We start from the raw sequence: 144,179 nt of genomic DNA on the forward strand, positions 1-144,179 counted from the left end.
TACAAACTGGTTGAGTGTGGTGTATGTGTGCATGTACGCAGTACTCCACTAGCTCAGTTCAGGCGGTTGAAACACTCAGCAATATTTATATTTTTTCTACAGGTTAATAATGTGTTTCTGCTGTACCAAAGAAGAAAAAAAAACAACTTAGGAGATACGGAGAAAGGCTGACAGGTTTGTTTTTCTTGTTTTGCTCTGGTGCGTCACATGCAGCTATAACATAGCAGTTATCACCACATGTCACCAAATAACCAGCAAAAAGAAACATGCTATCCCTCAGTAAAGCTTCCATATTAACAAATCTAAATAATGACAGAGGGGCATTACTACCATTCTGCACACCCCCGCTTCCCACCCATGCCTTAAGATGGGGACATAAACAGTATTTACTTCAGGAGAAATATTTTAACATGTTGAACATCTTGCTGCCTCCAAACACTCATGGCTACATCTCACTCCAAACACGAATACTCATGTAGCACATTGACTCCAGAGAATCCTGTCCCTCTGTTGCCGGTATTGTGTGCAGGCACTAAAAACACATCATTTTTGCACCACAGAAGTTTGGTGAGATTTTGCACTTGTGCGAAGTGCACTTCACTTTTTACCTATGTAACTGCTTTTTCTTAGGCAAAAATAAAGCTTGTTCATCAAAGAAAGGGAGTGAAGGTGGAATGGAAGGTCAAAGGGTAAATTCCAATTGCTGAAACATGTTTTAGGAGTTGAATCTTAACCATGTAATAAGCACTAGCAGCTTTCTGACTGAAGGGAAGAGGGTGGGAAGTATCTGAGGAAAACTTTGAGAAGGACTGTACAAATTTAACTGTTGATCTATGAAAATTACTATCCTACTCGACAGTTTTACTTTCTGCTCAAAGGCTTCAATGGAAACTTTCACTGTTAAAACTCTGCATTGGGCTTGGTAAGTGGAGGGGAAATTAATGCAAATGTTTTCTGTTTTATGAGTGATACGTTCCTTCTCCCCTACAAATATGTGTATGATATAAAAGAGAAACAAACAGAGGAAAGTGTGAAGAAAGATGCAATAGCAGGGGCTACAGTCATAGCACATCAGCATGTGCAACACTAGCCATAGCTAATGCTACTACTTTTGCCTTTTCTTTGCACTAATAAAACCCAGAATAGGCAGCAACTAATTCTTCCGTTTTCTTGACAGATTCTTCTTATTCCAGGAATCCATCCTTCTCAGCATCAGCTGATGAGCTGCCTCTCCTTTCTCTTGGTTTGTGGTATATATGGCTGTACAGTCAGGGGCACACAGTACACCCACTGAGGTCAATGATATTGTGATTATTTGGTATATGGTACAGAGATTAGCTTAAATGTGGTCAATGTCATTGAGGGTCTCTATGCCAACTGCTGTGGCAGAGGCATTGTTAGTATTGCTGGCAAAGGATAAGTAGAACTGGATATGGAATGCTAATAGGCACAGCAAATAGTTATCCATGAACCTGGCCTAAGAAATGGAAACCAAGAATTAACTAAAGTCATGGTGATCCATGATGATGACTGTTATGGTCCTATTGAACCAATTTTCTGCTGGTATAAATTGGCATAACTCAGTTGCAGTCAATATACATGCACCAATTTATGCCAGTGGGAACTGGCACTTGGTGTGTGTGTGTGTGTGTGTGTGTGTGTGTGTGTGTGTGTGTGTAATGGGAGTACTCCAAGTTAGGTGGTAAACTAGATGAAGTGGCAGCTATTAGCCATTTCAATTTATTGTCTCATGAGGCCTGGGATGATGTAGTCACAGTTTTTGAAGACAGTTATAGCACATCCAGAATGTTAGGGGGAAATGTTTTGACAGTTTACCAGTTCTTCAGCTGATGTAAATCAGCATACCTTCATTGACATCATCAGAACTACACCAATTTATACCAGTTGATGATCTCATCCAAAATCGCAGATTAGTTCATTTGTGGTGAACATTTGTGCATTTGTGAGTTTTATTTTACACAAGTTCTTTTTACTGTGTTGGGGGCTATTTAAGCAAATTCACGTAATAAAAATCTCATGAATAATAGAAAATGAAATGGGGAAAAAAGGTCTTGTAATTTTATGGCTTGACCCTGAAATTCCTTACCCTTGTGACCCTGTAAGGACAGTTCATGTGAATGAAGATATTGCAGGATCATTGCTAAAGATCACCAGTGAAATGCTTCAGTCAGAAAAAAACCCAAATGTTTCACCTGGCTACAAGCAGGGATGAGAGACACAGTTCTCTATTCCCTTAAATCCCAAACCATGGCATGATTCAGATCCTGCTATCTACTTTAGTAGGACATGAGAATACGCAGCACCTTATATGGGCTTTCCTCTTATGAGGACTTATCCCCAGCATGGGTGAGTCACTTCTACTTAGCCGTGTCTACACGTGCACGCTACTTCGAAGTAGCGGCACTAACTTCGAAATAGCGCCCATCACGGCTACACGTGTTGGGCGCTATTTCGATGTTAACATCGACGTTAGGCGGTGAGACGTCGAAGCTGCTAACCCCATGAGGGGATGGGAATAGCGCCCTACTTCGAAGTTGAACATCGAAGTAGGGCACATGTAGACGATCCGCGTCCCGCACCATCGAAATAGTGGGGTCCACCATGGTGGCCATCAGCTGAGGGGTTGAGAGACGCTCTCTCTCCAGCCCGTGCGGGGCTCTATGGTCACCGTGTGCAGCAGCCCTTAGCCCAGGGCTTCTGGCTGCTGCTGCTGCAGCTGGGGATCCGTGCTGCATGCACAGGGTCTGCAACCAGTTGTCAGCTTTGTGGATCTTGTGTTGTTTAGTGCAACTGTGTCTGGGAGGGGCCCTTTAAGGGAGCGGCTTGCTGTTGAGTCTGCCCTGTGACCCTGTCTGCAGCTGTGCCTGGCACCCTTATTTCGATGCGTGCTACTGTGGCGTGTAGATGTTCCCTCGCAGCGTCTATTTCAATGTGGTGCTGCGCAACGTCGATGTTGAACATCGACGTTGCCAGCCCTGGAGGATGTGTAGATGTTATTCATCGAAATAGCCTATTTCGATGTCGCTACATCGAAATAAGCTACTTCGATGTAGGCTTCATGTGTAGACGTAGCTCTTGTGAGCAGAGTTGGTTGTCAGGCACATAAACCATGCTTCTATGCCTCTGTTTTTATGGTAACCTATAATATTTTCTTGGTATTACGGACATCTGTATTACAGATTTTATCTGTTTATGATCATGTTATTTAACTTTGGTGTCATTAGAAAAAAGTAAAAGGAAATTTTAGAAATATGAATGATCTTCTTAGAAAAAAATTGCTTGCCTTAGTCACGATGTCACACTAACAACAATAGATCATTGCTTTGCTATTATTACATTGGACAAACCAAAGTAACTCTAAGTAGACTATTATATAAAAGATATTAATGTCTTTGTACCAAAGAAAGTGTCAAGATGAGTTTCTCCCATTTTAAACCGATATACTAAATTTCAATATATTTTTAAATTCTTATAATTAAAAACAGAGAGTAAAATTTGACAGTATTACAATTTCCACATAACTAAACAAAAGCTTTCTGAGAGGAGTTTCAGAAGAATTTTTTTTATGGTTTGTCTATATTATAAGTGCCCTCTACTGCCAAAAAGCTATATTACATAGAAGAAAAAGACTAAGAACTGCCAAACCAAAATCTGCCCAGGGATTGATGGAGAGGAAGAATATGCTACTTACTGGTATTGCTGCTCAGGGTGCAGAGTGGTTTTCTTTGAAATGTTCCAATAGGAAAGAGTTTATAAAAATAAAAATCCACCAATTTGTGAACAAATATTTTATGGCTTATGAGTCCTGAAAATGTTCTGTGTGCTTCTTGTTTTTCAGTTTGATGTTGACATTGGTTTCTGCTGTCATGTGCTACTTCTCTCTCGCTCTAGATTATAGGACCTCCATCATCATAAGAATATCCCATAAGTTAAAAGATGGCATTGGTTTCTTATAACTTAACATTTAGGGCCAAATTGTGGACCAGACTAATGTAGATATGCAAGAATGTAAAATCTCTTCATCCCCTTGCGTGTCTGTATTAGCATATTCTCCATCTCTTTTAGAGTGTCGCTACCAAGCAGAGAGGAGAGGGAAGGAGCATTGGCTGCCCTTTCTATTTCACTCACTGGCCTAGAGAGTTGAGAGAGGCATGTGGAAGTGGGAAGATGGGGAGAAGCTGTCCACAATAGGTGAAGAAATGCAGCAAAATACTTCTCCCAGAGGCACCAGAAGGGGACTCTAAGAGTTCTGACTCAGAATTTCTAGCCTTCAATGAGTCGGTGCACATTATATAAGTAAAAATACTTTCCCTTGAATTGTTCTCAGCATGGATTTCATTCTTAACATCCTGTGTTGTACAACAAAGACAAAAGCGCAGTTTATTAGCTCCTATGTTTTTGTTTGTTATATAAGGTCGAGTCAGATATAAAATTACAACTCAGGAATATCTAGATTGAGGGATTTTGTTATGAAAACTCTGGGACAAATGATCATGATACATGCACAAGTTTATATAGCTATAGATATAGATACAGGTATGCTCTGTTGTCTGATATTACTGAACTAATCCATAACGATCCATGAACAACAAGAACAAACAAATCACAAGAGATGAACTATTGGGTTGGTAGTGTAATCCTTTTCCTTACTAATCATCTAGTTGGATATTAATAATAATCTTTCAACCTCCTGCCCATGTCAGTTTTTAATATTATGTTTGTTATGTTTCAAAAAAAAAACAAAACCAGAATACTAGTAAAAAGTGGCAGTATTTTCCACTTTTTTGTTTTACTTCCACTCTTTGCAGTCAATTTCGGTGGCTCTGTGTTGGTTACCTAGGAGACCACTGCAGACTGAAACGGGATTGGCTCTGCTGTCAGAATGATTGTTAGAGTTGTCAGGAGTTTTGTGTGGTTGATGTTTATAAGGGCTTGTGTGTGTGTGTGTGTGTGTGTGTGTGTGTGTGTGTGTGTGTGTGTAAACACTTGACAAATTGAGATTTTGATTGCAAAAGAAAGAAATCACATTGATCATAGGGTAATATCAGAGAAATCAGAAAAGTAAGAGGCCTCTTATGACCTCTTCCGTAGGATCATTTACTATTATGGTATATGCTAGAATGCTTTGTCCAGTCTGGCTTCAATGACTCAAGCAAGAGGGATACCATCACTGTCCTTGAGAAAGTTTCTGAAAACTGTTTTCCTTGGGAAAGTCATGTAAGCATAAGATTTCACTGTTAATTGTGTTAGGAAATTACACAATTTATTTTAAACTATCAGTAAAGATTCGTTAAAAAGGAATTAACTATGCAGGTTAGGCCGCATAACTAATTCTTAGACTGTGAGCTGGGATTTTTAATGAACAATTCATGTTGAAATAATAGCACAAATTTATTCTGTATCAACTATGCTGAACATAAGAAAGGAGTTGTTTGCAACTACTCATGCAACAAATATATTTGCATGTGTACTTATATAATAATATAATAATAAATATACAGCAACAGAAAGCTTATTTTAATTATTTTACAGCACATGTACATGTTTTTATGCATTCAGAGATACTGGGTTGTCAGTCCTGTAAATGAGATCACAAGAAAGTTCATAGACTCAGATATGGAGGACAAAAAGGACAATTATGATTATCTAGTCTGACTTCCTGTATAATACAGGGAATCGAATATCTCCAAAATAATTCCTGGAGTATATCTTTCTAAATAAAACACCTAGTCTTGATTTCAAAATTGTCAGCCACTGAGAATCCACCAAGACCTCTGATAAATTGTTCTGATGGTTAATTTCCCTCACTGATGAAAGTTTATGTCTTATTATCAGTCTGAAATTGTAGTTGAACTTCCAAACATTGGATCATGTTACATCATCTTTTTTTTCCGATAGACTGAATATCCTCTTATTAAATATTAGTTTCTAATGTAGCTGCTGATACAATGTAATCTAGTAATACCTTATTCTTCTCCTTGTTAAGTTAAATAGATGCAGCTCCTTGAGTCTACCACTGTAAAACAGGTTTTCTAATTTATTAATCCTTTTTGTGGCTCTTCTCTGATCCCTTTCCAATTTTTCAACATGCCCTTGAACTGTGGACACCAGAACTGAATACAGGATTACAGATGCAGTCACATCTTTGCCAGATGCAGAGGCAAAATAGCCTCTCTATATCTACTTGAGATTTTGTTTATACATTCAGGGAATTACTTTTATCCGTTTGGCCACTGTTTCAAACTGGGAGCATGTGTTCAGCTAATTATCCAGCATGATCCCCGAAGCCTTACCCTAAGAAACAATGATGGTGCATGGCTCAATAGTGACTAGAGAATTGGGAGGTCTAAAGTCTGGTTTTGCACTAAAGGTACCATCCACAGGAATCTGATTGGAGCAGTTGCAGAGTCCCTAATTGGAGATAGGATATATTATTTAAGTTAAAAAAAATGTTGTTCATGAAATTGAAACTGGACGCTGCTGTCTTACCCGATTCCTGAGTTTCTGATTTCTGTTGGCCTGCCTTCCTCCTGGTTTTTGCTTTGCTGACTTGTTCCTTGTTCTCATTTTTCTGCCTTGTACCTGTTGCCTGTTCTGGTCCCTGACTCTGACCCTTGATGTCTACCTCTTGCTCCTGCTCTGGCCACTGGGTCTGGCAGTGCAAGTCCCAGTTGTGACACTGTCAAACTCACTTGATACAATTGTTGATGCAATTACAAGTTCAAATGGAAAAAGGGATATTTCAATTTACTTAGGCTTCTGGCAAGCTTTCAATTTTGCTACAGATGACATCTTAAGTAAGTAACTAAACAGATACAAAATTAAAAAGGTACACATTAAATGGATTAAAAACTGTCTAACAAATAGGTATCAAAACATAGCTGTAAACAGAGAACAGTCTTTGAGTTGGTCTGTTTCTAATAGAGTCCCGCAGGGATTTGTTCTTGGCCTTGCACTATTAAATATTTTTATCAGTGCCATGGAAGAAAACATACAACCATTGCTGATCAAGACTGCAGATGACATAAAAATTGGGATAATGGTAAATAATGAAGAGGTCAGATCCTGAGGCCACTGAAACAGAGCAGTCTGGATCGTGCAATAAACGAGGAGCAATTAAACAACACACATTTCACTATAACCAAATGGAAGTCCTACCTCTAGGAACAAAAGGCCATACTCTTTGGAAAAGCAGAAAAAAATTGGGGTAATGGGGGATAATCAGACAGATATAAACTCTCAGTGGGATGTTGAGGCCAAAAGGATGAATATGACCTTTAGATATATAATTAAAGGAATATTCAGCTGGGATAGAGAGGTTGTGTTACCTCTGTATTTGGCACTGGTGTGACCATTATTGGAATACTATGTCCACTACTGGTAATAATTCAAGAAGGATTTGAAAAAACAAAAGAGAGTACATTCAGAGAAGAGCCATAGGAATGATTAAAGGATTGGAAAACATGCCCTATAATCTATTTGGTTTATTGAAGAAAAACTTCAGGGCAATTTGATCATGGCTTGTATTTGCCTACCTGGGTAACAGAAATTAGTTAATAGAGGGTTCTTTGATTTAACAGAAAAAGATGTAAGATAATGTAATTGATGGGAAGTTTAAGCTAGACATATTTTTCAGCCTAAATAAGGGGCAATCTTTCAACAATGTGTGTAATTAACCATTGGAACAATTTTGCCAAAATGGAGAAATCTCCATTCCTGGAAACTTTCAAATAAAGATTTGATTTTTTTTCAAAAGCTGTGCTCCATTTTAATTGCAGTTGTAAGACCAGAAGTAGGAATTAATTCAGGGTAGTTCACAGGCCTGTGCTGCACAGGGGGTTGGACGGTCACCACAATGGCTACTTCTGGCCTTAAAACCTATGACAACCCACTTCAGTTGTAGAAGAGTTCAATTTAACAAACAAAGCAACAGATTCTCTTCCCACTGTTGTAAGAGTTGCCCTGGCACAGATACAATTCCCATTGACCTCAAAAGAGCCTGGATTTCAACCTGTTATATCCATGGCCCTGGTGCCATAGTACCAAACTTCTCATCCCTCCAGGAGTTAAACACATCAGTACCCACCTCCAACAATGATCCTCCTCTGCTTCTGAAAAGTCCCGTTCCTTGCATTTAATGAACAAGCAGGTAGGGAGTTTAGATTTAAACAGTGTTGTTCTGTGTCTCTGGTGGTGGCAATATGAAATGAAATCACCGGACGTGAGATGAATCAGCAGCTCCTAACAGAAAGGACTAGACGTATGCCCAAGCTTGTAAGTTAAAGGCTACATCTACGCTACAATGATCCTTTGACAGAAGTTACTGTTGGAAGATACCTTCTGGCAAAACTTCTGTCAACAGATCACTCTGTTGATCTGCTTTGTCAACAGAGAGTAGCTAGACTGCCTGGCTGCTTTCTCAACAGAGATGGCCAACCGGAAGCACAGCAAACAGGGCTACCTGGTGATCTGGATGCCCTGTCTGTTGACAGAGGGCCCCCAGGGTGCTCACACAGCTTTTTTGTTGACAGATTATGTTGAGAAATGTGTTCTGCCTTATGGTGGAGAGGCAGAAGGCTGTTGACAAAAGTGCCATGTTCTGTCGATTTACTATCAACAGAAAGCATACGTAGTGTGGTTGCTCCGTAAGTTTTGTCAACAAAACAAGGTTTTGCTGACAAAACTTTCTAGTGTAGATATAGCTATAGACAGCACTTCCAAACAACATCACCAGTGTGTAAATTGGAATCCCTCAATTTGCTTACTGACTTAGCCATTGCTTGCATAAGCATCAATCTCTCTCTTTAAGACTGCCTCTCTACTACATCCATAATGATTTCTCCTCCCACAAAATCAAAATAATAGTTCGTGAAATGTCATGTTTTATGACACTCTTCCATCTCACACAATTCTGGCTAATCCATTTTACATCTGGGCTTCTAGATCAAATTCTTTGTCTCCTGACATGTCAATAAACAACCATAGTTTAGTGTTTGAAACAGACTGCAGCTGTCATATATAATGCCACCGTCAGAAAGACCACACAAAGGGAAAGAATCTATCTTCAATGCTTCACTAAGAAAAGACTATTTTTAACTCTGGCCGTAGAGGCTGATAGATAATCCTCCACATAGACTATCCTTTTGGAATTATTTTCTGGAAGAGAAGCTGACATAATCATAACTCATTAGCACGTGCCCCTGGTTATCACCACCAAATCCTATATTGGAAATTTAGGAGATGTCCCTTTGTAAATTCTATACCACTTTTTATCACACCACATATTATTACTCACTGTGGTTATTTTAGATTTGTCCACCTATGTTAGAAAGATTTTTTTGCACAATGATCAGAACCTTCAGAAACGAGGTTTGTTGCCAGCTCTGCCCACATATACACACCAGCAACATCATTACAGGACCTAACCGGATCAGCCACACCATCGTGGGCTCATTCAGCTGCACACCTACCAATGTAATTTATGCCATCATGTGCCAGCAATGCCCCTCTGCCATATACATAGGACAAACTGGACAGTCTCTACATAAAAGAATAAATGCACACAAATCAGACATCAGAAATGGCAATATACAAAAACCCGTAGGAGAGCACTTCAATCTCCCAGGACACACAGTAGCAGATTTAAAAGTAGCTATCCTGCAGCAAAGAAATTTCAAGAACAGACTCCAAAGAGAAATTGCTGAGCTACAATTCATCTGCAAATTCAATACCCTCAGCTCAGGATTAAACAAAGACTGTGAATGGCTGGCTAAATACAAAAGCAGCTTCCCCTCTCTTGGAGTTCACACCTCCAGATCTACTGATGACAATACAACTCAGCCTGCCTGACTGAGCTAACCTCGTTATCCCCAGCCTTGCTCTGGCCTATTTATACCTGGCCTTGCAGATTTCCAGGACCAGCATCTGAAGAAGTGAGTTAACTCACGAAAGCTCATGCTCTAGACTTTTCTGTTAGTCTATAAGGCGCCACAGGACCCTTCGTCGCTGCTATAGATTCAGTTTGTAATGTCTGAAATTTGTAAAATTGCAAATTGATTTAAATTGTTGTTTTATTCTGTATGGGTACCTGGAACAAGGAATAGACCTATATTTAATAGACATAAATAAAATACAGCTAATTATCTTAATGTGTATATTAATGTACTTATTGTAATGTACTAATTGTACTTATTTTCTACAGATTATAGATGGTATGTTTGAAAAAGAACTGCATTACATAACTCTTCTTATTAATTTTTTTCTGTATCATTTTCTGTCCTCATTAGGAAAAAGCATGTGCTCTTCAGAGTTTTCTCAACAAGTAAACTATGATTCCTCACGCCACTGCCTTCTTTTGGCCTGCCCACACACGGTGGATTTTATTAAACTGCCAGTAACTGCTCTTACGGACAACGGATCTATTATATGAGACAGGAAGACCACTCATCATATGCTAAAATGGTAACTGTCTGTACAGCATCCTCTCCTCTAACTAAATGAATGCCAGCCCTTTCTTCATTGCTGAGTGTTCCTTGGTATAATTTCTGTCATTCTTAAAAACTGTACTTTAGTGAGCCTCATAATTCTTTGAAAATTGACAGTCGTGGCTCCAGCTTTGGCCCCTCTTTCCAATCCCAAAATGACAATCACAATTTACTGCTAGAGAAGATAGTTATAAAGTGGTAGCTGTGTTACTCTGTAGCTTCGCAGATAACAGGCAGTCCTACAGCAAACAAAGAAGATGTAACTGATATTGCTCGCAGGACCATCTAGCTCTCATATATCTATTTACCCACAAAAATGTCCGCAGTAAATGAAGAAAGAAAGAGAGCAGATCCACAGCTGTGTGCCAGAAGGCAAGTGTGAATCTTCCTTGAGCACACATCTATCATATGTTCTATGGCACTTTCAGACTCCTTATTTGGTTATCAGAGGGGTAGACATGTTAGTCTGTATCCGCAAAAAACAACAAGAAGTCCTGTGGCACCTTATAGACTTACTGATGAAGTGGTCTTTTCCCAAGAAAACTTAGGCTACAAAAAATCTGTTAGGCTATAAGGTGCCACAGGACTTCTTGTTCTTAGTTAGTTAGTTAGTCTCAAAAGTGTAACTACCAAATAAACAGAACAAATAAAAAAGCAATCTCCTGCTACAGAACTTACAAGCTATTTCTAAGTACAATTTCATTGGTGAAAGTAAACAGGGTGTCCAAGGACCACCAGTGAATGGTCACTTCCCATCTGTATCATATCTGTCCTTGGCAGACCTCTCACTAAATACTGCTGTAAGGCAAGATAGGATGAGATGACTTAGAATGTAGACACTGAAGCTGGAAATGCTGCAACTGGATTTGTTGTAAAATGCTCAGCTCTGCAACAACCAGCCTTAAGCTGACCACCTGTCACACCAAAACAAACTGTCAGCCATCTGCTGAATGTGTCAAAGGCCCCACAAGAGAAGCAAGTCAGCTGACGAATGGCATTATTTCTTTCAGAGAAACACCACTTGGCAACTCACCGTGCTGTTCACAGTCACTGAGTAAGACAATATTCTGAGTGATATTAGCAACAGCTCTGCTGATGACTATGACAGCTTTTCACTAGAGTTCTTGAAGCACCCCAGGACTCATGCTCATCAGCTCTTCATGTGAGCAATCAGTGAACAACTTCCAAAAAACATGGTGAATGTAAAGATTCTTTGCTCTCTTGAATCCAGAGAAAATGGCCACAATCTTGCAAGCTATTGACCAATATCTTTGTTGTCTGTGCCATTGAAGACACTGGATCATTACATTTTTCAGCGTATCTACCAAAAGTGAAATCAATGCTAAGTTTTGAGAGAGCACGTTTTCAGAGATAGATATAGGGGCATCTGTGGTGAAATGACAACGTTAATTAAAAATTGCATTCAGAAGGATTATAAGATGGGAGCTGTATTTCTGGATCCAATAGCAGCATATGACTTGGTCTCATGTATAAACCTCTTAGCCAAATCATCAAGAGCAATCCCAGACTGGGTAGTCAATGTCTTTGACCTTCTCCTCTGCAACCAATATTTGCAAATGCACCTTGGAGGTAGAGCGAATCTGTGGAAGAGAGAAACCATCTGCCCCCTCTTCCCCCAACAAGGCTCTGTGAGAAGGCTGCTAAGCTCTAGGACATGGAAGTTTTACTGGAAGAGCAACATTTCCTGGAGGCTCAGGAGCAGGCCACAGTAATTCAGAAGTCAGTGCTTTAATGAGTAAGAAACGTATTAGCAGCTTCACACACAAACATCATAGGAAAAGATCACTTTATACCACTGTTAAAAGAAGATTAACTTCTTCATGCTTTAGCTGATGTGATTCTGCAATAGTCAAAATACAGAACCTTCATCAGTTTCTGTAAACAAGGACCTACTGAGATTTTATCCACACTTAGGACCAGATTTTTCTTAGGTCAATGGAGTTGCACCAGGACAAATGAGTGCAGATTCTGGCCTCTAGTAAATAACTCCCAACCAAGTCAGTAAATTTAAACTTTTTATCACAACCTGAAATTATGTTATACATAATAATTTAATATTTAATCATTTTAAATATATAATAAATAATCATATACAGTATTTATACCAATCCTTATAGCTACCCTGCTTCCACAGAGAAGGCAATAATACCATGTCTGCCTACACCCTGAGTGCAAGGGGCCAGAGGCATCTGCTAACACTCCCAACTGTGCTCAATAGCACAGCAGAGGCAACAAATCTGCCTTGGTGAGATTGGGAGTGTGGCCACATCTTCGTTCCCCCCGAACCCTAGAAATGACTGGCATGTTTCACTGGGGAGAAAGACACGATCCACCTTTTTTAAAAGTTAGAGCTAGAGTCTCTTTTAGAGATGCTCCTTCTGTACCTCTAGAGGCATCTGGCCTGATCTTAACTTCAGCTATGCTAGTATAAATCAGAAATGAGACAACTGACATCAGTGGTGTAAACTGTAAGTGAAGTGAGAATCAGACCCATTTTCCTGTCTTTTGCTTCCTCAGCCATAGTGCTTCCATCCACTTCCGTTAGTGTGGTTCACCCTCCGCTCTCCCTACCCTCATGCCAATAGCCCCATGACATCTGTGGTATTCTCTCTGAGATTCCAAATTAGATGGTTGAGAGACTTTTCTGTAACAAATGATGTCCAGTAGTGTGTAAAAGAATCTCACATGTCCCTATATATTTAATTTATATGTAAGCGTATATATCCACAAAGCCAGTCAATATAGATATTAAACACTATATAGCTATATACCCTTACAATCGTAGAAAGCACACAGTGTGCTGTAGATCATTTATGAAGTCAGATTAAAGGTGTTATTACTCATGGCAATGTAATACTATCTGTAATTTCTGTGTTAAACTTGACATTATAAATCCTTTAATCTGAGTATTTAAAAGCTGTTCTATGGCTCATTTTTCAAACAGCATTCCCGCTAACAGTTTTACTACTAATGAACCACTAACATGTTCTCTCTTTCTTAGATAACACTGTTGACCAACATTATTATTGTTCCTCACATAATTATTTTTTTGTCTTTTTAATTTAATTGCTTCAATAAAAATACACCAATAATGCATTTTTAATTACACTTCCCAGGTGACCTATGTAAAAGAGGTTTTATAATGAAGCCACAGTAATTAGCCTGTTGCAGTCCAGTTTGGGGCTATTGTCTAGTTGTCCTTTCTGTGGTTTGCCTTAGCATGACTAGAATTCTAAAAACCTAATGTATTATCTCCCATAATGCTTAGCATGGTATTAAAAATGTGTGCAATGCTGGCAGAAGCAGGCTTTCTAATTATTGTCAACTATTTCCAGTGTGACGTGGTAGAGTCCCTTGAGAACTGAAACAACAGCCCACTCCAGGGTTTGTAATAGGCCCTAGAGCCTAAGTAGTTGTAGACAGAGCTGTTTCCCTCAGGATAGATAATTGGTTTACATAGCAGCTCTGCATCTGTACTAAATCCTTTTTTTTCTTCTGTTGTGTTTTCTCTGTTTAATATATATAAACTATTTGGGGGGCTATTAAATATGATGTGACTCAGTATTGTACAGCAGAGTAATATGCATGTTCTTCTTTACTTCGAATGCTAATAATTATTATTACCCAACATTTTCATGCATGAAATGATAAATATTATTAAGGCCAAATTTTGGTGGTCCTTAATCAAGCAGAACCTTCATTGAAGTTGTTGGGAGTTTTGCTCAGTTAGGTACTGCAAAATTTTGCTCTAAGTTTGCTAAAAAGCACATCCATGTTTACAATAGATATTGTCCCTACTGTTAACTTCTGTCCTTTTATTAAATAAGAGCATATTAAGGTTTATTTTTTTGCAGGTGGAACGAAAGCTACATTATAGGATGATTATATTTTATTTTTAAACATGTTTTTAATGAGGAACCATGTAGTTGGAGGGTTACAATTAAAATTGGTATACACTCAAATCATATAATTGCTGTCCCTGGTAATGGCACTGTATTGTCAACAAACCAGGCCATTTTTGAGTAGATGTAAAGATTTCTATCTCCAAAGGATCAGTTTTATAAGTAAATTTTGCTTAGTGCTTCTAAATATAGAAACAAAACCACACCCACAATATTCTATAGGCATGGCCAAACCACTACATCAACTTTGCAGTTATTTCTTATGTTCTGGACCAATAATGTAAAATACTTTAGTTGGTACTTTATTTGGTAATTTATTTCATAAGACAAAAACCTGAAAGAGCCAATTAAAATTATTTTTGTTACCTCTTTTACAAGCATCATAGGAGGAGCCAATCCTGCAAGGTGCTGCCTCCCAGGGGAGATGATGATACTTTAACTAGCAAGATTATAACCTATGTTTGCTATTTAAATGGAACGCCCAATAGCACGGTGCAGCTGAATGTTTCATGTGTCTCTTACTCTTAAATCCAGCCACAAATAGTGTTAGAGATAACTGAGGTAATGAGTCTGATCCTGTATTTTCTACTCAGCCACTGACTTCCCCAGGAAGTGCAGGATTGGGCCCAAAGTTTGCTATCTGATAAATACGAGAAACTACAATAGCTATAAGTCTTCCCTTTTATCTTCTGTTCAGCCCTGCTGAAAAACCATTTATTCATGTTACACCATTGGGAGACAATATTTACTAGACTGCTGTCTCAGTGAATCATTACGTCCAGTGCTAAAATATCATTGCCGGATATTTTGTGCCCCTGAGATGACAATGTGCAGAAAACGAAACAGTGGACAAACATTTAGCTGTAGAGGACAAAATATGAAGTCTATACTGATATCCTTAGGGTTGTAAATCTTCACAGAAGTACCCATCGGCATTTCTCCTTGTAACTTAATGTGGATTAAAACTGCTGATAGTTGCAGCGAGGGCACTGTGGTGGTGACTTCAATGGATTTTCACAAGTGAAAGTCAGAACAGGATTGATCCCCACTGCGAGAGTTCCCCACTGAGACCTTGCAGCTCTCTATTGTAATATGTCTCAGTTCAGTACCATGCTCCTTCAGACTCTAATTTAAAAGAGCACTTAAGCACTTGCTGTTTAAATGGAATGTCCAAGAGCATGGTGCAGCTGAATGTTTCACTTATCTATTATCTTAAACCCAGCAACAAAACAAAGACAGAATCCTTCAGCTCCACCGCCCCCCACCATAAAAGACTTAAAACATTGAGCCACATACCCACGCTATTACTTGCTTAAGTCCATTGCTATTCAAAAGCAGTTACATGTATACTTAATTTTAAGTACATGCTTATATCAAACTGAAGTCAGTGGGAATTAAGTAAGTGTTTAAGTGCTTTGCTGAGGTGGGGAATTGTGAATTTATCATTACGTAGCATCTGCAACAAAATCAGTGCATGCAATGGAGAATTCAAGAGCCTTTTTCTAGTAGTTCAGTAGTTGCTGTGATTCATTTAATGTGTAATACTTGTTAGCAACAGTCAAACTATTTTGAATGTGTGAACAGTAGAACAAATGAAGCATATATGTTTCATGCAAACATATAAACTTAGAAATGTTATAGCTGTGGTACAAGTAAGTATCTTAGAGGAACTGAAACGATGAGAAAAAAATCAGTCATGTGAGTTGTCAAATATAACCTTTTGACATTCTAATAAACTGTTGCTTAGATAGAAATATCAAGCTATTACTAATGGCTATTAATGTGTACATGCTTCATGTAATTTTATAGTATCTTATTTTAATATCTATAATTTTAATGAATTGCAATTTAGGAAAGAAACAATTTTCATTTTCTTTATATAACATAATTATGGACCAAATTAACCCCACACTAGTCTTAATTACATTTAGTTTCATTTGGCTGCTCAAGCAATTAACATGCCACTGTATTTTGGAAGTAAAAACCAAGTTGTTGTGGTCTTTCTTCAAAAAACATGTACTTGTTCATCTCAAGTACAGCCACTGTTTAAAATTATCCTTTGAATTTTGTTTTTTTTTGTTTGTTTACTGTACATTCAGTGTGAGGCAGCACAGGAATGTAAGTATAATGAGACCCTTCTGCAGCTGGGGTCCTGGTACACTGTGATGCTTAATAATTTTCCCTCTATCTTTTATCGGCTGCTCTCACGTAGTTCCCATGTATTTTGCTTTTAATTGGGAACTAATTTTTGGTCTGCCATTAGTAATGTTAAAGAAAAACCCAAACAAACTTGTATTTCTCCAAGCCACTCAAAATTTTAAGAGGGAAATACGGTGGCTTGGAATAAATCTTTTCACTACATTGGCTAAGGAGCAACTACAGGAAGAATACTGTAGGAAGGAAAGACAGAACCTTTCAGCTCCTCCCACAGTCATAAAAGACTTAAAACTTTGAGTCCCATATCCACACCATTACCCAAGGATTACTCCATGAGGCTGTGGTTACACTTACATTCCTCTTTCGAAAGAGGAATGCAAATGAGGGAAATTGAAAATGTAAATTAGGCACTGATTTATATATCTGATGCTTAATTTGCATAATCTCTTTTCAGAAGAGATTCTTTCAAAAGGAAAAAAGCAGTATAGATGGGGCTCTTTCAAAAATAAACCACATCTTCAAAAGAACCTTTTCCTATTTTATTTACCTGGGAGTTTTGCCTGCATAAGAACTTAGAGAAAAGAGAGTAAGGTCTTTAGAATTTAGGCTATTAACATTTAGTATTATCAATCAGTTCATCTAAACAGCAGTATTATTTTCTGTTCTACATAGTCCCTGTAATTCCCCTGCTTCTCAGATGTAAGGGGTTCTTATGAATGAAGGTAACAGGACTATGAAAGTGTTTAAAGCCTTGGGCATATTGGGAATTTGCCCTGATTTTCCACCAGTGCAAACCCCTGGGCAGGAAAAGCCACTATAAGCCTCAGTCTGAACTGGTGTAATGTATCTTAGACAAAAGCAGTTTACACTGTCTATGCCAACATTTTGCAGTGCAGCAGCTACATGTGAGGCCCCCCACAAACAGCTGGAATGCCAAGCAGATACAAAGCTTAAGAAAACAACTGGACATTTAAGTCACATATTACTGTAAGCTATATGAAAAAACATACCTTGTGTATCAGATAGAATGGGATAATACTTTTCAAAAATTATGAGCCAGATCCTTCCTTCAGTGTTCACTTTGGGTAGTGCCTTTCTTCACATTGATTTCAGACAGATTACATGGAGCATGTGAGCAAAGGTGGAGAAATCTGGTGACCATCCAGCAATAGCATTAATAGGAAGGCTGGAATTCTGGTCACTTGAAATCAATGGCATTTTTCTGTTGACTTAAGTAGGGCCAGGATTTCATTCTTGACTGAATATTCGTGTAACAGCACATTACACACAACAGCTGCTAAAAGTGGAGCTGATTACTGCTTGTTGTCTCCCATAAATTCTCTCTTGTAATCCTTCCAGGTTAAAAAATAACTATAGTATCTGCTTCCTTCTCTTACAAGGGAATGTACACTGTGAACCACAAATTCACTTTGAAATCAAAGATTTTACTATCATACCCAGTACAATTCATGCTACTTCCTGACTACTGTATGTGTGGTAGAAAAACATTGTGCTGACTGCCAGAGGTGGTAGCATCCCTCCACATTTCTAATGCAAAAAGTGGTACTACAACCTCGTGCAGGTCATTGTTGCAAAAATATGGTGCTTCACAGAATTTGTACATGCACTTGCTCTCCATTAACATTCTGAACTCATTTGCCATGGCTTTATGCTCAGAGCACTACTCTAGCTTTTAACTTTTTAACTACACCTGCCAGGCAACCCATATTTGACTAATTCCACCCAAAGCAATTGCTTGGGCCAAGTTACAGAAGGAGTAAGAAGCTGCATGTGTTCTTCTATCTACCTCCAGCATAAGCTATATAGCACATAATGGGGCTACTCTAACTTATTCCAGACCATACTAGGCTGCCTATGGGCTGCTCTATTAACACAGAATCCCTAGAATTCTCAGCAGAATTAACCCCCTGCTTCCCTTGCCTTACCACATACATGCCTTTTAGGCTACGTCTACACTAGCACACTACATCGAAGTAGCCTATTTTGAAGTTAGGACATCGAAATAGGCTACTTCGACGCGTATCATCTACACGTCCTCCAGGGCTGGTGCCATCAACGTTCAATGTCAAAGTAGCGATGGGGAACATCGAAAGGAGCCGCCCCGGAAGGAAATGTGGAGCGTCCACATGCATAAGCGCTCCCCGTCGAAATAAGGGGCCAGCAAAGTCCCAAGCCGCTCCCTTAAAGGGCCCCTCCCAGACACATTTGCCCTGCACAGCACAAGATCCCCAGAGCTGACAACTGGTTGCAGACCCTGTGCATGCAGCACAGACCCCCAGATGCAGCAGCAGCAGCCAGAAGCCCTGGGCTAAGGGCTGCTGCACGCGGTGACCATAGAGCCCCGCAGGGGCTGGACAGAGTGTCTCTCAACCCCTCAGCTGATGGCCGCCATGGAGGCCCCCGCTATTTCAAAGTGGCAAGACGCAGATCGTCTACACATGCCCTACTTCGATGTAGAACGTTGAAGTAGGGCGCTATTCCCATCTTCAGGTGGGAATAGCGATTTCGACGTCTCACCGCCTAACGTTGATTTCAACCTTGAAATAGCACACGGTGTTTGTAGACGTGACATGTGCTATTTCGACGTTGTGTGGGCTACTTCGAAGTAGCCGGCTAGTGCAGACGCACCCTTAGAGTGGGTTATGTTGTCTCTGCATTGCTTCCGCTCAAGGGGCCTTCTCTCCTGGCCTGTATATGCCATTTTACTGCCACTTGAAACCATAGGAATGACCAAACAGGGCCAGATTGTGCCCCCCACCATGGTTTAGCAAAACTGGTATTTAGAGAAAGAAACCATTCTCGAGAAACTGCAGTTAAAGAGCTAAGAAAAGATAACAAAAGTTACAATCACTGACTAAAACATCTATCATCTCTAAAGGTACTGGATTTTAAAATTTGTGTCTGGAAAATGAGCTTCGCTTCACCTCTCAGTGAAGATTCAATAGTAGAATGATCTGAGATTACTCATTACTAAGAAGATGCTTTTAACACAATATGCACATTTACAAGGAAATTAAGAAATATTATAAATAAATAAAACTAAATGTAAACTGGCAAAATAAGGAGTAAACTGCATTATATGATCCATTTTCCTTGCTTTTATGTTTGTATATTTGCTCATTAATTTGCAAGATTCAGTAACTTACTTTGGATCCCCCAGTCAGTCATTGGTGTAAATTAGCCAGGTTCTACTCTATGTCATATTCAAAGCACTTATGTTATGGCTGGATAATGGTTATATCATCAGTGAAGTGTATGAAGGGAGTTACGTGGAGACCCCAGCTTAACCTTTCCATGTGTTATTGATATTTATATAGCTTCTGATCTAATATGTTCACTTGAAAACTGGCATTTATGGAAAGGACCATATAAAGGAACCATTGCATTTTCATTTTCATTAACCTTTCAAATAAATATGCTCACAGAAAGTATAAGCAAATATAGTTCATGTGTAATGTACCAGAATTCCCAAAATTTGTAAAAGATGGACCAGACAGTGAGGACAGTTTTAAAGTGATGTCTTCTTTATTAAGTTCTACAGGTGCTTTAGTCTTCAATAAAACACAAAGTCCTGTGGCACCTTAAAGACTAGCAGATATTTTGGAACATAAGCTTTCGTGGGCAAAGACCCAGTTCATCAGATGCATAATTTTTGGGATGCAATGAAAGTGATACAAGAAACCAGCTTCCTGTGTTAAGGTGAAGTTCCCCTAAAAGTATCAGCAAATTTATTGAAATCCTATTGTTCCTTTTCTATTAATTTCAGTGGTGTTTGGCTCAAGCCCTTGGGGTAGGTCTACACAGCAAAGTTATTTTGAAATAAAAGCTGTTGTTTTGAAAAAATTATCCTAGCAGCTAAATGACACAACTGCTATTTTGAAATAGTGGTTGGCTTATTTCAAAATTGGTAAACCTCATTGCATGAGGAATAGAGCCTATTTCAGAATAAGCCATAGTGTGTCCAATGGCTGTATTTCAAAATAGGCTTTATGTGTGTAGGCACTGTTTGTCGAAATAGCTAAGTGCTATTTCAAAATTCGTTTCTGTGTGTAGCTGTGTTATTTCAAACTAAGCTATTTCAGAGTAACTCTTCTGGGACAGCTTATTTCAAAATAAGGGTGCTGTGTAGACATGCCCTTGGGCTACAGCTACAGTAGAGAGTTTTGTTGACCAAACCCCATTTTTATCAACAAAACTGGTGGAGCATCCACACACAGAATGTATTTTGTCTACAGAATGTCGACAAAAGTCGGCACTTTTGCCCACAACCTTTTGCCCTCCCAGGAAAAAAAGCATGTGGCTGCTCTGGGGAGCCTTCTGTGGGTAGACAGAGCTTCTGGTTCATCAGGCAGCCCTGTTTGCTGAGCTTCTGGTCCACTGTTCTGTCGAGAGAGCTGGGAAGTCCAGCCGCTCTCTGTCGACAAAGTAGATTGCTCTTTCGAAGCACATTAGTGGATGGCTGCACTCTGTCGACAGATGTTTTTTTGGACAACCTCTTCTGACAGAAACGTCTGTCAACAGGTGCTTCTAGTGTAACCATAGCCTTAGAGAATACCATTTTGCTGCATACTTTTATCAGAAGATTTATTCTATTAAACACCCCAATTTTGTTGGTTAAATGAGTGCAATGACTTGGGACAACTTTCACACCATTGTATTATTTAAATTGCAGCTTCCTACACCCAGGCCCTCACATGGAAAAGGGGGTAGTTGCTCCCATGCCGATATTCCAAAGGGGCCTGAAGCTCCAGCTGCTGCCACTTCCACTGTTAAGGTATCAGCGGTGGCAGCCAGAGCTGTGGGTCCCTTTGAAATGCCATGGCCATGCTATCCTGCTGCTGCCTGTGCAGCTGCGAGGGAGCATGTAGAGGCACTCAGGGCTTACTGGCTTAAGCCCTGCCCCTTCTTCCCTTGGAGCTGCCCCTTTTGAAGATGGGGAACTAGGCTCCCCTCCCAAATTGACCTCAGACCTGTGGTGCGTGTCAGCACCATTGCCTACACCTGTGGCTCTCCCTAGATGCTATGTCCTCTTGCATTCTTTGTCCCCTGCTCCTAGAAACTCCCCTCTCCTTCCCATTAGTGACTTTCATTGACTCACAAGTTAATTTGTCTTCAGGAGGGTGGCATATATATTTATTTCAGGGTAGCATACCCGTAAAATCTTTGGCACTGGAATATAATTTAAAATACACAAATGTCTATTAGAACCTGATTCTCCTCTTACTTGAATCACTTCTCTACCTTTGTAAGGCTCTTCCATTCAGTGGAGTTAATCTTGAGATATAGGCAGTGGCCAGACCACCTCTCCCTTGGGAAGGGGCATATAGATTACAGCCATTTGAAAATACAAATGAGGTGCTGATGTGAATATTCACTGCCTCATTTGTGTAAAATCAGAAGGGATGTTTCCAAGAGGGTGGAACAGCAATATAGGGCGAAATGAAATGAGGTAAGGAAAGTGGCCAGAAAGGATAAGGTAAAATGGTTAGAGGAGCAGGTTGAAGATATACAGAGGTATTACGGTGAATGTAAGGCCAGGGAGGTGTATAAGATGATTAGGAATCTTAATAGAAAGTGGCAGCCAAAGCAGAAGGCGATCAAAAATGAGAATGAAGAGGTGCCCATAAACAAGAGCAAGACTGTGCAGCGATGGATGAGATATTGCACTGAGCTATACAAAGTACAATTGGACCCAAGTATCTCAGAGAGACTGATTGAAGAACTGAAAGAGACATCTCCAATGAGCTTTGAGAGCAAGACCGATATTTTGAAGGAAGAAGTAGAAAGAGCAGTGAAATGACTAAAGAGCAACATGAGCCTTGGAAATGATAACATCACGGGAGAAATCATTAAAGAAAGCATGATTCAGGAAATACACCAACTATGTAATATAGCATGGAAAGAAGGGAAGACACCTAAGGAATGGACATGATCTGTGCTAGTGACAATACAGAAGAAAGGAAGTACATTGGAGTACAAGAACTACAGAATGATTGCCCTGATGAGTCATCTGGGCAAGGTGCTAATGATGATACTGTTGGAGAGACTAAGATCACAGGTAGAAGAACACCTAGCCAACAAGCAAGAAGGGTTCAGGAAAGACAGAAGTACCATACAGCAGATAGTGGCACTACAATTGATAGCATAGAAAGCTCAATGAAAGAACAAGAACATATAAACTTGCTTTGTTGATTTTCAGAAGACATTTGCCAGGATAGATCAGAAAGTGACTTGGGTGGTTTGGGAGTCATATGGTGTGGATGGCAGACTGATACTGTTGTTGAAGGATATCAATGACAATGTGGAGGCAGTGGTGAGAATGTGCGGAAAGTTGGGAAGTTGGTTTAAAATGAGTAGAGGTACGAGACAAGGAGATCCGATGTCGCCGAGTATCTTCATCAGACACCTAGAGAGACCAATAGACAAGATCAAGGAAGAGGTGGAAGGGATATCTGTGCACAGGATAAGAATTAACAACTTGAGGTTTGTGGATGATATAGTTATCATTGAGGAAGATGAGGAGAAGCTAGAGAAAATGGTGCAGGTGCTAAACAATGAAGGGAAGCGATATGGACTGATTATGAATATTGATGAAACAAAAACAGTGGTATCTGGAGGTAAGGAAATCGGAAGGAATATCAGTGTAGATGGATTGAACTAGAGAATGTAAAGACGTTCACATATCTGGGGAGCAACATGAGGTATGATCTAGACTTTAGGAAGGAAATAGCAACTAGAATAGCAAAAGCAAGAGCAATTTTGAAGGCAATGGCTAAGACCTGGAAAAGCAAAGCGATTCGCTTTGGAACCAAGTTAAGTGTCTTGAAAATGTGTGTATTCAGCAGCATGTTGTACAGATGTGAGACATGGGTGATAACAAAAGATTCAAAGAGAAGAATAGTGGTGTTTGAGAGGAGGTGTTATAGAAAGATCCTGAGAATAGGACGGATGCAGAAGGTCACTAATGAGAAACTATATAGGAAGGTACAGCTGAAAGAGAACCTACCACAGAAGGTTATACAATGAAAGTTACAGCTATTCGGGTATATTTGCAGAATGAATGATGAAGAAAAAAATCAAGACCCTGATATTCAACATAATGGGCAGTTTGAATTGGAGGGGCAGACCCCACAGAAAATGGGTAGATGATATAGTAGATGGCTGTGGAGCTAGTCTACAAAAACTAAGCCACTCTGCAATGGACAGGGAAAGATGAAGGAAATAGTAGCCTCAGACACCAACGGGCGCTGAGCTCATGGTTGTTTATGATGATGATGATGCTTACCTGGCACATCAAAAGTTCTGATTTCAAACTAAAAATTGCTGTATAGGGAGTGTTCCTTCAAAAGGGAGCCCCAATTTAGAAAATTTGGGAAGAAGGGTGCTTTCAAAATTGGGATACCCTTTCGAAGGAACCCTGGCTACATGGCTATTTTTAGCTCAAAATCAGCACTTTCGATGGGTCAGGTAGCTGCCATTATGCACATGAGGAGATGACTATTCATATCAGCACCTCATTTGCATTTTCAGACAACCGTACTTTACATGCCCTTACTGAAAGGAAGGGGTAATGTGTCCACAGCTATACTGGTCGGCGAAGAGAATCGGACCCAAAATAGTAACGTAGCCTAAAGAAAAAACAAATACTTCCCCATTTCCCCTTTGTTGCATAGAATTTGACACAGCAGAATTCCTTTGGTCACATATTTATTGTGGAAACCAGTTGACTGCAGGGGCTTGCTCATATTTGTAAAACTAAATTATAGAATTTCATGAGGAAAAATATCAGACTAGTTCTCCTACTTTTGCTGTTCTTATTTTTATTTTAGAAGTTACCTGATTATTTGCAGATTTTTTTCTTCTTCTTCTGTGTGTGACAGATGAGAGGGTCAAGAATACGTAGGTGCAATACTATGGAAACAGCATATAGGGAAGTAAAATAATAATACAAAGTATGTAAAGAAGAATGCCTATGGGAGCAAACCAAGTTAAATTCCCAGTTAAAGTCCTTAATTTTAGCAGAGGCAGTGCATGGGCCCAACATTGTAATAACAGAAGAGTAGAAATATTGACGTATAGGTTGAACCTCTCTAATCCAGAACTCTCTCATCTGGCAAACTCTGTAATCTGGCATGATTTTAGTAAGCTGGACAGCCATTCATTATGGGTGTGGCCAAGTTTCCTGTGGTCCCATTACGTTGTCCAGTCCTGGCTCTCAGTACCGTGTGCTGTTATTTAGCTGTAATTTACCCCCTAAATGAGTCCAGTAAACCCAGTGAAAGTGTTGGTCATGCTGCTAGAAAATCTTGACCTTCCACAGCCCGGCAAATTCTCTCGTCTGGTACTGGTCAGATCTCGAGGGTGCTGGACGAGAAGGGTTCACCCTGTACTTCAAACTGAGTTGCAAATGTGAAAGGGTTAAAAATATCTTAATTCCTGAATGTGTGTGGATAAGATTTTACTTTTAGGTCAGTTTGTACCCAGCCCCAAATAGCACTCGTACCTGAATATATCTCCAGGAGAGACTGATGTTCAGAAATGTGGGAGAAGTACAGTGGAAGAGGTCAGACATTAGGACAGGCCAGAATAAAACATTCAAATTTCCACAAGAAAAGCGACCTGATGGTAGTTCTGGCTATTAAAGGACATTTCTCTGTTATTTTTGGTGTGTCCCTATTTTTGAATTCTTGTTATGTCTCCAAGCATGAAAAATGTGTACACTGGCAGGTTGCAAACCACTGAGAGCCCTGATTGTTTCTATAGTTAGTCAAACAAATTGGTTGGCTAGCACTAGCTCAATTTGGCAACTTTGCATCTTGGATGCCCTTCTGCTAGTCTGTTACCTGAAAGAATAATTAGCATGGCACATGATGTAATTTCATCACCTATCTCATGCTTAAAACTGAAGTCATAAAACAGATTGTCTTCTTCAAAGTCACTCTGCCTTGGCTTGTTTTGTCAGTCCGGAAATTCACTCATGTATATTCCCGATGTAAACTAATCTTAAATGCATTCCTCTTGTATCATTGTTGGTTCTGAGCTTGCACAGTGCCCAGCACCGACATATCTAAGCAGACCCCAAAGAAATTAGATCTGCTAGTTGTATCCCTAGTGAATTTTGTGGAATCTTTTCCTCTTCACCTCTTCTTGATTGTTGGATGATTTGCTTGGACACATAGGCTACGTCTACACGTGCAGCCAACATCGAAATAGTCTATTTCGATGAATAACGTCTACACATCCTCCAGGGCCGGCAACGTCGATGTTCAACTTCGACGTTGCTCAGCCCAACATCGAAATAGGCGCAGCGAGGGAACGTCTACATGTCAAAGTAGCACACATCGAAATAGGGATGCCAGGCACAGCTGCAGACAGGGTCACAGGGTGGACTCAACAGCAAGCCGCTCCCTTAAAGGGCCCCTCCCAGACACAGTTGCACTAAACAACACAAGATCCACAGAGCTGACAACTGGTTGCAGACCCTGTGCCTGCAGCATAGATCCCCAGCTGCCGCAGAAGCAGCCAGAAGCCCTGGGCTAAGGGCTGCTGCCCACGGTGACCATAGAGCCCCGCAGGGGCTGGAGAGAGAGCATCTCTCAACCCCCCAGCTGATGGCCGCCATGGAGGACCCAGCAATTTCGACGTTGCGGGACGCGGATCGTCTACACTGTCCCTACTTCGACGTTGAACGTCGAAGTAGGGCGCTATTCCTATCTCCTCATGAGGTTAGCGACTTCGACGTCTCGCCGCCTAACGTCGAAGTTAACTTCGAAATAGCGCCCGACGCGTGTAGACATGACGGGCGCTATTTTGAAGTTGGTGCCGCTACTTCGAAGTAGCGTGCACGTGTAGACGCAGCCATAGAGTGAAATTGGAAGAAGATACTATTGATAAATGTTGCTTCTTACTACTAATGGTACCTTCTGGGTTGTTAACTTGTAAATCTAAGTCCTGATCCATTTTCCCAAGGCGGCTGCACTACTATGGGGGCAGCAGACGTTCCTGTTTTTTTCGTCTCAGTCCTGCTCCCGTGAAAGTAAATGCAAATGCCTTTATAGTAAATAGGACTGGACTTTCAGGGTGAAATTATGGTCCCAGTGCACTCAATGGAAAAACTCCCTTTGACATTTGTAAGGCAAGGACTTTGCTCATAGTCATCAAAGTGCTGTCATAACCTTAAGAATGAGATTCTGTAATCTCATTAATATTTTTATTGGAGAGAAAGTCAGGAAATTACTGCACCAAAGAAATATCCTTAAAACATGGAGACCTGCAGGATGGGAGGCCTAATACAGAATGCTCAGAGCAACATGAGGATGGCAAGGAAATTACACTAGCTGCTTGACCAGATTTAGACTTGCCCAGGAAAAAAATTAAGATACTCTCATGTGATATGTTGATTTAAAATATTGCAGTTTTGCTTAAATTGCAATTCTAGAACAAGTATGGCATCCATCTTATCACACAAGGAATGTTCATGCTATAAAATGGTGTTGTATTAAGTAAATAGCTGGTCTTCTGAAGCACTAGTGGTCTAGTCCATTTTGTTTCAAATCACATCCCATGCATTTAATGCTGCTGTACTCTTTTATTAAAATGGGAAAATATATTGTTTTTAAAGGCTACTCTTGACAAATTGAAAGCAAAGCAAGGTGCAAAAATCTATTGTTCCCATAACCGGAGATACACAGTGAAATGGAATAAAGTGATAAATATGTAGTGTAATTGTTTGTTGTTGCTATCTATCTGTGCCTAGTGGCAAGGAAGCCTAAATGAAGTACAAAGAAATTTTTAATAAAAGAACAAAAAATAATGGGTTCTATAACCTGTGAGAACTTTGGATAAAAAAAAAATCCCCTGAAACTGAAATTCTCTTTAAAATCGTCTCAGTTTTTCTCTGTTCTTTTTTTATTCTCGCTCTTATTTAAAAGCCTCTGGGTGATTTGTCCTATTCCCTGCCCAATAACAGCCAAATCATTGTTTTAGGGGGGATGTTTTTTAATGTTGTATATTTTATTTAATGTTTTTTTTCCCTAGGACATCTCATCCATACATTGCAGAAAATGTGAACATAAGCAGCTGCAATATGAGATGAACTTTGAACACCAAATAGGTAGGCCCTAGAGGGGAGGAACTGAAATATGAGCTGCTTACTCTTGAAGCCCTTTAAACCCTCCAATCTGTTTTAAATTATTTTGGTGCCTCTATTTAAAGGTTAAATTTTTGTTGTTGTTGTGAGCCATAGTTTAGTAATACAAAACCTGGGCAATATCAGCATACCGTCAAGTCACAGATTACACACCCAGGGTCTTTTCTGATCCTGCCTAAAGTGAACCCGCATGTTTACACTTAGCAACACATTTTGACATGAATGAACTTTTCACGTTGCCTCTTGTAAGATAAACACATGAATTCAGCAGGAAAAAATTAACTAGCTCAACCCTCATGCTTACATTACATATGTTATTGGTAGACCATGTATCTAAACCTGAATATACTTGCAGTTATAGACACAAATGTGTGTTTCATCTATATATATAGTTAAATAAAACAGACACTGTGATACTGCGTATTATACAGCAAAGCTTTTCCATTGAATTCTTTATGTTGCATTTTTAACACTTAAAATTAAACATTTTTCCAGTCTTCTCATGGAAAATCTTGGCACCCAAAGCATTTTTATTGTTTACTTTTCTTTCTACAGCATTTTGTTTCAGGGCACTCATAATTTGAGCACTAGGGCTTAGATGTCAGCATGAATGCAGTTTCAATGGCTGGTTTTTTGCCATTGCCACTTTGAGTTCAGCTCTAGTAAGTGCCAATGGGAAATTCCTAAAGGCCAAGCCATTTTCATCAAATTAGCATCAAGACACTGAGTCTTTGTATAGCATTTAGGTGTAACTTGATGCAAAATGCATATTTGGGGATTTCTGACAGTACTGTCTTTGTTTTTTATGCAAATAGAATAAGCATTGGAATCTCTTGAGTTTATGTGATCAAAGATGACCACCGTGAATGTATGTGGAAGCATTACCAAATGACAGAAATACCAGAGACCATATTACATAGATTAAAATAGACCTTTCTGTGTTACACCTTTGAAAGAACACTGCTTTTTGACAACTCATTAATTTTATGTATTTTTAATCAAACTCATTCCGAGACATTACATTTGACATGAAACCCATCAAATGTTACCCATCAAATGTTACAGTAGGCTGGAGACTCAGGCGCTTAAAATATAATAATGAAGGGGTTTATTCTGCTCTCAGAGTGGAAGCTAAACTCTGCTAGACTAAATAAGCAAATTAGACATATAAAGTAGGGTCTCAACATTCACAAGGGTTCTGTGTTCAGAGCCCTTGCGAATGCAGATTTTTGTGAATATGGGGGACTCAGAGCCCCAGGGTAGTGGCAGCTGCCAGCAATCTTGCCTGGGGCCAGGGAAACAGCAGCTGCCAGCGCTCCTGCCCAGAGCCCTGGGGAAGCAGCGGATGCTGGCCCTCCCAGCCCTGAAGCCCCAGGAAGCAGCAGTTACTGGCACTCCTCCCCAGAGCCCTGGGAAGCAGCGGCCTCAAGCAGCCACTTGCAAATACTTGAATTCACAAACATTAAGTTCGCAAATGTGGGGACCTTACTGTACACATTCAGGCTGTGTCTACACGGGCACAAATCTTTGAAATAGCCACGCTAATGGCCATTTCGAAGATTGCTAATGAGGTGCTGAATTGAATATTCAGTGCCTCACAGCATTAGGATGCTTCCAGCTGCAGCACTGCGTAAGCACTGCTTTCGAACACCCGCAGCTCAGCACAGCTACATGGGCGTCATTTTTAAAAGGACCCTTGTGTAGCCTTGCTGAGCCGTGGACGTTCGAAAGTGGTGCTTTCGCAGTGCCGCAGCCAGAAGCGTCCAAATGCTAATAAGGTGCTGAATATTCAATTCAGCGCCTCATTAGTAATCTTCGAAATGGCCATTAGCATGGCTATTTTGAAGATTTGGGCTGTGAAGTCACAGGCTAAGAGGTCAATATTAGTTTAGTATATTACAAAAGTAGCATGACTTTTTTCACTATGGGGCCATGTCTACACTACAGAAATCTTTCAAAAGGATCTCTTCTGAAAGGCCTTCTTTTAAAAGAGTGCATCCACACATAAAAAAGCAAATCAAAAGAGTGATCTGCTCTTTTGAAAGGAAATATGAGCCCAGTGTCTACTCTAAGAATTGGTCTTGGTATTGCAGAAGTATGTGAAGACGTATATATAGCAAAACAGGGGATTTATATTAATATCAAATGATAGTGTATTTTAGGTTTTTTTTCTAACTATGCTTCCCCAGTGGAGTAAAATAAACCTGACTTCATTCATGCTCCAAAGCAATTAGATTTTTACAGCATTTTCACATTTCTTTTAGCAATTTTTTTGTGCTGTATTTTACATTTTATTGTCAGATTCTTGCCACATAGGTTTAGGCTTTGACTATTTTAACTTTTCAGCTTAGCTAAGCTAAGAAAAGGAATAGGAACCATCATTGCTTTTTAATGTTGATATAGGCCCTTCTCTAGGCTTTGGATCAGGCCCTTGAAAAAATACAGTTCACTGTGTCAAGCACAATGATGATGATGCTGTGGAATCGCCCTTGGAGAATAATAATACCTACATTTTTTTTTAAATGCATCCACGTATGCATAAAATACATCTTCCAGTTAAACAAAGGAGATTGCAAATTCTCAACACAATTACGTTTTGAATCCCATATTTTTCAACATGTATTCCTCAAAATACATAGCTAATCCTACACCAGTCTGACTTTGATGTTTCTCCACTGACATCAGGGCTGTGTCTACACTTGCCCTCTCCTTTCAGAAGGGGCATGTTAATGAGGCAGTTTGGAAGATGCTAAGGAGGTGCTGACATGAACATACAGAACTTCATAAGCATAATGGCAACCGTGTGCGATTCAAAAGCTCCGCTTTTGGAATGCACGCTGCCTTTGTAGGCAGGGGCCTTTCGAAAGCACCCCACTGACTTCGAAAGCCCCTTCTTCCTATTTGTCAGCACCTCATTAGCATCTTCTGAACTGCCTCATTAACATGCCCCTTCCAAAAGGAAGGGGCAAGTGTAGACACGGCCCAGTTGAATCACTCCTGATGCAGCATCTGTAACCAGAATATTTGGCCCACCATATTTTAAAAATAAAGAATAAGTAGAATTAAAAAAAGTGAAAAATGGGAAAATGTTATACCACACACTGCAACCGTTACACTGCTAGCACCAGAGGGTGGAAGTTGCAACTAATTCTGTTCTTATCTGCATGTTATATGTGAAAGAATGTTTCCAGTTTATGTGAATGAACTTAGGACCTATTTTGGAACTGAACAGGAATTATGGCAATGAAAACAAGGATAAAGTTAAAACTAATTATTTCAATAGATTCAATTCTCTTTCCCCTTTAAATTCAGCATAGGAAATTTCTGAAACTTGCCCAAAAGATGGTTGAAGTAAGGTTTGTGGTTGGCAAATCTCACTCATTTTTGAGTTTTGATGGAGATGTTATGCATCGGTCACAGTCTCTTATAACCTAACCTACTCCAGAAGAGCCTTTCAGGAGCATGGTCTTTCTTTCTTTTTTTTAAATCAATTTCTTGTTGGCTAATTAAGTTTGAGTTCTATTTATTTACTATGAAAAAGATTCAGGTCTCTTAATAATAGGACTTTTTAAATGGGGAAACTCTGGAGGCTCAAAGGAAGGCTTTGGCAGATATTTAATTTCATCATGTTTATTCATGGTGCATCTGATTTAAAGCCCATTGACTTCAGCAGCCGTTGCAACAAGCTCAATACCTCCAGGAACTGGAGGAATTTTTCATTAGTTTCTGTTTAGCAATGTAACAGTCTCTTCAGTTTAAATTTTTTATCACTTACTATAATTATGTCTTTTTAAAAAAAATCCTATTTAAACCATTGCATGGTTGTCATGGAGTTGTTGGTAATGTGTGATTACATTATGTTGTCTTTTGCCAGGACACTTGTAAATGAGGCATTATCCTCAGAGATTTTCTTGGCTGAAAATGTGAGTAATTAAAAATGTAAACAAATATTATCCATTGCATATGCCACAATAATAAATACTTCAGGATAATACAAGTTAATGGCTCTTTAGGGATCCATCTTAATTCTGATACAGCATGTTTCATAGGTGTACAAACAAACAGTTAAGCATTTAATATTTTAAGCATGCATATTGTATTTACACAGTATAGTTCTCAATTCCAAAAAGGCAGCATTCGTGTAAGAGCAACAACAGCAGTAGCGTAAGTGCTGTGTTAGGACAAACAAGAAGGGAAAATTGTAAGTTGTCCAAATGTCCTAGAAGACTTCAATGCTTAGTTTTCTGTGCAAAGCCTGAGTAAATGAGAATAAGTCAGGGGAGGCCCTGCAAACGGGGGAGAATGGAATACTGTCCTTTCCCCATCTCACCAGTGTAGTCCCAGCTCAGCTACACTGCAACCTATGACAACAAGGCAGACACCCTAGCAATAGACACAATTCCATCCCATCCCACCATTCCTCTTCGTTGTAAAGATCCCAGCATGAGCTTGTAGTGCAGACTATGTAACAAGAAATGGTGTGGTTCTGGTTCATAAAGGGTTTCCCAGAGCTTTGGGTTTGTGGGGAGAAGCCAGGATCTGACTGATGGGCAGTAGGTGTGTTTTTATGAAGGGTGAAAAATTAAATCAAACCCCAGTATACCAGGGAAAGGTACAGTCTAGTCCTTTGAACACAGTACCCAAATCCTATTGAAAGGTTGTGGTGTTTGGTGCCAGACTCTTAGCCCCCATGAAAAATCTTACCCAGAAACTTTAGAATTCTAATACTCATTCTGCCTCTGACTCCTTCTGCCAGCTTGGCAAAATTAGTTGAACTATCTGTTTTGGTTTCTGCTTTTACAGAACTGGAATCACAGTTCCAATTTCCTTCCCACCTCAGGTTTGTTCTAAGTTTTTTTCTACACCACCCTTGACTTGATCCTTGTTTTCATGCCACCCATCATGCTTAGAACAGCCTCTCAAATAATGCTTGCTAAACTACCTCCCTAACTTAATATTAAAAACTCCTAAACAGCCATATGCTCTCTCTGAGGCAATTCAATTATAATGTCCACCGAAAGGTCAGGGAACCTAGGAACCTGCATAAAGACACCATGGGGAGTCATTTGTATGTCAGGTGTTTAAAGCTTGCACGAAGAGGCAGCTTAATTGCTGCTGAGTCATATCAACTGGTGGATCTAATTAGTTCCAGTCATGAGTTGGAGATGATTTCTTTTCTGGGCAGATGGAACTGTGCACTCATCCAAGTTTAGGGAGAAATGGATTTAAGGATTTATGTTTGGCGGTTCATGGGATGGATCTTTTCTAAAGCCAACCCACATGGAAGTGGAAAGTTTGGATGAGTTAGTATGTGTGAATGGTCTGTTCTGAGTGCAATGTGAAATTCACCTATGTAGTCTAATCAACAATGCATTTCACCCTTCAGAAAAAAAAAGTATTTGAATCTAAAAAGTGCAAAGGTTTTCTACATTAGTTACATAAAATCTTACTTGAATTGCTTGGCACATTAAGTAAAAATATATCTCTTTTTCTGAAGTTTATCAGTCCAGAATTGTACTATCTACATTTGTTGATAAGCTGTTTTGTCTTATCTGCAGGAACTTATCACTTTGTGTGTCCAGGATGTAAGAAGTATGTTGTTCTTCACAGAAAATGCTATCTTTACAAGACAGGACTTTCCAATGCTTAGATCTGAGATTTTCTCTCCTGGTTTTAGGCTTGTTTGTTTACTAAGAATCTTATTCTCAGCTACTCAGAGGTCCCTTTACACTAACTAAGTGTTGTAAAGGAGACCATTGCCAGGCGATTAAGAGACTCAGGCAGTCAGTATCGATGGCAAGCTTACAGACGGCATGAAGATTGTCTAGAGAATGAATGGGAAGCTTTCCAATCTCAGGAGACCTCAATCATTGAGCTCCAGTACACAGGTGACAACATGGTTGCTGCTCTCTCACAGCCCTTCATACCATCTTAAGTGCTTTTGCTGAAGCATATGAGAATCTCTGCTTCACACTGAACATCAAAAAGATCAAGGTGCTTCACCAACCCTCGCTGATGGAACAATCTCATGTAACTTCTATAGAAGTCAATGGAGAGCTACTGTAAAATGTGGAGCACTTCCCATACCTTGGAAATTATCTTGTCACTAAGTTGACATTGATGCAGAAATCCAGCATCATCTGACCATGCAAGGTCTGCTTTCATAGAATCATGGAATCATAGAACAATAGAGCTGGAAGAGACCTAAAAAAGCCATCAAGTCCAGCTCCCTGCCCTTTCGCTCACCTGAGACAAAGAGTGTTTGAGAACTGGGACATCTATCCCAAGATAAAGCTCCTTGTACACTATGCAGTGGTTGTTCCAATGCTACTGTATGCATGTGAAACCTGCATAAGATACAAGTGCCATCTGAAGGCACTTGAACAATAAACATCAACACTGCCTCAGGCGAATCCTAAATATCTCTTGGGCAGGTAGGTACACGAACTCTAGCGTCCTGGAAGAGTCAAAAATGACCAGCATTGAAGCCATTATTATTCATCAACAGCTTCGTTAGACTTGTCATGTCACACATGCAAAAGTGCAGCATCAGTGTTGACGCTTGGGAGAACCTCGCCCAAGACTGCCCCTGGTAGGGAACAGTAATCCATGAGAGGTGGGACAATTTGAGAGGTCTTGCCACAGTGCAGACAAGGAGAGGCAGAGAAGAGGAAAAGAGCATCAAAAACTGCCCCACCCGCCTTCACCAGCTACCAAGCCCTGCCCCTTCTGTGATAAGACCTACGTCTCCAGAATTGGGCTGATCAGCCCTCAACAGACTCATAAATGGAAGGGTGACATGAAGATATCCTACTCGTTATTGGGTGACTGAGAAGAAAAAGAAGAAGAAGAAGAAGAAGAATCTTGCACAGCAACAAGAATATGTGCAGTGTTTACAAAGTCAGGAACAGTGAAAAATATTGGTGTATGATTTCAATATTCTGTATTTTAATTTTCCAGTAACTCATGTTGTAAAATGATAAGCAGGTACACAACTCATTTCAACAAACGCCTACTATATACACTGCACAGTATGGTGAATGAAATTTAAGAAGATAGTTAATGTGCACAGCAATTTCACGTCTGCATTGTACATTTGTTGGCTCATTTGTTTTGATTAATTATTTCAGTGGGGAGGAGAAAAGTTAAATCAAATCAGGGAAACAAATCATTCTTTAAAAGAGTCTCTTCACTGCAAAAGGAGCTTTTTGATGATGTTAAAAAGCACACAACCTAAAGACTGCCACTATCTGTCCTCCCTTTAGCTCATTCACTCACACTTTGTAAGGAAGATTTATTATATTTATTAAATCAATGTAAAAATATCTGACAGGTCTATAATACTGTTTTCTTTTTCTTTTTTTGTTTAAAGAGGCTTCTTAGCAGAAAAGGACACTGAAACTACTAACTGCAACATTCTGGAATTGTTGCTTTGTTTTGAAAAATGTTATATCCACTATGTCCCTGTGTTTTTCCAGTATCAGAGGAGTAGCCCTGTTAGTCTATATCTGAAAAAAGAGTGAGAAGTCCTATGGCACCTTATAGAATAACTGATCATTTGGAGCATAAGCTTTCATGGGCAAAGACCCACTTTGTCCTATGCATGTGGCAAAGTGGGTCTTTGCCCATGAAAGCTTATGCTTGAAATGAATGGTTAGTCTATAAGGTGCTACAGGACTTTTCACTGTATTTTTCACATAATGTCTGTCTTTTGCCAACAACTCCACTACAGAATCCCCAGGGTTACTTTCAGTATTTGACTTCATGTCAATCATGACTTTGCCTCTTAGCCACCAACACTTTCATTCCTCCCTTTTCATTTGCTTCTATGAATGACATTGCTACGCAGCAGCAACCAAAGTAGAAGAGGTAGTAGCAGGAAACAGTGGAAGAGATTGTTTGTGTGTAAAAAACAAATATTATATATATATATATATATATGTAATAATTGAAAATTAATATTTTTCTAATATTTGGCTGTGGGTGAATTATGCCACCTGCTGAGCCTGTGGGAATGGAACCCTGAGTGGTGATTTCAGTTATAAACTTTTTTGTTGGGTTTATCTTTTCTATTCTCTGTGACAGGTTTCTTTCTAGATTATTAGCTTATGGGATTTGACTGGGAATATGGGCTATAGACCACAGTGACAAGTTAAAAAGATAAAACTGTCTTACAAAATTGTGACCTAGTTGAAATGAAATAATTCTAACCCAGATAATGCAACACTGTAATAAGACAAGTGCATTTTCATATATCAGCAACATAACTGAGTTTATCACTTGTTTGTCACCCTGTTGTGATCCATCTTTTCAACATGCAGTGAAGGATATGGACACAAATATTTCCAGAATATATCACGTGATGTTGTGAAATAGAAAATATTTTCTATTTCTCTGCTAACAAGTTAGTTGTTAGTGTAATGTGAACCCAAAGAGCAAGTGTGAGCTAGGGAAAGAACAAAGACAACTTTTTTACAATGGGAGACAGCATGACCACTTATTCAATGCACTTTTTTTTTTCTTTTTAATTTCAGGCTTTGCTCTTAAGTGAACATATCCTGATTTGAGCATATAAAGATTTAAAACTCATAAAAGGAAGCTGCTTTTCTGGTTTACAGATGTCCTGATATACTCCCATTAGCAAAAAGACATATTTCTTCTGTTAGAGACATTTTACATTTGTTGAAGTTGATGTACCATATTTCAAAGAGATCCCAGAGTAGGTCCATTGTTTTCCCAGTGGGTATCCAGTGTACATTCCTACAAATTTTGTGCACACAGGTTCATCATTAGTGTACACAAATGGGTATTTATCTGCACAAATTAAGCTAACTCCTCAGTTTGAAAAGCCAGTGTTCTATGCATGCACATATCTGTCCCAGATCAGAATTAGGCCCCAGAAATCCAGATGGCCACAGTGTTATTCCTGAAATGCTTGTGATTATATTCCAGGATGCTGAAATTCAAGTCTAGATTGATCAGACTTGAATTAGTAAGACTGGATAAAATTTTGTAATGTGATTTCTGAATGTTCTAAAGTCTCATGTATTTTAGCCAGCTTCTGATTTGCATTGGGATTATTGTGCTGCAAAAATGGGGAGCTTTTTATAGGTATTCGTGGAAAAACTGAATTATTTTAAATGCTCCTCACTAAGGGAAAGACTTGATTGTGTTTTTGGATGGTACAGAGAGACGTGTGTGTGTATATATGGCCAATAGGGCTTTGGCTGCACCATCTTGCCTGCCACCAGACCCAGTGAGCAGCCCCAGTGCCTCAAACCCTTCCGCCAGCACTTACTGGCCTGGGTAAGGTCCCTTGCCAGCTGGGGGGTGGTGAGGAGAGGAAGGAGGGGCAGACAAGGTCCCTGTTGGCTGGGAGGGGAGAGAAATCCCTGCCAAATGGGAACCCCCACCCTGAGTTCCTTCTCATCCCCCAACTTTCACTCTCCTACGCTCCCAGACTCCTGCCCTGCTTCCTCCCACATCCTCAAGGCCCTGTCCTAACTCCTGCAATCCCCACACCATCTGTCCCTTGACCTGAAGGACCTGGTCAATGCTGAGTAGTATTCTACTTGGCTATATAAAAAAAAATCACATCATGGACAAAATTGGCAAGTAAAAGGATAAAGATAAAATTCAGAGGTTTTAAAATCACCAAAATGTGTTTCAAATGAATGTACAAGTCATAGCCAACCTAAGAATCTATGTAAGGACAACTTAACAAAATAATACTTAATAAAAATAATCCACTCCCCCTGCTCCCTAAATGCCATCTCATTTATTTTCTACCATATTACAATCCTTCAGAGTATATGCAAGAGACATCGCTATTGAAAATTCAAGTGTCTAAATATTCTTCATGCTCTGTTATTCTAAGAACTCCCACTGCTTCAAATGTACAAAGACACACATTTTTAATGAACCAAATGGACTGGTGTTTGTAACTGAGATAAGGTGTTGGGAATGGGTAATAGAAAGTCCCTGCTGAGTAAATGTAAAACACCCACCTTACAAAATGTGAAAATAACAGGGTCTCATAGATAAATGACAGACAAAATAATCCTGTCACTTGTAGTCTGTATTCAGTACCTAAGCGTTTGTTCTGAGGTTACACATTTTTAAAATCACAATCTTTTTTAGTAAACTAGTTCCAATATTTCATACGGAGCAGTAATTAGAACAACAGATGGTATACATTTGCCAGGTCTTAGTGCAAAAGAGTATATGGATTACGCAATTAAAGACAGTATCATACTGCATATGCACACGGGGACTGAATACTGTCATATCATTTCCTAACTTTTAAGTGTTTGGCTGTGCAACCTTAATGTTCTTAAACATTTTTGTGTTAATTCCTAGGGGATGGTTGGTTGGTGTGTGTGTATGTGTGTGTAGTTTTTTAAAGAAGCAAACTGGCCCCACTATTCCTCTTCCTAATTTTGTTCACATGGTGTCATATTGACACATGTAATGTCAGCATGGTTGGAACTTTTAGCTTTTGAGCACAGACTCCTGCTGGAGGTGATGGAGTTAGCTAGTATGTTGTACTCCACATTTTCCCCCTTCTGACCTGTTGGTTGTAACCAGTTCAGTCTCCTTGGTCTACTCCTGTTCTAATAGGTACAGTCCTACTCCCCTCTCTTTTAGTCTCCTCGTCGCAGTCTTTGTACACAGCCAGTCCCAATTCTATGCTCCTGATTCCCTGTCTGATCTGACTCTCTGCTGCTGCCCCCACCTGCAGTGGCTCTTGGCTTTAGTCTCCTCTGTGGGGTACTCATCCAATTTCACTCTCCCCACCAACTGCTTGCCCTTGTCTGCCTCCTTCCTTGCCACTTGTCTCAGTCTCTTCCCAGCTGGTTCCAGTTCCTGCCCCACACCATTTCCTCATCAGATGTCTCCCTTTCCCCCTCACTGGTTCTAGTTCCAGTTTTGCCTTCCATCTCAGTTTTCACTGCAACCAATATCTCCCTGTCATCCCACCCACTTGCACATTTCTGTAGAATCATAGAGTGCTAGAAGTGGAAGAGACCTTGAGAGGTCAATCAGTCCAGTCCCCTGTTGTCAAGGCAGGACCAAGTACCAACTGTATTGTCCCTGTTAGAGACTTATCTAACCTGTTCGTAAATATCTTCAATTATGGAGATTCTACAACTACCCTAACGTCAAACTTAAATTTTCTTTGCTGCAGTTTAAGCCCATTGCTTCTTGTCCTAAAAGGAAGCCAGAGCAACTTCTTGTGTGGGAGCTGAACCCAGGACTTGTCAGACTGAAAGTGAGAATCCTCCCCTTGACCAAGCAGCCACCTTTATCAGTGATGCTGTCTACTTGCCGAAACAATCTCTGGATTTTCTCTTTCCCTTGCTCCGCATCCCAGCTTACCTAAACCTCAGCTAACTAGTCTTCTTGCCCAGACAGTCATACTTGCTCTTCTCTTCTTGCTAGTTCAACAGATAGCTATTTTTCCTCCACCAGCCAGAGTCCAGCTTTTTGTCCCCTCAGCAAACAAATTAAAGTCTTCATCCTCCTTGGGTTTGAGGGGAGGGGATGCCTTCAAAAGCACAGGAGAGAGAAACTTTCAGATCTAGTGTCTGGCTCCATCCTGGCACCACTTGCATATGAGTGATACCAGGGATAGCTGCGAGTTGGTAGGGCTTGGGGCAGTACAGTCATGCTGGAGAAGTTGCCTGGGACACAGGCTTCTGCAAGCAGTGGCCCAACACTGAAGCTCCCTGGCTAGCCACACTGAGGATATAAATGTTATATTCACACAGGGTTCCAAGTCTAGTCAGAACTGGTAGCTACGAGAGGCATGTTTGGTGAAAACAACCTCTGAAAGTTTTTTGCTGCTAAAAATTGAAGAATTTGAGCATGTGCTAATTTTATATCTTAAGAACAGCAAAAGGTGCATCACTGACACAAATGCCATTCCCCTCCAAATTTCAAGCCCCTGCTTCAAAGAGTGGGAACATTCAAGCTTTTCAAAGGAAAAAGCACCAAAAGATTTTTTCTAATGGCAAAAAAAAAACAAAACCCAAACCAACAAAAATATCTGTTTTCCCCACCAGCCTTGGTTTTGGAAATAAGGGAAACATGTTTACTGACTTTTCTATGATGATCCCGGGACAGACGCTCATCACAAAAAGCTTCAGCCTGAACAGTTAAAGTGTGCTATATATATTCCATTCTTAAACAAAAGACTTCAGGGTCTAGGGTAGTTACGTGTGAATAGTTAGCCTACTTCTTCTTCATCTATCTCCCTTCCTTTTAAGAGAGAAATAGAAAAAAAAAGTAACTTCATTATAATTTAGCCTGAATTTGAGATATTTAAAAGGCCAAATTTCAATGAAAACATTACAAAAATTATTACGTTCCTTTACTGTATATATGGCACTGTCCCAGGGTTTATAAGCAGAATGTGAGAAGATCGGATATGACCACTGTGGGCTCTCTGTAATGAATACATTGAACACATTTCCCTAAGAAGTCCACCTTTGCAAATGACGGCACAAATGAGGCAACTCATCACAACTCCCTCTGCAAAACACGGAGGAACAGCCATAGATAAGGATGAACCAGGACGTTGCCAGATTTTCAAATAGTCTGGATAATAAACATGTATACCTAGAAATTTGTAACACTGAAGTAAAACAAGATTAGATATTAGGAAACTAACAAAAATGTATGCATTTACCAACCACAGTAGTACTGTACACTGTAAACTTACACTATATTTGCTGTATTTATTTGTGTTTACTTTCATTATACTGTACTTATGGAAAACATTACTAAAATTTACTTATTGTTAAAATATGTATGTATGTATGTATGTATATAGTGACCAACCCTGAGCTGTCAGAGGTAGGCAGCCACATTTTTCACTAAGTTCTGTGGGGAAAAAGTATATTGCAGCTGTGGTTTATGGTGCCTCCTCTTTAAATTCTGTGTTCTATGAGAACTATGAGCAAAAGTGTCTCACCTGATTGTTGCTGAGAAGCTGTTCTACTCAATATCGGGGTAAGCGTGTTAGTCTGTATCCACAAAAACAATGACAACTCCTGGCCATGTTATAAACTAACATATTTTTTGGAGGTTAAGCTTTTGTGGGCAAAGACCCACTTCGTCAGATGTCCTACCCAGAATCATGTATTCTGCTAGTATTGGTCCAAATTCATTTCTCCTCTTGGCTGTAATTCTGCCAGGAATGCACCTGCTTTTGTCGAGCCTGACTTTGGCCCATTCTCTCTGATCTGTGCTGGCAGGATTGTGACTGTCTTAGACATGCATATGCAATGATCCACGCCCCCTTCTGTACACAGCTCTAACATGTTAGAATAATATTTCCCTTTGTCGTTTAGTCTCAATGGTGCACACAAGCTGGATAGCGTCTCTACACTAGCTTTATGTATGCTAGCATGGAAGGGAGTAGCAGAAGCATGCTGGGGGAAAGGAAAAAACAGACCCCTCTATAATTTGCATTATTAGGGTTACCATATTTGACTTTTCAACGACAGTACCCCTCAGAGGGTATATCTGTACCACCATCTGCCAATTCATGTTATATTAATGTACTATATCTACTATAACATATTAATTAAAGGTGAGTTTGTAGATACTGATATAGATACACTCTCTCTCAGGGAGTGTGCTCTCTTTTTATATGGTAACCCTATATGCATTATGGATCCATATACGGCAGACAAGCTCTGTAGATGCTTTCTTTCCCATGGGTTGCATGCATAGAAATTTGGGGAGATGAGAATGTGGCAGAGGCTGTTCAGGGGCTGCATCTTGATCCTGCCTGTGGATAAAGTCTTTCATCCTCATGACCCCATCAAGCATTAGCCAGAAAAAGCCTAGTCAGACTGGGTTTTTGAGTGGAGCAAACATCACCCCTTCCTGTCAAGCTCTTTGGGGAAAGGAATGTGGTTTTCTGTATGTAAAGTGCTATAAAAATGTATAGCAATGTATATATTTTTATAATAAAACAATAAAAGCAACAAGCCATAATATGGTTGTACAATATTGTCCAAAAGACAGCTTAATCTGATATAAATTGAATAAACAATTTCATATAATTCAATTAATTAGCTTGGTCTTAAGTGTGCAAGCAGCCTATTTTGTGAAATAATGAACAATAACTTGTTCCAGAACTGCTGTTATATAATTGCCTTAAGTCAGAGGATAAAAGAGAGAGAAAGCTGAAAATCCATTATGCTCATGTAACAGTCTTACTAAAACTAATTAGCTGTTATCTAAATTTTCACACCTCTATTTCATGATCATCTTTGCTTCCCACAAAAGGAAAAAAAGTAAACAGAAATAGTGTTAGAAACATAAGGCTGCAAAGCCTGATTCTCAGGGCTGCTCTAGTTACTCAGTGCCATCCAGAGGCACAAGATGCCCTCAATGCTAGGTAAATTGGCCCCAGGGGGTTGTCTCCAGTGCAATTAAAAACCTGTGGCTGTCCTAACCCACCTAACTCAGGCTTTCAGGACTCAGGTTAATAGAGCATGTCACTGTAATGTAGATGTTCAAACTTGGCCTGGAGTCTGTGTCTAGGAGTGTGCCTGGTGGGAAGGTCCCAGAACCCAGCCTGCAGCCAGACTCTGAACATCCAAACTGCAATTATATAGCCCTATCAGCTGACATGGGCCAGCTGTAGGTGCCTAATTGCAGTGTAGGCCTACCGTCTCCAATGGCTCTTGTGGGTAGAAAGGCATGCCTTCCCAAAGCACATTCTATTCGATCACAGTTACAAAGGTTTTCTCGCAGCTTAATGTGCTGATGAAGCAGAAGGATATTTTTATTAATGATTGAGGTGTTTGATGTTACACATTGTATTAATTAAGTGGAGTTTTCAGTTTATGTAATGTTGGCCCTGAGAGTTTGACTGTTTTTCAAATGTATTGTGGAGCAACTAACATTGGAACAGATTGAAATTCTCTAATCCAGCACTCTCTGGTCGGGCAACATCCATAAGCCGGCATGATTGTAGGTAGCCAGATGTCTATTTACCATGGATGTGGCCAAGTTTCCTGCTGTCCCATAAAGTTTGTTTACAGCCAGCAGTCCTGGCTTTCTATGTTCTGTGCTATTAATTAGTTGTAATTACCCCTAAATGTGTTCTAACAGCCCAGGAAGCAGTGGAAGTGTTGGTAATGCTATTTGACAATCTTCACCTCCTGTGGTTTGGCAAATTTTCAGGTCCTGATGGTGCTGGACTAAAGTGGTTCAACCTGCCGGGGTTTTTTTTTTGGTGAATGCTGCAGTCTGTGCTGGCATAAGAGTATCTTGGAAGTGGAGTGCTTTGTGAGGAAACAGAAATTGATAATCGCCAAGTCATTTGTTATTGACCTCTCTGTACATTCATGGAAGATTTTGGGGGGCATTTTAAAGTTATACATGCACTTCTTGAAAAAAATATGATACCAAGGGAAAAAAGGTAGGTCTTTTTTGGAACCATTGCTGAAATTATGTTCTAACCATTGGACAACACTCATGCACGCTAGGCATGAGTCAGTGCCTCTTGGAAATTCATAGTGCTATATTTGAGCTTTCCTCTGTCTCTCAGGAAGCCTTTTACTGCGTGCCCAAAAAGAAGACACACAGTGATTATCTGTTCTCGTAAAGCGGTAGAGCAGGGCTTCACTGATTGTTTCACTAATAATATTACATATAATATGATATTCCAATGCCTCTTAGCACCATCGGTAAAACTATTAGCACCTTAAAGAAACACGTTCAGCATATTGAGCTTGATTGTATGAGGAGCCAGCAATTACCCTACAGCTAAATTGTTTATTAATTTGCAATGGGAAATTTCTACTTTGAAATTCAAAGGCATTTAGAAATGGAATCGTTCATGGACAGAAGCTGATGTAGACAGTGAACTGAGCACTAGAGTAACCTTTTGCTTATTCACTGCAGAGGCAGAAGAACGAAGATCTAACCCATTTTGAATCTAAATCATTTCAATAAAGATGTTCAGCCCATTGGCTTCCTTCACCTCATTATGAACCAGTAAATCTTGCATTGACAAAGCTTTTTTCCTCCTGGGATCAGTAAGTGATTTTCAAAAATCAGCACACCTGGGCTAATACACACCCATTACAGTACAGAAAACTTCAAGGTCAAACACATCGACATTTCTATTGTCAGCAAAAAACATAGTTACCTTGTTTAATCCCCAGTTGAAGAGACATACCAATTCTCCACAGGGTCCCACTAGAAGAGGCTGATAAGGCAATCCTAAATCCAGTTGCTCTGACCATGTCTTATCCCTGACTGCTTTGGTTCTGGAGTGATGTTGAGTTCCTTCATAGTCCCTAATATATAGCAGCTCCTTTGTATCACTGCAGCCTGGCTACAGCTTAATTGCAATTTTAGGAGCTCAGTGCCTGGAGTTATGTTGGTCTTATCACCATTTGCAGTGAGGCATAAATTCAAACCCCACTACCCCAGATCTCAGTGGACTACTACTAAATGCACATGTAAATCCAGCAACAGAGATACTCTTTAGCCACTATTTCTGTCATTTACAATGGAGTAGCCTCTAGAGCCCCCAGTGTCTTCCTCTTCAGGGTTAGATCAGAGATTCTGCTTTGTGGCAAGTCGTCTGGTGCCCCCACTCCCATGATCCTCCCTGCAACCTCAAACAATAGATGAACCTTGGGCATTGCTATACAAGAAACACCAGTAAAAATGGGGTCTGCACAATGTAGGTTTGTGCTCCTCTTCACATTGCTCCTAGATCCTGTCCTCCTCTAGAACAAGGAGATTGAATGGGTTCCTTTTGTAGTGACCCCACAGGCCCAACAGCAGGATTTTCCTTGTTTGCTTTTGTTTTTTTATTTTGTTTTTTGAGGAAGATTTCATTAGAGCATTTAGAGCACTTTATTGTAAACATACAAAACACCTGACTTTACTAAAGATGAAACAGTGAATATTCAGGACTCTGAATAATTTTTTAAAACAAAACCACTGAAAAATAAGCATTGACTAATAAAATCAAGGTTTTAAGTATTAATAATACATATAATTAGAAGTGTTTGATTATATATATATGAAAGTCCTAAGTATTCATGATTATTGGTTTAAATTATTTTTCTACCAATTCCTTTATCTCTGTAAAATAGAAATCCAGAACATTTTTAACCTATACATTTTTAAAACAGATATGGGTTGCAATTATCTTTGTACATAATTCCTCTTGAGGGATGTACTTAATTGAACATATCTTTCAAAACATAATGTATGGCTTAATTAAACTTAGCAAATATAAAATTTGAACGCACATTCCCTGTATTGACAGGGAACTTATTGCTTATTTTTATTTTTTCCTGCAATGCTGCGAATGATTCAGAGCCCTCACTACACATACATAGCCTAACTGTATCCAAAAATCACTGCCTTTGATTCCACTGTAAGAGATCAGAAGTCAATTCTTTATATACTGTAAGTATCTCAGTAGCAAAATAAGAACTTACTGATGCTAAGTACATTTCATAGCTTGTAGAAAAGACGCACATCATTGTAATGTGTGAAATTTTAATCAGAAATGTTGTGAAGGATAAAGGTAAACTGACTGCTATAATTAATGTGTTCTGGCACAGAGATTTAACTGGCACATTTGTGAAGTGAAGGCCCATGTTAACTATTACCTTGCTTATGTTCTGTTGTTGCTAGAGAATAGTAGTGTGCCATGATTTTAAAATTTTCTGCTCTTCAACTATTCACACGATTTCCTGACTTAGCACCTCACTCACCCTGTGAACACTACCGACTGAGTGCAGTGCTTACTATTGCGCATACTCTTAGTACTTGTCTTCACTTACACAGAGATCAGCTGTCCGGAGATTGATCTCCCAGTGTTCTCCATAACAGACCTAGTAAGGACCCGCTAAATCAGCTGCTGATGGCACTCCCGTCAACCCGGTTCTCCACCAACTTGCAAGGAATAAGGGAAGTCAATGGGAAAATCTCTCCCAACACCTTCCAGCAGTGGCAAAACCTCAGAAAATGAACCTAAGGTTCCTGTAGCTTTAGCTGCTTATCTTAGGTCAGCCTTCTCTGGCAGTGCAGACCTGACCCCATGACATAAAAGAGGCAATACTTGGTAGTATTTATTATACCTAATGGCAAGTGTTTGCGAGAGTAAATCCTTGATGTGTAACCTTCTCCTTCTTTACTGTACAATTTCAGGTGTTTTGTTAATTTAAATTTACAACATGTGCTCGTTGTCTAAGCTCCGAGCTATTAACACACTAATACAATACATTTTAACATACTGCCAATGGAACATTCTCCAGCTTAAGTACTATCCCCACTATAATAATGACATAGGACTAAGAAGAATAATCTGCCATAAACAAACCCCTCACATGTAATACATTTATGGAAAAAGCCCCAACACTCTGGTTCTGCCACCCTTACTCACACTGAATGGAACCATCTAGTCATATTAGAAATGATGGAATTGGTTATGGAGTATGGTTGAGGGGCTTCAAGAGAGAGAGTACTTTGGCACCAGTTCCTGAAAGTTCAGATCTAGGAACTCTTTGGGAAAATATTTATTTAATGCTCATTTTCTTCTGCACATGGTGAAGAAGAACATACATTATTTTTATATTCAGTTTCTATATCATCTTATTTCTACAAGCTAAGCACTATGTATAACTAATTACTTTAATAAAGGAACAACAGTCTTGAAACAGACACAGAAACCATGCTACTACTTAATTTTTTATTCTGAAACAATAGAAGGATTTATGGTATAAACCACTTTTGTTTAATGACTTAAAGGCCTGATTTTGATGTCTTTAGACAGTCAGTGCTTCTCAAGGGAACTTTCCCTACCCCACGATAGCTAAATTGGGCCCTTAATGGACATTTTATTTTCAAGCTAAATTAATTTTTTAAAATCTTTCTCTTTCACACAAAATAATGATTAATATTGTCTGTCTCTTAAAACTCGTCCACATGCACATGGTTTAGAATATTTCTCTAACCAGTATGGATTATGAAAATGCAAAACAAATAATTCAGATGGAACTAAAATACATCTTTACGTTTACTGCCCCAACCACACCTTACAGGACAATGACACTAATTATCAAGAAGATGCTCTTAAAAATTAGATGCAAAAGCTTCATTTTATTTTAGCCTTTTGCAGTGTTAATGTACCAGAAAAGATCTACTGTAGAGTCCTCTTACAGTGCCAGTATGGTTAAGCAGCAAGCAAAAGACATACCAGAGAGAGGAAGACAGATATGCCACTTAAATTAAATAGGAAATGAATTGGCCAGCAAGTTGGCATGTCTGCTGAGACAAATCATAGACAACATGTCTCTCAACAACAGAACTTATTTGTTTTCTCTTGCCAAGAGATTCATCACTGCCCAGGCAAAACAGGCAAAATACATTAGTGTCATGGTAAACTGATAAAGAGTAGTGCCTCAATCTAGCATCCTCAATGGTGAAAGTCTTAGGGCTGTATTGATCTGTGTTATATAAATCTTGTTTTCTGTCTGCAGAAGTGAATCAGGAATGACCCTGAAGGTTAACAAACATTGTAATGTCTTTCAGCTGGGGCAGATGCCTATGTGTTCCCCACATTGTGTTTGGTCAAGTCGCATCTTGTCATTTTACTGCCAAGGAGCTTAACTAATTGCTGGCAATCATAAGACAGTTTGATGGAAGCAAAGAATTCCTGCAATTGTTGTGCCTCTCTCTCTCTTTTTAGTCTTAACAAGCACTCAAAGCCATGTAGCGGAAAACAATCAACACTGAATTAGTCAGCAGGAGTCTTAGCTGAGTTGGAACTTTATGTAATTGGCATGTCATGCTCTTACATAGCCAGGAGCAGGCCTGATTAAGCTGATGCATTTTGTTTCAGTAAACTTTTACAAAAGAGGATTCACCTCCTCTTGTTTTGGTTGTATGTCATAGTATGTGCTTAACATGTTGATTTCCTTCTGGTGATCATAACCACAATACAAACTTAGGGCTCTTGTAATGAGGGAGTGTTGTTACACTTGTATGAGAAGACAAATATGAAAATTTGCCTGTATAAAGCAAACGAAGTTTACTTAGTAACAGCGAGGGAGCCATGCTAGTCTCTATACTATCAAAACAAAAGAACAGTCAAGTAGCACTTTAAAGACAAACCAAATAGTTTATTAGGTGAGCTTTCGTGGGACAGACCCACTTCTTCAGACCATAGCCAGACCAGAACAGACTCAATATTTAAGGCACAGAGAAGCAAAAACAGTCATCAAGGTTGACAAATCAGAAAAAAATTATCAAGGTGAGCAAATCAGAGAGTGGAGAGGTAGAAGGGGGGGAGGGGAAGGTCAAGAATTAGATTAAGCCAAGTATGCAAACAAGCCCCTATAGTGACTCAGAAAATTCCCATCCCAGCTCAAACCATGTGTCAATGTGTTTACTTATTGATTTATTATTATTATTATTATTATTATTTAAAGTTTACTTATTGATGGTTAGCCTTTAAACATTGCATGTGCAGCTTATGTTTAAAGGAGTACACATTCATTTATGCTGCATAACTATAGTGAAAAGAACAAGAAGTCTTGTGGCACCTTATAGACTAACATATTTTGGAACATACACTTTCGCGGGCAAAGAGTGGGTCTTTGCCCACGAAAGCTTATGCTCCAAAATATCTATTAGTCTGTAAGGTGCCACAAGACTTCTTGTTGTTCTCGAAGCTACAGACTAACACGCCTACCTCTCTGATACTTATATTGAAAAGAACGTCATTGAGGTATGGATTTTTTTTTTTAATTATCATTTCCTGATGAAAACAAAAAGCAGTCAAGTAGCACTTGAAAGACTAGCAAAATGGTTTATTAGGTGAGCTTTTGTGGGACAGACCCACTTCTTCAGACCATAGCCAGACCAGAACAGACTCAATATTTAAGGCACAGAGAAAAAGATTATCTTTTTCTGATTTGTCCTCCTTGCTTACTGTTTTTGGTTCTCTGTGCCTTAAATATTGAGTCTGTTCTGGTCTGGCTATGGTCTGAAGAAGTGGGTCTGTCCCACGAAAGCTCACCTAATAAACCATTTTGCTAGTCTTTCAAGTGCTACTTGACTACTTTTTGTTTTGATAGTGTATAGACTAGCACGGCTTCCTCTTTGTTACATTTCCTCATGGTTTCTGATCTTATCCTAAGTGTGGTAAACATATTCCTATGAAGCAGGAGAGTATTCTTCCAGCTGAAACTCTTCTGAGAGACATTAACTAGCCCTGCATATCTGATTCAATAATATTTTACTTATGTGTCTCATTGGCTACGTCTACACGTGAAGCCTACATCGAAGTAGCCTATTTCGATGTGGCGACATCGAAATAGGCTATTTCGATGAATAACGTCTACACGTCCTCCAGGGCTGGCAACGTCAATGTTCAACATCGACGTTGCGCAGCACCACATCGAAATAGGTGCAGCGAGGGAACGTCTACACGCCACAGTAGCACACATCGAAATAAGGGTGCCAGGCACAGCTGCAGACAGGGTCACACGGCGGACTCAACAGCCAGCTGCTCCCTTAAAGGGCCCCTCCCAGACACACTTGCACTAAACACCACAAGATCCACAGAGCCGACAACGAGTTGCAGACCCTGTGCATGCAGCATGAATCCCCCGCTGCAGCAGCAGCAGCCAGAAGCCCTGGGCTAAGGGCTGCTGCACACGGTGACCATAGAGCCCCGCACGGGCTGGAGAGACAGCGTCTCTCAACCCACCAGCTGATGGCTGCCATGGAGGACCCCACAATTTCGACGTTGCGGGACACGGATCGTCTACACGGTCCCTACTTCGACGTTGAACGTTGAAGTAGGGCGCTATTCCAATCCCCTCATGAGGTTAGTGACTTCGACGTCTCGCCGCCTAATGTCGAAGTTAACTTCGAAATAGCGCCCGACGCATGTAGCCACGACGGGCGCTATTTCTAAGTTAGTGCCGCTACTTCGAAGTAGCATGCACGTGTAGACCCAGCTATTCTGCCCTATAAGATAGATTTAGCCCTTACGTGGAAAGTTAAAAACACAGGCCTTTATGGGAAAATAAAAGACCTAATGCTTATCATTAAAGCTAAAGGCATGCCAGATGCCAGCTGTATTCTCATGTACTAGTATCCTTCTTGTCATAACCTTAAATCAAATAATATAGTTGAACTTGGCATAGATAATTCAAGCTAAAAGCGAGCAGTTTCTGAAGAAGTACTCTCTGCTTCTATTACGTCATAGTTGACAGTATAAAGACAAGATTCACAGAATTAATAGAGCTTTTTCCCCCTTTTGTCGTAGAAAGGTCAAACCAGTTTTCAACATTTTATATGTATGTCATTCTCAATATAGCAACAGAATCTCTTACAGAAAACAATGTAAGTAAATGTCTCTATGAAGCTACTAGTCACCTGATCAAAAGCCAATGTTGAAAAACACTTCTAATGACTGTCTCTTATGCATCAGTGCACCTACTAATGAGCTGCCAGAAAAGGCTTTGCAAAGCTTTGCTAGGATAGAATAGGAATGTGAGAAGCCTGAGATATAACTTCCCTGCTGTGATCCCTGCCTTTCTACTAACAGGGAGCCCAGGCTCTGAGCTACTAATGAGCATGCTGGATAGTGTGTCCAAACCAATGCTGGCTATAGACAATCCACCTGACTGCTTTCAGATACAGAGTATGGTGCATGACAGTAAGGCACCCGCTTGTAGCTTTTCTTTAAATAATTTAGATATTTATTGATTTTTTCACATATTTTATTTTGTCTTTGCATTGACCTTACTCTCAATGGCAGCTATCACTCTGGGAAAGCAAGCAAACCGGTTTTGAGGATGTTTTCCCCCCTCAGTCCCCCAACAAGGAAATAGGTGCCATTATGTCAGATTACAGCAATCCAGAATTTAGAATTAGTTCCTGTCTAAGCACAATTATGCACCCCTGCGTCAATACTTACAAGACATAAAAGCGGAAAAGGAATAAACTTAAAAATCTCAAACCTCCTTTATTTAAACAAGAGGACATCACAGGGGAACATCTGTTTGACACTAAAACAGTGCAAATTGCATAAATTAAAGCCCATATTTCAAAAGACATGTCTGTCCACATCTTTATCCATGGACAAAAAACCAGCAGGAAACTGGTATAAAACATTTACTCAACTCTGTTTGCAGAAATTCCCTATAAATGGAAGAGTTACCACAGGATACCTTTCAACTCCAAGCTGTTCACAGAACGTGTTTTGATGATACTTTGGTCCCTTTGGATTTTTCTTGTGGTTGCCCTGCCTGTTAACATTTTATTAGCCAAACACACAGGATTCTAGAACATAAGCAAGGTAACCGTGCCATTTAGCAGTAGCCAGTCACTTTTATGCAGAAAGAAAAATAAAAACATAGCAGCCAGATTCAATAATAATTGCTTGAATTATTTCCTGCATTGTCAGTAGAAAAATGTATTTAGTTTACACACATCGTCAGATGTTAATTCCAGTTAACATTTTTGTCCATTTTTTTGTCACCAGTGGCCTAAATTTTGAGGTAAAAATTACTTTCTCATTGCAACATAGCACTATAAAACATGTAAGGATTACAGCACAGATCCTACATAAAGCCTTTCAAAGTATGTTGAGAAAATATCATAGAGATCTATTCTGCTCTTGATTCATATGTTGATTGGGAGAACATTTTTCAAAAAGGCAAAACCAATGTTTTGATAAGGTAAAAAAACACTTCATTTTGACTATTTTGATTTGTTTTATTGACACTTATACTATAGAAATACAGTTGCAAGAAAATAAATCAAATTGACTATCAAAATTAAATGTTCAATGGTTCCAAATCAGAATTTTTGTTCCAATGAAATTTTAGGGATTTTTTTTGTTCAGATTTGAATTGAAAACAAATTTCAACATTTATTGCCTGTCTGCCTGCAAAAAAAAAAAAAATCCTATTTTCTGACTAGTTCTAATGTGTGGGTGACCTCTTACATTAATTAGTGTTTTAACAACTGGATGCTCCTAATCAGATATTTCCATGAAGAAATAACTTAAATCCAACAACTTTGCTTCATCAGCTAGAGAGTTTGGTTTCTTCAAAATGTTTGAAACGCTTATGCACGTATGACTCAAAGGAGAAGACCTCTCCAGGGGTGCTGGAACAATTTGTGAGGATGCTGAGAGCCATTGGACCAAACTGTAAACCCATATTCTCTGCAAGCTGAGCTCTTGAGCAGCCACCCAGGAGAAATTCAGGTGCCACTCAGATGATTAGTAGAGGGCCCACAGCCAACCACAGTGGGCAGCACATGTTTCTACTGGAGGTGCACAATATCCTTGGTGCATGTAACAAAATTTATCCTGCCCTTGGATGCAAACATTAGAGGGATCACTGCTGTGGTAAACCCTGCATGTGATGGATATTACTTCAAGTCTGGGTGGTGCAGCAGTAGTCCCAGTTCCTCCCACTAGAACTTCTCTTCTTAGCTACGTCTACACGTGTATGCTACATTGAAATAGCTTATTTCAATGTAGCGAAATCGAAATAAGCTATTTCAATGAATAGCGTCTACACGTCCTCCAGGGCTGGTGCCGTTGACATTCAACGTCGATGTTGGGCAGCACCACAGCGAAGTTGGCGCTGCAGGGGAGCGTCTACATGCCAAAGCGGCCCACATCGAAATAAGGGTGCCACGAATGGCTGCAGACAGGGTCACAGGGCAGACTAGCACTTCTGGGGCAACAGCAAGCCGCTCCCTTAAAGGGCCCCTCCCAGACACACTTGCACTAAAGAGCACACGATACACAGAGCCAACAACTGGTTGCAGACCCTGTGCATGCAGCATGGATCCCCAGCTGCAGCAGCAGCAGCCAGAAGCCCTGGGCTAAGGGCTGCTGCACACGGTGACCATAGAGCCCCGCAGGGTCTGGAGAGAGCGTCTTTCAACCCCTCAGCTGATGGTTGCCATGGCGGACCCTGCTATTTCGATGTTGTGGGATGCAGATCGGCTACACGTGGCCTACTTCGACGTTCAACATCGAAGTAGGGTGCTATTCCCATCTCCTGATGGGGATAGCGACTTTGACGTCTCGCCGCCTTATGTTGATTTCAACTTCGAAATAGCGTTCGCCACGTGTAGACGTGGCGGGCGCTATTTTGAAGTTGGCACGGCTACTTTGAAGTAGCCGGCACGTGTAGACGCGGCTCTTGTGAGCACCACTTTACAGGGAGTGCGAAGAAGACCAACAAAAATAGTTTAGGTAGGTAAACAAGTATACATAAAACTTTGATAAGCCATAAAGAAAGTTTGTAGATTATGAGAACAGTTTACCTAGTTAAAGGGTGTAAACGTGAAAGTTTGAGGGGAAAAAAAACCAAGAAAAAATGTAAATATAAAGAAAAAGACTTCCTGACTCTATTAGATAGTTGAAGACTCACCAAAGAAGTGAAGGGGACATTTATCACTCAGAAAAGACCTATTAAAATACCTAGTAGGTTACTCTTCTGATATTTTAAGCAGATAGGTAACATAAAAAAATGGAGTCAGAATGAAGAAGCTTCAGGTTGAAGACTCCCTTACATGATTATTTTATCTTTGTTGCAACATGCAGTTTTTCTGTCACCTTATTTGAATCTGCTGGTCAACTCTAGATGTTATGTCTATTAATTTCCGAATGACTTGTCTTGACTACTGGTGAAGCTAATGTATTTTAGCAGACTTTATGCATAATGATTTATGTATTTAGGAATTTTATATCAATAATTACTGTACACATTATAGGACCACTTCATAAAATTACACATCATCATAAAATAACTGCTATGGCATATTTAATTTTGAACATATAAAGACAAAATGGAAGTGGTTATAATAATCATTATTTTCATTTTATGTAGTTAAGTGATTTTACAAAAAACATTAGCCTTCCAAATTACATAGTTATAATGTATTAATGGTAGCATAACATGCCATTACATTATACAACATCATTTCATGGATATTATATATAGTTGGACATTTTAGACTGTCTTCTCCTTATAGTTATTAGAAGACACTCAGTTCTCCTTAATACAATTACTTAGTTTAAGCTCTGATGATTCCACTTCTTATTCCACTGGGTAGATGAACAGATTAACATCTTTGCCTCCATCCCTTCTTCTGGAATGGCAGTGGTGATCTAGCTGCCCATGGCTTCCTCTGTGGACCCTTGATGTTATCCCCTTTATTTTTCACCACAAATAAAATATATTCTACTTTGAGGGCTGTAGGAATAATCTTGCAGCCCATATGTACCCCTGACGGTCTCCCGTTTTTGTTTCTCTACCAATAAAAAACATTTTGCTCTAAGGTCTGGAGAAGCTCAGGGTTCCAATACATTCAGAGAGAAAAGTCTGTTGAGAATATTTGGGTTAAACTTAGAGGTGGAAGCAACAGAGGTGATTTTTGTGGTTGGTGTCTTCTATAGACCCCCCGCATCAGGTGGATGAGGTAGATAATGCTTTCTTCAGACAACTCAGAGAGGCTCCCAGCTCCCAGCCCCTAGTTCTCATGGGGGACTTAAATCATCCTGACATCTGTTGGGAGACCAAAACAGCAGCACTTAATCATTCCAGGAAGTTTTTGAATAATGTTGGGGATATCTTCCTAGTACAAGTACTGAAGGAGTCAACCAGGGGCCATGCACAGCTTGACTTGATGCTCACAAACAGGGAGGAACTAGTAGAAGTAGAACTGTGTAGCAGCCTGGGCTGCAGCAATCATGAGATGGTAGATTTCAGGATCCTGACAAAAAGGAAGAAGGGTGAGCAGTGAAAACAGACCCTTGATTTCAGAAGAGCAGGTACACTCCCTGCAAGAACTGGTAGGCAGGATCCCCCAGGAAGCTATATGAAAGGTAAAGGAGTCTAAGAGAACTGACAGTATTTTAAAAAAAGACTTATTGAAGGCACAGAAACAAATCATCCTGATGTGCAGTAAGAAAAGCAAATATGGCAGGCAACCAGCTTGGCTTACCAGGGAAATAGTTGGCAAGCTTAAACTCAAAAAGGACATGAATAAGAAATGGAAACATGGACAGATGATTGAGGAGTATAAATATATTGCTAAAGAATGCAGGGCAGTAACCAGGAAGGTGAAAGCACAATTGGAACTGCAGCTAGAAAGGAATGTGAAGGAATGTGAATGTGACAGATGGGGTGCATCTACACTAGCCGGCTACTTCAAAGTATCCCCCACTCCTACGGCCTCCAATAGGTACTTCAAAGTATCCGGCACAATGTTGAAATAGCGCATGTCATCTACACGCACCGTGCACTATTTTGATGTTGAAATTGACATTAGGTGGCAAGAGGTTGAAATAGTTATTCCTATCTGAGGATGGGAATCGTGCCCTACGTCGATGTTAAACGTCGAAGTACTGTGTGTGTAGATGATCTGCATCCCGCTACTTTGAAATAGTGGGGTCCTCCATGGAGGCAATCAACTGAGAGGTTGACACGTGCTGCCCAGCCCCTGTGGGGCTCTATGATCACCGCACACAGCAGCCCTTAAAGCACCATGCACTCGAATTTCCTGTGGCAGGAAGCTGAGACTGTGTAGGCAGCAGCACACGCATGTGCTAGCCCTGCACACCCTCCACGGACCCTGATCTGTCCACCCAGCACCAGGGCATCCAGCCAGCCCCAAGAGCGCCCCCAGGGCTCCCCCCTCAAGGGGACCCAGGGCTCCCCGGCAGCCAAATGGGGGGCGAAAAAATGGCAGGGCCCCTCCAGGTTGGAGGCTGAGCTCCAAGACCTGCTGGGGCTCTGGGAGGAGGAGGAGGTGCTCCATGTGATGGGGAGCAAGCGGTGGAATGCAGAAGTGTTCACCCAACTGGCCGAGGGCCTGACTGCTCAGGGTCACCCTGCCTGCCCTATGGATCATGTCTGCAGTAAGGTGAAGGAGTTGTGGCAGGGTTACACCCGGATCTGAGATTTGGCCACCCAGTCTGGGGCCACCCCCACCAATTGCCCCTATTACAGGGAGCTCAGGGCCATCTAGGGCCCCCAGGACACCTCCTCCCCACAGGTCACATTGGACACTGCAGCCGAGGAGTCCCAGCAGGCCTTGGAGTGGGAGTCAGGCCCGGAGGCCAGCCCGGCACCCTGGGGCCCACCCAAGGAGCCAGCCCTTGGGAAGACGGAGGAGGGCTCCAGCAGTGAGGAGTGGGGACTCCTCATAGACCTCCCCTCCTGGAGCACCATCCGGGCGTCCACCCATGGGGGTTCCCCTGACCACGGCAGTGGATGGTCAGGTACATACCCCACAGGGCACACACTGCATAGCTACGGGGTGGGGGCACCAGACATGACAGGGGGCCCCACACACCCCCAGCGGACCCTGACCTGCAACTGCCCAGCCACAGCATGGTCCCAGGAAAGCAGCATGGCCATCAGCGCCCGTCAGCACCCACACCCATGGACAGCACTGTGCCCTAACCCCAGGGATGGGGTGACCATACAATGAGGCCACCCAACAGGGACACCACACCCACCAATGGGGGATGGAGACCCAGCACCCAAGGGGGGATGGGGAAGATGGGCCACGGGCCAGGCCCAGTTCTAACAGCCTTCCCCTCCCTCTCTCCCTCTCCGCAGCTGCACCATCTGAGGCCCCAGGAAGCCAGGTACCCTCCGTGGTCGAGAGCCCACCAGAAGTCAGGCACCACAAGTGCCTGAGGATACCAGCGAGACCAGGATGGGTATGCCACCTCTGGACACAGGGGATGGCTCCCATGAACCCCCAGCTCCTGGCAGCTCACTGGTGGCAGGCAGAGGTGGCCGAGGAGAGGCTGTGATTCAACAGGGAGGAGTCCACCTGGCACCGGGAGGCATGCCAGGAGTTCATGGGGGTCTTCTGAGACATAGCAGCGTCAGTCCAGGAGGCCTTCTCTCGGCTCCCGCCCCCAACTGTTCCCCCCGCAGCCCTCCCTGCTGCTCCACCTGATGCCCCCCGCTGCCCCGCCTGCCTCGCCCACTGCCCCACCTGCCTTGCCTGCCACGCTGCCTGCCACCCCACCTGCCACCATGCTTTCCAGCCCCCCAGGACTGGATCCCACTGGGGCTGAAGACCAGCTGATAGAAGCATCCCAGCTGTATCTGCCTGTCCTCCTGGCCCGAAGCCTGCTGCTCTGGGGATTGTGGACAAGAAGGGGGCCCACACCCTGTACCCACTAGGGGTCATGCCCCTTTACCCCCACCCCAGATTGATGGGCCAATGGCCCAGCCATCCACTGGCCCCCCATTTGTATATAGTTGTCCTCCCATTGTACATTGGTTCCAATTTTTGTTGTGCGCATACCAGAAAGTTTTACCAGATTCAATAATTAACATTTTTATTTTCCAAAGAACCTGAGATGTGAGCTTGATGGGGGGATAGCGTGTGGGTGGTGGGGGCAGTGTGTGGAAGGCCTGTCGGGGATGGCCAGGGAGGTGCTCAGGAGCCCCCTGAACAAATGGGCCCTCAGGGCATCGTGGACCCGTACCCCCTTGCAGTGGGCCTGGCAACTGGGTGCAGTGGCCGGCTGGGGGAAGCCCGTGCCAGTGTCGACTGCCCACTGCTGGATGAAGGCCTCTCCCTTGCTCTCGACAATGTTGTGGAGCGTGCAGCATGCGCCCACAACCTGGGGGATGTTCTGGTGGCCGATGTCCAGGTGGGCGAGGAGGCACTGCCACTGGTCCTTCAGGCGGCTGAAGGTCCTCTCCACCACCTGGAGGGCGTGGTTCAGTCAGGCATTGTAGCGCTCCTGGCTGGTGGTGAGGTGGCCGGTGTACGGGCACATGAGCCAGGGCTGGAGGGGGTAGGCTGTGTCCGCCACAAGGCAGAGGGGTTTGGTGGTGTGTCCCCCAGAGGGAAATCCCTCTGGGGGATGTAGGTCCCCACCTCCAGCCGGCGGCACAGACCCGAGTTCCGGAAGACTCGAGCGTCGTGTGTACAGCCAGGCCCACCCACGTTCACATCCTGGAAGCGGTCCCAGCTATCCACCATGGCCTGAAGGACCACAGACTGGTAGCCCCTCCAGTTTATATATCTTTCCCCGCTGTGGTCTGGGGCATGGATGGGGATGTGGGTCCCATCTAGGGCCCTGACACAGTTTGGGAACCCCACGACAGCAAATCCGGTGATGGCTGCATCCAGGTCCCCAACTCGGATGACCCTCTGGAGCAGCATGGCATTGAGTGCACGGACCACCTGTGGGGAGGGGACATGAGCGTCCATGAGGGTGTGCAGGGTGCTGCAGGCCCCTTCCCCGAGGCCCCTCTCCCAGGCATTCCCCACCCACTCTCTCCCTCCCAGAGTATCACTCCCTCCCCGGGACCCACCTAGCCCTTCCCTCCCCATCTCCCTCCTGCCCCAGCCCCACACCCGGGTCCCTCTTCCTGGCCTCCACCCCCCCAGGGGGTGCATGCCCAGGCCTCCTCACCTCCATGACGATGACCCTGACTGTGACTTTTCCCAGTCCAAACTGGTGTCCCATGGAGCAGTAGCTGTCTGGAGTGGCCAGCTTCCAGACAGCTATAGCGACCCTCTTCTTGACGGGGAGGACACACTGCATCCGGGTGTCCTGGTGCCTCAGTGCAGGGGTGAGCCACTGGCAGAGCTCCAGGAAGGTCTGCCAGCACATGCGGAAGTTCCGCAGCCACATATCCTTGTCCCACTCCCCCATGACCAGCTGCTCCCACCACTCAGAGCTGGTGGGGTAGCTCCAGAGGTGGTGGAGCACCCAGCAGGGGAGGAACAGGGGAGCCCGGTGGTCAGGAGCATCCCCGTCTGCCCCCGAGGAGTGCTCTCCTGCCAGGAGCTGCTGGGTGGCCTCCCGTGCAGCACCTACCAGGGCGCTTTCTCCCTGGGTGATGGTGCTGCTGCTACTGCTGCTAGGGATTCCATGGCTGCTGTGCATTGGTCTGTGAGAGTGTGGCTAGCGCTCTGCAGACCTCGTGTTGTGCAGGCTGGGTGTGTCTGAGGGGATCTTTAAAGGAGCGGCTTGTTGTTGCCCCGGAAGGACCAGTCCAGCCTGTGACCTCATTCGCGGGCTTTCCTGGCCTCTTATTTTGACGGGGAGCACTTGTGTGTGTGGACGCTCCACTTTTCCTTCTGGGGCGGCTCCTTTCGATGTTCCCCGTCACTACTTCAATGTTGAACATCAACGGCATCAGCCCCAGAGGATGTGTGGATGATATGCATCGAAGTAGCCTATTTTGATGTTGTTACTTTGAAATAGGCTACTTCAATACAGTGTCCTAATGTAGATGTAGCCTCGATGTGGAAGCAGAAGTACTCAATGCTGTTTTTGCCTCTTATCTTCCCAGACAAGGTCAGACCCCAGATGATTGCAGTAGGTAATGCAGTATGGGAAGGAGGTGGGGAAACCTTGGTGGGCAAAGAACAGATTGGCTACGTCTACACGTGCAGCCAACATCGAAATAGTCTTCGATGAATAACGTCTACACGTCCTCCAGGGCCGGCAACGTCGATTTCAACTTCGACGTTGCTCAGCCCAACATCGAAATAGGCGCAGCGAGGGAACGTCTACACGTCAAAGTAGCACACATCGAAATAGGGATGCCAGGCACAGCTGCAGACAGGGTCACAGGGCGGACTCAACAGCCAGCCGCTCCCTTAAAGGGCCCCTCCCAGACACAGTTGCACTAAACAACACAAGATACACAGAGCTGACAACTGGTTGCAGACCCTGTGTCTGCAGCATAGATCCCCAGCTGCCTCAGAAGCAGCCAGAAGCCCTGGGCTAAGGGCTGATGCACACGGTGACCATAGAGCCCCGCAGGGGCTGGAGAGAGAGCATCTCGCAACCCCCTAGCTGATGGCCGCCATGGAGGACCCAGCAATTTCGACGTTGCGGGACGCGGATCGTCTACACGGTCCCTACTTCAACGTTGAACGTCGAAGTAGGGCGCTATTCCTATCTCCTCATGAGGTTAGCGACTTCGACGTCTCGCCGCCTAACGTCGAAGTTGGTGCCGCTACTTCGAAGTAGCGTGCACGTGTAGACGCAGCTATTAAGAGCTATTTAGAAAAGCTAGACATGCACAAATCCATGGGTCCAGATTTAATGCATTCAAGCTTACTGAGGGAATTGGCAAATGTCATTGCAGAACCTTCGGCCATGCCGTTAACTTTGAAACCGTGTAGAGATAGGGAGAGGTCCAGGAAGATTGGAAAAAGGCAAATATAGAGCCCATCATTGAAAAAGGAGAGAAGGACAATCCGGGGTACTATAGACTGGTCACATTTACCTCAGTCCCTGGAAAAATCTTGGAGGGAATTCTCAGAGAATCCATTTTGAAGCACTTGGAAAAAGCGAAAGTGATCAAGAATAGTCAACATGTGTTCACCAAGGGCCAGCAATGCCTGATCAATCTGATCAGCTTCTATAATGAGGTAACTGATTATGTGGACACGGGGAAGTCAATGGATGTGATATACCTCAATTTTAGCAAAGATTTTGATACTGTCTCCCACAATAAGTTTGCCTGTTAGTTGACGAAGTGTGGATTGGATAAATGGACTGTAAAGTGGATAGAAAGCTGGGTAGATGTTTGGGTCCAGTGGATAGTGATCAATGGCTCAATGTCTGGTTGGCAGTCAGTTTCAAGTGGCATGCCGCAAAGACTGGTTCTAGGGCAGATATTGTTCAACATCTTTATTAGTGACCTGGATGAGGGAATGAATTGCACCTTCAGAAAATTTGCAGATGACACTAAGCTACGGGGACAGGTAGATACATTGGAGGGTAGGGATAGAGTCCAGAGTGACCTAGATAAACTGGGAGGACTGGGCCAAAAGAAATCTGGTGAGGTTCAAGAAGGACAAGGGTGGAGTCCTGCACTTGGGATGGAAGAATCCTAAGCATTGTTACAGGCTGGGGACTGACAGTGGAAGTCGTAGTGCAACAGAAAAGGACCTGGGGATTATAGTGGATGAGAGACTGGGTATGAGTCAACAGTGTGCCCTTGTAGCCAAGAAGGTTAATGACATATTGGGCTGCCTTAGGAGGAACATTTCCAGCAGCCCTACAGAAGTTATTATTCCCCTCTATTTGGCACTCATAAGGCCACATCTGGAGTATTGCATCCAGTTCTGGGTCTACCAGTACAGAAAGGATGTAGATGCTTTGGAGATGGTCCAGCAGAAGGCAACAAAAACAATTAGGGGGCTGGAGCACATGATCTACGAGGAGAAGCTAAGGGATTTGGACTCAATTTAGTTTGCAGAAGAGATGACTAAAGGGAGATTTGATAGCAGCCTTCAGCTCCCTGAAGGGAGGCTTTGAAGAGGATGGAGAGAGAGACTGTTCTCTGTAGTGACAGATGACAGAATAAGAAACAATGGTCTCAAGTTACAGAGCATGAGGTGTAGGTTGGAAATTAGGAAAAACTATTTCACTAGGTGGGTGGTGAAGCGAGTGCATTACCTAGAGAGGTGGTAGAATCTCTATCCCTGGAGGTTTTTAAGTCCCAGCTTGACAAAGTCCTGACTGGGATGATATAGATAGGATTGAGTCTGCTTTGAGGCAGTGTGCTGGACTTGATGTCCTCCTGAGGTCCGTTCCAGCCCTATGATTCTATGATGCCAAGGTGCAGTTTCCAGAGCTGATGAGCGTGAGATGCCACTGGCCTGTCTTCTGTGAAGGCTCATTCTTCAGTGTTTGCACATAAGAAAAGAATCTATGCTCATATTTAGAACTTTTATGATATTCTTGCAGCAGCCCCTGCTGGTGGTCCATATGGGGAGAATGCAAGGACAAACCCTTCCTAATGCCTCACACTATTCAGACTCCTCTGTATATGTAATTTGCCATTTTCTGTATTTCTGATGAGCCTTCTGACATCTGAAAAAATTATTTTTTTTTATTTTAACCACAAAGACACTAAGGAGTATATTGAATAAGAGTGATTCCAATACCATCTTCTGAAATGCACTAACTCATGCCCTCAGTGTCAGTGGCAAGTACATTTATCATCTCATTTTGTTTCCTGATTGTGACACAGTTGGTTTTCAAACATATTTAATTATGGTTACCCTGGCATAGCCCTCCAATATTGCAGTGAATTTCTGGGCCAAAATATTGCTAACATTTGAAAATCCTAGGTCATCCCCTTTAGCTGGACACCTTACAATTCAAAACACATCAAAGATGACCATCAGGTTTGGCCAGAGACTCATGCAGACCAGTATGCCAGCCTCTCCTCTCCAGTTGCCCATAAAATCAGTTCCAGAGCTAGGTGTTACACTACTGTAAATGGCACAGAGTTAAGTGACCAGCTCTTTCTTATTTCTCTTTTCTAGGATAAGGCTATTATTTTTGTTATTTGTGTACATAGGACTGTACTGGCAGAAGATGATATGACCTACACCCATTGTAAAACTAACAATACAATATAGACATAAGGGATCTAGTTGCCTTGCATTGGTCTTCCAGAACAAAGCAGAAGTAAAGTGAGTTCGGTTATAGGTGGATTCTCTTGTGTTAGGCAAACAGCCAGGGAATAGATGACATAGCCCAGTGATGTAGGGCTGCCAGAAGAGCTGCATGGGGTAGTTGGTAACGAGGTTAGATTAGATAAACCAAAATTTGTTCTAATTTATGATGGCAACCACCCCAGTTGATTTAAAGTCAATTTGTTCATCCCCTGGATGTATACCTAGAGCCATTTGGTCACATTGGCCACCATGCACAGAATGAACACAAGAGGAGACTACCTGAAACTGAAGCATAGGGATTGCTCTGCTGGGTCAGACTGAAGATTCACCTAGTGCACTATGCTGGCTCTGCAGTGAACAGTCCCGGATGATTCAGAAGAAGGTGCAAGAGCCTGACAATAGAACATCTATGAGAGTCTTCCCTGCATGAAGGCCTTAGCCTAATGCCTACTACTAATTAGAGATTGACTTAAACACAGATTTTATATCCCCTTGAATCCTTTTCTTTAACATTCACAATTAAAACTCTAGATATTCTTGTTATCATATATATGTTCAGTCCACTCTGAATCTGATTAAGTTTTTGGATTCACAAATAGAAGTGAGTAAATAACTGATTTTTCAGTTCAGCGACTGAGGCACCAAATCCTTTCAAAGAGTTTGGTTCGCATTAAAAAAAAGATAATGGTTTGAGCAAAAACTTTTGAAGATTGAATAAACAAAATTCTGTTTCCAATCAAAGTACCCTGAATGAAATGCCAATTGAATCAAGCATTTGGGTCAACATTTCATTTAGCAAATATCAAATTGAAACAAAATGTCAAAACAGTTCATTAAGAAAATGTTGAGATGAAATTGAACCTGATTTTTCTGATAGTTTTCTTTCCCTCATGAATACATTTTCTGGTGAATTTACTATTCACCAAAAAAAATTACACCCAGTTCTATGTATATTCCGCAGCAATGAGTTCCACAGTTTAACTATCTATTGTGTTTTCTTTACTTGCTTTTGAATCTGCAAATGTGAGCTAATTCTTGTGTTATGATTTAGGGTCATAAGCTACCCCCAGCCTACCTTTTATATACATGTATTGTGTTTCTTCTTACTGATCTCTATTCTAGAGTAAACAATTCCAATCTTTTTCATCTTGAGATAAGAATTTTCCCATGCCCCCAATCATTCTAACCACCTGTCTCTGAAACCTCTCTAATTCTGTAATACTAATTTTGAGCTAGGATGATCAGAACAACACATAGTATTCTAGATGAAACTGCATTGTTTATTTATACAACAGCTTTATCATTTCCCCCATATTTTTCTTTGTCTCATTCCTCATGCCTCACATCTTACTTGCTTTTTATTAATCTACAACTGTGTATTTTAATCTCTGTTTCACAGAGCTGACCACAATGATACCCAAGTCCATTTCCTGAGCTGATAGAGTTAACTTAGAACACGATAAGCTGTACATCTAGTTCAATTCCACCCCACCCCACCTCCAATGTGCATTATTTTGCACATATCAATATTGAGCTTCATCTGCCATTGTGTTGCCTATTCAGCTAGCATAGGTAGTTTGCCATGAAAGTCCTTTGAAAGTTGCTCACAATTTTCCCTGAAACTGGTAAACATAAATAAGTGCAAAAGTTAATAAGAAATAAGACAGGAGATGAAGAGAATAATTGAAACTTCAAGGGAAAATTCATTCAGGTATCATCACCAAAACATCTTCCATCAACTCACTGGGGTAAAATGATGTTTCATTGTCAGCCAAATGGGGGTGATGCATGAAGCATTATTGTGTGACACTGTACAAACTGATGTAGACTATCAGAATTGGAACCACCTATGAGTTTACTTCACATTGTTCACCACTTGAATGATTGGCATTTATGCTTTAGATCATCGGTGTAACAATACTCTTATAATTAATGTTTTAGAGTACGATTCGATGACAAGCTGTTGATTGTGTGTTACAGTCCACACCCATGGAACAGACAAGGCAGATTATAAATTCACAATAAGACCCAACCTCAGGGGAAAATAGTGTCAAAACCCAGATCTCTTCTCCTGTTTCAGGATGTGCAAACAAGTGTTAATATACACCAATTTGTCAACATGTTTCAAGCCAATTTTGCATAGGTTCAAATGGTTTTCATCAAAACCTTCGCTTATGTCAGAGGAAGTAACAGAAAAGAAAAATTAACCATTTTTGGCAAGCTTACAATTCTAAGTGTCTTTTATTGAACCTAAACGTGTCTTGTTATAACAGTGATATGCTGCCAATATTCCAACAAGTGTTTCCCCTCTTAAACTGGAAAAAAGCTATGTCCTATGATTGCATACGCTTGCAGATAGGAAAAGTAAGAGCTTTTTCAATACTCTGTAAAAACGCTTTTCCATAACCATACCCTAGGATGAAGACAATGCTACTTGGGAAATAAAGGTACACAAAATGCACTTTCTGCAACAGTGTATACATTGTTCCTGAGAAAGATATTGAGATATATGTAAATATATTGAGATAGTGTAGTAGAACTGGCATTAGAAGGAAGGTGAAGACCTCATACAGTAGAGGTTAATGATTAGTAAACGTAATGTTCGTGAATGCAATTATTCGCGAACGGCCGAACAGCCACTTCCTCCAGGGCCCCAGGCAGGAGCACTGGCAGCCACTGCTTCCCCCAGGGCCCAAGGCAGGTGTGCCGGCAGCCACTGCTTCCCCTGGGGCCCCATGCAGGAGCTCTGGCAGCTGCCACTACCCTGGGGCCCTGGGCACTCCGTATATTCGTGAAAAATCAACTTTTGCGAGGGTTCTAAACATGGAACCTTCACAAATGTTGAGACCCTACTGTACTGGAAGCTGGTGTTGATCTCACAGGAATTTATTTTTAAAATATCTGTCATTTAATGCAATCTTGTCCATTCAAAGAGCAAACAGTTTACTCTTCAGAAGCACCTATTTCAGCCTCAGGGATGGATGTCATTCCTGCCAGGCATAATTTAGAAGAATCCTTAGATGGGAGTGAACAGGCAGGGGAATAATCTTCTGCTTGGCAGCAGAATTTTAACAAGGGTCTCTGGTGAGCCCTTTTCAGCACATTGTGGTTTTATTGAAATATTCTTCTCCAAATACTGAACCACTGACAGCTCCTGAAATCTTGCCAAAAATTGAGCAAAGAATAAAAATAAAATGTTAACTTGAAATGTGTGAATAATTTTGATTTGATGATAACATCTATTGGAATCAAGGCCATATTCAAAGCTGACACAAAACACGTTCACATAATTCAAATTATACTAAATATCTCAAACTTTTTAGGTGTTGCTTTGATATGAAGAGAGGAAGAAATGTTACAAGCTCATTTCAAATTTTTCTCTGATCTAACTGAAGATTAGAGACACCTTTGGTGCCACAACCTGAGCCAGCTAGGTCAAAGAACATACTGGGTTAGTGCTAAGTTGAGTGCAGAAGGTGGGCTGAGTGGTTATCTTCATGGTGACTTTGGGATATATAACTAGGGAGACATTAGGTAAAATTAAGCAAAGCAACATTTATAGTGAACAGTATGTCGGATTAGTCAGTGGATTAAAGACTCTTACCAGCTGAAAACTCTACTCTCGGCAGGACAAACATGCAGGATAAATTAGACAAAGCATTAACGATACTGTAGGGAGCGCAGATATTCTAAATATGTGAGTGAGAGTTCCATAGTGGTATAGAACTACTTCACCTCTATTATCTGTTTCAAATAAATATTTCTTTAATAAAATAAAATAGACATTATCTATAGGAAGCTCATCTGAACTACCGAAGATTCCCCTTCCACTTACTCTAGCACCTCCCAATTATCTTACTTAAAGCAAGAGTTACCAAAGAAACCGGATGAGTACTGTACTCCATTCCCAATGCATTCCTTGCCCACCAGTACTTGTGCAACAGTTGTTTGCTTTTGTAATTGTGAAAAGTGAAGTAGGCTCTGTTTTTCATGAACTCCTTACTGTGGCTGCCACTTAATGATGGCAAGGCTGCCAGTGGAATGGCTGTCAGTAGTGTTAAGTGATCCATAACTTTATGATCAAAGAACTATGGTCAGGAGAAAGTAGGTGCAAAGTTGAAGGTGGCCAAGCCGGTCAATCAAATGCTGTGAAAATGTCATCTTCCACCATCCACAAATGGGACTTAGCACCAGCAGAGTAACCTGGCTGAGGGTTTCTAATGCTTCAACAAGTTTCTTAGGTTTATTTTAACACAGATGTTAGAGCTTAAGTAAAAAGGCTCAGGAATCCAGTGACCAAAATTCCAGTGTTCTCGTTGCAAGCACCTTTCTTTTGGCTTAAAGAAGGCAACAGCAGAGGTGCTGACTGTTTAATCTGTAGGGTAGTGGTTACCATATTTGCTTTTATTAAGAATCATAAAGGCAACTGGTTTCCCAGTTACACACTCTTGGCACACACTTTGTCCTCTGAGGCTATGTCTACATGACAGGTGCTATTGTGGAATATGAAGCTATCCTGAAATAGCTAGCCATGTCTAAGAAATGCACCCATTGTTTTGAAACAGTTTTGGAGGTACTGGGAGTGCTATTCTGGCATCCTTGTAACCCTCTTTGCATAAGGAGTACAGAGATGCCTCAAAATAGGACGTTATTTCAGCATGTAGTACAGTATAGACAGTGTCACATACCAAACTAGCCTTTTTTGAAATCTACTCAAAATAAGATATGCAATTTGCAGAGCACAAATTGCATAGCTTATTTTGAGTTTACAGCACCATGTAGAGGTAGCACAACCCAGGGGCATGCAACCAGCAGCTCTGGAACTACAGGTGGCTCTTTAAGACTTTTTTGTTGCGCTCGATGCCATAATTGCAAAGTAAAAAAAAAAAACTCTTCTGATTATTTTTTATATTTTGGTGAACTTCTAAAAGCTGAGCAATGAACAGCTCATATCTAAATAGCAAACGATATGTGATCTCAAAAGCTTGGATAACTCCCCCCCCTTAATATGTGCAGTGCATTGTAGGATATGTGGGTGCGTTGTTCTTAAGATAAGAGTTACAAAAGTATGGTTTAATGTTATTTATTAAGGACCATTTCATATTCACATGCATTGTGGCTCTTGATTTTTTAAATTTTTTTCTGAATTCGAAAAGAAATGGCTCTTACTCTTTTGGTTGGTGACCCCTGGCCTAATGCATACAGAGGTGCTACTCAGACTCAACAGGAGTCTGTACTGAACTGGACAGGAGGCAGATCAGTGAGTCTTACAATATACAGCACTTAATCAGTCTCACTACTCTGAATACTTGACTGCAGCATTTTGCATTGGAGCTTTGACAGGGACAGAGTGCCACCAGATGATTAGTCCCGTGTACCGACTTGCTGGTTGGAAATGAATCATTTTGTCACAAAGCACCCAAAGTTTTTCGGTGTTTTTTTAATGTCTGAAGTGAGTTTATTCTTATTCATTCTCTTTGGCACACAACAACTCAAGTGATAGTGGCCTCTGCCTAGAAGCCATCCTAAGTTCTCTAAGTTACCCTAAAGCCATTTCAGGGTCTTTGCATAGATTTCCTTTTCAACAGGACAGGTCCTTAGGCTAGATAGGGCGGCTGTATGCTACACAGACCAACATGGAGGCAGCTCAGAATTGTCAGAGTGGCGAGCTAGGGATTCCCTTACTGTAGGAGGATCCTTTGATGGCATAAAGCCAGAATACAGACTCTAAACACAAAGATCCATTAGCCTCAATGCAGAGGGCTTATACTGGTGTCTAGGAGGGTAGAGGAAGGTTTACAGCATTCTGCTTTTGTGATCTCTAATTGATTTAACTTTATCTTGGATGTAATTTATATCCAGGTTAAACCAACTCCCAGAAACCCCATGGATTAGAGGAAACACAAAAATGCCATAAAGACACCTTGCTTTTCTGCCCTGGGGTTCTGTACAACTCAGCCAGATTGGATACTCTGTGTATAGTCTCCCTTGGCCAGGTCATGCAGCCTGCTTCGAGCATGTAAACACATCTAAGTTCATATTTAGCATGAAAGCATGATCAAAAGCTCATGTTCTTGAGTGCATGCGTTTCTATAACATCTCAGACTCCAGTACAGAGTGAGTGCCATTAAGATTACATTGGTTTTGGGTAAATAATTCATATGCGACCTATTTTAGGAGCCTGAAGGAGTTTGTTTGCGTGAATCTAAAAGAGTATCGGGAAAAGGAGGGAAGGGTAAATGAGACAGAGGGACCTATTCTGCCATAAGCTGGTGAACACACAAGGTTATTTTCCATGCAATTTAAATGAAAGGTCCTTAAAATTGGTTGCCTAGTGTAAATTACTGTACTCAGGTTTCCCCCTTCTTTCACTTGCACACTGATTTTAGTTTTATCCTGCTACTACACCGATGCTAAATAGCTCAAAATTTGTACCAAGGCTCAATGAATAAGTTCTCCTATTCCTTTCTCCTCAGTATACAATATTTGTTACATTATGTGCAGGAAGCCAGAATAATTGTAACATTGAAGCTAAAATTTTGGTCCTGTCAAAGTTTGTAAATCTGATTAATATTCCTGTTGCAATTTAAACTCAGTCCCTTTGCCTTACAAGAGGGCTTCTCAATTCTTGAAGGCGCAGTTTATGCAGTCCTACAAATGCATTGAAAGTTACAGAAATACACGCAGTTTGGCTGCACTTCAGGAGCACATCAATGTTACATTAGAAATCACACATGCCAAGGGACAGAATTAAGGTTTTTGACAAGCAATTATCCTGTAGAATGTGGTAGGTGAATATGTGCCCATATAGGCTCTTTCATTCCTTCTTTATTTAATACCTCAAGAACTCTCCCAAATGTCAAATTCATCTGCAGTTCCATCCTCAATCATCCACCCGAACCACAATTGCAGTTATGGAACCTTTCATGCATCCTAGCTCTAACAAGCATTTGCTTCTAACTTCTGTTTGAGAAACATTGTCCTGTCTTCCCACAGCTGCTGAATACACCTCTCTCACATCTTGTCCAGAACCAAGATCATCCTTCTGTCCTTCCCTCCTCACTACGGCAATCCTGTCATTCTCCCCTCCCAAACTGTAAATCATCCCATCATCCATCCCCAAGGGCCCATCTCCCAAAGACAAACACACAGCCTTGGCCTGCCAGCTATCAGAATGCATGTAAGACATGGGTTCACATGCTTAAGTGCTTTATGGGATTGAGGCCTTACATCAGGACAGGACAAATACCAGCCCATGGGCCAGATCTCGTCTGATAGGGTTAGTCCCTGGCAGGCCACCACTGCTATATTTACCTACACCTCCACAGGTATCAGGCAATTTCTGCTTTCATTGGCCACAGATCACCATTCATGGCCAATGGGAGGGGTGGGAAGTGGTGTCCTTGGCCATTATTTGCCCACCCCATGTAAGGCCTTAGTCCAGTAAATCACTTAAGCACGAGCTTACTTTCAAACATGTGAGTAGTGCCCCAGATTTCAGTAAAACTTCACATAATTAACTACTGTACAAAAAGTATGGCTCAAGAACCTGCTTGGATCCATGCAAATCAGGTGGCTTTGGGCTATAAGTATCACATACGACATGATCATAGAGACTGCTGTAGGCATCACCTCAGAGCTACCACCGAGGCTTGCAATGTCTATTCCAGAAGCTGCTTCTACCTTTCCAAACTATACGGAGGAGGCAAGATAGATCCTGCTTCCCTGTGTAGAGGCAAAACATCCCCAGGAGCAGCAGAAGTGGGGGAAACAGACAGAGATCAGTAGATTCGGCAGATGCAATGGGCGCAGGGGAGGGGCACAAAGGACATACGTGTGATTGGCAATTGGAGGAAGTGCACATGCTTGAGGGTTCTGCATGGCTATGGTTACACTACAGCAATCTGTCGACAAAAGTCACTGTCAGAAGAGATTTCCAGACAAAATGTCTGTCGACAGAGTGCGCCACACACAAAAGCCAATCAGAAGAGCGCTCAGCTCTGTCGACAGAGTGGCCAGATGGTCCAGCTCCTCTCTTGACAAAACAGGCACCCAGAAGCACAGCAGACAGGGTTGCCCATTGTTCTGGATGCCCTGTCTATTGAGAGAAGGCCCCCCGGAGTGTCCAGCTTTTTTGTTGTCAGAACCTGTCAAGGAAAGGCATTCTTTCTCATCTGGGAGAGGCAGAAGGTTGTTGCTGGAAGTGCCAACTTTTGTTGGCAAAACTCACTAGTGTAGCCATAGCCCATGTGTCCTAAGGAGGTGCTAAATGAAGCAGTGTTCTGATTTGTCTAAATCAGTGTTTCTTAAACTGTGTTCCATGGAACACTGGTGTTCAGTGAACAACTTGCAGGTGTGCCGTGAGCATTTGTAAAAATACACTGATGGTAGATGTTTTCTGTGATTCAAATCAGATACAATGTTACTGCATTCCTATGATACCTGATTAAATTACTTCATTTTGTTTTAACTGTATATGTGGCTGTTTGTTTGTTTTTTCTTTTTTTTTTTTGGTGTTCCATATTGTTTGGTGTAAATGCAAAAAGTTCAAGAAACACTGGTTTAACAGGACTGTTTGTTAAACCGTCTAAGGTTTTGTTACATTTTTTAGGAAAAAAAGTTTGAGGTGGCAGAAATGTCCTGTTAACATTGTCAAACCAGAAAGTTTTCTTTCATGGAGTTGAAATGTCTTAGTTTTGAAATATTACACAAAAAAGTTTTACAAAGGAAAAGAAGGCTGAAATAAAAATCAAATGTTTTGATTGACTTAAACCTAAAAGTCTCATATAATATGTTAGTGAAAAAAATTGAGATAAGGAAACATTTCCAATAGTTTGAAAGTTTTTGCAGGATTGGGAAAAATTTTGCTGCCTAGACCTCCATGAGACACCAATGGGAAAGTGAGTGATAGAAGGGAGTAACTAGTGGCTTCTTTCTTTTCCAAGAAATTAGTGTCCCAGAGGCCTGTGTCATACTATGTCAACAAACTGGTAGAACCAGTTGTGAGACTCTGTCTCTGTGATCACAGCAGACCTGGCTTTCACATTACATCATTGTTCTCTCTGTCTCTCTCTGGCTACATCTACACTACAGCAATCTGTCAACAGAAGTTTCTGTTGGAAGATCTCTTCTGATAAAACTTCTGTTAACAGATGGAGGTCGCATAGGAAAGTGGATTGCTCTGTTGATCCACTCTGTCACAGAGCGTGGCCAGATTGCCCCGCTGCTCTCTCAACAGAATGGCCAACCAGAAGCACTGCACTCTTTTTGAGAGAGGGTCCCACAGAGTGTCCACACATTTTTTGTTCACAGATTCTGTCAAGAAAGGCATTCTGCCTCATGAGGGAGAGGCAAAATTCTGTTGACAAAAGTGCCATGTTCCGTCAAGTTAGTGTTGACAGAATGCATTTTTAGTGTGGATGCTCCCCGAGTTTTGGCAACAAAGCCTCTCTTTTGTTAGTCTTAGACATAAGATCTACGGTTTCACTGCTGAAGTAGAACAGATATTTAGTCCTGCTTCTCTGAGGCTAACAGAGCAACTAGCATATCAAAATGTTATATACCTGGGATTACTGTAGTTTACATATCTAATGAAAAGAACAGTTTACATTCACTCTTTTTAAAGGGATCTGGGACAAAATAAGGGGCTCCATTTTATGGCTGTTAATCTTTGACAATCCTAGAGGATACACTGCAAAACTCTACAATCTCTAACTGTTTCTGTTGCTTGTCTATAGACTCCTTGGCCGTTTCTACACAGGCCACTTTCTTCGAAAGTGGCATGCTAATACATGGCCCGAAATATGCTAATGAGGCATGGATGCAAATTCCCCACACCTCATTAGCATAAGGTCATGTGATTTGGAGTCCGGAAGACTGTTCTTCTAAACTCCAAAAAGCCATTTATAAGCATGGCCCCCGGGGGGGTTTTCTGGAAGAAGGATTTCCTTCTGGAAGGCCCCCAGGGGCCACGCTTCTAAATGGCATTTTGGAGTCCAGGAGAACGGTCTTCCGGACTTCAAATCATGTGACCTTATGCTAATGAGGTGTGGGGAATTTGCATCCATGCCTTATTAGCATATTTCAGGCTGCGTATTAGCATGCCACTTTTAAAGAAAGTGGCCTGTGTAGAAATGGCCCCTCTGTTTTAGCTACATGGATTTTCAGACTTGTGAGCAGTGCTGCAGGGTGTTGCCCATTTGCTTTACTTTTGGTCAAATATTACCAGCACTTCATTCCAGTTTAAGCCATTATGACAGTGCCACAGGATCAGTTATTTCCTCAGACATCTCCTGAGAACAGGCAAGAGTGTCTTCAACCACAGAACTGAAAGCATTACTCATATTCCCATGAATTCATACTCATTTTCCTTTGGATACTCAGACATTGTGGTAACTTGGGATGAGTCAGCAATGGCCACAAGGACTTTTTTCTTGGAAGCTTAGGACAGAGCAGGCACACTATTTGCATCTCAACTTTGACCACCTAAATTGCATAATAAGAAGCAATAGCATGATTAATAGCTCATGAGAATGAACACGTATCTTGTTTCTACCTGCTCATATTTGGGTCATCCATGTTCTTCAGCTCATCTGGCTGCTTCAGGCTTCAGTTATGGGCCAGCTCACAATAATAGCTGGGCACAACTATGTTTTAATTTCAAATGACAATTTATGACAAGAAGCTAGCAGTGTGATAGACCTCCTTCCATGGTTATTACAGATTAGTGTAAACACTGAGACCAGGCTCACAGCTGCTTTTCACTTATACCTGTGCAACTACACTGATTTCAACAGGGTTTTTTTGTAACAGAGAGGTAGCCATGTTAGTCTGTATTCTAACAAAACAATACAGCAGTCATGTAGCACTTTAAAGACTAACAAAATGATTTATTAGGTGCTGAAATTTTGTGGGTCCCACTTCTTGGGATCTATACAGTTTCCAGATATATAGTACAGAGCTCTAAAAAAAATGCAGTAAAAACTGACAAATCAAATACATGAACTGAAGGAGGGGTTGAGGGGTGGGGGATATTAAGTGTCTTGCCTGAGATCATTACAAATCTCATAGGAAGGGAAGCAGTCCTTGTAATGTGTGAGATAATTGCTGTCTTTGCTCATACCAAGTGTTAATGCATTGAATTTGAATATGAAGCCCAGTTCACAAATCTCCCTATGTAATCTGTTTTTAAAGTCTCTTTGTTGTAGGACACACATTCTCAGATCTTTAACAGAATGGCCCACTCCATTGAAATGCTAAATGACCAGCTCATCTGGTTGAGATTCCTGATGTCTGCTCTGTGTGCAGTCATTCTTTGGCAAAGTGTTTGCCTGGTTTGTCCAATGTACATTGTAATGGGACATTGCTGGCACATAATGGCATATATAATATTGGTCAAAGTGCATGAGAATGATTTTGTGATTAATGTGGTTAGGTTCAGTGATGGTGTCCCCAGAATAAATATGTGTACAAAGTTGACAACGGGGTTTGTTTCAAGGAAAAGTTCCAGTATTAGTAGTACTGTCGTGTAGCCTGTGATTGCTAGTGAGAATCTTCCTCACGTTAGGAGGTTGTCTATAGCAGAGAAAAGATCTGTCACATAGGGCCTTCCAGAATGTAGCATCATGGTCTAGAATAGGTTGTAGGTTTTCAATGATATGTTGCAGAGGTTTGAGCTGGGGGCTATAGGTGTCAAGTGGTGTTCTGTTATTGGCCTTCTTGGACCTATAAAGTAGCTGGTTTCTGGGTATTCATCTGGCCCTATCAATCTGTTTTGTTTTTACTTCCCCAGTGAGTAATTAAGTTTTATGAATGCTTGGTAGAGATATTGAAATTTTCCGTCTCCGTCAACAGCATCAGAGCAGATGTGATTGTATCTAAGAGCTTAACTATAAACAATGGATCATGTGGTGTGTGCTGGGTGGAAGCTGGAGGCACATACGTAAATGTAGCAGTCAGTGGGTTTCCGGTAGAGAGCGGTGTTGATGTGGCCTTCAGTGATTTGTACTGTGGTGTCCAATGGTGTCTCTCATGTGGAATAGTCAAGGCTGAGATTGATGGTAGGATGCAGGTTGTTAAAATCTTTGTGGAATTCTTCCAGAGTCTCTTTGCTGTGGGTCCAAATGATAAAGATGTCATCGATGTAGTGTAAGTAAAGGAGGGGAATAGGTGACAAGACCTGTTCTAAGTCAGCCATAAAAATGTTAGCATATTATGGGGCCATGCAGCTGCCCGTAGCAGTGCTGCTAATCTGGTAATCTAATTGCCGCAAATTAGAAATAATTGTAGTTGAGAACAAAGTTACATAGGTCAGACACCAGATTTGCCATGGTGACATCAGGTATGGGTCCTCTAGGATGGTATTCCTGATCACTTGTAGTCCATCTACATGTGGACTATTGGTGTACAGAGCTTCTACATCCATGATGGCAGGGATGGTATTGTCAGGAAGGTTTCCAATGTTTTGTAATTTCCTCAGGAAGCCAGTGGTATCTCAGAGATAGCTAGGTGCACTGGAGGCGTAGGATTTGAGGAGGGAGTCTAAATAGCTGAATAGTCTGCTAGTAAGGGTGCCAATACCCAAAACGTTAGGACATCTTGGGTTTCCAGGTCTATGGATTTTAGGAAGCAGAAAGAATAATCTGGGCTGGGGCTCAGATGGTGTGTCTGAGTGAATTTGGTCCCAAGTAGAGGCAAGGAGCTCCTTAAATAGATATCTGGTGTAGTTTCTTTTGGAATTCTAAAATGGGATCAGAGGAAAGAGATCTGTAAAATGTGGTATTGGAGAGTTGTCTAGCTGCCTCCTGTTCATAGTCTGACTTATTCATGATGACAACAGCACCCCCTTTGTCAGCTAGCTTGATTATAATGTCCAATTTATTCTTGAAAGTCTCTCTTACCCTAGGGACTTTCTTCCTGCCCTACATCTTCCACAAACATAATACAATTTTATGGCGACCTCAATGCCTTTTTTCATCTCCATCTAAGGGAATACTTCCAACACACCAAAGAACACCAGTATGACTCGCTCGATACCCCTTACCAACACCAAAAGAAGAAGAATTCTATGCGGACTCCCCCTGATGGTCATGGTTACAGTCTAGATTTCTATATACAATGCTTCTGCAACCATGCACAGACTGACATTATATGGAAACACACCAAATGAAACACAGTCTCAACTGTGCTGAATGCTATTCTGTTAAAGACCTGAGCATATGCAACCTACAACAAAGAAACTTTAAAAATAGATTACTTAGGGAGATTTGTGAACTGGGCTTCATATTTAAATTTGACACCTTAACACTTGGTATGAAAAAAGACAGCAATTATCTCATACATTACAGGGACTGCTTCCCTTCCTTTGATGTTCATAATGATCTCAGGCAAGACACTTAACTTCCTCCACCCCTCAACCCCTCCTTCAGTTCATGTATTCGACTTGTCAGTTTTGTTTTGGTTTTTTTGCGGTTTTTTTGGACCTCTGTACTATATATCTGGGTCTGGACTGGAAATTCTATAGATCTCAAGAAGTGGGTCTGTCCCACAAAAGCTCATCACTCTAATAAATCATTTTGTTAGTCTTTAAAGTGCTACAGGGTCCCATTGTCCTCAGCTAAAAACCAAAGAAAGTAAATATAGCTAAAGAGTTTAAGTGAGATTCACTGTGCAACCAGTGAAGAGTCTTCCTTGTTGGAGGTGGCCTCATTGTGATCAATGGCTTAGACAAACCATTCTTTGAAATAGCTCTACTTTTACTTATTAGGAGACTAAGTGATCAAAGGTCTTGCCTATCACTGCTGTTTAGTTTTATCATTATTATGAATCGAATAATGCCAACAGTGTGCTTATGCCATTAAATACAAGCTCTGTGGCTTGAAAAGTTTATAATCCACATCAACAGATCTCAGATGTTTTCGGAAGGCAGACTGTGTCTTAATAAAGAGATTGTTTTTGGAACTAATGTCACTCCCATTCACAACCACAAAACATACTTGTAGTAACTACAGTGGTTCCTTATATAGAAAAGTAATATTGCAAAGTAATGATGTATTATAATAATTTTTTCACAGATGGTAACAAGAGGTTACTAACCCATGGGCCCAAACAGCTCTATCCAAGCCATCAGCAGCCACTCCAGGGACTACAGTTTAGAAACCACTGATCTAGACAATCTCACATTCTTTTGAAGCTTCTGCCATGCAGATAATGGCCTTTGATTTAGTTTTCCTTACATATGCAAGACAGATTTAAAACAGTGAGGGACAAAGCATATCAGTATGCTATTTGGAGCCAGGGTGGAAGTGACTGCGTTAATAGAATTTTAAATGGACAGCACAGAAGTTATGGGGTTTATCTCTTAGGGAGTTCTTATTATGCACCATTGTACACTATAGCTGCATCTACACATGCACGCTACTTCGAAGTAGCGGTGCCAACTTTGAAATAGCGCCCGTCACGGCTACACGTGTTGGGCGCTATTTCGAAGTTAACTTCGACGTTAGGCGGCGAGACGTCGAAGTCGCTAACCCCATGAGGGGATGGGAATAGAGCCCTACTTCGACGCTCAACGTCGAAGTAGGGAAAGTGTAGATGATCCGCGTCCCACAACATCAAAATAGCGGGGTCCTCCATGGCGGCCATCAGCTGAGGGGTTGAGAGACGCTCTCCCTCCAGCCCCTGCGGGGCTCTATGGTCACTGTGTGCAGCAGCCCTTAGCCCAGGGCTTCTGGCTGCTGCTGCTGCAGCTGGGGATCCATGCTGCATGCACAGGGTCTGCAACTAGTTGTTGGCTCTGTGGATCTTGTGCTCTTTAGTGCAAGTGTGTCTGGGAGGGGCCCTTTAAGGGAGCAGCTTGCTGTTGAGTCCGCCCTGTGACCCTGTCTGCAGCTGTTCCTGGCACCCTTATTTCGATGTGTGCTACTTTGGCGTGTAGACGTTCCCTCGCAGCACCTATTTCGATGTGGTGCTGCCCAACATCGCCATTGAATGTCGACGTTGCCAGCCCTGGAGGACATGTAGACGCTATTCATCTAAATAGCTTATTTCGATGTAGCGTGGACATGTAGACGTAGTCTATGAGACATGTGAGCACATTATAATAGAACACAGCTAGTATTCCAAATTGCTGGCAAAGGACTATATACATTTTGAGAATTTGAAACTAAAACCCAGTTTCAGCAGCAAAAAGCTAAAAAGATGAACCAGAAGTCTCTCTCTTTTTTTTTAACTTTAGAGCCGTATGATGCCAGCTATGGAAGAAAATAGCACACTGATCTTTAATTAAGGGATAAAGAAAATGTGCTCACAACAGAATTTGAAGAGCTATAGTGTGTGCAACTTATGAGAACATTTCTTGAACAGAAATGGTAATGCTCTGATGCGCAAGAACACACTCTTCGCCAGCTTTTCTTTATAAATTAAATCAGTAACAAAAGCACACGCTGCCGGTATGGATAATTTGTTTTGTTTTAGTATATGATATAGCTCAAAGAACACTTCGCATTGGAAACACCTGTGATTACATGATGCTTAAGATTTAGTAGGCTAGTTATTGCTAAGATATTGGTCCTTGGTGCCATCTTGTGTTGATTCTGTATTCTTCTCAGTGCTTTAAAAAGGCTCATTTTCATAGTGCTCTGCTTTTCTACAGCTGCCTCTTTGTGCCTCTGAGAAAAACAGCTCCATCTGTTCAATACCCAAGACCCAAGACTGTCTAATTTTTTTAAACAGAGCTATGCAACAATTGCCCTAGCAGCTTGATTGTGAAAATCAGTGATTTTCAAAGTTGTTTTTTGTTTTTAAATAAAATGGCTTACAATATGAAAAGTGGTTTTTACTAAACTAGTAGGAAGAGAAATACCTCCCATGAGTTAACTGGCCAGTTGCCAACATTGTACGTCTTCTAAAGTTCTGTTAAAATAAAAAAGCAATTTTTCTGAGCATGCTGATGTTTAGTTTATAACACAGGGTATTTCAGAAACAGACATAGTTTCTGTGTATGCCTGCTGTACATTTTTTAAAAGGGATGCAAAACAGATTCCCTTATTGTTGAACCTCAGCGCCCAGCTAGTAATCTAAATTTGCGGCCTTCTTTCAAAGGTGGTGGCCACCCACAACTCCCAGTGAGGTAAATGAGTGTTGAGAGTTTTAGTTTAAAAAGCAAGGCATTTATTTCAATGTTAGGGATTTTGGTGACAAATTTTAGCACTCAGATTTGAAAAAGATAGGGTATCTTTAAAAGGGTGCAGTTTTTTTTTCCTTAAAAGGTTATCTGGATCTATGGTGTGTGTACAAACTGACTTTACTGTACAGGTGTTGTGGTGTCCGTTCCGTTCACGAAAAACTTGGGTTACACTGTATTTGTGTGCTTTCAATAGCTGTACACTTCCAGCTTTTAACTAGGCTGCAAAGCTGAATACTGCAGTGCAAGCTGAGCTATTCTTGTGATACTTCAATGTGACACAGGCTAGGAAGTACTATAGATCTTACAAGAAAACCAAATCTTTTGAAATTACCAGGATGAATTCTCGCTCAAATAGGATGAGATAAATTTATCAAAACTTCTGACTCAAGCCCTCAAAATCTTCTGATGTTTACCCATAGCATACAGTGGCACCTATAAAGTTTACTGCTTTTACTCTCTATCAGGATGCTCCCCTTCCCTCTTAGAACCAGTTCTTAATACTAGTGGTTCCCTTTCTGAGCATGTAAGTGTGGCTCACCTCTGATTTGGTTATGCTGCTTTACTTTTTAATCAAATTTGCTGCTCATGAAAGATGCCAGATTGGAGCAGAGGAAATTGAATCCTTTAGCCAGAGGATAAGTGTAGCGCACATGGCACAGCACAAATTTCTTTATACTCCCGTTTATATTTAGATTAACCCAAAACACAATCAAGCACCAACCCAGGTCCTGAATGCCTTTGTCATAGATTAAAATAATAGTCACACGCTGCAGTCAAATACAAACATACAAGTGCAATAATGCACCTTAGAGCACTATTATGCTGATGCACACTGCCTCTCTAACTGCATAGCCTCTAGAACCCAATCTTTCATTTTCTGTGCTCCAGAACACCTCAGTCTTGTCTGGAATTTTAGATGCACTAAACCTGGAGGAAGCTGGTGCTCCATATGTTCAAGAACCTGATGCTCCATATTTAGTGCATCTAAAATTCCAGCTAACATGCTATTATGTCCTGTTCTGTGCTGAATCTTTTTTTCCATAAATGCTTTCAGAAATTATGTGCCAGAAACACTGACAGCCTACAGAATTCTTGTTTTTCGTTCTGGTAGGGTCATTGCAATATAGTTTTCATTCAATACAGCAGAAGTGTGGTGAGGAAACCTACCAGCTTCCTCAAAGCTAAAAACAACACCACTCCAACCATTGATCTCATCCATCAGTGCACAGATTGCCACACACCTCCCGCTTCCCAAAAGCCTGGGAAGAAACATGGGCTTTGTAGCCTTATCTACTGCCGATATGCACGTACCTCTGACTTGTTGGGACCAATCTTAAGAGTGAGAATGTAGGTCAGCCTCCATGTCTACTTGTCCTTGCACTCTCTGCTGTGCATTAGTGGTATCCAAGGTAGATGACATGCTAGTCTTAAGCAAACAGAATATGCTAAGCTTCACATATGCCACAAATTACTTTCTAGCCATATAGACCTAGTACACTTCAGACCATTGATCTAGAGGGGAAACACTTCATCTGCAATTAATTATTCTTTTTCTCATTCTGTCTCTCTCACACAAGGGCACGTGCCCCCATATATGTCACCAACCTCTTGGATTCAATATAAAATATATTACTGTGTTCCTTGCAATCATATGTCATATATTGTTATAAACACACCCTAATGGTTCTTATATCCCTTGTTTGATTCACCTCAGTGGAATTGTTCTGTTCCTATTCAGTACTTTTTTATTTTATTTTATTTTATTTTATTTTATTTTATTTTATTTTTGTGTGCTGATGCTTGCCAATACTGAGTATCAGCACCTCAGCAACGCCAGTTGCAGGACTGGCTGGGAGGAAGTGGGGAGAGATGGCTAAGTATTGTCTCCTCTTTTTTTTAAAAAAAAAAGACAAAAAAACACTGTTCTTAACAAAAAGGTCAAACAGTGTAATCTGCTAACAGTTTGTAAGTGGGGCCTATGTAACCAAATTTCAGCTCTAGCCATGAGGTAGATAGGTACCCACTGATTTAGAGCAATTCTAGTCATTTTGGACCATCATCATTTAGAGTCATTGACCCACGTGGAGATGCATTTCTTGTAATATGACACACACGGCTCAGCTACATTAATGCATCCATTAGTCATAAAGTGTCACATGCAAGACATTGTGAGAAAAATCTGACACTCATACTGCAATGAAATATGTTATATACTGAAAAGAACCTTCGATGTCTTCATTCTTCTGGTTGATACATCTTTTTGAGCCTCATCCAAAGCCCAGGAAAGCCAAATGAAAACATTTGCATTATTTCAGAGGTCTTTGGATCAGGGCCTTAAACTGTCAAACAATAATTAATCTATCCTTCTAATAGGGAAGATTGTTAGGTTCTATGTATGGGCAGCTCATTTGCCTTGCATCTAGCCCTTTGCTCTTCTCCTTTATCCATGCTCACAAAACTTGCGTTTTCGATTTTTTGAGTAACATTAATTAGCATTTCACATGCTTACGATGAATTTGAAGGCATACTTAATTATAATCAATTACAAGACTTTATCCAATAAGTGTTTGCATGATTTTTCTTAATCTTTCATGCACGGCAAACAAATTAAATGCTGGATGTCTGTACATTATCATTTTAAATGTTTACCATCTCTTAAATGCCTTTACAGAATACACCATTCCTCCAATTTCAAATACTTTATATCCCATGGAACACTCGAATAAGGACATAGCTGGCCAGGAAGGTGAGTTCTTCACTCTAAGCTGGCTATGTCTAATTATAAAATATGAAGGCTTTGAAAATCTACATAATTGCTAGCTCTGGTAGGGGTCGGTAACATATTTGCATTAACTACTTATGCCTCATACCTACACTTTTAAGCACCACTTATCAAAAATAAGTCTACCAAGTCAGAGGTGCTTAGGTGTCTAAATATTGTAACCTGCTAAATGTGGGTAGTACCTCCTGTTTATATCAGTAAGAGGTACACAGGCTTAAAAAATTAAAGGCGTTTGCTTTGTTTTGTTTGGCACTTAGAATATTTTAAATCCTCTCTGTGGTATTTCTGAAGTATGTGCCACCTTAGTTTTTGTGAGTTTAAAATATGTTTGTTTAGCTACCAAAAATATTGTGGCAATGTTCAATTTAATTCATACCTTCAGATTTTCTTCTCTTTACTGATGTATCTCAAATATTAGTCTATTTGAAATGCTGACGTTTTGTTCCTTAACAATTTGCAAGACATTAGAGGCTACCTATTACTCTGCTCCAATTCTACCTTTTTAACAACTGCATTTGTCCAACATTATTTTTCCCCTTTTTGAACAGTAGAGAGAATTCCATTGGACTTACAGGTACATGATGTATGGACTGCACAATACAAAACAATAGAGCAGCACGTACCTTTCAAATACTTTGTGTTTTAAACAAGAACAAGATTATGTCATAAATGCATCTTTTTTCTTATTATGCCCAATGCCAATACGCACTCTTTGGGAATCTTAACACTGAATGTTCCTTTTCTCTCATTTTTATCATATATAGTATTCTGATGGTTTTTAAACTGCAGATCCATTTGGCAACACTGTACTGATCTTCTATATTTCTGCTCTGCTTGGCCACTCTTTCATATTGAGGCTCCAGTCTCTCATTTTCCTCCAACGGTTCATTAGACTTGATCTCTTTTAGCTTCTTTACTCTCTCTCCTTTTTCCCTCCTACATTGGACTCCAGGTTGTTTTATTCCTTAGGTTCTCCTACAAGTTAAGACTTAACTCTTAGCCTCTATTCTCTAAGAAATGGTCAGTATTTGATTGCGCTTTTTTCAACACTATCTATAAATAACTTGGCCTGAGTATAGCTCTAGCAAGTTTGAAAAGTCTGACTATGTGGGCCAAAGTTTGCAAGAGGAGGTTCAGTCATTTCACCCAGTAATACCTATTGCTAGAACAGCAGAAGGACTGGAGAGTTAATAGACAAGACCAGGAAACAACTTCCTTTTTAAAAAGTTTGCTGAGGTAGTACAAGCTTCCATGCAGTGAACTAAATATATGAAGTCAAAGGAGAAACAAGCATTTAGAAGAGCAATACTGAGACTGGGAATATAGCATATCACTCTTCACGTGCCTCTAGTAATTTGGCTAATTGTCTTATTATATACTTTTCCTATTTTGTAACAGAGGATTTACCCAGAATTGCTCAGGTCCTTATGGGAGCAAAAGAAGCAACTTCCCACCTTGCAGGTCTTCTCATGTTCAGTGTATCTGCTAATGATAACTATTCCGTCCCTGACTAATTTCACAGGTCAGATAGATCCTGGGCTAATTAGCACAGTTTTGGAGAAAATCAGACATTCAAACAAATTAACCGACTTCAGTGGAGTGGAATTTATGTCATTGGCAACTTTGCATCATACACAAAAAAGCCCCAAACCTAATCTACATACAGAAATGTGAGTCTGAATAAATAGAAACTCAGGAGGGGATCAATGAAAATACTAATTCATAGCAGAATCATAGTGGACACTTCTGAATAATTTTTAACTTTACCATGGTTAACTGCTATAGAAGCTATAGCTGATCCTAAGAGGACTCAAAATAGAGATCTCTGACTCTGTCCCTGAGGATCACACAATTGATGCATGTTGGTATAATGAGATTTTAGTCACTGGGTTTAATTTTGGTACCTACCTTGCAACATGGTGTCCAAGAAGTTAAGCGTATGCATAAGACCTCACAGACTCAGGGAGAATTGCCTTTTATACAACAATCCCTTGTTAGTATTAGGATGTTGATCATTACAAAGTCAAAAACATTTACAGAGGAGTATCACATTATGTCACCTCCTAGGGAGGTTTCTTACATTAACATTTCCAAAACTTAGCTCTGTTTTTTTTTAAAGGCGCAGTATAAAAAAACGTTTCTTTGAAATATCTAGGTTCTCCCCAAGAGGTGGCAGCTTCGAAGGTATCCCCAGCAGAGTAAACTGAAGGATCTTGAGTAGCTGGCTGGCTCATGGAGGACTCAAATTGTCTGAACCATCACTCAACTATAACCCCTCCCTCCCCCTTTGTCACGTAGAGTAGGAGCCTAGTTATGAATTGATTCTGCAATGTTCAGAGGGAGTTTTGCATTTACAAGGATTTGGTATGCATTTTTAGAAGGTAGAAACTGCCTGCTATGACAAAGCCTCCAAAGGAACTTCCTTACATTCAAGGTATGTTAACATTTTGTTGCTCGTTTTAAGAGAACTGTGGCTGGCAGAGCACCCCTCTACAACAGCATGGATGCTGCGTAGAATATTCTCTAGCATTGTCCCATCTACGTTATACAAGTCTCAGGATCTGGAACTTTCCCATAGTTCAACAGCTCTTCCTTTTGGGGACTTTTTTCCAAATATTTAGCCTATACTACATTTTTTCCCACTCTACTTCATGAAATTACTATAAACGAAAACCCTTTTGTGATCCTCAATGAGTCATATTTTTATTTTTGATATTTAGTTTCACTGAAGTTTCATTTTGATGTTTTCAGTTTTCACCAGAATGTGGCATTTATGATGGAGATACTGACCTATCTATGTCTGTACTTTGTCTATGTCCACAGGGAATTAGGGAGGCAAGTGGTGGAAACCAGAGACTGAGCATCAGGACAAGTGGATTATTTTTCTGGATCTGCCACTGACTCACTTCGTGACATTAGGCATGTTGATAAAGCCTGCATTGCAGTTTAAGCTAAAGTTCTTAGCAAGGGGTGAAAACCATTTACCTTAGCCCTGGGTGAAACTCTGTATCCATTGAAATCAATGGCAAAACTCCTATTCACTTCAGTGGAACCGAAATTTCACCCACTGTGCCTCAGCAGTTGCCACAGCTACATTCTTGAAGGATGTAGCACGTCAACTGGTAACAGAGAGGTAGCTGTGTTAATCTGTAGTCTAATGACACAAAGCAGCAATCCTGTAGCACTTTAAAGACTAATAAATTATTTTGTTAGTCTTCAAAGTGCTACATGACTGCTGTTTTGACATGTCAGATGGTTGAATTTAACCTTTGTCTGGGTTTTTAGCACTACAACCATCAAATATAAAGACAGTGACTGCATCCCATGTAAAAGGTTAAAGTTCAGACTAGTATTCACCCATTCCGGAGCCTGAGATTCCGGGTGTGTAGCGTAGGAATTGTAAATTGTCCCTCCCTATCTCAAAGCAGGGCTGTGAACTTTAATTATTGTTTGTGAACCGTTGTCAGATCCTTGGCTGAAAAACACTATTGAACAACAAAGAGTTTTGAGATGAAGATTATAATTGTTATACTTTTAGCTCAGCATTGGCACCCCTTACCCATCTCAAGTCATGATTAGATTATGGAAAATGTACATTGGCAAACATTCTGTTCAAAGCAAGCACCCCTCAGGACTTCCCTTTTCACATACAGTTTTACACCAAGGTAATTCCAGTGATTGCAGCAGACACCCCTGATTTCTTCCACTCTAACAGAGAGGAGAATCAGGCCATGTCTATTTATGTTCAGTGCGAAAAGAATATTTTCCAGTGTTAGTGTTGAGAGGTACCAGTCTTTCCTTCATGGACAATACAAATTCTGAAATGCATGAAATATTCAAAAATCATATAATTTTACCTGCCATATTGGTCCATTTGTGTAAGTAAAGTTGTAGGTATTTAAAAATTGGGTTAGAGAATAGGGCTCTGTGTTTGTTATTTAGAAACCAAGAGGCTTAAAGGGTATATTATTGCATGTGAATAGTAAGCTGTAGTTCATGACCTAGTTCTAATGGTTACTTTATCAGTTGCAATGGACAATTAAGTGCCTGAATAGTGAAACTGGCATTGAAGAGCAGATTTTGCCTCCAAGCAGCTTTCAGGATTTAGATTTCACTATATCAGAAAGGTCAGAGCTTTGGCCAGATGACCAGTATAGAAGTACAGATGGCACTGTATGTCACCTGACTGCTATGGGCCTCCACAACCTGCTTCAGAGGGCTGGAGTTCATGGAAAGGTTACAGACATATACCGCTGCAATGCATTACGAGTTGCGAGCAACATGGCACGCCTTTCATTGAGCTGCATGGAGTACAAGAAATGTATACAGCACTCAAAGTCAGAGATGCACTGACAGATCACACACTCTGCAGGGATGCCACACAAAGAGCTTCAAATTCTTAGTTTTGATCACTACCCAATATATGACTAAATGGCTAATAGGTATACTCTGCTAACCTACCATCCGCAGTTACATAATCTTCACTTTTCCTTTTTTCCTGAAGAATATTAGGGACATTAGTTGTCCCTCTTTCATTGCCATGATCCAATCACCATGTTCGGTAATAGTATATGCACATGCACTTTAGGTACACATTTCCCTAGTACTGTGTGTGGTGACTCACATAAGTCTCACTACCTGATTCAAATTAGCTATAATTTCACATTAAGCGTGGAGGGAAACCAATTTCCATAAAAAACCTGACAACTAAGCCTGGCCAGAGTTGGATTAGAACTGTCTACTGTTCAAAAGTGCTGGGCAGATGAAAGATGGACAGTTATTCTTGGCTGATTACTCTGCACTCATGAAAAACAGTTGATTCACAGTTTCACTGTCTCTCATTTCTAAACTCACTCCTCAAATGTTACCTGCTGAGAGCCATCCAACCTTCCTCAATAAAGCAATTAGCTTAAGATTGGATATTTTTAAAAACAATAAGTTTTTGGTCTTTTTCTTTGCTGTCTCTGGTTTTTGAACCATTAGGGTATATTTGGATCACATTTTCAAGACTTTCTCTCTAAGCACAGAAGCTGAAAACTTCCTTTTGTTTTTTAACTGAAAGCTGAGATTTGTACTTAATCGCTTATCTCCACGACCTGTAGCTCTAAGTAAAATACCAAATATCATGAGACTCATGAGAGTTGAGAACACTGCCTGTCAGTCCTATGCCTCTAGGGAAGACACACACACTGGCAGGTCAAAATGCATGCTTTCAGGACCAGTAAAGTTTTTGTAAACTCTGGTCCCAGATCAATGCTTACACAGAAAAAGATTATGTCCCTTAGTTTCCACACAGCCCATCTGTATTCACTCACCAAGCTCAACACTTGGCTGCCCTCAACACCACCCGCAATGGTCATCTGCTGTCAAAAGGCTCAGCCCTGATGCAGATTGGCCCCTGCCCAGCAGGCGGTGTCCTGTACTTTGGCGAAGAGATGCAGTGTCCATCCGTGGTGGTCAGGGAACGGGGAGTTGTCTCTTTACATGGAAGATGTATCCATCGTAACTAGACTCAGAAAGGTAGCTGTGTTAATCTGTAGCTTCACAAATAGCAAGCACCTTAGAGCACCTTAAAGACTAACAAATTAATTGATTAGATAATGAGCTTTTGTGGGGAAGATCCACTTCCTCAGAGTCTGTAGCATAGTATCCTGAAGGTAACCTAGCCATTCCTTCCAGCTCTCCCCACCTGTTGCCACAGGCAGATAAGATTTTTCTCCACATATCCCCAGTGTCCTGTGTTTTCTATCAGCAGTCACAGCTCCCACTGGCATTGCCAGTTCCACCCCACGTCCTGTTTCCCCACAGTACCCTCAATTCCTGTTCCCTCTGTTATCCTAGCCAGAGCATCCCTCACATCCAGCTCCACTAGTAGTTCTTTTCCTGTATTCCTTAATCATAGCAAGCCTCTCTCCTCCAGCAGCCCCAGGACTATGTTCCAGTCCCAGCACTGGCATCATCGGTATTTATAGCCTATGGATGAGTCCCTTCTGCCAATAGTTATCCTCACTACACCGGTTAATTCATTAATAAAAATTAGGGTGACCCTCCGTCCTGTATTAGGCAGGATGATCCCATAACTGGGACACAAAAAAGACATCCTGACTTATTTTTTAAAAGAGACTAATTGTCCCCTATTTGGGGCCTCCCCCGCTGACCTTTTCTGCCAGCAGCTACAGCTACAGTGAGCACAGCTGCTGGCTGGAGACCACGTAGGTCACTTCCCTGAGCCATGGGGAAGATGGGGGAGCATGGGTGGCTGCCACAGCCCTGCTGCTTCCCCCGGGGCTCCCAGCAAGGGCCGGCAATTGTCACTTCCCCAGGGCTCCAGGGGAAGGCTGGCGGCACTGCTTCCCCAGGGCTCCCAGACATCACTGGAGGCTGCCACTTCCCTGGTGATCGAGGAGGGCCAGAGGCTGCCATGTCCTTCCTGGCTCCCTGGAGCTTGGTGGAGCTGGGAGGAGCCACCCCTTTCCCCCACATCTCACTGTCCTGTATTTGGGACAGGAAGATACAGTTGCCCTACCTGTAAACAATAAATTGATGCAACTGCTCTCAGTTTTGGGAAAAGACTGACACTAGCTTATGGCTGGTGGTTAAAATAAACACAAGGACTATAAGGGTGAGAGTTACAATTGCATACTGAGAGGCGAAGAAACCTCTCTGTGCTACACTGACCTAACAAAATATCCATCATATTAAAAGAATGAAACCAATTGGAGTTTGTTACTTTACAAAATTAGCCAATTAAATATCCCACCATGCTAGCTCAGTGAGGAACTGGATGGAGCATCATAGTCCCATTAATACCTGACTGCTCTTTTAGTGATCACAATGAAGGTGAACTTACTAATCATCCTGTTTTTTTTCTACAGCAATGCCCATGGACCATCCAAGAATGAGACCTCATTGCACTAAGCACAAACACAGAGTAGTACCTGGCCCCTGACTTTAAGAGCTTACAATCAAACTAGACAAGGCAGACACAGAGAAAGGAAAGGTCAGAACACACAGAGTGAACAGTGTGATGGGAGTTAAGAGGGGTTCTGCCAAATTAAAATATACAGAATGAGATAGGAGAGGATGTAATTCCCCCCCCCAATTATTTCCCAACTTGATTTCTTATAATATATCCCACAAGCGTAAAGATTATGTTCTCATTATATTTTCCCAGCTTCAATCTAACAGTCTCTTTCTCTCAGAACTAGAAGGCAAAAGAACAGTACATACCTTGTTAACAAAGGGATAAATTCTGTGTTCCTTCTAACAAAGAACAAGGTTCATTGAAATCAACAGTAGTGATTTCAGGGCGGCACAAAATTTTCCCCCAAATATTTCTGATGCGACACTTTCTTTAGCAATTTTGGCTCTAACAATTTCCTTTCTACCTTGTTATGGCCCAGATTCAATCCCCTCATTCACGCTTGGGGAGTGGTCCCATATTTTCAACTTGCAGGGTATGCCAAACTCATCATTATTAAGGGAGGCAGAATCAGGCCTTCTGTGGGCATGGCTGTAGAATGATTTGGTGGTCAGAATTTATAATGGCTTGTCATGAAAGTCACATTCCCTTTCATGTATCAGAGGGGTAGCGGTGTTAGTCTGGATCTGTAACAGCAACGAAGGGTCCTGTGGCACCTTATAGACTGGAGTATGGTGACATCTATAGGAGATTATGTGCTGCTACAATAAAGCTTGTATTGCCTTAATGCTTTGTGTATATGTAAGTGATTTCATGACAAAAATCTCTGTTATCTAAAATGTATGGGGAAAGGGTAAATTAAACATCAACACTTTAATGTAGGTGAGGTCTCTCCTGAGAGTTAAAATGAACTAGAACATATTCTGTAAAATACTCTCAAACACAGCCGTAACAGCTGATGGGAAAGAAACCAATTGCTATGGTAACCACATAATGGGAACAAAAGAGCAAGGAAAGTAAAGAAAAGAGAGAAAAAGAAGAGGATACCATAATGATAGACAACAGTTTGAATGAAACTTGTATAGTAAATACTGCTTAATGCACAGAATGAGAGAAACATGCACATGGAATTCTAAACATGGTAAGTGATCCTACTGTACACTCTGCACTGCCTTGCACTTTTCTGTCAATCTTTGAACAGATTGAAACGGGTACCCGATCTGCCCCTCTTACCGTAAGGAGAGGCTGGAGATGGATGAAGTCTCTGAAGTTTCTCCTCTCATAGACGTATGTCTCCCTTAGATATGTTAGGGGCTTGAGGTTTGCTACTCTGGGGACAATCCAGGGGCTGGTCCACAATCTCCATGGATCCAGAAACACAAGTAGGAAGCCAGGGCTCCCAAACAAAGCCCTCATGACCACCAGTTAATTGCTTTTGTCACCCTTCTGGATCTGTACTGAGAGGACTTTAGCATCTGGCCGTGTTCATAAGAAACCCCCATTCAGGGACCACTGGTAATACAGGTTAAACCTCTCTAATCCAGCACTCTCTGGTCCAGCAACATCTATCATCCAGCATGATGTTAGTTAGCTGGATGTCCACTTATTATGAGTGTGGCCAAGTTTCCTGTAATCTCATAAAGTTTGTTTACAGCCACCAGTCCTGGCTTTCAGTGTTCCTGGCTGTTATTTAGATCTATTTTATTCCTAAATGTTGTCTAATAGTGTGTTAAGCAGTGGAAGTGTTGGTAATGCTGCTGGACTATATTGACCTCCTAAGGTTCAGCAACAGTCAGTTCCTCAGGGTGCAGGACTAGAGAAGTTCAATCTGTACTCCAAATTTTCATCAGTGTATCTGAACATAGAATTTGGCCCCACATTGTATCTTGCTTAAGAAAATGGACACAGCAATATTTTCTACTGGTTATTTCTGTTATTTCTAACTGCAGCACAGCGATGAAATTATCACTCAGGAAGTTCCTCTAGGAAGAAATGGTCAGGGAGAAAGATGCAAAATAAAATCACTCCAGATGAAATTGGATCACGCTTTTACAATGTATCTGATACAACTTGCTGTGATAGCACTTAGCATTAGTCTTACTGACTGGACAGATAACAGTAGCCTTTGTAGTCTTCACATCAATATAAAAATCCCATCCAGACTTCCAGTCTCATTTTCCATTTCACTCTTCATACTTGTATTTCCAAAGCATCCCTCCAAACTGCCTGCTTAGATCCTTCTGCCAAGCTTTCAGTTCTTAACTTCTCCCTTCTCCCATTATGCCTGCTAATATTAGAATGCTCATCCTCTGCTCATACCCCCTGTTGTTCTTCAAGTCTTTCTTCACAAAGCACTTTGTGAGTCAAGTAATTCATCACCAAGACTGTGCATTATGCCATTTCTTGTACCTTAGTCTGTTATACATTATTTGCATCAGGAAGTGAAAAATTCGCATGCCCACTAATGAGTGGTGTATAGAAAACTTTCATCTGTGTGAGTGTTTCTATATATTTACATATAGTGTGAATAAGTAAATTTCTGCAGTACCTTTGACTTCCCCATTTCTCCTCCAGCAGTCAGAGAGAGTATGAACTTCAGACACCTACCAGCCAGCCAGACCCTCTGACAGGAATTCCGGGCCCCAGCACAGCACAATCAACGGGTCCCCTGTTGTCCTCCCTCAGACAGAGCCACAGGACCCTCTCCCTGTCCAGGGAAATGCTGAGTGTCACTCCTCAATCAGAGGACTCCCTGATCATTCACAAATCCCATGCCACCACTTGTGAAGGAGCCCTCCCACCTTCCTTCCCCTCTGCCAATCTAGTCACCGTGCACACCTCTGTACCCCAGCTGTTCTGCTCTCCTCCCCTACACCTGCTTGGCTCCTTTCTCCCAATCTTACCTTCCTACCTCTGCCCCCATCACTCTGCTTCTTTCCCTTCTCAGCATGGTTCCCCAGTCCTCCAGCCTTATGGTAGAATTTGGCTCCCTCTTTCCCTTCGTAGACCATCCCTGCTCAATTCCCAGCCTGGCTCTCCAGTCACCACTCACATGATTACAACCTCTGGGGCCCCCTCCCAACCTGCAGCTCCACAGATTCAAGACCTGCGGCTCCTTGCCATCCTACCATACTGCTACAGAAGCACAATTTAAAAGGACCTTGGCAGTGGTAGCCCTGGGCCCCCTTAAATACACCTGGCCATGATGCAATTACCCCCTTTGCCTCCCTCTGTCCACGGGCCTGCAGCCAGACATTGACAAGGAAGGCTGAGCTACTTAGGAGGGTTTAGGGACTGCATTCTCCTATTGGACTTCCAGCACCCTTCCACATCTCACCAGATCGGGGTGTGTGGACCAGATTCTCAGTAAGCTTTGCTCTTATTTCACATTGGTTATTACAACCCTGTCCCTGCCAAGGTCTACAAAACCACTATGAGTCTGAATGTTTCGTGACAAAACACAAGTCCCAGGAGTCTGAAGCTGAGCCACCTGCCCGTGCATCAAGTCACCAGGAGCACTGAGGCGTTCATATATCTAGGCTGTAAGCAAAGTTCAAACAATTGCAGCAAACCAGGTCTCACCTTCATGCATGAAAACCATGTCTCAGCTACACATGCAACTGCTGAATCTATCAAACCTGACATTACTATATAGTGCAGAAACGTGGACACTTTGACAGATGGGGTTACAGGGTTAGTGACATTCAATATGCACTGCCTGCACCAAATCTTGAGAATAAAGTGAGTTGACTTAGTGCAAAATGTCATGGTCTTACAGAGACCTGCCTTTCTTTGGATAGCTCATTATATTAAAAACAAACAAACAAACAGGATGGGCAAAAATACCCCATAACACACAGCTCTCCAATCATCCATCAGTGCACAGAGGGATGCCTGTCCTGAACCTACCTGGCATTGCTCATGGGTCTACCTCAGAAATTTGTGAATTCATAGGCTTGAGCCATGTATGGGACCTTCACAATGAGATGCTTGGAGTGACATCACTCTGGCTTGTGTGAAAGTCCTCAGTAGTTTATGTGCATTTGACTACGAGAATGATAAGTGATGATGAACAGTGTTGATTAGTGGAGCTGTGGAGGAATTGGAATATCATTCTCACACAAACTTTCCCATTTCCGAAATCCTGGAAAACACACACACACACACACAAAATGGAAGTTTATGAAACTATGTTTTCCAGGTTCCCTGGGTTGCAAGGTTTCCAGCACCCAGCTAGGTAGACACAATAGAGCTGGGGAGCTGTGAAGCCCTGAGCCGGAAGCTCTGTCACATAGGCTGCCAAGGAGCTGCAGAGCCTGAAAGCATGGACAGTCAGACTGCACAGTCAGGCATGAAACCAGGTTGGCCAGCCTGCCTTGTTTTCACCCATACCTTCAATCAAATCAACAAGTTTCTTCAGAACATTTCTATTTAATCAAACCAGCATCTTTCAAAAGAAAACTTAAGAATCAATAAGAAAAATTTTGACCAGCTCCATTGATTAATAGATATCTGATGCATTTTTTCTAGTCCTTCTCTCCACTGGAATAAAATACAATCTTTGGTGTAACAGCATCATCCATTGAACCCCAATTACTTCAGCCTTGCAGTTCTGTAGTAGTCTCACTAACCCCAGTAGGGCTAATGTTTGGCATGATTGCTCTCATGAACAAGGTTTGCATGTTTGGGCTGGAAATTTGTACAAAAGCGTCTTTAGGGCTTATATGCAGGAAACAATCATTCTGGCTACATCTACTCTACAGAGATCTTTCAAAAGAAGTTCTTCCAGAAGATCTCTTCCAAAAGAATTTCTTTTGAAAGAGAGCATCCACACACAAATAAGTGGATCAAAACAGTGATCTGTTCTTTTGAAAGAGAGTATCCACACAGCCCCCACTCTTTCAAAAGAATGGGTCAGGGATTGAAAAATCAGGCCCCATGAGGACTACTCTTTCAAAAAAAAAAAAAGAAAAGAAAAGAAAAGGGGCCTGTGGAGGATCTGCACATGTTTTCTTTCCAAAGAACCTTTCAAAAGGGGGCGCTTTTCCTGGAATGAGAAAGGAAGAGCAGTTTTAAAAGGACCACCACATTCTTTCAATTTCCTTTCAAAAGAATGCTTTGTGTGTGTAGATGCTCTGTGGGATCTTTTGAAAGAGCCCCCTTCTTTTAAAAAATCTTTCAAAAGAACTTGCTAGTGTAGGCAGAGCCACTGTGAGCCTAGGAGTGCAATATACAAAACAACAAGTATCCTGAAAGGGATCTTATCATTTAGGCTTCTGTCAATGAGATTTATTATACAACATGCTCATTTCCCCTCCTCTGCATCATCTGACGATTTAAATATGATACTACAACAAACACATCCTACTAACTGGTAAAACTCATTCTCCACCTTGTAACAGCCTAACTGAAACTGCTGTAACACAGATTCACATTTAAATTATGGGAAATTGTTTTTGGAAGCCAGAGCTACGAACATAATAAACCACACACCAAAATGAAGTTTGCCAAGACCAGTTACACTCACTGAAGTCAAGACAAAACTCCCTTTGAACTCAACAGAGGAAAGACAGGGATCATATCAGTTGATGGTTTCTGCATCTTCATAACATGAAACTCTTTTCTCATCATACACCTGCTCTCCAGTGGTCATTATGCATAGAAACATCCTTCTTGAAGTGACTTAACAGCTCTTACTGCAAATTTTTTTTGAAAGAGAGAAGCGAGGGAAGGAGGGAGGGAAGGCATTTCCTAATCATAATCAAATCATAATAAAATACTCATCTATGAAAAATGAAAAAAATCCATATAAAGTAAAATAAAAAGAATTGCATTTTAAATCTGTTGCTATTGAAAGGAAATCTAATTAAATTCCACAGCAATAAGTATCTTGTGAATTTCTGGTTGCTATCGTAACACCATATTTTTATTAAATAGAATAAAAATAATCTTCCAATACACACTTTGTTGATAAGTAAGTGAAGGGCGCCCCAATGCAGCTTAAAGAACATTGATGGTGTAGCAATAAATGACTTTTAAAAAAAGTAAAAACAGCTTGGATTTGAGGGTATTAATTTAGACTTATTTTTATGCTTTAAAATAAGAAGTTATGAAATATGATAAAAGCCCTACAGAGTCAAGTGTTTGTTATGAAGGAAAGAAATCTGGAGTTTGAACCTCTTCAGGAGAATGAACAAACCACAATACCACTTTCTTCCCTTAGGCTAAACTGGCATTTAGATGCAGTTACGGAAGGATGACTTACTCACTGTATGACTTTATTAAAATATTGGATATTTTTCATGCTCATCATCTACTCTCTCCAGACCCTGCCAAATGACATTCTCTGGAAAGAACCCTCAGCTAACACAAGGAGAAGCCCCCAGAGAAATATTATCATTGCCTTTTATATCTACAGCAGATACATATATTATTAAAGTAATTCACCACTGGATGTCATTGTTATTCCACAGAAATACAACTAAGAAAAATTTCTTTAGCTGTAAAATCTTTAGAGCTACAGAAACTCAGAGCAGCTTATCACAGCTTCAGTGTATATAGTCTGAGTCAACATCATTATCTTGATTTCCAAACACAACTTAACTATTTTTAAATGGATGCATATGCTGTGTGTCCTATATGCAACATTTAAAACAGCTGACAAAACATTTCATCAAGGAGCACAATATGTTGGCACAGTACATTATTTATATGGTAAGGTGTTTTGCGGATTTTTTCAGTGTATTCTGGTTTGAGCTGAACTTGCAAAGTTTGGTGGCAGACAGATGTATTTCAATTTTCTAACCCCAGGACTGTAGGAGCAGGAAGAAAATCTTGTCCGTGGGTCCCAAATCTGCAGTAACACTTCATACAGCTGCAATATGCCGCTTGCGCCAATCTGCAGAAACAGGGTTTATCTCTGTGTCACCCTCTGTGCTCCATTTACAAAAGATGCCAGCCTGTTCTACCTTCATCATGGCTGCATCTACACTAGCAAGTTCTCACACACAAAATATGCTTTTTTGATCTGGAATTGAAAGAATGCTGCTGTTTTTCCAGAAGGCCTCTTCTGCTGGATCAGGAAGAGCACCTTCTTTGGAAAGCTTTTTTCTTAAAAAAAAAAAAAAATTTGTATACGTGCTTCACGGGCCCTTTTTTTTTGAAAGATCAGTCCTCATAGTGTCGGATTTTTCTATCCTTTGCCCATTCTTTCAAAAGAGTGGGGGCTGTGTGGATGCTCTCTATTGAAAGAGTGGATCGATCTTTCAATCTGCTTTTTTGTGTATGTGGACATGATCTTTTGGAAGAAGATCTTCTGGAAGAGATCTTCTAGAAGATCATTTTTCAAAAGATTGCTGTAGTGCGCACGTGGTCTTTAAGAAACAGGTACAGCAGCTCAAGGAGAAGACCTGGGACAGCATTTCCCTCACATTGCTTCTGTCATGGTTGCTGAAAGGTTTAGTGACACTGTAATAGAAGCACAACACACAGGAGTTCTGGATCTTATTTCATAGCTGTAGCTGAATGAAAGCTTATACACTTTTCACAGGGCAGTGAGGCATAGCCATTGATTCTAGCGGCTAGTGTTACAGTTCCTAACTTGGTGCTTCCATTATGAGAGCTTCTAGCCGCCAATTGCAGTAAAATAGCAGCTATACATTGTCCCCTCTACAGGAAAGAAAGAGGATTTGTTTCGCACCAGTGTCTTTAATTCCTTTCCAGTTCCCATTACCCAGCCCCAGATCCCATCTCTCTCAGGCTGTCTCACTCATAGAAGGCTAGATTATGCAAGTCGCACTCACATTGAGTCAGGTTTTGATTGAATTCTTTGGAACTGCTCGCATGTAGAGTTATGCACTTACTTAGTACCTCAATGAATTGGATATGGACTGATCTAAATGAGAGAAGAATGAGACCCAGACAATTCCCTTTGGATTTAGTTTTGAACATAAAATCTTTAGATGCAGCTTTGTATCTTTTGGTTCCACTTCCACAATGACACAGAATCAAGTGCCAAAGCCTGATATTAACCATATGTCCAGTAGTTATTTTGGGGTATGTAAATGTGTACTGCAAGTGGTATCAGAAGTGGTATCAGAAATATCAGAAGTGGTACACATTGACTCTGTAGCTTGGCAAAGAGGTATTGAGTTTTGCATCTCTAACTAGTCAACTGCTACCAGATTTGCGTGGATTGGGGAGGGCACAGAGAAAGAGCACAGTAGTTCATTAATCCTTCTCACATCTCTCTTGCTCACCCTGGTATTCAGAGGTGTAAATTAGAGAGACAGATGTACAATCTGGGAACTTTTCCAGTTTCCTTTTTTAGAAAGTGAAGCATTTAGCACTGTGGGCATCCAGAGATTTTTCAAACCATCAGCAGCTGCGTGCTGAGTAGCATTGACGACTGGAGTTCACACTTCAGTCAGAGAGCCATCATTAAGAGAGTCCACCATGGCATTCTTGCATCCCATCAAAGAGTAGTCCAAAGTGTGGGGAGAAACATTAAAGTTATAGCATCTCTTACTATGATTGGCCAAAGGTGACTTCAGTGATTTCTGCTGCAAGAGGAGATAGATTAAAAGTGGTTCCATTTCTTGTTACGATAGAGGGGCAGACTAGTAGTGGTATACCAGGGCACAGGAAGGAAGTAATTGGTGTGTTGGGAATCCGCAGAAAGGAAATCTCCATCAAAAGGACAGAAAAATCAGAATAAATTGGATGCTGTCATTTTGCTCCCTACCCTTTTAAGTCATAGGGGTCCTGTACTAGAGCCCATGACCTCAGTCAGGTTTGGATCAGGTTGAAGGTTTATATGTGTGCCACATTAGCAGTACATGTGGCTGCAATGAAAATTACCGTTGGGATCAACACTAACCATTATCACTAGTCTCAGATTCCAACTTTTTAATTAAAAATAAAGTCCTTCTTTGCAAAACAAAAACAAAAAAGTACAAAAAAAAACCGATCGACAGGGCCAGATTAATACCCAGAGACCAGCTACTCCAAGATAGGCCCCAAAAAGCCAAGAACAGAACACCACTCATCATTACCTACAGCATCCAACTCAAACCACTGCAATGCATTATTAAAGACCTACAACCTATCCTTAATCAGGATACCACACTCCAGAAGGCCCTAGGTGACAGGCTTGTTCTCTCCAACAGACAACCTCCCAACTTTATGAGGATTCTCACCTGCAACCACAGTCTATACCGCAGGAACACCAGTCCTGGAACTTTTCCTTGCAACAAAGCCTGCTGCTAGCTTTGTCCACCTATCTATTCTGGAAATACCATCACTAGACCTAACCAGGTTATTCACAGAATCACAGATGTTCCTCAACTAACATCATATATGCCATCATGTGTCAACAATGCCCAGATGCTTTGTATATTGGACAGACTTCAAACTCTCTTAGACAAAGAGTTAATGGGCACAAAACAGACATGAAAACACTCCTGATCCAAAAACCGGTCAGCCAGCATTTTAATGGAGTGGGCCATTCTGTTAATGACTTAAAAGTTTGTGTCTTACTGAAGAGGAATTTTCACAACACTCTTGAAAGAGAGGCTGCTGAACTCTCTTGTATATTCAAATTGGACACATTAACATGGTTTGAACCGGGATGGGAATTTTCTTGGTCATGATAGGGGCTCGTTTGCATACGTGGCTTAATCTAATTCTTGACTCTCCCCCTTCTGCCCCTCTGCTCTCTGATTTGCGCCCCTTGATAATATTTTTTTGATTTGTCAACCTTGATTACTATTTTTAGTTCTCTGTGCCTTAAATATTGAGTCTGTTCTGGTATGGCTATGGTCTGAAGAAGTGGGTCTGTCCTACAAAAGCTCATAACCTAATAAATTATTTTGTTAGTTTTTAACATGCTACTGGACTGCTTTTTTGTTTTGATAGTATATAGACTAACATAGCTATCTCTCTGTTAATATCCAACAATGCGCTGCACATATTAACTGGGGAGTTATCTAACGTTTCAAAATTACATATCATTTGCTATTTAGGCATGAGTTATTCGTTGTTCAGCTTTTAGATGTTCACCAAAATATCAAAAATAATCAGGAGAGGTTTTTTCACTTTGCAATTATAACAGCAGGAGCCACAAAGAAGTTCTTAAAGAGCCACATACTGCTCCAGAGCAGCAGGTTGCAGTTTCCTGGACTGGGCTCTGGTGTGGTTCATTAAAAATATTGCTCCATTTCTGATTTGACCATTCTAATGACCCTTAGACTGTGGTCTGCCAGGTGACAGTTATATTACACTGTAACTATTCCCTTAGTCTAACACTTTTTTCTAATTGCTTGTTTTTCTTTTTAGTTGACACTAGGTGGCACTCGATATCCTTTTGTTTTACAGTTGCAGTATTTTAGGTTTGGGATACACAGTATAAGGCTTTATGGTTCACTGTGTTCTGCCTAGAATTTTGTGGTATGTTTCTATTTTCAGACCCTTTTTCCAATAATGTTTTCCTGCCCTAGACATTAAATATTCTTTCTAAATGGAAAAAAGCAACTTTTCAATTTTCCTACCATTACCCTCATGTTCCATTTGCCTAGCTCAGCACGAGTCCCCCTGAACTCATCAAATTTTCAAGAGGTCCGTGGTCTTCTCAAATAAAAGAACTACTCCACACTACCTTTTCTGGTAAATTATTACAGCTCTTTAGAAATTAATTTGCACTTTCCTCATATTTCATTAGTTAGCAATTTTTCAGCACACCTGTTCCCAAAGTGAAACATCTCAGGGGAAAACAGACAGCATTAGTAAATGTCTTTAAAATATTTTCATCCAAAGCTTGTATAGAATACCAGTGCATTTCAGAGGCAAAGGAACAAACCAGACACTCCATTTTGACAAGGCAAATCCAGGGGAGCCCAAGTAAGTTAACGCATGCAGCTGGATTTTCAGTGGTGTACATGGAGGCGCTGGTCAGAGGATGAGAGAAGAAAACTTCTACACTGCTCACTACCTTTTGATTTAAAAGAAATGAACAATACTGTTCTTGGGAATTATTTAAATCTTGGGCCTGAGAAAGCTGGCTGAAAGAGTCATTAGTTGCAGAGGTTTCTGGAGAAATCAGAGCATTTAACAGTACAAAGAGATAATACCTAATAATAAAAATATAAACACATGCTGGTGTTAATTGGATACATGACCATTTTTTTAAAAATGACTAAACTGTTTTATTTTCACCATACTTTCTCCACATCCAGCTTCCCCAGGTCTCCACTGCCAGTCCTGCACTAGCCATCTTCAGCAGGAGTGCTTTGTGGGCTAATTACAACAGTAGTATCTGAACCTTCCCTCACCGCCTCCTGGCTCCCAGAATATTTCAGTGAGGCACGGAGGTACACATGAAGGGGTGTACACTTCATGCTGCTGTAAATGAAGTCCTAGCTCTTGCCTGGGCAAGCACAAAAAATTGCATGCTCCTTGGCTCCTGTGCTCAGCCAGGCTCAGTGACAGGAACTAGAAAGTACACACTGGCTGCAAAATGTGGCCCTTCTTATTCAATGGTGGTTTACACCAGCTCTTCACTGGTGTAAAGTACTGCACAAGGTCACACGTACAGAAGAAGAGGCCCATATGTCTGCATGGGATTTGATCGTGTGAACACAAAATTTCACACAGATGAAATACATTGACAAGGAAAGAAGAAATAGAGAACCAGGAATACAATGTGCATAGAACAATTGCAGTAGCTGAGCTCAGGAGGATCGGAACCTGCTTTCCTTCTCTAAGTATAAACTTGTGAAAACAGAAGAGAGGATTTTTTTTCCATCAGTAGCTCCACTGTATTGATGTGCTCTTGCCCTGTGTGTAACTCAGAGTTTACATATGGCATCTTTAACACATGGCTGATGATCACTCTGTTCTCTCTTTATTGTGTATACCCTCTTGATATGCTTGCATGTTGGCTAGGGATGTTGGTGGAATTTATTCATTCTAATCCATTATGCTTCTGCTTGTTATGCCACAGAGCTCTGACAGGATAAAGTGCCCAGGAGATGAGCTGAGATCTCTCTTAGCTGCATTGCACCTTCCCATTTTTTGAAAAGTCCCTTCCCACTTTAAGGATGCTGCAGGTTGGCTCAGGGCCACTGACATAGAGAGTCTTGTGGTCTGCTTACATCTCTGCAGCTTACCATCTCATTACCCTGAGTGTTCTGTTCAGTTCTATGTTCTGTTATCACACTCATCCCTATAGCAACTCAGCACCTTCCAGTAGTGCATTAAGCAGCATGACTAACATCTGTCACAGGTTTTGTTCTCTCATCCTCTCTGCAATGAGAGAAAAATATTCAGTAGAATGTTTCGGTCTGGATCTTTTAAATAATATGTATATTCCTCTACATTTCTTATAAAAAGCAGGTCAAGGAAATTCATTGTGCACTTAGAACTGAAGGTGGCAAAATTATGATGGGCCTTAGTTCCCATAATCTCAGCCCAGCCCCAAAGAAAGTTCTCTCCCCTTCATAGATACAATTTACCCTTATTGTGAATGTTCCACTGGGTCAGAGGAGTGAAGTTGATGGAATGCAAAGAATGAACTGCGTTTGTTGCCTTTTATTATGGTCCTGGAGGCCTTTGCATATTGTACACCAGTACATAAAAGGTTGATTACCATTGTTATAACTCACATAGTTTCCAGGTCTATTGTACAGGAATTTGAATATACTATAGAGTCAGACTTTCCCAGCACTTCTCTGTCCATGGTCCCTCACTAGAAGGCAGCTAGATCCCTCTGCTTCAGAGCTGAGGCAAGAGTGTGTTCCTCCACTCCTGGAGCCATTCTTATGAGGGCCTTGCTGGGGCCTGACTGGCTGTCACTAGCCTCACTCTAAGTGGCTCCTGTGACAGCCCTTTCCTTGTGCTGTTTTTAATCCCTTTCATCCTGGAGCTGGGACTGTCCCATTACATTCAAGTAAAATGTATTTCATTTAAGGGTTGGGCCACAACACACAAATTTGTCAAACATTCTCTCAAATGTCAAATATTCCTTCTTCTTAAACATATTAGCTCAGGGTCATATTCCAGAGGTGGCAGTTACTACATTACCCCTTTTGCTATCAACTAACTACTGAAGGAAAGGCTGCTGTATCTTCATAAATCTTTCCCAGTTTAGCAGTTTTGAGTTAATACTGTATTTTGTGGAACATTTTTGTGTTTTACCCCAAGAGGCTTCTATATGAACACACCTGACAGATACTGCAACTCTCTCAAAACTTCAGGTTTTCACTCATCCTCTGATAGAAAGAAAAAATATTGATGGAACTAAAGACATCCAAACAGCAACCATTAATTCTTAGCTACAAGTATTACCTGGCAAGCCATTGTATAGGGCATATCCATTCAGTCTCCAGTGACGTACTTCCAGAAAACAGTGATTAATACTGGTGAAATTTATGTGTTCAGGTTTTAGGGCATTTTATCAGAACCTATTAGCAAACTTCATTGTCTGCCTTATTGTCTCAGGAGTACATGTTGAGATAATGTTATATTTAGCTGCACAAACATCTTTTTTTTATTTTTGCTTCATTTAACCCTGTGAATATCATCTACACATTGCCTGGAAATACTGAGCTTCATCCGAAAAGTATTACTCTTTCTAGTACTTAATATTTAAAACCATATGCTGTACCTGTCCCGATGTCTGCCATCTCAGCTACTATTTTCGTTCAACTCACTTGGTTCCTAATTCCTTGTTTCCCAGCATTTTCAATATTTATCCTTCTTGCCTAAATTCATTCATTTCTTTTGTTTTGTGATGCCTTCTACTAAGTAATTTTTCCCACTGTTTTTTAAAAACTAATCTAAAAGTCTTCTTTTTTTCAAAGCAGATTTGCTTTTCTTTCTTCACCCTTTCTCATTTTCTCCTCCAGGCCTTTAGCCAGTGTTTGTTGAACCACTTGTCCTTTAATAATTTCAAATTGCTTTGTCATTGGCATTGTTTACTTCAGAGTTATGTCTGACACAATTTGTGGCTTTCCCTAGCAAGGAAAAAGCAAATAGCAAAATGTTGGATAAAAATGATCACAAGCCACAGAAAAGAACTTAAAAAACAGTTAGGCTGTAATTAGACAGATTTCCAAAACCACACATCCTGCATTCAAAACAATAAAGCAGTCCAGTAGCACTTTAAAGACTAACAAAATAATTTATTTTCTTAGTGTTTAAAGTGCTACTGAACTGCTTTTTTGTTTTGATGGTATATCAACTAGTGTGGCTATCGCTCTGTTACTATCCTGCATTCAGGTACCACTGAATATTTGAGAAATGCGACTTGCATCTAAAATTAACCTTTATAATTGATAGCCCCTTCTGGCTCTGACTAGACAAACTGAAACTCTGAATTTCAACACTTTGAAATTCTAGATGGACCTGGATAGAAATCTCTGCAGTTCAGATATACCTCTAGACAAAACAACTTCTCTTTTTATCAATTGGAAATAAAACTGATCCAGAGATTTAAACAGAATTTGGTAATTTTTCATGTTCTTCATTTGTGTATGATTATATTCTTCCTGGCTTTAACCAACATGAAAATAATAGAATAAGCTAACTATTCTCCAGAAGAGCTATTCTTGCTATTTTGTGTTACAGACAAGAAAGTGGGGTTTTTTCCTCTTGAAATTTGTTATACGGAAATCCACCCAAAGGTGTGGGTAGTGGCGTGGAATCTGTAAGTAGATACAGTAAGCAGATGATACTGCAAAACATCTTCTAATCTAAAGATTCCATCTTCTAGAAAGAAAGGACTGACTTGCGATTAAAAGAGTGCACTGGAAGTCAGAAACATGAGCAACTTATTTAACCACCTGGTGCCTCGGGAGCTGCTCTCTACCCTTTGTGTGTTTTCAGCGTAAGTTCTGTTGAGCAAAGGCTGTCCATCTCTTACTACATGGATATACAGCACCTAGCACATGGAGCCTCATCTCAGATGCAGGCTGTAGGCATTAGCACTGTTCAAAAATACATAATAACTATAGTAATACTAGTATGAACAAAGAAATAAATGCCTTGCAACCTCCATGGTCCATTAGGCCAGATTAAGTTAACCATCACGAAATGAACATATGTTCTAAACAAAAGCAGTTAACAAGAAACAGGTGAGAGGGAGACAAAGTATTCATTCAAATACCCCAGCAGAGTAACTAAAATAATCAAAAATGACTTATATTTACCTAAGATAGCACACTTTAAGCCATCCAAAAGGCATTCAAATGGTTCTGTTACTGTGATGCTACTGTTTAACATTCCATTATATTTCAATTTTGCAAAGTATATTATGCCATCTCAATGTAATATATCAAAACACACTAAGCACACTTCCATTTGTACAAGGGGAAAAGCAATTGATTATGGAATTGTTGTAACTCAACATGTCTTATTCCCCAAAGAGTCTCTACTAGGTGTGAATGACTTGAAGATCTGGTTCTCAGTTCAGTAACTCTTTACTGGCATAACAAGCTACAGCAACGTGGTGAGAATGAACAAGAGGTAAAGACCACATTGCCCAGGATAAGGCTCCCCAGCATGTACAAGTGTTTATTTGCTGTGTCCATTTGTCAAGCTGTGGAAGGTAAAAGGACAAGGAATATAACAAGCATACGCAGTTTAGTGGTGGAATGGGCTGAGTGCCACTTGAAGGCTGCTTAGGTTTCATGTTCACCTGGACTTTAATTTAAAAATATAAAAAACTAACAAGAAGTATAACTCCCTCAGTCTGAAATTACTGAGACTCTTATGGCTTGTGATGGGGTATACCAACCTCACACTTATGGGGGTGGGACAGATTTACTGGGTGGAGAAGGCCCCTCCACTGTGTCTCCTCTGGGCATGCTCCAGCTGCAGTCCTAGTATAAAGGCCGGGGAAGCCAGTCATTTGGGGCTGGCCACTGTGGGGGAAGGAGTTCCTGCCTTTACTCAGGAGCCACAGCAGCCTGAGGAGCAGCAGCCAGAGCCTGAGTGGTGCCATGCATCTGGACTGGGATAGGAATTAGCCTAGGGCAGCGAGTCAGGAGGCTGTCCTGTTGAGCTCAGCATGTTGTGGACGGATTCCCCCCAAGCTGGTGGTTGGGAGCGCACGCACCGCTGACAGGGCCCTGGGCTGGGGCCCACTGAAGAGGGAGGGCCCAGGTGCCCTTATGGCCACCCATGTGACCTCAAGAAAGCGGGGACATGACCTGCCTGACTGTGATACTGACTGAGACACTGAGGCCTGTCTATGAGTGGTAAGCCATCAGAAGAATCATGTGGCTGGAGGCTCTGGTGGAGGATTTGGGTATTTATTGATTGATTCCCTCACCCCCAGTACTAGGGGAAATGTTGGGGAAGGCCCTAAGGGGGGAAAAAAAAGGAGATTTTTTTTTTGGATTGTTCATACACATGCAGTGAGGGGGTTGGTAGAGAAGGTGTACTGCCATGATAGACCCCACCAAGCTGTTTGAGTGGCTGATAGACCACCTGCAGAAACAGGATGCCCAACAACAACAGCTGTGGAACCAACAGCTCCAGCAGTTGGTGAACCAGCAACACTGCAGGTCAACCAGCAGCATGAACAGCAACAACAGCTGCCAAAGGAACTCGCCAGCCAGCACAAGCCCAGTAAGAGTGCTCGCTGCAGCAGACGGCCTTGCTGTGGAAGACAGCCTCCCCATCAGCCTCAGACACAGCTGAAGGAGGCACCAGAGGTTGAATGGAAGGATTACCACTGAGGCTTACGAAGTTATGGGCAGGTGCTGGTGGCAGGGCCCCAAGCCCAGAAAAGAGACTAACCAGAGATGATGGTTCTGTTCAGGGTGAATGGCATAATGACTGTGGCCCTAGTGGATTTGGGGCATAGTCAAACCTTGATTCGGAAGGGACTGGCTGCCAGGCCACCCCAGAGGGGCATGACAGTGGAGCTACAGTGCATCTATGGGGATGTAAGGGCATATCCCATGACTGGGGTGTTACTGACAGTGGGGGACCATGAGGAACGCTGTACAGTGGTGGTGGTCCCGAAGTTGGCATACCCACTAGCATTAGGCTGGGATAGGCCTCACTTTGCAGACCTCTTGCAAGGCAAACCCCCTGGAATCTGCCAAAGGGGGGAGCCCTACTCCATGCAGACTGTATTGGCCAGGCAGCAGCCAGTGATAACCCCCATTTATTTTCTCTCAAGATTTAATGCTATGAAAGCCTCCTAAGTGGCCTGCACTAAGGGAGCTGGGAGAACTCTAATTTGTTTAGATGTATTCTTCCCCAAAGTATTTTTCTGTATTCCTGCAGCTATTTAAAGGAATATTCCCTATGCTGGGTGTCCTGTGCCATGGTTGTACTGTCAGTCTGGCTGGTAGATGTTCAAGCAACATACATTCCCTACAAGTCTGTGTGTCAGCTAATAAACTCCAAGTAAATGGTTGTGTTCAGAGGGGTTCTTTGGAGACCTCTGTGTGATAACTGTTAATGCATCCCTTGATAAGATGTTGTTTTGAAAGTTCATATCCTATGCAAAGTGTGAATATGCACATGAATGTATGTGGCTATGCTTTAGGTTCCTCTACATAGCTTTGTTTCTATTTGTCCAACTACTCTGCAGTTTCCCATTTGAGGAAAGCCTGCTTATGCGGTTTTAGTGTCCTCCAGCTAAAGCAAAATGTTCTCCTCTCGCCTCTGTGCATCCAGCAAAAGTCCAAATACAAAACACATACTTGGGACCTCCTTGGGCTAGCTATGTCCCCGCTTCCATGGGTTAGCCTTTACCTCAGTTGATGCAGGCCTTCTAGTAACCATCTTTTGCTCCTCCCAAGGAGATCAGAGCCTTCATACCAGTAATGTAAGGCTGATGAACATCAGTAGTAGTTTGTCCTCCACTGACCAAACAGCTTCTTCACTCTCACCAAGTTGAACAGTTCAATAGCTGTTTCCTTCTTCACCTCCGAGGCAGGCTGCTTTGGCCTTGCCTGTGATGGTACAGGGGTTGTGTTTACACATGTGTAAAGGAGAGCTTTCGTTTACCCTGTCTGAGAGTTTTGGCATGAGTCCTATAATTAGGAGCTAGGGCTCTGATCCTGCCACAAGCCTTCTGTTGCTCCCTTTCAAAAGGCTTTTCACTTCACATCACCTTTCCCTTGTTTTTTCCATGTCCTGCCTGTCTCTCATCCCCAGCCCAGATCTCCTTACAGGTCCTTTTTTCTTTTCTTTTTTTTTTTCCACCCCACAGAACTCTCGAGGTTCTGATTACTCCTGGCTGAATGAGTAACTTGCCTTAAATAACTCCATCTTTCCTTGACTATAGGGACATGGCTCCTGGACCCCTCGCATCAGGTCATCTGGACTAAATTTTTTTTTTCAAAATGCATTTGTTTGAGACCAAATTTGCAGCAGGAGTGTGTCTGGTTCAGTGACCCAATAGGTCTCTCCCACCTGTAACTTCAGGGGTTCTAAATAGTGAACTGTGTAAGGTTAGGCTAACTTGGCTCCTAGAATACATAAACCAGGCAAAAAAGTACTGAATGTGGAAAAGGTGAGAAAAACAAGTGAGTGCTAATTATGCCTTATCTTTTCCATTTGATTATACCTTATCTTTTCCATCTCTATGTGAAAGCTAGTATAGTACTTCCAACTTGACATTTTTGGCCATTTGTCCTTTTTATTTTTTTGGTCAGATATAATTCCTCTTTGATTTAGAACTGAAGCAAATGGAAATTACTCTATATTCACAGTAGTTGCAAGAAGAGTCCAGAAACTGTTTAGTAAACACACCAGCAACAAAAATGACAAGCCAGATTTTGAGCTTACCAAACCAGTCAGTATCCCTTCATTATTATCATGAGGACCCATGAGGTCACAATATTGGGAATTTCTGTACTACAAAAGTAACATGCTCAATTGTATATCGCACAGGATACATAAAGAATACACAGATATTCAAATAGTTACTGTGAATGAGTAATGGCTTATTTGAAACGAGAATGGTTGTTTTTTTAAAAAAGTTAAGACATAATTCCAGCAGACAGAATGTAGGAGAGCTCTATTCCTTTTACAGTTCACTGAACTGCGCTAATTAGTGATACAATTTGCTCCCAAAGTACCTCTAATTCTTAAGGAGAAGAGTCTAGTATGCCCCAAAGGGACTAACTCAGGAAATCTTTAGCAATTTTCTTCAGAAAGCAGATCTGTGCACTGAAACAAGCAGGCCTGCTCTTACCATCTTCTGTAGGAATGAAGAAGATTCCCAGCTACATGTGCATACATGTCTTCATGAAGGGGAATGCAATATGGGTAACATATGTTTTCCTGTGTCTACACCCCAAAGTGGGAAAAATTACCCCATGGATAAAATCTTGGCCCCATTGAAATTACTGGGAAGTTTGACTCTGGGTCTCAGTAATAACATTAAAGACAAATCACTCACAATAGAGAAGGATATGGCTAAAAACTGGTTTGATAGAAATAATGGAGCCCTGGTGATCAAATTGACGTACACAATGTATGTCACACGCCAAATTCACTCTGAGTCACACTGGAGAAAAATGGAAACACTCAACTGATTTAAAGAGTGATTGCAATTCAGTCCCTAATTTCAAACTTACTGGAATATTGCTTGTTTCTTTACCTTTCTTCACCTATCACAAAATCATTGGACTTATCAGTGTTCTCTACAAATCATCTGCCACATGCCATTTTTAATGAGAGTATTACAAATATATATCAGTTGGGGCAGGAGCAGCTGAGATAAATCAGACTTAGCCCCACAGTAGTCACTGATTCACCCCACCTGAACTAGAGTTGCCAACTCTCTAATAAAACATATCCAACTATTCTTGCCCTGCCCCTTGCCCTTCCCTGAGACCTCAGCCTGCTCACTTCATCCCTTCACTCCACCTGTTGCTCAATCTCCCCCAATCTAACTTACTTTCACTATGTTGGGAAAAGGGGTTAGGGGGTGAGGTGTAGTCTCTGGGCTTAGCCTGGGCAGTTTGGAGCCATGTCTGCTTTAATTTTTTCCATCCATGTGCAGATTTTTCCATCCAGGTGCAGAATAAGTTTTTATGTCCACTGAGGGTTTTGGGAACGTGCGCCACCAATAGAAACACAAAACCTAGCTATGGCAGTTCTGTTAATCAGCTAGGTGGCACTGAATTTCTTCTGAGTGGCTACACGAGTGCCCACCTCATAAAGAAAACAAAGTGTGGAAGGGAGCTACAGGGTGCAGAAGGGGGCTCTGAGATGGGGAAGGGGGTTGAGGTGCAGGATACTGGCTCTGGGTTGGGGCTCAGAGTAGAGGCAGAGGGTCAGGGTGCTGGCACTTCCTTGGGGCAGATCTAGTAGATTGCACAGCAGGCCTAAGGCAGACTTTCTGGCTTCCCTGGCCCCCCGCTGCTCCCAGAAATGGACAGCACATTCCTGCAGCCCCTGGGAGGGGCTAGGTGAGTCCAAGCACTGACTCTGTATGCAGACACTGCCCCCGCCGCTTCCACGGCCACAGTGCCTGGCCCATGAGAGCTGTGGAATTGGGGCTTTGGATTGGGGCAGCATGAGGTGACCTTCTGGCCCCCTCAGAAACTGCAGGGGTGTGCCAACTGCTTCATGAGCTGTGTGAAGTCAAGTCAGGTAAGAAACCTGCCTTAGTGCCACTGAACTACTAAATTTTTAATGCCGTAAAATCTTCCAGGTTGGCTTTAGTAGCCTCCGGGAGATAAAGTCCAATTCCAGGAGACTTCCTGCAAAACTGGGAGGGCTGCTCCCCCTAGATCTGACCCACTAACTTTAACATGGGCATACAGAAGGAAGAAGGGAGGAGACCTCCACAGGACAGGCAGAACATTAAAGTTCTATAACCAGAGTCATGCAGGAGGTGAAACCAGATGACCACAGTGGTCCTTTCAGGCCTTAGAATCTGTGAAAGGGTGATTGCCTAGTGCCGCCAAATGTGTATTAGTGAGCTGGGGACATGATTCCAGAGTGGTTCATTCAGACACATGCCAGTGGCACTGACTCGACAATGGGTGACATACTTGGGTTTAGAGTTTGAATTCCTATTGCTCAAAAACAAGCAAATCAGGTCTCCATGATGACTTGGAAAGCAGAAGTCATTCCGTATCCAACACCCTGAAGCTTCATGTATCTCCTACAGAAGACAAGCATCAATAATGGAAGGTAATGTGTTCACTCTGCAAATAAGAAACATTGTACAAAAGCACGACTTGAGTTAAAAACTCACAGCTACTAGTGAGCAAGGAGAGCGTGAGAGAAAGACAGTGTGATTTCCAAGTGTGAGAAAACAGTTATCTACATGTATCAGGAAGCTCACACTACAGTCGGTGCATTTCTGTATTCAAGCAGCTGGCCAAAGAGTATAGAAGCCATTTCCATGGGATTATATTTTCATTTTCATTATATTGTGTTTTGGGCAAGCAGGAAATAATTTTCCAGGCATCTTCTATAGGCACATATCTGACACAACTTCTGTAATAAGGATATAGTCCCTGGCTAATTATCTGTCTCTCTCTCTCTTTCAGCCCCCTCTACTGGGAATACTGTAATGCCTGTTGGCCATTAGCCAAGAGGACTCCCACATGTGTTTTCTCATTGTTAGATTACTGTGAAATTTAACTGTACATGTCTCCAGCACGGTTCCCTCACGGTGAGTCTGTTGCTCATTTTAAAATAGACTTGTTTCAGAAAGTGTGGAGGGCCAGTTTGCAATTCTTTGCCCTTTATTTTATTTTTGCCTGACTAGCATATCACATTTCTTTCTCTAGGCCCAATTTTGTTCCCACTGATGGGCACTGAAGAGGCCTTATTCTGATGTGAGCAGGCATTGTTAGAGCACAATACAGTCCATACATTTTAATAAGCACCAAACCCTGACATCTTCAGCACTTAAGCAACGCTCCCAATGAGTATGAGAGCAGTTTTACCCGAGTAAGAGCTCCAGGAACTGACTATAAATACATTAACAGACAGATCTTGTTCTCCCTAGAATTTTGACATTGGCTGCAATGGAAAGAATTATTTACCCCTAAATGTATATAACAATAAATATGTGTAATAGGGCTTGCCAAGATTTTAGTCCTCATATTTTCCTCCAGCTACAAGTCCTGATCAACACTACAATTTAAATTTAGGACATAGAAACCAGGGAAACACTTTATAAGCTGGAGACATATCTGGATGTTTTTTTGCCTTTGATTTTTTAGCATTGCAAAGTGATGATTTTCATGAATTCTGATTATTATTTAGCATGTGCAGTGAATTCTAATAAGCAATAGTGTCTATTTTTATCCAGTATCACTAGTCTCCCATCGCTCATTAAGTCTTTGTTTTAAAAAATGCATTCCCATTTTGTAATGTGGCAAGATAGCAGATGGTTGGTATTAAGGGACAAGGCAGCCAAAGACTGGATAAGAAATACTGTTGCCCATATAACTTTCAGGACTGCAAACCAACTATAATAATGTGTCTGTTCTCCAATCTAATTGGTCACATTTAGAGATTCAATGGTAACTACTGGAAAGACGCAACTAAGGGTCTCCAACAAGGCTGTATTCATTTGCTTTGCTTTCTCTGCAAATAAGAATTCAAAGCTCAATAATCAGAACAACAATAGTTGTAACTCTGACATCCATTGTACTAAACTGACACCACTAACAAACATTTGTTACCTATTTTCACATCTTGAATCAAGAATGAGGAACAGACAATTACACCACACATGGTCACAGATTAGGGAGACACACAGTGTTTCAAAACATGTTAGCTAACACCTAGTAACCAGCACATTTTTAAAACAACACTTAGCATCTAACATAAGCAGAGTTTAACAACTTTAAAAATATGTCCTGGTCAAATCTAGTCTCTGTAGTCTATGTAAATGTCAGATCAAGTGTAGCCAGATGTGATTTGCCTTCTCCAAGAAGACATTTTCTGGCAGGTTGTAACCAGGAAACTAAAGTAACTATTCCTTTTACAAACCTTATTGGCACTGCCAGAAACAACACATTTAATAATTTCAGGTTGAATTTGGAGTGAAAAACAAGCAAACAAAAATCCAGCAAGGGTACAGGCAATGCACATCCATTTCTTATCTTTCCCAATCACACATGCATTGCCTAAGGACCTATGACACAGCACAGATGGACTTTCATGATTTTCTGAATATGCTGATAGAGTCATTCTGCCAGTGTCATTGGAACTGCTCACTGCCACTCTATTGCCTGTATCTTTTACATATTTCTTTGCCTTGCAATTTGTCCTATTTCTTCCCCACAAAATGCTATATTTTATTTCCAGAAAATCCCAGCCCTGCTAAGAAGAACGTACACATTGCAGTCTGCCCACTTTGGACAATTCAAGAAACCTTCTCCCACCTGCTAGTCAGGAAGTAGGCATAGAATAGAAAATATACTGTTTTCTTATAAATTTTACCTCCCCCTCCATGTTGTGTCTTAAAAAATTAATGACATGTGTCACAACATACAATACATTTAAACATTTGAGAAAAGCTATGAAAATATCAGATGGCACACTAGACTATGGCATTTTTAGTTAATTCTGGCTACGTCTACACGTGAAGCCTACATCGAAGTAGCCTATTTCGATGTGGCGACATCAAAATAGGCTATTTTGATGAATAACGTCTACACGTCCTCCAGGGCTGGCAACGTCGATGTTCAACATCGACGTTGCGAGGCACCACATCGAAATAGGCGCAGCGAGGGAATGTCTACACGCCACAGTAGCACACATCGAAATAAGGGTGCCAGGCACAGCTGCAGACAGGGTCACAGGGCGGACTCAACAGCCAGCCGCTCCCTTAAAGGGCCCCTCCCAGACACACTTGCACTAAACAGCACAAGATCCACAGAGCCGACAACGAGTTGCAGACCCTGTGCATGCAGCATGAAACCCCCGCTGCAGCAGCAGCAGCCAGAAGCCCTGGGCTAAGGGCTGCTGCACACGATGACCATAGAGCCCCGCACGGGCTGGAGGGACAGTGTCTCTCAACCCCCCAGCTGATGGCTGCCATGGAGGACCCCACAATTTCGACGTTGCGGGACGCGGATCGTCTACACGGTCCCTACTTCGACGTTGAACGTCGAAGTAGGGCGCTATTCCGATCCCCTCATGAGGTTAGCGACTTTGACGTCTCGCTGCCTAACGTCGAAGTTAACTTCGAAATAGCGCCCGACACGTGTAGCCGCGACGGGCGCTATTTCGAAGTTAGTGCCGCTACTTCGAAGTAGCGTGCACGTGTAGACACAGCTTCTATGTTCAGGGGAAGTGGACATCATTTCCCCTTGCTTTGGCTTAAACAAGCCAAGTTCCTGGAGTGTCTTCTAATAAGGTAGGTTTCCATCTTTAGCTCATCTGAGCTGCCCATCTCTGCACCCATTCCACTTTGAATTCTTCTTTCTTAAACATGGAAGAACACATGGTATTCCAGATGAGGTCTCACAAGTGCCTTGTATAATGATACTAATACTTCCCTGTCTGTAAGTGAAATATCTCTCCTGATGCATCCTAGGACTGCATCAGAATTTTTCATGGCCATATCACATTGATAGCTCAGTCACCCTCTGATCAGCCAATACAACCAGGTCTTTCTCTTCCTCTGCGAACGTTGAAAAATTGGCCCAGAGGTGGTTTTGCTTTTGGCCCAGAGGCGATGCCCTGGTACTTTTAAACCAAGGTAGTTAATACAGTATCTTGTCTTTAACTTTATTTGTGATGCATAATAAATTACATGTCTCTCTTCCAGTCTATAGAGAGGAAAATATGGAACAGATACGGTTGTAAATCAATTGTTCTTGCCTAAGTAGGGTGCGTGTCAAACAAATGTTTAACTGGGCAGGAAATAGCACTGTAAGTGCCATAGTTTCTGAAAGAATCCTTGAGGAGAGGAAAACAAAAACAAGACAAAGTTCATGAGCATTTGTAACTGTCAGCAAAAGAGGAGCTAATCTCTTCTATTTTGCTCAAGTCTGACTACACACATCCCTGCGCTTCTTGAGAAGCTTGGTATTGCACTGGCTGCCTAAGTACACCCTATCTGTTAGTGTGTAATGTGGAAATCTTATCTGCATCCAACCATGCAAAAGCTATTTCATGAGTCACTGAGGACATAGAACTGATGGGTGCATGCCTAGCAGGGGTGACGTAGGGAACAAACCGAAACACAAAATAGTAAATCAATGGAATCAAAATGACATGTTTTAAAACGGACAAGCAACTATTGGTAAATGGCCAAAAACAGGATAAATAGGAATGGATGGGCCAGAGTGTATACCAATAACAAAGTAATAACCAGCATTCAGAATGTTCACTCAGAAGCCACAGAAATACCATGAGAAAGATACAATCCCAGATACTATGGAAAGGGGCACTTTCCAAAAAAATATAACAAACAATCATATCTCCAAATCTGGCTAAGCCATGAAGTACCAACAGACTCACAAAATAGCTTGATCTTTCCACACAGTTTCAAGACCAAAAAAGGGTTCAACAACTTTGAATAAGCATCCAAATGGAATAACATAAGGTTTTAATATATCCTTCTCCAAAGACTTAGGGTGAATATACACTTGATTTAATATTACGTACAAAATTCTGGCTCGTTTGATCGTCACATGAAAAATTCTTCACAGGCAAGCAATTTCCCCATCTCAAACCATTCTCTTCCTCAGAACAAGCCTGGAAAAACAGTCGTGTTCTTCCATTACTAGCAGATGGTTTAATGATTGACCTGCCTCTAATATTTAATGATGTCATATATTGACTCCAATATTGACGGCCTTTTACTGGCACTCCACCTTCCCCCATCCTGCACTCCCTGGAAATCCTGTTTTATCTAGAATAAGCTTATCCTGACATCTGAGCTTTGTCAGATGTTCCCTCTATCCTCGAACCTTCATCTGTCACGCTCCTTGCCACTGCTTTTCCTTTTCTTACTCTTGAGATAATGGGATAATGTTTAAGTCACTGCTACTCTCACTTCTGTCTCCAGTCTTTCCCTCTTTGTTTCTCTTCCTTTGCAGTCTATTCCACCTCAAGGGAAATCACAGCTCTTTACAAACATAAAACAAGTCTCTTGGTGTATATTTTAATGGCAATTTTATAGATGGACAAAGACTTATAAAGAGACAATTTGAAAGACAGTCACCAGCAGAACTGGAGGAAAAATCAGGTATTCTCAACGTAATTCCTGATCTCTGACAGTGGCCCCCAACAAGAAGGACAATTTCTTTCAAAGAAAGTTAAACAACTATCATAACCTATTTTCAGGTATACCATCTCTTGGAAAACTATTTCCATTTCAGTGCTAAAAACCAGCGCTACAGATCAAAACAAATTTCCCCCTATAGCAGTTGCATTTCATAAATGAATAACGGTGTAGATAAGTCATATCACATTATAATTTATATAATCATGTGCCTTCTGGTCCAAATAACAGATACATAGCTATTGTGTTCATGAGTTAGCAAACCCATTGTATGTTGACAGATTACAGACAATCACAGAGCACTGCAACTGAATTATTATAATTCAAGTATTAACTTTTAATGTAGAATATGCACCTTGGTGAATTGAGCACCCATGCTATAAAATATAAAACATATTGCATGACAGTCCATTTATTCCCAAAACATCATTTGGCATTGGTCTGCTGCTTCTAAGTAATTTAAATAATTCAGAATAGTCAGAGGTGACTATTGACTGTTATATTACACTACTGACTAGTTTAATAGTCATAGTTGTATGTCACTGAGATTATTCACTACCTATCAGACACCTTGTACAAATGCTAATGTTTCAGGCCAGAATCACTCAGGGTCTCTCCCAACATCTTCAGGCCACATGTCCCTGTCAGAGGAAAGTTAATCTGGAAGGGGCAACAGAGCAGCCTCTCCAGGTAGATAGTTTTCCTCTGGCCAGTGCAGCCTCAGTAGTGGGTGTGCCAAGCAGTAAGGGCAAAGGGAAAAATACTTGCTCAGGGCTTTTTTCACTGCTGTCCCTGAAGTTATATCTGCTTTCACCAGAGCCATTGTGTTCCTGCAGAATAGGCGTCCATGCCATTGACACTTGCTGTGCACTCTCCTGGTGGCAGATAGACACTAAGTATGCTACTTTGTCACTTACCCTCATTTATATGCCTTCTTACCCTCCTATACCCTATTACACCAACATGTGCCGGCTGATTTTTTTTTCATTTTTTATCTCTGTTTTCCACTGTGCCACTGCCCCGCCCCACATAAAGTAAAGAGGTTAAGCACAAGAGACCTGTGACTCAGCACCTTAACTGAACCCAAGTACCCTGAATATGGACACTTAAATCAGAGCCCTTCTGAAAGTGTACAACTAGATTCCCACTTCTGCTGTGTGTCTTTTATGCACAGCAGGGTTGGGAAGCTGCAAGAAAGTGGGTGGAGTCTCACTGATCAATTTGTTTGATTCTTTATCAGTCCCTGGATAGGTCAATGCTGCCAGATCAGCGCTGCTTTAATGTATGCCAGCTAGCCTCAAGGTCCACCAGCCAGGGATCTCCAGAATGCACTAGGCTTTAGCAAGGTATGCTCCCTTCTTATACTAAAAACTCTACAAAGCCTGCAACAGTCTGCTGTGTAAAACTGCAGCATTGTGTGTGTGTGTGGGGGGGCCATCGGTTTGACGATGATGTTCTCCCATGATTACTTTTTGTGGATTCTGCAGTGACTTTGAAGTCCAAAGCATGAAGTGCATGCTCATGGGCATATCACGCAGAAAAAGGGCTGAGCTATACAGCAAAGTTATTTTGCAATAACAGCTGGAGGGTTCTTAAGTGGCAGTGCAAGCCATGCCTTTGCTTGCACCCCATCATGCCTTTTACATTCCACAGCCTGTTGCTGTGCTGCTTTTCGAGCTGTTAGATCAAAATATGGTCTGTTCCACCTTGGCTACCAGAACGGTCTCTATATGGAGGGAGGGTAATCGCTCGATCACTAAAATCACCATAAGTTTCCACACTTCCAGTTACCCTCACCTAGGTTAGCCCAACTGCTGAGGCAGTTGATGATGGGGTTGTGACAGCTGTCACATTCTTACAGCTACTTGAAGCCACTGTTGAGAACAGTGTACAGAGAGGACCAGAGAGGAAAAGAATCACTCTGGGAGCATGGCGGTTTCAGTCACTCAAAGGCACTCTCTTTCCCCATACATCCCACTGAAGCATTATCAATATAATCTTGATTTGTGCATCATAGTTCTTCTCTGTTACAGAGTACTATCCTGCAGCTGTTCAGGGGAGCATCTACCTTCCTTTATAGCATTTCCCACAAATGGAATCCTGAGGATTTAAAAGACTATACATAATCTCAGAGTTACAGCTTTAAAAACTACTTTGCTGTGCATGCCATATTTCTAAAATCCCTCGGTAAGGTTTATCTTAGCCATTTATTTATATTTATTTGGAAACTTACGTGCAACTATCATAAATCTCATGCAAGGCACACCTCTGGAAAGACTCAGATAACTACTAATTCAAATTTACAGAGAAATGTTTTTCTTGTTCCTGAGTGCAGATCCTGTCCCCTAAATACAAAACACAAATTATTTTTGTTTTGGTCATTTTAATATCAGCATGACTGCAATTCAGTTAAATGTTGTTCATTTTAAATATTAGCAAACAAAGAATATAGATGTGAAAGGCAGACTCTAAATCAAACAGAACAACTGAGTTCCAAAACAAATACTGGACAATAAATGGTACATTTTACCAGTCAGCAAGAAATATCCAAAATGAGCTGACTGCATCTGTTTTTCTGTCTGGCCTGCATATTTATTTATAGCTCAGTGTTACTAAATTTAGTCATTTCTCTGTCTCCTTTTACTAGCTGAGAACCAGCACTGTCAGTTTAGAAATGAGTTTCTGTTTCTGTGATCTGATAAATATTAGAGACACACTTGAATAAAACCCTACATCCAAATACCCTAGAACTTGGTATTGGGGCTCTGACCTCCAGTGTACTATTGATCTAAATGTTGCAATTGGCCTCTGTCTCTCTCATGGGTTTAACAAAATCTCTGAACTCAAGATGCCTGATTCTAATTTCACTTACTTCAGTGTAAATGAGGAGTATTTCCAGAAAAGTCAATTAATCCTGGTACAAAATGCCTAAGGGAGTAAATTCAAGACTTGGCAGTTCAGAATCTCCTTCTCTGTTTTCCAGAGGAAGTTAGAGAGGGAGTTCTTCAGGTAAAGGAGAAGCAAATACAAGACTCTTAAGTAAGAGGCTCTCTGGGTGTAAGTTGTTTTTGGAGCTTTCTGACTGTGGTTGTGGTATTTCTCTGCTCTGTGGTGTGTGGCTCTTTCTTTGGGGTTTTTTTCCCCTCCTGGCCCCCCCCCACCGAGGGTGGACTGGGACTGGCAGTTGGAAATTGTTGGCTTCCAAATAAGCTTGATATCTAGAAGCCTCAGCTGATTGGCTGAGCATCAGTAAGGGGAGAGACTCTGAGGCAGTTCAGGGCTTTATAAAGCAGTGTGCAGGCAGGTGAGCTTGCAAACAGAGAGTTAGAGAGGGAGTTCTCCACGTAAAGGAGAAGCAAATACATGATTCTTAACTAAGAGGCTCTCTGGGTGTTTGTTGTTTTTGTGGCTTTCTGACTGGGGCTGTGGTGTTTCTCTGCTCTGTGGTGTGTGGTTGGGTTTTTTTTCCCCTCCCACACCCCCTGCACCCACTCATGGAGGGTGGACTGGGACTGGCAGTTGGAAACTGTAGGCTTCTAAATAACTTGATATCTAGAAGTCTCTGCTGATTGGATGAGCCTCAGTAAGGGGAGGGACTTTGAGGCAGTTCAGGGCTTTATAAAGCATTGTCCAAGTGAACAGGTGAGCTTGCAAACACGAAGTTTAGAGAAGGAGTTTTGGGAGTGAGAGGAAGGGGCCAGGGACCCTTGCCTTTCTTTTAAATCCCTGTTCTAGGATGGAAGGCAAGGATAGTGACAGGTCTGCTGGTGTTACCTGCTCAGGATGTGCCATGTTTGTCTTTCTCTCCGAGGAAAGAAGGGATTTCATCTGCACTAAATGCAAGCTGGTCTCCATTTTAGAAGTAAAAATTAAAGGACTGGAGGCTCCAGTGTCTACCCTATGCTCAATCAGGGAGAATGAAGATTTCCTTGACGGAAGGGAATGTTTAATCTTGCAAGCACAGCAGGTGGAAGAATTGGGGAGGGTGGTAAGGGATGAAGCAGAGAACTGGCAGCATGTAACTTTTAGGAGAAAAGAAGGCCAGCACACGAGTCCACCATCGATATAGAGATAAGTAATCGCTTTCAGGCTCTCTCCACTGGTTCTGTAGTGGTGAATGCTTGGAAGGAGCCTCACAGGGAATAAATCGGAAGGGAACTGCTTCTACTGCAGGACATGGGATGTGTAGTCATCAAGGTGGGGGTTCAGTGACCACCACCCCCATAAAAAATGGGTTGTGGTGGTTGGGAACTCCCTCCTAAGAGGCACTGAACCATCCATCTATTGACCATACCTGGAATATCATGAGGTGTGCTGTTTACTGGGAGCTCGAATTACAAAACTGCTGAAGCCTTCAGAATACTACCCCTTCCTACTTCTGCATGTGGGAACTAATGATATGGCTAAGAATGACCTTGAGTGGGTTACTGTGGATTATGTGGCACTGGGAAGAAGGGTCTAAGAGCTTGGAGTGCAGGTGGTGGTCTTGTCCATCCTTCCTGTCGAAGGGAAACGGCTAGGTAGGGACCGTCAAATTGAGGAAGTAAATGCATGGTTACACAGGTGGTGTTGGAGACATGGCTTTGATTTCTTCAATCATGGGACACTGTTCCAGGCACGAGGACTATTGGGAAGAGATGGGGTCCACCTAACCAAGAGAGGAAAGAGCATTTTCGCAAGTTGGCTTGCAAACTTAGTGAGAAGAACTTTAAACTAGGTTCGCTGGGGGACGGTGACCAAAACTCTGTGGGGAGAAAGGAAGTTGGAGGCCGGGAAGAAATGCAATGAGGAATGTACAACAAAAGTGGACCCCTGCTTAGAGTAGTGAGGGCGGGGAGATTGACTGGTTATCTAAGATGTTTGTACGCCAATGCCAGAAGCCTTTGTAACAATCAGGAGGAATTAGAAGCCTTGGCCCAGTCCAAGAACTATGACATGACTGGGATGACTTGCATGACTGGAGCGCTGTCATGAAAGGGTATAAACTGTTCAGGAAGAACAGGCAAGGGAGAAAAGGAGGAGGAATTGCACTATGATTGCTTGTAACTCCAGTACATAGGGGGAGAAAAGCCTGTTAAGAATCTATGGGTCAAGCTTAGTGGTGTAGGCAGCACTGGAGATGTGCTGGTAGGTGTCTGCTACAGGCCGACAAATCAGGATGATGAGGTAGGTGAGGTTTTTTTGGACAACTGAGAGAAGTTTCCCAGATCGCAGGCTCTCGTTTATCGTGGGGGACTTTAATTACCCTGACACCTGTTGGGAGATCAATACGGTGGTACACAAGCAGTCCAGGAAATTTCTGGAGAATGTTGGGGACCACTTCTAGGTACAAGTGCTGAAGGACCTGACCAGAGGTTGTGCGTGGCTCGACCTGCTGCTTACAAACAGGGAGGAACTAATAGGGAAGGTAGAGGTGGGGCACAACCTGGGAAGCAGTGATCATGAGATGGTAGACTTCAGGATCCTGACCAAAGGAAGGAAAGAGCAGCAAATTACACACCTTGGACTTCAGAAAAGCAGACTTTGACTCCTTCAGGAACCTGATGGGCAGAATCCCCTGGGATGCTACCATGAAGGGAAAAGGAGTCCAGGAAAACTGGCACTATTTTAAGGAAGCCCTATTGAAGGCTCAGAAAGAAACCATCCCGATGTGCAGCAAGAGAAGTAAATATGGTAGGAGACCAGACTGGCTGAATGGGGAAATCCTTGGAAAACTTAGGCACAAAAAGGGAGCTTACAAAAAGTGGAAACTTGGACAGATGTCTAGGGAGGGATATAAATGTATAGCTTGAATGTAGGGCAGTTATCAGGAAGGCAAAAGCGCAACTGGAATTGTGACTCGTGAGTAATGTGAAGGATAACAAGAAAAGTTTCTACAGGCATGTTAGCAAGAAGACGGTGATCAGAGAGGGTGTGGGGCCCCTACTGGATGAGGGAGGTAACCCAGTGATAGATGATGTAGGGAAAGCTGAACTACTTAATGCTTTCTTTGCCTCTGTCTTCACGGACAAGGACAGCTCCCGGACTAATGCGATACATGACGCATTGTGGGATAAAGGTGGACAGCCTCTGGTGGGGAATGAACAGGTTAGGAGCTATCTAAAAAAGCTAACCATACATAAATCCATGGGCCCAGAACTAATTCATCCAAGGGTTCTGAGGGAGTTGGCGTATGTCATTGACGAGTCCTTGGGTGTTTTCTTTGAAAAGTCGTGGAGATCGGGAGAGATACCGGATGATTGGAAAAAGGCAAATGTAGTGCCCATCTTTAACAAAGGGAAGAAGGATGATCCAGGGAACTATAGGCCGGTCAGTTTTACATTAGTCCCTAGAAATATCATGGAGGGGCTTCTCAAGGAAGTCATTTTGGAGGCACTTGGAGGAGAGGAAAGTGATCAGGAATAGTTAACATGTGTTCATGCAGGGCAAGTCATGCCTGACCAATCTGATTAGTTTCTACGCTAAGAACTGGCTCTGTAGATAGGGGAAAATCAGTGGATGTGATTTATCTTGACTTTTTGATATGGTCTCCCACAATATTCTTGTCAGCAAGTTAAAGGAATGTGGATTGGATAAATGGATGGTAAGATGGACAGAAAGCTGGCTAGAAGGTTGGGCCCAGCAGGCAGTAATCAATGGCTCGATGTCGGGATGGCAGTCAGTTTCTCGTGGATTGCCCCCAGGTTCAGTTCTGGTCCTGTTCCGGTCAACATATTTATCACCTGGATGAGGGGTTGGATTGCACCCTCAGCAAGTTTGCAGATGACACTAAGCTAGGGGGAGAGATAGATACGCTGGAGGGTAGGGAAGGGTCCAGAATGACTAAGACAAATTGGAAGACTGGGCTGCAAGAAATCTGAGGTTCAATAAGGACAAGTGCAGAGTCCTGCACTTGAGCCAGAAGAATCCCAAGCATTGTTACAGGCTGGGGTCTGACTGGCTCTGTAGTAGTTCTGCGGAAAAGGACTTGGGAGTTGTAGTGGACAAGAAGCTGGATATGAGTCAACAGTGGGCCATTGTAGCCAAGAAGGCTAATGGCATATTAGGTTGCATCAAGAGGAGCATTGCCAGTAGATCCAGAGAAGTAATTGTTCCTCTTTATTTGGCTTTGAGGCCGCATCTGGAGTACTGTGTCCAGTTCTGGGCCCCCAATTATAGGAAGGATGTGGATACATTGGAGAGGGTCCAGCAGAGGGTGACCAAAATAATTAGGGGGCTGGAGCATATGACTTATGAAAAAAGGTTGAGAGAATTGAGACTGTTTAGTCTGCAGAAGAGAAGACTGAGGGGGGACTATAACAGCCTTCAACTTATTGAAGGGAGGTTGCAAAGAGGCTGGAGAGAGGCTGTTCACAGTGGTCATGGAAGGCAGAACACGGAACAATGTTCTCAAGTTGCAGTTGGGAAGGTCCAGGTTGAACATTAGAAAAAACTTTTTCAGTAGGAGGGTGGTGAAGCATTGGAATGGTCTGCCCAGGGAAGTAGTAGAGTCTCCATCCCTGGAGGTGTTTAAGTCTTGCCTCAACAAAGCCCTGGCTGGGCTGATCTGATGAGTTTGGTGCTGCTTAGGGCAGGGGGCTTTGGACCTGATGGCTTTTTTAGGCCTCTTCCAGCTCTATTGTTCTATGATTCTATGACTTATCTCTATATAATATGCAGTATTAACAGTGATTCTGTTATTTCTAAGGAATGCAGCATTATTTCTTTGAGTGGTTCAATGCATCTCAGTTATATGAAAGGAATTGTATAGCTTGAGAACTAATTCTATCCACCTCTGTCATCTTAGGCAAACTGTACATTGCATTTTTTACACAATGGAAGGTAGGTTGGAAACTCTGTTCCTGTATCAAAGATTTATAGATAACCTGCAAGGAAAGAAGCAGAACTGCCAAACCCCAGCCCTGTACTGACCAAACAGCTCAGCATAGTGGGGGGAGCGTCTGGAGCAATACTAGAAGCAAATCTGGCACAGGAGAGATTGCAATTACAAGTGTAAGTATTGAGCAACCAGCAACTTCCTCCTACTGTCACTAAGCTTAAATGCAGTCCCATTAGCTTCTTAACACCAATCAGGCAATTCTGCCACAGATCAGCTGGATTTATTGATTGACCCATAGGCTATACCAGTGAGCCCCACACTTAGCTGATTGATCTCCAGCCCATAGTTCCTGACATTTTACTCTACAGATAAGTGTAGTATTGGCCCAAAAGTAAAAGGTGGCCCAATGTGGGGAGACACATTGGCACAACAGGGAATATAGAGAAAATAAACTTTCACTTGACAAAATAATGTTTGTATTCCCCTTCAAACAACTGCAGCTTGATTAATCTCAGCTCAGAGCCCACAATTTGCTTTCCACAAACATTTGCATGGGCAAAATTTTAATGATACAAACATACACAGAGACCGAATAATGAGGAGCCACAAACAGCCCAATCAGAAAATCCAGTTTCTAATTTGCCATGAGTAATTTTGTCCTATTGTGTAAAAACTGTGCACACAGCCGGGGGGGAGTAGGATTGCATACTTTACCTTGGGCTTGTCTACACTACCACCTTCCTTCAAAGGAAGGATGGTAATTAGGGTGTTGGGAGTTTACTAATGAAGTGCTGCTGTGTATAGGCAGCACTTCATTAAGCAAATTCCCCCCTCCCCTGTGGCAACTTTGAAGTTTTACATTTTGAAGTACCTGCACACGTCTAGCCGCAGCTCACCCACTGGTACTTCGAAGTGCCGGGGCAACTTCAAAGTCCTCTTACTCCTCAAATTTCATGGCAAGTTTAAAACTTTGAAATTGCTGTGGGGGGAATTTGCTTAATGAAGTTCTGCCTATGCACGGCAGCACTTCATTACTAAACTCCCAACACCCTAATTACCATCCTTCCTTCGAAGGAAGGTGGTAGTGTAGACAAGTTCCTCTTGATTTCAACTGGACTATTGACTTGGGGAAGTCAAAGGACCTAATATGGCCTTTTCTAAGCCGTATCCTTTCTATAGACAATAGAAATATCACTGCAATTGCAAAACTTTAATCCCAGACAATACAAGTTATGGGAGTACAGTGCTTGAAAGTATTTCTCCTCTCGAAAAACACAGAAGACTCATTCATTCAAATATTCCCCCCTGAAGTGTTTACACCTGCTGAAATCTTTCAGGCAGGAGATTATTGACTGGGTGCAGTTTCAAAAGCCTGTCACAATCTGATTGGTCCTTCAGGAGAACACTGGATTTATCATTACAGCGCAGGAAGTAAAAGAAGGATAAATATTTATTTCTACTCAAATAAAAACAAGCAATGTGGAATGGGCAGACTGCTACCATGAACTAGTTTCCTGGGAATTCCCAATTATTCTACCAGTCAAATAAAGGAATTGAAGACAAAAGTTATACCTAAAAATGATGGACTTCCATATCCCTTTGTAATGGAATATGGCAAGCAGGTAGTATTTCTTATGTCAAGATGAAAAGTGAATTAAGCATCTGAATTTAGCCATAACAAAAATGTCCCAGATATAAGGGTTGCTCTCAATATGCCCTACACTTGAAAGCGAAATAATCATTTAATGCTGACTGATTTGCATATAATGTTGTCTCCTTACCACAATTAGGGCAGAGAAAACCATGAAACAATGCACAAAACATCCCTGAGTTTCCTTTCAGCTGGGAGAAAGTGGGAGGAGTTGAGGGACTAAGGGGAGGAGATGATCAGCTCAGCCTGTGGAACCTCTGGAATTCCCTCATGAGCCCCCATGGATCTCAGTTTGAGAGCTGCTGATCTAATTGGTTCCCCTATCACTGAGACAGTTCGCTATTAGGGCTTGTTTCCAAGGTACCTACTTGTAAAGTAGACATCGAAGGGGGTGAACACAAAATAGAGATGTGTTACGGAACAGCAGCACTGTCTCCAGCAGCATATTTACTGGCAAAAATAGTACATAAACAATAAGAACTTCTACCATTTCCTCATTTGGAGGGTAAAATTACACAAAGATCCCATCCAAGTGTATTCATGTGCTAATAAATGTCCATCCTAAGACAGTCATAGGCATCATGAAAGATTATTCTATTTGCGTAAGAAAAACAGTGAATGTGGGTAGCTACCACTGGCATATAAAATTGTTCTTTAAACCTGTGGCCTCTTGTGGGGGAGATAACACACAATCTTCCCTGGTGCTGGGACACTGTTTGATAATAAGGAAACATCCGTAGATAATTTTTCTTTAATTTTAATGAATAAATTTCATTTATATATTTCTTATTTACCCCTTCTAGCAATATTTAACTTAATAAAATGTATATAGAAAACAGCATTCTATCCTTCAGTTATGATTTTGACTATTGCTTCCATACAGCCCTGCCACTTTCAAATTTTGACAGGTCAGTGGATCGCATGACACAATTGCCAAAACTCCTTGACTGCAATGACTTTCAAATATCCTATCAGCATATCATCACTTATGTGTAAACAATGGAAAACAGAATCTTACAATGGGATGTGTAGGACAAGCTGAAAAGTAGCCTTTACCTGTGTAGAGCATAGTCTATTAAGATTTCCTTCCATAATTTATTGTAAGATCATGTTTTCAGTTGCTTACCATGTATAAACTTAAAATGGGCTAAAATTTTCTATGCAGGGTACCCGGCTGAGAACAAGCCTTTCTGGAAAAAAATCAGCTAAATTGCGTAGCTGCTTCTAAGAAAAAATGCCAGGGCAAAAGACGCTGTTGTTCCATGTAAAAAGTTCTGAGTTCCAGTTCTTTGACAAGTTCTAGCACTTGAAAATCCACCTACATGTCACAAAGTTACAAGTCTGAAAAATCTTAGTTCTCACATAATCAGTATAGGCTTCATAGTTTTTACCAACTAAACTCCCCAGAGATCTGTAAATCATAATAGTAATACCTCTCATCTCACAGGGATATTATGAAAGTAAATTCATCAATATTCATGAAATACTTAGATACTATGGTGATAAGCAAGAAAGAAAATTTCTGAGGAAATTAATAATTTTGTTTTCAGAGCAGGGCTTGAAGGAATATCCATAAACAAAGCATGAGGGCCACACATTGAGCAACGAGATGAAAGCAAACATTGAAAAGTTGCTCATTAAATGAGTACGATTTTTCCCTGGGCACTGAGTGAGGCAGAAGCTCAGTGGGACAAAACAGTATGGGATCACGTAATTAAAGACTGTATCATAATGCTCACAGTACTCACAGCAGGGTTGAATTAAAGTTGCTCAGGCAACTTTAATTCTGGCATTTCCTAACTTCTGAGTTCTTTAATTCTGAGTCTTAATTATGTCTTTTACTTTAAACACATTTATACATACCCCACGAGCCATGCTATAGTTAAGGTAAAGACCAAGTTTTTATTTTAAATCTTCACTTCCAGATTGCCTTGAAAATTCGTGTACAGGTTGAACCTTTCTTATTTGGCACCCTCAGGACCTGACCAGTGCTGGAAGAGAGAATTTGCCAGATCATAACAGGTCAATATTGTACAGCGTCATTACCAATACTTCCACTACTTACTGGGCTCTTAGAGGACATTGGGGATAAATTACAGCTAAATAACAGCACAGAACAGTGAGAGCCGGGACTGGTGGCTGTAAAGAAACTTTATGGGACCATGGAAAACTTGGTCACACCCAAGATAAAATCATGTTCGATTATGGGTGTTGATGGTAGAGAGAGTTCTGGATTAGAAAATTCAGCCTTTACTACACAGGGACATGGATGTTGTGAGTATTCCAAATTTTGGGCCATAGCACAAGGGAGTTCCCAAAATAAAGACCTTGACTAAAAAGCAGCTTTTTAAAGAATTTAGAGCTTGCCAACCTTTTATTCCATCACAAACAGGAACTGACTCAGACCTCAGATCATTTCACCCACAGCTCAGACTCCCAAACAGATCCCTCACACCCTGAGCTTTCCTCTGAACTATCTGGTCTATGCTAATGCTGGAGGTTTAGATACCACACTGTTTTATATAGAAGTAAAAACAGCATATGGAAAAAATGTATACAGAATAAGAGATTAAACTGATGTTGACTTGTAGATGGGAATTTGGGTAGGACTATTGTTTGGGGTAATGGCTCACTAATCTGACCTAAGAATCACTAGATTCACCCTCCACCTGGCCCACGGCTGTAAGGTGCTGTAAGAGCTCTTATCTGGAGCTAGGTCTCAGGATGTGCAGCAATCACATGAACATTGCAAACAATGTACTCATAACACATCATTTATTACACTTAATAATGTAGTTTAGAATCAAATATCTGAGGTGGTAATTACATGCAGCTCAATCCACCTTGATTAGTATAAGGGTACACATATACGAAGAATAACACCATACTCATACTCCTTCCTGATGGAATCCAGTAGTTCAAGGACCAGCCTCATTCTGTTAGTGCTAAGCGGTGAGATCATGTTGCACCAGAAGAAACAAAGATTTAGGAAAGACTAGTACTAGCACTAGTAGAAAGAAGAAAATGAACTGAGAGGACTGAGAGAACCCAAAGCCACTATCAGCCATGGGGTATTACAAATTTCCTTACGTCACTTTAGCCCAACCTTTGACTCTTTGATCCCATATATAGTCCATCTAAAATTATTGATTGGCCAAGAGAAGTTGTGAGGGGCAGGTGGGAGAGGACAAGTCTAAAATTGAAAAGGATGTTATATTTTAGAGCTAGTTTAGATGCAGCCCAGTAAATTGGAAATTCTGTGAGATTATCTGGTTTTGGATTATGTCACTTATTTGGGGTCAGACTCTCATGGAAAGAATTTATGAGCCTTGAGTTCCATCAAACTTGAGCTCAAATCCTAGATTTGTTATCGGTTGCTAACCAAAACCCTAACCCCTAGCTTATTCTTACCCTAGATTTGAACACCTCTTCCTAGGTTCTTGTCCACTCCTGCTATCTGTGAAAAGGAAATTCTCTTTCTATTAGAAGGGCCTTCTGATACTGCCAGCACATCTCCATTTTCAGTGAGGATGAGAAGAATGAGATTATTCAATAGTTTAATAACCAGGCATTCATTTGACTTAATTATTGGGGGCTGTATACATGCAGATTCAACATTGTTTCTTTAGTTCCTTGTATTGTTTATTTAGATACTGCAAACATTCTAGCTGTGTCTACATGTCAGCGCCCTTTCTAAAGGGCAAAAGTCGAAGTTTCGGTGGTCAAAATAGCGGCCGTCAAGAGAGAGCTCCCACCACCATTTTTCAGATCGGCACTTTGATCCGCTCTTTCTAAGTGCCGTTGAGGTCTTTTGAAAGAGAGCATCCACACAACTCCAAGCCCTCTTTCAAAAGACGTGAGGCAGAAAACACCGCTGATGGGGTCCCATGGCCGACAAGCCCTTCCGGGCCCACAGCCAGCTGCCTCCTTTAGAGGGCCCCTCACTCTGCCTTCCCCTCCACATGAGTCGAGTGCTGCCCAGCCTTTCCCAGCCTGGCAGAGCCCACTCGTGCCCACCATGGAGGCCCAGTGACAGCTCTTGCAGGAGGATGCCCTCATCATTGATGCCCTGCTGTCAGTGTTGTGCACCATCACCACAGCTGTACCCAAGCTCATCGGGTGGCTGGGGGCTCCCCCTGGGGCCGCAGGGCTCCCTTCCCCAGGGCACCTCTGGGTACACCCTCCGGGTGCCTCAATGCCTCTGGACTTATCCCAGCAGCCATGACTGGTGGGAGTGCTTGGTGCTAGGGGAGTGGGGTGAAGAAAGGTGGCTGCGGAACTTCCACGTGTCGAGGCAGACCTTCAGATGAGATCTGCCACTGTCTCGCCCCCGCACTCCGGCACCAGGACACCTGCATGTGGCCCGCCCTCACCCTGGAGAAACAGGTCATGATTGCCATGTGGAAGCTGGCAACCTCAGCCTCCTATTGCTCCATGAGACAGCAGTTCAGGGTGCGCAAGGCCACCATCAGGGCTGTACTTATGGAGGTAAGGTGGGACTGGGGCAAGGGGAACCCTCCACTGCAAGGGGCCAGATAGGGCAGGGACTGGAAGGGAGGAGGCGGGGGCTGCAAGGGCCAGGGGCCAGATGGGAGGGGGGCGGGGGCTGCACAGGCCAGGGGCTGGACAGGAGGAGGGCAGAATAGGCCCAAGGTGGGGTCAACGGCTGCCACACCCACACTAGAACACGTATCTCCCTTCCCCCTCTGTAGGTCATCAGGGCCATCAACGCAATGCTGCTCCATAGGGGCATCTGCCTGGGGTATCCGGACAACACCATTGCTAGCTTCCAGGACCTGGGCTTCCTGAACTGCATCGGTGCTTTGGATGGCATGCACATCCCCATCCATGCCCCGCCACACAGCGCCAGCCAGTACATCAACCAGAAGGGCTACCATTCGGTGGTGTTCCAGGCCATAGTGGACACAAGGGGCTGGTTCACCAACCTTTACATGGGCTGGGCCGCCTGCACCCATGATGCCCGGGTCTTCCAGAACTCCGGCCTCTGCCGCCACATGGGGGCCAACACCTTCATCCCCCAGAGGGAGATCCTGCAGCCGTGGCTCATGAGGTCCTACACAGGACACCTCAACCCCACACGGGAGGCGTTCAATGAATGCCTCAACCATGCCCGCAATGTGGTGAAGCAGGCCTTCGGGTGCCTAAAGGGGTGGTGGAGGTGCCTCCTCACGCGGCTGAAGGTTGGGGTCCTCAACATACCCCAGGTGGTGGGTACCTGTTGCGTCCTCCACAACACTGTGGAGGGAAAGGGGGATGCCTATGTCCTTAGGGGTCCCTCCGACTGGCACCATCTATGAGCAGCCAGGTGCCACCCCCATCTGCCAGGCCCACCGCATCTGGGAGGCCCTCAGGCAGGCCTTTGCCAATGGCCACCTCTGACCTGCATGCACACCCACATCCCACCCACATCCATCAGCCACTGTCCCCGCCACCCCCACCAGCACCGCACTTGCACATACAACACCCACCACCCCCCTGAGAAGCACAGCACGGAGTGGTGAATAATAAAGAAATGTTTATAAAACTTGGTGTTGGTAACTATGTACGGGATGGGGGAGAACCTAACTTGGAGGCAGGTGAGGCACTCATTCTGGGGCAGGGGTGATGGGCTGCAAGCCCTGTCAGCCCCTGCAGCCCCTGCCCCCACAGGTGTGGGGTCTCCAGTGGGGAGGGGAGGGTGCGGGTAGCACCGGCAAATATTGCTGGCGAGTGGGCCTGGTGAGGGTGGCGGGGGCAGGACCAATGGGGGAGCCACAAGGTGGGCCACAGTGGCCGTATGGTCCTGGACGGTGTGGCCAATGCCCTCCAGGGTGTTCAGCAGCCTATCCCAGGCTGTTCTCCACCACTCCATGTCAGCCCGGGCGAGCTGGAGGTGTTCTTCGGCCACCTCAGCCTAGCGATGGCTGGCTGGGTCCTCCTCAGCCTGGCGGGAGACCCTCCGGCCACAGGCCCAATGACGCGCTGCCTGGGGTGGCGTCCAGACACCTCCAAGGGCTGTGGGTGGGCTCTCGGGGACAAGGGCTGGTGTGGGGCTGTCCTGGCCCATGGATGGTGTGGCTGTGTGGAGAGGAGGACTGCATGTCAGTGATGTGCCCTGGAAGGAGGGGACCTCGCTGTGGCCTACCCACCCGAGCCCACCCCATGGGGCTCCCACCATCCTCCAAGGGATCCTGACCCCCCCAGGGAGCACCGACCCGGCCCCCACAGACCAGGCTTCCCAGCGTGGGTGTGCATGCAGGGATTTCTCCTGCAGGTGGCCCTTCCCAGCTTGTGGTGAGCAGGCACTGGGCGCCTTCCGGCTCCAACCGGCTGTCACCCCTGTGTGGCTTACAGCACTGTCCACTGAGGGAGGGTTCTGGGCATCGCTGGTGTGCCACCGCATGGGGCCGTATCCCATGTGGGGCTGGCCTCTGTGTGGCCCGTGACCACCAGTCCTGTGTGCTGGCGCCTAGCCGTTGCGTCGCCCCCACCCTGTGGAGTAAGTGTGCACCCCTCCCTGTCCATACTGGAGGGTCCCTCTGCAACGTCCAGGGATGTCCAGCCCTTGGTCGCCCTGCTGGAGGAACGGGAGGGGATAATAATTGTGAAGTCCCCCTCCTCGCTTGACCAGCCCATGGTCCCCTCTCACTCCTGGGTCCCTGGTCAAGGCTGCTGCTGCTCCTTCTCTGGCTGCAGCTCCTCCCTGGAGGTGTCCAGGAACGACGGGGGTGGTGAACTGTCCTGGGGCCCCAGGATGCCCTGGGGCCCCAGGATGCCCTGGAGCTCCCTGTAGAAGGGGCAGCTCCAGCCACATGCCCCGGAGCATCTGGCCTGGTCCCTGGCCCAGGCATAGCCCTGGTGCAGCTCCTTAACCTTGAAGCGTATCTGCTCTGGGGTACGCTCCGGGTGGCCCCTGGTGTTGAGGCCCTACGCCAGGTGGCCGAAGGCTGCAGCATTGTGCCGCTTCACTCCAATGTGGCGCAGGACCTCCTCGTCCTTCCACAGGCCGAGGAGGTTCTGCAGCTCCTGCTCTGTCCGGCAGGGGGCCCTTTGTTTTTCTCCATCTGGGAGCCCTGAGAGCCCTGCAGGGACTCGGAGGGGGGCTGTGGGGCTTGTGGGGGAGCTGGCTGCTGGCCATGCTGGTGCTGGAGCATGTGCACAGGCTGCTCCAAGCATGCTCTCAGCTTTCTGCCACAGGTTTCCTGCATGCATGCAGCTTTAAGGCAGCTGAATGCAGGGACCATAGAGCCCCACTGCTGCTGGCTAGAGCGCCCCTGTGCTCCAGCTGATCAGCACCATGGCGGACCTGTATTTCGAAAGAGAGGACTGTGGAGTGTCTACACACGCACTCTTTCGATTTAGTATTTCGAAAGGCAGTGATCTTCCTGATACGGGATCGGGGTTCAGATTTTGAAGTCTGTGCCCCATTCTTTCAATTTTCTTTCGAAAGACGGGTTTACACGTGTGGACGCTCCTCCTGCTTTTGAATAAGGGCCACTTATGTCAACGTTTTGTGCACATATAGACACAGCTTCTTTGTCATCACTGTTATGTTAAGATGTAGTGAGTTTACCGTAGTTTGATAAACATTTGGGATACTTTTGAAAGATTTTCTGAACAAATTTAGGAAGTCAGACCAATTCAATTATTGGCCTAATTGCTACTTAGCCACAACATAATAGAGAATGACACTGGAGTGTGCATACTAGGAAGAGGACCAGAATTCTCTTTGTAAGAATAGCTATTGAAAGGATAATAGAAAGAGTTATACAAAAAGTTAAGTAAATATTTGTATGTATCATACAATAAAGACATAGCCCTCCTGGATTTACAATAGTAATGGGTAATAAAGGTGAACAAGTTTTTTCCATTCTCCACTGGCCATATTTATCAACACAGAGCCCTGATTTCCCAAGTTGCTGAAGTCTGACTGACCAAGGTCCAGAGTGGCATACAGAGATGTGGGCAGAGGAAGGAAGTAGATAGAAAGGGTGTGGGTAGGATGGGCCACTCAGGTTGGGCCACTAGTCTGTAGAATAGCAAAAGGATTACCAAAGGGAATGTTTTACTACCTATGTGCAGCAAACAGAAAAATACAATTATCATTATTTTTTCCCTTTGGACAGAAATCTGGCCCAGTAGAAGAAACCGCTTGTCCTAGCATGTAACTTACTCTGTCCACTACTTGTCTGCCTCTATTTCCTTAAATGTTGACAAAGTCCTTATTTTTGGAAGAGTCTTCCTCTATTCTGGCAATATTGTGTCAGTGACATAGAAAGACAGGGATTTTGACGACAAAATACGCTGCACATTTAACGACAAAGTGCCCTTTGCCGACAGCGTATGGACAAAACCCAGCACTTTTCCATACAGGGTTCTGCCTTTCCGCTATGGGGCATAATGCCTTTATCAACATATTTCTGTTGTCAAAATGGCTGTGTAAATGCCCCCGGGGGCCTCTCTTGAGAGACAGGGCATTCACAACAATGGACACCCTATCTGCTGTGCTTAAGGGGGCCTAGTTTGTCAAGAGAGAAGCCAGGCAGGTCCAAATTGGAGCATTCTGCCAATAATTTTTGTCAGGAAATCCTCTACTGACAGTTACTTCTATTGACAGAGTGCTGTTGTGTAACTGTAGCCAGGGAGTTAATCCATGGGTGACTAGCTATGGGTAGAGGTGGGCCTGACATCTAAGACAGGCATTACCTTTCCATCATTCCCAGTTTTATTTCCCTTGTTGCCTATTCCCCTGAGGCAACAGGAACATCACACCAATGGGGATCACTCACACAGAAAGATGCTCTAGTCACACTACTTCCTGATTAGTGACATGCTTTCCATGCTGGCTGTATACCAAAAGAGGATTTCCTAGAATCCACAGCTGATTGCTGAAACTGGATTTGAGCTATTAGAGCAGCGCAAAACAGCTAGAGTGGAGACCAAAATGTGGCCCACTTTGCGTAAGTGTCAATAGCCCTCAGCCACACAGTGGAGAATCAGGCACATATATTTTGCATTCTTAGTTTTGTTTTCTTAATTACATTATGCTATACATATGATAGTCTTCAAGCAAACTAACAGGTTTTAACATCTTCCCAGTAAAGTGTGTAGAGTATATAGGTTTGACAGACAAGCAGACTTTCCTGAAGGAGTTATACCCGCCTACAGTAGGTGTGAATATGGCCTGGCATATTTATCCTTTTATTATTTTTCTCCATTTATTGAAGCACATTACTAAATAATTTTCTTTCTAAAGAGTCCTCCTCCTCTTTCTATATTTGTCTGCACTGAACTGACTCTGCCATTACTGATTTTAACTGATCTAAGTTGGTATGCAGATAGACACAGAATTTTGTATTATTTACGGTTATATCCATTTATAGTATCATCCATCTGTGACTTTCCTTGGTTTCTTTTCTGTTTTTTGTCCCTCCCATGCAGCACCAATTAAGTGAACCAATTTTCTTCTTCTAGGAACAAGAATAAAATTGGTCTGATGAACTGGGGGGGGGGGAAGGGAGGAAGCAGAAAGGACTAATTCACAAAATTATATACACCTATCAAGGGACATAAAAGGTAGTGAAAAAGAGGTCTTTTTTAAATGCACTACAGGATTTACCCAGCATTGCTCAGGTCCGTGACACAATTGATTTTTGTTTTTTGAAAATAAAATGAAAATGTATATTCTTCATTTGAATCATTTCTCTGGGACGGGGGCTGAGGAGGAGAGGTTCAGTATACAGGCTTCCCTGGAGTGTAGGACTACCCCAGTCCTCTCTCACAACTATATAGTAGATAGCTGTCCCTTTCTACATCCTGACCTCTGCTTCCCCCCTGCCCCCCCCAGTGAGGTTATAGCTATCCCAGAACCCATCTCTGGCCCCTTGCTGCCCCCCTGTGGTCATTATATAGTATAACTGTCCCTGCTTTCCATCCCATAGCCCCTGCTATCCCTATGTGGTCATAATAAAGCAAAGCAGTCCCTTTCCATTTTATGGCAGGCAATCCTATTCCAGGCATATCCAACCCCTTACCTTTCTTTAAACTGTGATAAGAGGAAGCTGCATATGAAATTTGCGGGTTCTAGCTCTTACCATTTAGAATGTGTATTTGAACATACAGACAAACAGACTCACAGACAGATACATTTTCTAAAATATATAATAGCTTAAGAGCAAGAGAAAGACAAAAGGAGGGGCAGGGAAAGAAAGCTAATAATTAAAGACATAAAAAGATGTTTAATGTTTATTGTGATTCAGTCTTGTCTACAAAAGTGACCATGCACTTAACACAATTAATATTAACAACAAAGAGGGAAGGAAGCTAAGCCAGAAAAGGGAAAGACCAGGGTAAAGACTAAAGGCTGACCCTGTCTTGTCCAAGATCCTTGGGACCTGACTCGTGCCAAATGAGAGAATTTGCTGGACCACAGGAGGACAATGTTATCTAGCACATTGACCAAACTTTCACTGCTTACTGGGCTCCAGGAAAATATTTAGGGGTAAACTATAGGTAAATAAGGGTACGGAACACAGAGCCAGGACTGGTGACCGAACATCTTTATGGGACCACAGGAAACTCGACTACACCCATGACATGTGGTCGTCAAGCTAACTAAAATCATGCTGAATTACAAACGTTGCCAGATGAGAGAGTTCCAGATTAGAGAAGTTCAACCAGTATTTTCATTAGTTAGATATATTCAAGTCGACAGGTCCTCATGAAATTCAACATAGGACACTTAAAGGATTACATGAAACAATCTCAGACCTATTTGCAATTATCTTTAAGAACTCTTGGAGGACAGATGAGATCCCAGAAGACTGGAAAAGGGTAAAAACAGTACCTATCTTTAAAAAAGAAGAAAAGGGAAGACCTAGAGAATTATAAACCACTTATTCTTTGATACCTGGAAATCCACTGCAACAAATTAAGAAACAAGTAATTTGTAAGCAGTTACAGGATAACAAGATAATAAGTAATAGACAATATGGGATTGTCAAGAACATGTCATGCCAAAGCAAAGTAATTTCCTTCTTTAACAAAATTGCCTATTGGGTCAGGGGAAACAGGCGGTGTGCTATATATTATTTTAAGTATGGCTTTGTTACATGTCCATATGATGTTGTCATAAAAATAACTAGAAGAATATAGTCTAGATGAAATTACTAAGTGGTTGTACTCACAAGAGTAATCATCAACTGTTTGCAATCAAATTGGGACAACGTATCTGGTGGAGCCTATGGGGTTTTCTTCTCGGACCAGCACTTTTCCAAATTTTAAATAAAGACATGGACAAAAGAGTGGAATGTATGCCTATAAAATTTGCAGCTGGCATTTTGCTGGGAGGTATTGAATGTGGCTTGAAATTAGAATTCAAAATTATCTTGACAAATAGGAGATTTTTGTGAACTTAACAAGATATTAATATAGACAAATAAGAAATATCACACTCAGGAAGGAAAAATGAAAGGCACAATTACAGAAAAGAAGACTAGGTAGTAGTCCTGCTGAAAAAGATTTAGGGGTTAGAGTGGATCACAAATTGAACAACATAATGCAGTATAGGAAGGAACTTTTCTTGTTGGGGTATATTAACAGGAGGGTCATATGTAAACAGAAGAGGTAATTGTCCCACTCTGCTTGACACTAGTGAAGTTTCTGCTGGAGTATTGTGCCAGTTTTGAGTACTACATTTCCATTTATCTACATTTCTGTTAGAGCCCAGAGTTGAGAAACAAAAATGATAAAAGGTTTAGAAAACCTATAAAGAAAGGGAAAGAAGGAGGGCATGTTTAAGGCTGGGAAAAGAAGACTGAAGGGGACTGAGGAGTTTCGAAATATGGTAAGGACAGTTATAAAGAGGACAGTGAGCAATTATTCCCCGTGGCTAGTGAAGATAAGACAAGAAGTAATGGGCTTAATTTGCAGCAAGGGAGGCTTAGACTGAATATTAGGAAAAATATTATGACAAACATTAGGGCAGTTAAGCACTGGAACAGGCTTCCAAGGAGCTTGTGAAATTTATGTCAGAAGAGTATTTTAAGATCTGATAGACAAACACCTGTCAGAGATGGCCCAGGTTTAGATGGCTCTTCCTGACCTTTTGAGATGATCTTTAGAGGTCCCTTCCAGCTTGACATTTCTATGATTTATAACTTAAAGAATTTTTCTAAAACTGCATTCTGAAATAAAATGGCATCATCAGATTTGCAACTGGGCTTTGAAATTTTCCTGATGTAATTATTTAGCTTAAAATGCCTTCCTTCATGGGGAAAGAATTCCTTTACCTGGCAGAAGTGAACGGTGACATCAGGAATATTTCAAAGCCCATTTGGAAAAAGTGTGGGTGAGAGTGGGGGTGCTAGGAGGGACTAACAAACCCATGAACAACATTCACTTCATTGTACTCAGTTGCAAAAGTTGGGAGGGAGAGGCAGGACAAACAAAGTTGTGAACAAGGCCATCCCTACCAATTGTGAGCATGTGCATGCCCCCCCGCCCAGGGGGACTGAGCCCCCTTCACAGCTGGGAGTCCATGCTCAAGGGCTGCAGGGCAGGCCCCAGAGGCTAGAGCTGTGGGAGCAAGAGCAGGGCAGGGAGGGCACCTAAGTAAGGGACAGCAGACAGGAGGTGCATATGGTGGTGAAAGTGATGGTTTTCTCTTCCACTTCTAGTTCCCTGGGTCACAAAGTGCAGGGCTCAGGATGTTTGCCTTCCAGTCCCTGGTTACTAATCTCTCAGGCCACTTGGTTCAGGGGAAGGGGCCTGGAGGAAAGAGTGGAATGGGACCAAGACAGGTTGGAGCAGGGGCAGGGCCTGGAGAGTATCCCAGGCCCCACATGGCCCTGGTGGGAGCAGCCCACAAGGGGAATCACAAAGGAATAAGGCTGTCTGCCTGAGTGTAAGGTGCTGCACACATAGCACACAGCTGCATAAAGCACCATGATAATTGAAGCAATTGGTGCCCCAAATTTTGTAGTGTCCTATGCAGCTGTGTGTTTTGCATATTAGTAGGGATGGCCCTGGTGAGAACAGTGGTAAATTTTAAAAAATTGAAAATTTTAAAGATTTTTTTTTTGCAAATGTAATTGTTCTATTGTGAACCTGGAAATGGAATAAACTTTGAATGTTTTAAGTTTCCCATTAAATTGCTTTTGCATTTTCAATCAACTATAGAAAAGTGACCAGAAAATCAAATTCTCCATAAAGAGGAAGTCAGTCTAGCAAGGCAAAGTTTCCTATTTAAACCTATTGTATCAATCTGTGCTTTATGACAGAATATTAGAAAAAAATTGTGGTATCAAAAAAATCTGGGCAAATTTTATACTTACCCAGGGAACAGAAGTGAAGCGTTAGGGAACACAAGGGGTTGCATGCTCCCAGTGCCACGGGCAGGCAGGGAAAGAAGCCAGCCAGAAGCCAGAGTCAGGGACTAGTTCTCATAGCAAAGCATATAAACATTGGGGTAATAGTCATAACTTACAGTACGACTCAGCATTCATTTTTACTGCAATATAAATAACAAAAACCAAACCTGAGTGTAAGTGTTCTCTGGAGCAGCAGTGGGCAGCCTAGGTTAGTGAGTGGACAGCACGAGTGGCTTCATCTTGTGGATGATAAGCCATTGTGGTGGAATTAAATGAACTGTTTGCATCAATCTTCATGGCTGAGGATATGTGGTAGATTCCTAAACCAAAGCTACTCTTTTTAGGTAACCATTTTGAGGAACTGTCCCAGAGTGAAGCTGTCATTAGAGGAGGGTTTGGAACAAATTGATAAACTTAACTGTAATAAGTCACCAGTATCATCTGGTATTCACTTAAGAGTTCTAAAGGAACTCAAATATGAAACTGCAGAACTACTAACTGTAGTTTGTAACCTATCACTGAAATCAGCTTTTGTACCAAATGACTGGAAGACAGCTAATTTGATGCCAATCTTTAAAAGGGGCTCGAAAGGCGATCCTGGCAATTATAGGCTGGTAAGTTAGACTTCAGTCCCAAGCAAACTAGATGTGAAACTACAACAAACAGTACAATTGTCAGATACATGGATGAAAGTAATTCACTGGAGAACCGGCAACATGACTTTTAAAAGGAAATTATGCTCCACCCATCCCCTAGAATTTTTGATAGAATCAACAAGCATGTCTGGGATCTGCTGGATATAAGATTCTTGGATTTTCAATACCCGAGGAGTAGTCTTGTTAGTCTGTATCCATAAAAACAATGAGAACAAATGAGAAGTCCTGTGGCATCTTATAGACTAAAAGATTTATTGGAGCATAAGCTTTGGTGGGCAAAGACCCACTTCGTCAGGTGCATCTGTCATTAGAGGAAATGGGTCTTTGCCCACCAAAGTTTATGCTCCAATAAATCTTTTAGTCTATAAGATGCCACAGGACTTCTTATTGGATTTTCAGAAATCCTTTGATAAGGTCCCTCAGCAAAGGCTCTTAAGCAAAGTAAACTGCCATGGGATAAGAGGGACGGGCATCTCATTGATTGGTAAGTGGTTCAAAGGTAGGAAACAAAAGGTAGGGATAAATGTTCCATTTTCAGAATGGAGAGAGGTGAACAGTGATGTTCCCCCAGGGACTGTACTGGGACCATTCCTATTCATCATATTCCCAAATGATCTAGAAAAAGTGGGGGAAAAGTGAGATGGCAAAATTCTGCTGATGCTACAAAACTACTCAAGATAGTTAAGTTCCAAGCAGACTGTGCAGAGCTGCAAAAAGACATCAAAAACCTTGGTGACTGGACAACAAAGTGGCAGATGAAACTAAATGTTCATAAAAGCAAAGTAATGCACATTGGCAAACAATCCCAACTACATGTATGAAAGGGAGGGGGTCTAATTAACTGTTACCACTCAAGAAAGACTGTGGAGTCATTGCGAATAGTTCTCAGAAAATATCCACTTGAAGTGCAAGAAAAACTGATAGAAGACTAGGAATTATTGTTCTGTTCATTCCCTTTGGAGTTCTTGGTATTGGCCACCATCAGAAGGCAGGATATTGGGCTAGCTGGACTTTAGGTCTGACTCAATACGGACATTATGTTTCAACCTCACACAACAGCCCGTCAACAGTAACAGCTACACTGTCTTATTGTGAGATTGGAAGCCAAAGACAATAAATATATCTCAAGCATTAGAACATACAAATTGCAATATCTGTGACTGAAAATACATAATGTTATTTAGGGTTTCCAACTGGGCGTTTTTCTGCCTTTTGTTTTATGTTCTTGTTTGATCCATTTATATAATGAGCTGAAATTAAAAATAGGAAAATAAAGGTGCGAGACTTTGCTTCTTAAAGAGAAAAGCAGTATGACATCTCAGGGAGACTGAATAAAGTGGAATCTGTATTTAAATTATAAAACAACATGGGGCAAAGCAAATGGTGCTGCAATACTATCCCCTTTTAGGGAGTATATTTTTCCAGATAAAGGAATATGCACATCACGCCTCTGCAGAAATTTGTGGTAAAACTGAATTAACATTGTTTTCCATGAATTACCAGCCTTTGTGCCCAGTGACTACAGTCCAGTGACATAATGCACCACTTCAAACAAACAAGTAACACTGTTCACAGTGCCCAGTTATTCCAAAGATGCATAAAGGCTGGCCAGCTACAAAAGCAGTTTCTCTTCTGGTGGTAACACCTCCACATCAGCTGCTGAAAGTGGGCCACTTTCTCACTGCCTGAATGACCTTGTTAACTCTGCCCTTCCTCTTGATATGTGCCTGTATATTTATACCTACCCCTGGAATTTCCACTCATGGATCTTTGTCCACAAAAGCTTATGCTCCAGTAAATCTGGTAGTCTATAAGGTACCACAACACTTCTCATTTTTACAAAGGACTTTGCAAAAATACATGCAAAGATGGGCCTATGGATAGAATCTGGCCCCACTGAAGTCACCAACAAAAGTCAACTCAGAGAGTTTAGGGTTTTGCTTGGGTCTGGGACTTGACCAGGGGATGCAGGATGTGCCCCCCCCCCACCAGCTGCCCAATCCCCCCTTTACCTACCTGGGGCTCCAGAGAACAAATCCAGGGACACCTGTCTCAAGGGAGCCTGGCTGGAGGTGCCAGAGCTGACTGCGATGACGAGGGGTCCTCTGTCCTCCGAGCTGCTCCCTGGTTCCACTGCCCCAGTCCAGCCTGATGGTCCTGGATAGTTGTACAGCTTTGTGTTGGGGTCCGAGTCAGGGCTGGCATGTCAACCATGGCTACTGGCTCGGCGGCATCCTTCAGGCTCAGGAGCTGGTCCAGTGCATGGTAATGCAGGCACCTCAGGGAGACCCCTGCCCCGATCACCTTTAGGCGTCACTGACCTGGCTATACGCCAGCCTCAGCTCCTTTACTTTTGAGTGCACTTGATCAGCTGCCTGCTGGGGTTGGGCTCACTTCTGCAGACCCAACAATAGCTGTTCAAAGGCTGTTGTGTTTTGGGACGGCCCAGTGTTGTGCAACAGCATGTCCTCCTCTGCCAAGAGGTTGAGAGGATCTTTACTCTCAACCTCTGTCCAGGAGAGGCCCCTCCTCTTCTGGCCCTGGTTTGCCTCTGGTGACCCATCAGGCTGGGAGAAGGGGGCCTCCTACGGGTCCCTGAGGTGTGGGGGGCTCGCTGTCTGGCCAGTGGGCTGAGTGGCACCACTGTCGGTGCTACTGGGGTATGTGCAAAGCAGAACTCATGCTCCTGAGGCTCTGAGCGCAGTCCCAGATTCTTGCACAGCATTTCTGGGGTCATGCAGCTTTAAGAGCCTGGTCCCGGAGACCACAGAGCCCTGCTAGGGCTTGCTAGAGCATCTCCATGCTCCCTGTGGCCGCCTCCATAGAGGTCCCGCAATATCAAAATAGCCACCCTGGGGCATCTACACACACCCTATTTCTAAATTTAATTTCAAAAGGGGCCTCTTTTCCTGAAATCAGATGGGAAACGCGATTTCGAAATGTGCACCTCTTTTCACCTAAAACTTTTTGAAAGAGGCCATTACATATGCAGACGCTTTGCAGCCGCTTTTGAAACTGGGCCCCCTTCCAAAATTGATTTTGAAACACGGGGCCAGTGTAGACGCAGCCACATACTTTGAAGTCCACATCATGTAGCTTTGACCTCAGGTTTTAAGCTATCATGTGAGTGCCACTACCCATCTGTACAAAAAACTAAACTGGAACTAAACTGATCTACCTAAGAAGGATGAAAGACTGAGTGGGCCCTGGTATTATTTAATCCTTGGTTCCATCGGGGCAAAAAATTTCAGCCTTAGATTAGTAAGAAATGCACTACATCAGTCATGTCATCATTATATACACTTATTATTCAAATCTCCTATTACCTACAGATGGATACAGATGACACTTTAGATGCAGACAAAAATCCATTAAAGAAGAAAGGTCCATGTGGATGAAGTCCCGAGTTTAAATGAATTTCTCCACTTGGCAGGGAAAACCAAAACAGCTATTTCTTTCCTAATTTGGCCCCAGGGTCATTGTGTGAGAGACTTTCCACGACATGTCTGAGAGCTAAGTCTCTTAGTGTGAGTTGCCGTTAACATTTTTGATAGAAACCTGCTCAGAAGCTGTCCAGGAGAGATGTAAATCACTGGACTCACCATAGTTTTTACCTTAATTGTGCACGCTCATGCACACAAAGCTCGCTGATGGGAATGGCGCAAAAGGGGCAACTGTCCCAGGGCCCATTGATGCAAAAAACCCCAAGCTCCTGGCCACAGCTACCACAGCAGAGGTGGCAGCCAGAGCCTTGGGCCCTTTAAATTCCTGCTGGAGTGGTGTGTGGCATCCTCTGGGGAGCTCTCTGGGCTGCCTGAGGAGGCAGGAGCATCACACAGAACACTCCAGGCAGCACTAAGGGCTGAGGAGAATAGGGCACACCACAGTCTGGTCAGTGCAGAGCACTAGCTGTTCCAGTCCTGCCCCTTCCCGGGGCATGGAGCAGGACCTCCCCCTACCTTGCCCAGCAGCCTGGTACAGTTGTCTGCCCTGCTGGTGCGCGTGCGAACACACACGTGAACACACACACACACACACACAAACACACACACACACACACAGAGTAAAATAAAAATCACCAGTTTCCTGAGCTCTATAGTTCATGTGCAGTTCCCTTTTGCTTTCCCTCGCTAGACAATAGAGTAGGGAAACAATGAATTACTGCAGTTCACTGACTTACTAGATCTGTCTCCTGCAGGTGGCTCCAACTGATGGTTTTGTCTTCCCGTCTGGCAGTTAGGCCATTCTTTGTGCTTATCATGGTCAAAGTGATATACTTAATTGTGCCCATGCATAGATACATTACGGGGTAATGCCTTTGGAGACCATGAAACCAGAGTAACAACTCACTCTCTAATCATGTTTCCTTGAGAGGTAAAGAACTCACATATTTGTGCTTCAATGTCTGGCCACTAATGCTGCTAAGAATGTTGAAAATTTCTAATAAATAGCCCTAGAAAGCAGGAACAGCTCACATCCTGCTTAACTTAATTTGCTTCATCTACTGGTCCTACAAGTGACGGACAACCTTCCCCTCCTTTTCCCTCCTTCCTTGCCTGCCCCCTCCCCATGCTATTCTACAACAATCATCTGGGTTCTTATTCTCATAACAATGATCTGAAGAAGTAGGTCTTATCAGTGAAAGCCAGTTATGATGTTACTTAGACCTAATAAATTTGCTTGCCTTTACAGTGCTACAGGACTGCTTGTACTTTCTATATAATCAATTCTCCCTTTCTCCTTTGGCCCTGATCCAGCAGGCATTTTCACAGGTGGTACTCTAGAAGCAGGTTTTTGGCCTCCCTCAAGCCCAGTTGACTCTACTGTATGTAATTACTGCCTCTTTCATCAATGGAAGAGTCACTTTCCTTCAGCTCCCTGTAATTTCACACTGTCAGAAGATGGTTATGTTGACTGATGGTCTTCTCCTTCCATTTACTGCACAGTTTTTGGATCCTGCTCCTCATTATGGGTAATGTGTTGATCTTTCCCCCTCACAGACCTAGAAGGCACTTCTGCAGGGTAGCATTCTCACATGAGGTAAGGCTGCAGTTTGAAAAAGCACAAAATCCCAGAGAAGAAAGTATGTGGAGAAATCCTCTTAAGTACCTTAGCTCAGATCAAACTCAGGAAATCTCAAATAAAATATTAATGCTCTAATGTCTGCAAAGGACTAATTTGATCATCAGAATCACAACTCCAGCAGTATAATATGTCCCAAGGCCATGAAAAGTGCTGAACAAAGCAGAATATGCCCAGATTCCTCTGCCAGGAAAATTCTGACCTACAGGATGTGGACCAAAAGCACTTACTACACTCCCCAAATAGCTGTTTAATGCATATGGCCTTCAGAAATGCTTGGGGTTTTTCTCTTTAGCTATCCATCCATAAGCTTAGCAACCAACACAGTTATTTTATTCAGCGGCCTTATAAATAGAAGTCCAAAGATCTAGAAAAATTGCTAATAGTATCCAATTTTTTACAAAAGTCCAGTGAGTGTTAAAGTTTAACCCTAATAGCAATTATGTTGAGAAATGCAGCAACAAATCTTTTGTGTTCCTGAAAACACCCTGTCTGTCATCGCTCAGTTACAGCAGCTGTATTTAGCTGCTTTCAAAAGCAGCTCTAATTGATTTATCTGTTGCTCCGAGTAACATCCTGATAAATAAATTATCACCTAAACACAATTGATTCCTAACATTTCCTTTTCTAATTATATTTATGACATATTACTAAGGCTCACATGGTTTAAAAGCTCACATGTGTTTCTTCCATCCCCTGTAATCTAATCTAAGGTGCAAAGCTTGGGTTTGTGCCAATAAAACTCTTTGTTAATATACTGCTATGCTAGCATGGTCCATCTGGAATTACTGTTCTGCTTGATGTCACATGACAGATCCTACCTGCACAGAAGATGAAAGGACATTGAAGGCATGTGTCTGGGGATGACAGTTTTCTTTGTGATGAACCACAGAGTCACAGCTTGTTAAGTAAGACTGTGACAGTGATAAAAGACAAAGCCATCATTTCAGAGCAGTCTACGGCCTATCTGCACGAGCCATACTATCTCTGCTCACACATGCTGACATCTCATAATGCACTCCCCCAAGTGCAGGACAGAAATAGTCCCCGAAGACAGCACTACTAGAGAGTAATAGCATACTGCTTATCTTGGGAGGAAATGAATGGAAAAAAGCTGAAGTGTACAACGTGTCCCTATTAACATCACAGATAAAAGCGGCTTTCAATTTCAAATATTTTCTATTTTGTACTTATTTCAATAGACTTAGGACTAAAAAACT

The sequence above is a fragment of the Carettochelys insculpta genome, chromosome 8 (assembly GCF_033958435.1).
Source record: "Carettochelys insculpta isolate YL-2023 chromosome 8, ASM3395843v1, whole genome shotgun sequence".
NCBI lineage: Eukaryota > Metazoa > Chordata > Testudines > Carettochelyidae > Carettochelys > Carettochelys insculpta.